Source organism: Rhinolophus ferrumequinum, chromosome 15 (genome assembly GCF_004115265.2).
Source record: "Rhinolophus ferrumequinum isolate MPI-CBG mRhiFer1 chromosome 15, mRhiFer1_v1.p, whole genome shotgun sequence".
NCBI lineage: Eukaryota > Metazoa > Chordata > Mammalia > Chiroptera > Rhinolophidae > Rhinolophus > Rhinolophus ferrumequinum.
In genome coordinates this window covers 10,259,445-10,390,541 of record NC_046298.1, presented here as the reverse complement: position 1 = coordinate 10,390,541, position 131,097 = coordinate 10,259,445, and the positions used below count along the sequence as shown (strand labels likewise).

The following is a 131,097-nucleotide window of genomic DNA, read 5'->3' as shown; positions in this document are numbered from 1 at the left end:
TTGTCCTGGAAAGAAAATTGATTTTGAAACGAGATTAACAGTGTCTTAATTTCACTGAGTTATCTCATTCAACTTGACACTTTCACAAAACTTGGATATTAGATCAATCGAATTTGAGGCTGGCATTATTATCCAAATAGAATTGGACAGGTTGACTGGCAAGGTATGGATGGCATAGCTCAGAAATACTGTAATTCTGCAACTAAAACAAGACCTTTATTTGTGTGTGTTGAATTTCTACTAATTTAAAATGTCTCAACATTTCCTGCATTTTGGTAGAAAATGAATAACAAGCTATTTTTTTAACTACTTAAATATTTTAAATAACATTAAAACCAAGCAGCTATTTAAAATTTTGTTACTAAATATATTCAGCTACCTGTAATATTTTTATCTGTTTTCTTAGTAAATGTGAACACTGCATTGTGCACTCTGGCTTTTATCCTATTACAATGTAGTTTAATTAAAAGTATCTAGACACATGTTCCTGGCTTGTGGATTCATTTCAGAAACTGACCACGTACGACGGACATTTTTGTGAGAAAAACTACGCGTATTTCCTGGCTTAGCCTCCCTGGCTCATCTCCTATTGCCATCCTTGAGGCTATCATCCGTCCTGTATTCCTGTGGCTGAGTGAGAGCCCTGTGGCATACCTTATAAAGCCTCCCTGGGCTCTAGGATTCTAAGACCAAAGACCACCCCCCGCCCCAAGCAGCCCCTTTATGTCTAGTCTCAACTGCTTCCAATTTCCCCAACCCCATTAGACTTGTTCAATGGTGCAGACTGCTGACACACATGGTCTCCGGGTTCAGACTACCTAGCTTCCGACCCCCGATTGATCATACCGCACAGATGACCACGGACCTCTCTGAGCCCCAGTGACCTCTTCCATAAGATGGACATAATACATTGCATCACACAGGGCCACTGTGATGATCAGAGGATAGACTGTCACTGCCAAGTCTGAGGACATGAGGACTGAAGGCAACTTCCACCCCCTTCCTCTGCTGCACTTGGAGTAGAGTGGAACCCTCCCGAGAACTCTGTCTTCTCTGAGTTCTGCCTCTGCTCTGAGTTATATGCAAAGAAAGGGTGTGAGCACTTCTTTCTTTGCTCCTTAACTGAGAGTTCGTACTAGTAGGTTGGTGCAAAAGTAATTTCGGGTTTTGCAATTATTTTCAACCTTTTAAGCTGCAATTACTTTTGCACCAATCTAATCAGACCTGGATATATACAAATCACAGCTTTCCCCACCATCCATGAATGTATTTGATACAATGTCATACAAAAACAGACCCTAAATCACCTTAATCAAAGCTTACTGTCCTGGAACGGTCCCTCCACTCTGGGATCGGCCCAGGGAAGGCTTCATGGGCACGTGACTTGTGCAGTTGTACATGGCCCTGTGCTCAGAGGGCCCCGTGCTTGTTTAAGGATCTGTTGTCACCACCTTTAAATTCTTAATAATTTTTTAACAAAATGGTCCTGCATTTTTATTTGCACTGGGCCCCATAAATTATATAGCCTGTCCTGGCTAGGTTGGAATACCACCTGATATCTGAAAAGGCAAAAGGGAGAGGGAGGTAGAGATGTGTCTCTTTGGCACTCCGCTTTCTTCTCCCTTCTTCCAGCCACAGGATCTTGCTCCCTTTTGAAACAGTACCTTTCAATCATGCTTCATGACTCAAACATAGTGACTCAAGGGACGTCTACCAGCTCTTTCCTGGGTATCAAATCTTGAGAGCTACTGCCCCTTTTTCCTTGCTACCAAAACCCTCATTTTGTTTTAGGCAGCAACATGCCCAGACCCCAGAAATGAGGCCCTGGTGTAAGCCAGTCACTGCTCTTCTGATCCCTTATCCCCGACGATACTCACTTTCTCAGCCTTCCTTGTGGCTAGGGTTGGCTATTTGACCCCGTTCCCACCAATGAAATACAAAGGGAAGGATGATGGGAGGCCTCCTTAATAAAAGGAGAAACCCCTGTTTCTACTGCCTTTTTTCCTGCTTGCAGCACTGGTGGGAGACTTTCTGGAGCAGCAGCCCTCTTGTGAGCAAACAATCCAAGAATGGGCGATGCAGACTGACATGCGCGAGTTGCCACACCAACCCCAGAACCGCTCACCTCCATGAGACAGTGAAACATCTTTATTGTTTAAGCCATTCTCACCATGGCCTCTGTTACCTGCAGCTGAAAACACTCTGGTAGTAGAGCAATTAGATGGGAGGGAAAGGAAAAAAGCGGAAGCAGATGCATCACAACTTCAGCACCCTGACCCCTTGGATCTTTTGTTCTTCTTGCTCAGAGTCTTGTTGCTACCTGCTTTTCCTCATCTGGTCGTCTGTGTTTCCCTAATTACATGACCTACCTCGTGTATTTTTTAAAAATTTCTCTTCGGCTTAAGTTGGTCAGAGCTGGTTTCTGTTGCTCACAATGATAGAAACCTCACCGATGCAAACAAAAATACTTCTGGGAGTTTCCTGGTTATTTAAAATTCAAGATCTAGGCCACCCATTCTGGGTGTGATTTTTGGTCTAGTACAGGCACTTGTGGTGTCTAAATTCAAACACCAGGAAGAGATCCTGAGAGAAGGGAATAGAGAAAGGAGGGGACTGTTTTGACCAAGATCAAATTCAAACACTTCTCTGTGGATGGAAAATTGACTGAGAAAGAATGATTTATCCTACAAGGAGAATTTAGGCATTGAGACTCATTTCCCACAGGCTTTTCCAAGCTCCCTCCCTGTCCTGAAGAAGGACACAACAGCAAAGATCCTGGGACAGACCCTCCTCGTCAATGGTCTTTAGACTAATCTGCCTCTCACTGCTGTCTTTTACAAATAAGTACTAAGAACACAGTTGATTTTCTTTATGGTTTTCAGAGAGCTTTCCCAATTAGTCTCATCCACCATGCTGCTGTGATTAGATGAGGAAGGGAATTGTTAGACCCAAATTAGAGATGAGGAAATGCAAACCTAGACAGGAAAATGGATTTATCCTCAGGGAATCAGAACCTTGGCTAGCAACAGAAACAGCCAAGGGAAACGATCCTGGAGACCATTTCCCTGCCATTGCCACAGACCTGCAGTGGGACCTCAGCTGGGTAACTTACATTCATTCAGTAAGTATTTGTAAAAATTCTTTCTATGTGCCAAGCACTGTTCTAGTCCCTTTCCGGGTCTCAGGAGTCCGTCTTTTAGCTGAAAGCAACAAAACAGTTTTAGCTTAAGGGCTGTTATAAGAAAATTCAATGGATGCTTGATAAGCTAACTGTAACCGTATTGTATTAGCTAACTAGAGCTGCCATAACGGAATACCACAGACTGGGTGGTTGAAACAACAGAAATTAATTTTTTTATAGTTCTAGAAGCCGGAACGTCCAAGATCACAGGTATGGTTTCTGGTGAGAACTCTCTTCCTGGCTTGCTGATGGCTGTCTTCTCACTATATCCTCACAAGGCCTTTCTTCTGTGCGTGTGGAGAGAGAGAGCGCGCAAGTTCTCTGGTGTCTCTTCTTATAAGGTCACTAACCCTATTAGATCAGGGCCTCACTCTTATGACCTCATTTTACCTTAATTATTTCCTTGGAGGCCTCACCTCCAAACACAGCCACACTGGGGGTTAGGGCTTCAACACATGAATTGGGGAGTGGGGGACACATTCAGTCCCTGACACATATAAATTGTGGAGGTCAACATTTTCTGCATTCAGTATCCTCAGCACGACCTCTTCCAACATCCTTTCAGAAATAAAGAGAAAAAAGATCTGAATGCCCCTTTAATTTTATTCTTTCAATGGGCATGAGATGTTGCACCTCCCAGGGGTCTTCCCTGGTTACCATGGTAGAATGCCAGATTTAGCAAATAAAAGTACAGGATGCCCAGCTAAACTTCAATTTCAGATAAACAATGACTGGAGAGGGTTTTTTTTTTTTTTTTAAAGCATAAATATGGCCCATGCAATATTTGGGATATACTTATGCTAAAAATTATTTGTTATCCAAAATTCACATTAAAATGGGTGTCCTGTATTTTATCTGGTAACTACTGCACTGTACAGCAAGGGCTGCAGCCTCTGCTGTTGACCTTGGCCCTGAGGCATTCCAGCACCTCTCACCCTAGAAAGGCAGGAATAGGCTTCCCATTGGAATGCTGACTCTCTCCCCTCTCCAGAGTTGGTCATGATTGGTAGAGGAGGAGGGAAAGGACCCGCCCCAGTCTGTTGTCAGTGTGTGGTTTTTAATAGTCATCGTTATTAATTTTATCCTGAACGCACACACAAGCTGTTCTGTATCAGAGACAGATTGCTTATTCATTACCTTAAAATAAATAATAAGTACATCACTCCACATGCACCTCCCCCAAGTCTTACCTCAGGCAAAGGATCAAGTGTCCTGTGCAAATAGCCCGACAGGTGAGAAATGAGAAAAAGTAATGTTTGTTTGCTTATCAAGAGGAAGGAGGTAGCTACCTACCTCCCTTCCTGAAAGACCCTTCCTGAAAACCTGACAGGCCTGATACCTACCTCCCACACTTTGATTTGTAAATAGTCTCCCCAGGAGCTAGGCAGCCCCCAGCATCTCTGCTTTCACTGCCCACAGAGTCTCCAAGTTCTGTGACTTCACGCCTTTTGATGTAAATACTCAGGGAGATAACGCTGATGTTTTCTGGCTCTTTAGGACTTGGCCTAGGGACCTAGGCCCAGCTGTAGCCATTTGGTCCTCTCCCTGAGATAAAAGGAACTTTATCATCCTTTCAGAGGAGAGCAATTACCTAGACAAATGGCTACAGATCTAATTATCATGGTTTATGCAAAGTCCCAGGAGGCTGGAGCTCTTCCCCAGAGCCCTGAGAAATCCAGGGACATTGCGTGTCCCCACAGTCAATCTCTCTAAAAATGTGCTTGTAGACTGCTCTGGTCACCCCACATTTCACACTTCCAGACTTCTGAAACTAAAAGTGCTGTGCTACTTAAAGGGGAAAAAAGAACTTGAAGTGTTTCCAGACAGGTCCAAAAGAATAACTCAGGTTATACTGAAAACTTCCATACAGAAGCCTAAAGAAAATAAATAGTTTAAAATCAGACTGACTGCGGAGGATAATATATTGAATGACTTTTCAGCAAATTTAAAATGAACAGAACCTACCAGGAAAGAAACTGCCAAGAAGGAGTATGAGCCACAAAAGTTAGTACCAAAAAATAACACTTCGCATTTTATCGGAATCTAAGTTTACTCGAAAGGATGGAGTTGAGAATGTAGGTGAATCCTTTTTAAAATTACCCCTAAGAAATGTTACATGATGACTATGGAGAAGACATTTTTGAAGACTCGTAAAGGAGATTAGAAATTTTGTGTGATTCAGATTTGAATTATCCACTGTGATCTGAGGTAATTCTTCCCGATATGAGTAATGCCCCTGAAAACAATGAACTGAAACAAACAGTCCTTGTTGAATCACAGAATTCCTCAGGCTTCCTTAGAAGGAAATCAAAGGTCACCCACCCACCTTTAATAACAGGACCATAACAATATCTCCATGAGATTTTAATATGAAAGAAAATAAGGCTATGTCTCTTAATTTGTCAGCAGATAATATGACGTTAAATGGCCCAACTAACAAACAACACTCAACGTTACGTATGCTTGGCTCTTCTGCTTAGTAATTTCTTTTTGATGTTTGTAAAACATCTCTCAAAAGAGGCAATTAGTCTTCTAAAACAATAAAACAAAATAAGGAAATGGTCAGCTGTAGAGACTTTATGTATTTCTTTAATGTTTTGTTTCATCGTGAACTTTGGTTTCTGCTGAAAGCTTGCTTAAACCTCTTTGTATTCCTTAGAATGAATGCTGCGTCCTGTGGTATCTTCAGTGAGCTTATACTGTGTTCAACTGAGCGTTTCCTGACTTCCACTTAGCACAGAACTGCTGTCCTCAATGCCATTGGAATGTCAGTGAATGATACACGCCATGTCCCCTGCGCTGTCATTGGGCCTTTGTTGGGGTTTTGACTTTTAGCCTTGATGTTGCTCAGATTTGGTATTTATGTGACCTCGATGTCCCTGCCTGATCAGCCTCTGCCAGACCTGGAAACGTCACCCTGTGCTTCCTTTCCACTGGACGCTGTGTCTGCTTTCTTGCCTCTGGACTTACCTTCCCTTTCTTATTATTTTGTAACATTTTAGATTTTTATGGTTATGGAAATGATGTTTGCATGTACCCATACTCTAGCTTTTGTTTCTTTTGAGGATATATCTCCAGGCAAAGTATTTTTTGCTTTTCTTCTTTTGTTTGGGCCCTAGCACGGCCTTTGGTATTTTCCTTTAGTCACATCCTGGAATACATTTTTTGAGCTGGTCCACTGTTTTATAACTTTGGGACCACTGGTCTTCATAATCCCCTTGAAATTTATTCTACCCAAATAGGTAATTTTTCAAGAATATCGTCTATGTAGAAGCTTGGAGTAGCACATAATTCTGCTCATCTGTAATCTGAGCATTCAGATTCTTCCACTGAGATGGACTCTGACAACCTAAAAGCACACTTATAATCGACTCTCAAGGCATACAACCTTCACTTTTAACTGATTCTATGTCTGACTTACAAAAGCAAAATATTTTCCTAAGGCTTTTATTTTTTCCCCTCTCAAACAACTCTCTTCTTGCAAGGCTTTATCTCCAGGAAGGATCTAGAAAAAAATTAATGTTGTTTATATTGATCTATACATTGATTTCAATGGTTGGGGAGCCGTTCAGCTGACAGTGAAACAATAGAAGGAAAAAGAAAAAAGAAAACTCCTCCACATATGAAGTACATTATTTGAACAAACGAAATTATTTCTATTGAATTAAAAAATTCAATTATCTGCTTTAGTGTACCTTTCCTTATTATTAACCAAACCCCAAATGAAATACCAGGTACACCGGGTAGGTGCACAAAGCTCGTACACCAGAAAGGCTTGGACAACCAGGATAAGAAGTGACATTTTTTTTACTTGAGCCTTTGTTGTGTGGTATCAGCTCGTCGAGTTGACAGGTCCATTAATCAAGGGACACTTAACATCCAGCCAGCTGAAAAGACAGGCTTCATTTGCTGAGTATTCATTACAGGAAAAATAACTTATTAAAACCTCTAAGCAGAGCACACTTATCAACAAAACAGAGGTAATGATTGTGACATCTCTGGATACACAGAAATTCCAAATGGAATTTCAGGACAAAAAAAAAAAATGGGGGAAATTGGAGAATAGGAACACATTTACATTTCAATGGGTGCCAATTCAGACGGTAATTTTTCACAGTAACCTAATATATTTTAAATTACCATGCAATTAATTGCAAGTGTTTTTCTTGTTTGGATTTTATTATGAAGCTGATGACTTTGCACGGGGTTCATGGACCTTCTCCCCAAGTGCTTTAGTTACTTATTTAAGCATTATTAGAATTTAAAATTTTTATTTATTTAAAGTTTGTTTTTCAACTCTGTACGTTAGAAACTCTTTTTGAATTTGTCAGAAAAAACTGAGCTGATCCAGATAGAACGTATCCTTCTTTATGTAACAGTATCAGGCATAAAAGAGGGACGTCTAGTAAGTGTACAGGTCGAGGCACATATTTAACAGCAAGTAAAATATAAAAATCAGGCACAGACCTGTCTCACTCATCACCCACAACTGGCTACATTCCTTTATGTTGTTAACGCCTGAACCGCCTGCACCCAGCAAGCCATCCCCTTCCTTCAAAGCTGTCTCCGAAACCTGCCCACTGGATTCTGATGCCGGTCATAAAAAGGCCAACTTCTTTCTGCCTCCTGCAATTTTTGCCTTTTTCAAGCACTTCTAGATAATAAAATTCCCAAGAAAGAAATAATCTGGAGGTGACATGTATTGGCAATTTCGGTTTCCCCTTTGTCTCCATGTGCCCATTCTTGTCAATATAAGTGGCCTTATTTCGGGCCTTATTTGGGAAATATGGTCACCGTAGGGAAATGGTCCGGTTTCAGTGTTATGCTTTATGTGTTTCTGGGGTCCTACAATAATAATGACTGTATATGTGAGTTATCAGTCAATGGATCGCTACTGAGATTCTGTCAGACAGACCGCAATGAGGTGTGATGTATAAGAACAGGTTTGTAAAGTCATGTGCTCTGCAGATGTAGGCTACTATTATTTGCTAATATAATTACAATGGGACCTCCCTTTAGAGACGGTGTAAATGTAGGACGGATTTGTCTCCTTTCCCCACTCAAAGGCCCTTAAAATTACTGTAATGTCTGTAAAGTACCTACCCTTTGCAATGTTTGCTTTGCCCAGAAAATGGTCTCAAGAGCCTGGCTCTGGGGTCAAATTATAGCAAAGCTTCAGCGTCATTCTCTTTCAATAAATGTTCAATTAAAACAAAAGTTTTTGTTTGTTCAGTTGGTTGGCTGATTCTTATTTTTGGCAACGAGAAAGTACTTTAGAAGCCATATATGAGGTTCATAAAATTGTTTAGATCAATGAGTTTTAATGGAACTTCCATACAAGCACGATTTAGACGCTCAAGTCTTGTTACTGTTTTGCTGCTTCTCTCAGAATCATCCTCAATATTTTTCAAGTGTTAATTGGTCACATTTGGATTTTTAACATTTCTGGTTATACTCTGATGAAGGTAAAACAAAATTTTTGAAAACTACATATTTACTCTTAATGATTTAATCTGTGGTTTTATTGGGTTATTAGAGTTGTATGCCATAGGCTCTTCAAAAGTACGCTTCCTCACAAGGAAAAGATTTAATTAGGACAACAACCAGTAAACTGATAAAAGAGCAAGAGGACCACGGTAGACAGGAATTGTGTTGCTGCCTTTTTCACATTCCAGGCTGCTTCATACTCGTTCTGAGGGTCACCGGTTATTTCATCACCAGGATGAAGGACTCAAAGTCACTGAAGTTAGGCCTCTTGGTTTTATCTTCACACTGGACCTAATTTCTTGCTGCCTGGTAACATAATTAGGCTTGGAGTTTCCCTCTCTCGCTTACCCTCCCACTCCCTGGCCTTTCTCCCCACTGCTGCTGTGCCTGCTTAACACTAGGTGGTGCTAAGACTCGGGTTATGACTGTAGAGGGCTGGGGCAGGGAACGGAGTTCCTGGAGCTAAGGGGCTGGAATTGGAGAACTGGGAGATGCTGCCAAGGCTCAGCTGGGCAGCACGTTTGTTTTTCAAATGAGGAAACAGAAACTCAGTGAACACAAGTAATTTGTCAGAGTCCCATAGACTTTTCTCCTCCTTTTCCTCCCCTTCCTCTTTTTCTTCCTCCTTCTCTTCCTTCTTGTTTGTTAATAGCTCCCAGTGTAACGCCATCATCTGAGGAGCCCAGGAAGGAGGAATGTAGCTCAGAGAGTGATGCGATCAGATTTGCTTTGTGAAAAGAGAGCTCTGGCAGCTGCAGGGTACCATTCATCCATTCGTTCATTCATCCAAGAAGCAGTTATCGACTCTGGACTTTTTGCTTTGCACAGTACCAGGCACTGGGAATTAAAAAAAGAGAGAGACAAATGAGACGAGGGTCGTAGGAGCTCATATTCTTTTAGGGAATACAGAAACAAACGAAGACACAAAAATCACACCCTAAATTAAAGATGCCGTAAAGCAGCTGATTACAGGACACTGGTCACTTAGAGGAATTTGAAACCAGCTGCAGGAGGAATTTAAAGGGGAGATTTCGGAGAGATAACATTAGAGGTTGAAGGACGCATCGGTCTCGTGGGCTGAGAAATGAGAGGAAGGGCATTCCGGGCCAAGAAGAGCATGGGTGAAGGTGGAAAGACTTGCCAGAGAGCAGCTGGTTGGGGCTGATGCCCAAAGGGCACAGGCCAAAGCCGAGCTGGCAATCCCGGAAGGGGGGAAGGGACTGCGAAGGCCTCTCCGAGGTGTTACCCTTAGGAGTTTGCCCTTTTCCTGAAGGCTGAGGGACAGTCCAGGCAAGAGAACTATAGCTCAGAGAATGATGCAAGCAGATAGGCTTTTCAGAAAGTGCAACCTGGCAGCTGCATAGAGGCCCAGAGGCGAGGAAGGCTCAGGTTGGAGGCTGGTGTCACAGAGCAGTGCCAGACGGGGTGGAGCAGTGGGGTCAGGAAAGGAAGGCATGTGGGTGAGAGATGTCAGGAATGGAACCAACAGACTTCTCTTTGAAAAACAGTGATTGGGACTGTAGCCAACGTCCCTAGTGCTTCAATTATTTATAAAGCATTGACAAAAATTAAGTTTTCATTATGCACACATTACTTGGATAGCATCTTTGAAATTCTGTTTAAAGTGTAATTTAATGGCATTCAAAGTTGAAGAAGATAAAATCTTCCTATAGAGCAAACCCCCTCCAACCCTATTCAAATGGCTCTCCAACCCACCTCCCCATACCTCCTCCAACCCTGCCTCAGCACTGACTGGTTAGCATTAGGAAGAAACGGACCTCTCTTTGCCACCTTCTCCTTGCTCTTCCTCTTCTGGGACGTGCCACTGATGTTTTCCTTCTAACTGTCCAAATTCTCTTTCTACCAGTGCCCTCTTCTGCGGGCTGACACCACGGATGGGGGCTGAAGCACATTATTTTTGTCTCCTGTCACCAAGACCCACCTGAAGTGATGTGCTCGGTGGAGAGCAGTGCCTTTGCTTGTAGCTAGAAGGGCAGAACTTTGGGGGCTGTTGCAGGAGCTGCTCTGGGTAGGTTCCAAACTGTCACTTGCCCCTGGAGGACCTTGTCTTTGTAAGAATTTCCAAGTCCAGAACCATCCTGTTTTCCTTTTGTTCTACTCAGGCACTAATTAGATTTGAAGGGGGGATAAAAAGTTCTGCAAACTGAATTGTATTGCAAATGTGTCCAGGAGGCTGTGAGTGCAAAGAGGTGCAGCAAAGGCTTGGGTAAAAAGAGGACCCTCTGAATGTTTTAAGCACATGATAATGTCTTTGTTATGTTTGCATAAATTTCCAAGTTTGGGGTTTTCTTTAAGAGGTAATAAAAGCTCTCATTTATTAAAGGCTTACCACGTGCCAGGCATTTTCAGTGTTTTGTCTCCAATTCTCCAGGATCCTCCCCTGCCAGGAAAGCTTGGCTCTCCACTGCACCCCCAGAGCCCTGTTCCGTGTCAGCACATTACGCGGGCTCAGGGCAGCTGTGTGGAGAGTGTGACTCTCCCTGTTACACAACAGGAAACCAACTCAGGTTATGGACTCTGTTTCTTTATTGATGCATGTACTAAATACAGAGGGTGCCAAAAAAAAAAAAAACAAAAAAACGTATACACTTTTAAGAAAGGAAGACGATTAAAATTGTAATACTCAATATGTACCGCTAACAAAAGATGAATACAAGTCACGTTTGCCTTCTGCAATGACAAGAGGTGCTCAAAGTGGTTCCCATCAGCGTCCAAACACTTCTGATTACAGCGAACTACTGCTTGAGCAACGTTGACCACTTGTATACATTTTTTTGGCACCCTCGTAAGTATTTAGTTTAGTTAGGGAAGTTAAGGGAGGCCACTCTGAAAAGGTGACACTTGAGCTGAGACCTGAAGGATGGGAAGGAGCCACCAGATAAGGAACAAAAGGGCTCTCAAGTTCAGTAAGTGTGAGTAAACTCACTCTGCCGGATTTGCACCGAGAAGCTCGCCCTCACTCTTTGATGCTCTATACACATTACTGACCAGTCCTCCTGCTCCTGGGAACTTGAAGACATTTTACCTGCAGGAAAAGGTTACTTTGACCACACAGCACTCTCTGCCCTCCTGCCCTTCGATACCACGTGAACTCTTGTCATGAGTGTACACTGGGAAAGTGCCAGCTGCTTGGTCCACCTGCCATGTTTCCTCGAGAACTTCCCAGCCAGTCATTTGCCTTGGTCAACCCCATTCAATTTATGAGACCGACAAATTAATGATCTAAGGTTTCATGGAGACAGAATTAGAGGGAATAGAATACTGATTATAGTGACGAGTGGGAAAAAGTGAGTTAATTTCTTTGAATGCCCGGTTTGATTTTCTAAACTTTACTCTGCCCTTGCGTAATTTCCTTGGTAAGGATTGGGAACTCTGTCTGCTACCCGTGTTTTTATTTCTTTATTTTTGTAGGCAATGTGTTTTGAAATGGATCCAATAGTTCGGAGGTTTTAGTTACCTACACGGTTGCCCTCCCATTGTAACTATGGTAACACTTCAGGGGTGTGGGAAGAGAACTGTGTGAGGGACGTTCTAAGGCCAATGTAGACAAAGTAATCTTGGGGTTGATGGCAGCGCAGTAAGGAATGGATGAGCCCCCTGGTGGAGTTTCTGAAAGCTTGGAGTTTCTGAAAACAGCTATAATTATCTCAAACTAATACCCTCTTTACTCCCAACTAAAGTCATTCATGTCATTCGAACTGCTCTCACCCAGTGTAGGGGAAGGGAGGGAGAGGAACCGCCTTTTCTTAAAACTGGAAGTGGAAATGGGAAAAATAAGCAGAGACTATACATTGGTAAACTGTCTATTTTTGGTGTGTGGAAAATAAGTGTTTTTAGTGTAGACATTTCTGGAAAGGCTTTGTCTTTCCTCTTTGGGATCAGGTCTTTAATAGTAGTTTTGCTCCCCACCCGTGTAAAGTTGTAGGGCAGCCAGCTTTAAGGAAATCTAACTCTGACTTCTCCAAAATAGAAACTGTTTAAGTCTTTTCTGAAATAGAGAGGTGGATATGATTCTATGTATTATTTTAAGACTCTAAAAGTGCAAAGTAAAAGTCTTTTTGTTTACTTTCTTTTATCGTAAAATGGAAGACTACTCTATAGAAAAATTTCCATTTGTCTGTCTTGATAAGCATGTACATTAAATATGTTTTGAGAATTCTCATTTAAATGTGTTAAGGGAGCAGAAGGTTAAAAAAAAAAAGGCACGCTTGTTAATTAGTGAACAATAGAAAATAAATGGCATTTGATTATATACGTGGAGCACAACACCAGAGGAAGACAATGCTGGCTGTCATGATGTGTATTTTGTTTTTCTAGGAGCTACATTCCAAACTTACATTGCATGTCTTTCTACTGTTGAAGTGTGACAGGAAGGAAAAAAATAAAAACAAGTGGAACAAAAAGCAGAAACACCACAAAACAAAACCCTAACACTGGCTTCGGCTTCTATATTCTGGGGAAGAGAAGGCTTCACTGAAGGGCAAAGTGACCTTCACCTTGGGGAGATTTTCTTGATGGGCTTTTCGGGGGTGGAATGAGGCTCTGAGATGAAATGATACAAATTTCTCTGCTTGCTCTCAGGAAATTTGAAAAGGGAGACAAACGAAGTTTGGAAGGGTCGTAAGGCATTCTGAGAAGAGAGAAAGGAGAGAAGAGTCTCAGAAGGCCAGGCTGACGTCAGGAGCTTGGAGCAAGGCTTTCCCAAGGAGAAATGGCGGACATCTTAGGGATAGTGATGCTTGACCTTCAAGTTCACTCTGTTTCCTGGGGAGGTTGACAACAACCAGGAGAATATGTGTTTCCCTTCTGGAGATCCTTGGAAAGACACGCAGCACACAGGGAGAGTGGGCCTGCGCCACTCTACCTTGAACCGAAGTCTTGATATATTTTTAGCAGATGGATTTTTTGATGTGTGGTCACTTATTGGCATTACTAATACTAACATGTCAGCTCATTTTATCGGTAGTGCTGGCCTCATAACATGCATTGGAAGGTGTCTCTTGTCTATTTTTCAGAAGAGATTGTGAAGAACTAGTGTTATATCTTTTCTAACTGGTGAAATTCATCACTGAAACCATCTGGGCTTGAAGTTTTCTTTATCAGAAGGATTTGACTATGAATTCAATTGCTTATAACAGATATAGGATTGTTTAGTCTGTCCATTTCTTCTTGGGTGAGTTTTGGTAGTTTGTGGCTTTAAAGAATTAGTCCATTTCGTCTGAGTTGTCAAACTTGTATGTAGAGTTGTCTGTAATATTTTTTTTATTATCCCTTAATGTCTTTGGGGTTTTTAAATTATATCCATGCTTTCATTTCTGATATTGGTAATTTCTGTTTTCTCTCCGTTTTTTTTTTTTTTTCTTTGTCCATCTGGTTAGAGGTTTATCAGCTTTATTGATCTTTTCAAAGAACTAGCTTACTAGCTTTTGGTTTCATTGGTTTTTCTTTATTGTTTTTCTATTTTTAATTTTATTGATTTCTGTTTTTAACTTTATTATTTTATTGCTTTTGCTTGCTTTAGATTTATTTTCTTTTTCTAGTTTCTCAAAATGGAAGGTTAGCTTTTTGAGTTGACAACTTCTTTTCTAATATAAGCATAAATTTAATGCTATAAATTTTCCTCTAAACACTTCGTATCTCCATCCCACGGATTTTCACATATTGTATTTTCATTTTCATTCAGTTTAAAATATTTCCTAATTTCTATTGAGGCTTCCATTTTGATTCATGGATTATTTAGAAATGTATTGTGTAATTTCCAAGTACTTGCAGATTTTTCCAGATATTTTTCTATTGATTTCTAGTTTAATTGTTTTATGGTCAGAGAACATAGTTTAAATGACTTAAATTCTTTTTTTTTAATTAAAGTTTATTGGGGTGACAATTGTCAGTAAAGTTACAGAGATTTCAGGTGTACAATTCTGTATTACATCATCTATAAATCCCATTGTGTGTTCACCACCCAAAGTCAGTTCTCCTTCCATCACCATATATTTGAGATTTAAATTCTTTTAAATTTGATACGTATGTTGTATGGCCCAGAATACGGTCTATCTTGGTGAATGTTCTATGTGTGCTTGAAAAGAATATTCATTCTGTTGTTATTGGATGAAATAGTCCATAAATGTCAATTAGATTCAATTGGTTAATGGTGGTGTTTAATTCTGTATCCTTGATGATTTTCTGCCTACTTGTTCTATCAATTACTGAGAGAGGAAAGTTGAAGTATCCAACTATAGTTGTGGATTTGTCCATTTTCTCCTTTTAGTGCTATCAGTTTTTGCTGCATGTATTGTGAAGCAGTGTTGTTAGGTGCATATATATTTAAGATTGTTATGTCCTTTTGGTAAATTGGCTCCCTTATCATTATGTAATGTCTTTCTTTATCCATAGTAGTTTCCTAGCTTTGTAATTTACTTTGTCTGAGAATAATACAGCCACTCCAGCTTTTTGTTTGCATGGTATATACTTTTCCACACTCATGCTTTTAACACATCTATACCATTATATGTAAAGTGAATTTCTTATTGGTGGCATATAGTTGGGCCTTTTTTAAAAGTCCAATTTAGAAATTTCTGTCTTTTAATTGGTATATTTAGACTACTTATACTTAATGTAATTATTAATATGTTTGAATTTAGGTCAATCATTTATTTGTTTTCTGTTTGTCCCCTCCATTTTTTTGTTTCTCTATTTGCCCTTTCTTGCTTTCTTTTAGGTTATTTGGACATTTTTAGTATACCACTTTAATTTATCTGTTGGCTTTTTTATTTTATTTCTTTGAATAGCTTTTCTATACAAATTTTTTTTTTTACTTATATACTAGAACATACTACTTTTAGTTCTATACAAAACATTTTCTAGCTATTCCATACAAAGAAATAGTCTACAAAGAAGTTTTTTAAGTTGCTCTAGGAATTACAATTTACATATCTAACTTTTCACAGATAACTTATAGTTGATACACCACCACTTCAAGTAGAATGTAGAAATTTTTTCATCATATAGGTTCCTTCACTCTACCCCAGTTGGGATCATTGGAGCTTATGGAGCAGTTATCACTCATAATATAAATGTACTTAGCATGAAACCTCTTGAAGCAAAATATGAATGTGTAATATTTCTAGTTAAGCATGGAGGCTTGAGCATATGCATTTATTTTCATCCATCCCTGAACCCAAATGAAATGACTGTAAAGGAATGAAAAAGTAAAAACCTGTAAGAATGAAGATAATAGAAGAGGAAACAACAGCAGACAAAGATGTCAAAGAATCTGGACTTAGAAAAGGGAGTGGGCTGATGAGACACCAAACCCAAAACAGGAATTAAATGAAAATTTGATTTTGAACAATGAGACCTCCAGCCTCCTTTCCTCTCTTAGGTCTCGGAATATTGGCAGCCAGGATTGTACCCAACTTAGACAGGAGATGGGATGATTCACTTCTGGGGAAACTGACCAGCTCAAGAGAAAAGACCTAATAAAATTGACAATGAAGGCCTTCCAATGAAAGATCCTGGTCCCCACTCTACCACCCGACAGGAAGTTCTTCAATCATGAGCTCTACCCACACTTACACTTCCAATTGACTTTGTAGTGTCCCATCCTTAAATATGAACAGAAAGTCAAGAATAATCTAACATGAAGTCTCTAACTTAAAAGTAGATACCGAAACAAACAGGAAAAAAAGAGAGAGAGAGAAAACAAACAATTAAAGCAGCAAAAGAGAGAAGGGAAAAAAACAAACTCCATAATTAATAGTCCCAGAGAGACAAAATGCAATTGTACCCTTGAAATTCTATTGATAAATGAATAGTCAGGAAACAAGAAAAATCTCTGGGGAATTAAAAATATCATGTGAGAGGGGAAATCAATAGGTGGGTTGGAAGATAAAGCTGAGGAAATTTCTTGGAGCTAGAACAAAAAGATAGATATGAGAAATGGAAGAGAAAAGCAAGGTAGAATCAAATCAGGAATTCCCAAAATGGACCCAAAAGAATTCTGGAGAGAACCAAGAAAATGGAAGGGAGAAAAAAAAAAAATCAAAGAAATAACACAAGAAAGTCCCAACACCTGAAGCACGTGAATTTCTAGATTGAAAATGTTTTGCTGGGTGCCGAACGCAATCATGTATCTCAGGTATGTCCAGGTATTTTTACAGTGTGTTTTACTCAGAGATTCCCACCACTAAGTGAAAGAGAAAATGTAGTTTATCTCTCCCCATTTTAATAAAATTTCCCCCCTTTAAGAAATGTCCCATTACAAACAAGAGTGACCCACTGGAAATCTTTTGAATTTTAACATCATGCTGTGAAGAACATTCAACACTCATTCTAAACACCTCTGCTCACCTCTTTTATTCTAGCAGCAGGGAGTTTATGTCCTTCCCTTCATAAAACAAAGGGCACTAATTCTGTAGTTTAAAAAACTATACTGACTCGGATCCTTGGAGAACTGCCATCATGCATTCACTGAGCACTTTACGTGCCTGAAAATCATTCCATCAGAAATGAGAAAGTAAATGCCTCCACGGATACACACCCGCAGAGTTTATCTCAATTGATCTCACAGATCTTACTTATCTGTGTAAGTAAGTCGGTATTGTCATTGTCTACGAGGTAATTTATCTCAATTAAACTGATCTGTAGAGAATAAATTGATGAGTGAACACTGGGTTTCATTGCTGTGCTTATTTACAACTGACCCTTTCAAATGAGATCACCAATTATCGAGAAACTGTTACTGTCGTTACCTTGAATTGGTTAAGGGTTTTTTTGTGTTTTTTTTCCTTTTTTGTCTCTAGCAGTGGGACCCAAGTTCGTACTGTAGATATAAACCTCTAAAGCTTACTTCTAGCCTCTCTGCTAATCCCTGTACCATCTGATCACTCAGTGCTGTTGTTTTCTGCTGGTTCAAGAGCAACAACGAAGTAGGTTACTTACCATGACAGCTAAGGGGAGAACATTTTTAGGATTCTAGGATTCATCTTTTGTGGAGGGGAGAAGAAGAGAGACAAAACTTAAATCATCATAGACATCCTCTCACAAAGTGTAATTTTATGTGAATATTTCCTGCCTTGAAAACAAAACAAGTTTAACGTGGCTGCCTCCAGGGAATCTAGGTCTTTAGATTTTTTTCTTCTAATAGAATTTGACCTTGAAAAGGCGTGCCTAACCTCTGCTGTTTTTCTTCAAAGCTGCTGCGTGAAGGTATCACAAGCATAAAGTCCTCAGACATGGTAAATGTTTTTGTTAAAAATACTATGTAGTCATTCTCAGGGCTTCTGTTTCGTGAGAGAGACGCGTTAGTGGTCTGCACACAGAACTGAAAATGAGATTCATAGGGCATCTTCGTCTGGCCCTGAATTTCAGCTCTCTGTGTGGTCCTTCTTCAGTCAGCTGAATCACTCCTTGTTCAACTTGGCTTTCTTTATACTAAAGAAAACAATGACTAAATTACAATGATTCTGGGACACTCTTACTTCCCAAGGGCACCATAATAACGTGAACACCCATGTGGATAAAACGAGCTAATCGCTTTAGTAGACTCCCCAAAATGTACGGCAATTTCGAGGCATTAGATATAAAAGGATGACGTGGTAATAAAACTTTGGCTTCTGATTTATTTTTTAATTAACAACAGAGTTGCTCCGACAATAATTTTTCAGCGTATTTTTAAATTGTTTTGCAAAGGATTCTTCTAGCCTCTGCATGGAATCTGAAAGTATATACTCTCGAACAATGAGATGAAGGAAACAAAGTCTTAATGTTCTCTTAGATACTCACAGTAGCACCTGCAAATTACCTTATCGGACTTGCCTTTCCTGCTTCTAACAAAAAACTGGACGGCCCCATGTGTGTTTGACACACACAGACTCTATTTGAAATTACAAAGGAAAACAAATTCCTTTTTATTGGTCATATCTTTGTTTTGCTCATAAAAGAGTTACTCCAGGTCATAGTCAAGCTCATGAAATTCATATAAGTAGAAGGTTTCTCAAAACCCAATTCCCAAGTGTTTGTTTGGGGAAGGAAATTGGACCTGTCGGAATGGAACGAATGTGGACAGTGCTGCAGCTCTGAACCAGCCCCGGGATTGACATTTCTAATCTGCTTTTCTCGTTAACACCCAGATGGAGAGGGAGACAGGGGAGGCAGGACGGGCTGTCTGTGACCAGATTCATTAAAGAATCGGGGCCTGGATGATTTGACGAGGGAATTTGCACTTGTGGGGGCTGCACTGGGCCATCCTCTCTGCCCGGGTGTCCAGGTTTCCCAGCAGGACACTGCCTTCTAGCATCTGCAGCAAGGCCACTTCTATTAGGATCACTTTCTACTATTCGCTTTCTTCAGCCATCAGTATTTATATGTAGAAAGTGGAGTGCCTGGGGCCCCTCGCCCACGTTGGAGGTCACTGCAAGGTCACAAAGGCCACAGGTAGGGAAAGACGTGTCCTTCAGCTGTCTGCTTCTTCCAGTCCGATTTCGGGTCTGGGGCCGGGAATGTCACAGTGCTCTCAGGACAGCTGAGAACCCAGTGGGTGGGTTGGGGGGGTAGGCAGAGGCTTACAAGTGGCTGGAGGGGGGCACCTACATGGTCTCCAGCCCCGCCTCCGACACTCTCTCCCCCATCTCATCTCCCCAAGGGGCCAGAAAGTTCAAACGTTTCCTCTCTTCCCTTTCTCATGTTTCTTCAATAGAAATTCCGTGCCTCGCAGGGACTCGCCTTCATTTCACAAATCTTCACTGAGCCCCTTCCACATGCCGGGCTCCATACAGCTGCCTGAGAGATCCTGGCAAACAAAAGTACACCTTGTAGGTTTTCTCCCCTTCACACAGGCACAACAAATAAGTACATCATTCACATGTCACAGGTGTTAAAGGCAATGAAGGAAGAAAGGAAAACCAGAGCAGGGTGTGGGTTGGGGAGTGGAGGTGGAAGATGAGGGGTGAGCCTCTTTGTGGAAAAGATGCCTGAGCAGGTGGGGAGGCAGGGACGGAGGGAGCCACGTGGATATCTGGGGAAAGAGCATCCAGATAAAGGGGAACAACCTGTGCAAAGGGCTTTAGGGTGCCTGGTGGATTTCAGGAGCAGAGTGGAAGAATAGAAAGTAACGGGAGGTTTGCAGCTGCGAGTCCTGAAGGGCCGCTGTCAGACTTGGGCTTTTTCTCAGAGCGACAATGGGAACCATCGAAGGTTCTAAGCAGGAGATTGACATGGTTCGACTTTAATTTTAAGAGGACTTTCTGGCTGCTGAGTTGAGAAGTGATGATAGTGAATAAAGGGCTGGAAGTGGGAGACCAGGGGGAACCTCCTGGAGGCATCCCGGCAGAAATGGTGGGCGCAGTGGGGGTGGGAAGAAGTGGTCAGATTCCAGATGCTATTCGAAGGTGGAGCCAGGCAGACTTGTCACTGGTAGGACGTGGCGTGTGAAAGAAAGAGACAAGGATGCCTGCAGTTTCCGCTTGAGTCACAAGAAGGGTGCTGTTGCTATTAGCTGGGGTGGGAAGGCTGGGGGAGACGCGGGATTTGGGGAGGGGTGAAAAATTTGGGGAGAGGTTCAACTGTGGATATCTTGAGCTGCCACTTGAATGTCAGGAGACTCATTAACTTTATTTTTGCCTCCCCTGCTATAACAATTCGAATTCTTCTCAAGACCGTATTGACTGCAGCGGAGACACACTGGCTAGAAAACTCAGAGGACAATATTTGAAGACCTTTGCTTGTGTTGCCTGTGACCCGGGTCATGCCCTGGAAACTAAAGGAGATCCTGTCCTCAAAGCCTTTTAATTGCTGGACTAAAGACTGAATGCCGGCCTTGTTCAAAACCAAAGCCACTGCTGGTCCAGCTAGGAATTGGTGAACCAAGCAGAAAATTCCAGGGCACAGGCCATTGCAGGCCCCAGTTTGGAAGATTCTGTTCCCACAACCTGACAGCATGAGCCAGCCCGTGGCTGCCATGTTCCTGGTTCCAGCCCTGCTCCAGCTGAGCTTGAAGAGTTGGGCTCTGTGGAGGGGACGAAGGGGAGAATGGGAAAGACCCCCCAGTGCAGGCCAGGAGGAGACCTGGGGCTGGCACTGGCTTGGCCCCGGCACCTCCAATGGATCTGGTCCTGCCAAACTCCAAGCCCCTTCCCCAGGAAGCATCCTGGTCTCAGAGACAACGGTCCATGGCTTACAGGTAAGGAGCAGACCTTGCCAAGGAGGGTCACAGTTCACAGTGCCTTTAGATAAAGGAAAGAAACTTCTCCAGGATGAAGTATGGAGTTTTTTCTTCAAGTCTTGTAAACATGTCTGAAAGTTGCCAGATTTAGGCATTTCTAGTATCTTCTATACTCTCAGAAGCTCCTGGCAAATGACCAGATCTAACTGAGTGCTAGGTTTTTCCTGTGATGAATATCTGTGCAGCCACAGCTGAGATGAATACTTCCTGGCCAGGGGACTTTGAAGAAGTTACTCAGTTGCTCTGTACCTCAGTTTCCTCATCTGTAAACTGGGGATAATAATGCATGTAAAGTGCATAACCCTGGGCCTGGTTGACAGTGAGCGCTCAATAAATGGTTGTTTATGTTCACATTCCGACTATACTGTGGTGGGATCTCTTTCAAGTAGTTCAGAATGAATCCAAAACCCTTTTATCTGAACCCTCCCAATGTGCCTGTGAGGTAATCTGTTTTTGAAAACCTTTCTTTCACCAGCTCTATAATGTTTCTTTAGAGGAATTTGAATACAGTTGTGTGGCCTCCTGTTAGGATCCTGACTCTGCCCCAAACTGGCTCTGTGACCTTGGGCAAGTCACAAAACATCTGCTATACCTCAGTTTTTGGACCCATTAAAATGGGGATAACAGACTATGTCTCATTGGATTGTCATGAGGTTGAGAAGAGATAGTAAATGCCAAGCGCTTTGAATCAATACCCGAGTTATTTGTGTTGTTGAAACTGTTTTATTGAATTGGATTATAAAATATAATTATTGAATTATTATTGATTTTTTTTTATTGCTATTGTTGTTGTTGTACTTATTGTTGATAAAATGGCAGAGCCTGAGATTAGTTTTTGAGTGATTCCCACTTTGCTGCTCTGGATTGCATTAATTATTTACAAGTTCATTATCTATCTCTGCTTGATTGATTGATTTCTTCACTCAACAAATATGTATTGAATGTTTGCTCTGTACCAGGCCCTTTTCCAGGATGTGAATAGGCCAACACGATTCTCTGTCTTGGAGCTTGCACACCTGGCAGGGGAGGCAGACAGAAAACAAGATAATTTCAGACTGTGATAAGAGTCATGATAACAATAAAATACAGAAAGAGGGCAGGTGATGGGAGGCTGGGGGTGGTCAGGGAAGGCCTCTCTGAGGAACTGACATCTTTAAGACCTGAGGATGGACAGGAGCCAGCTTGAGAAAAGGACAATGAGGGTGTGGGGATGTCAACCCAAATAAAGAGATAAACTGAGGCAGACTCGAAAGACCAGAAATTGAGTTTATTCAGGAATAGCAGAGGAATTGAAATTCGGGAAACACATGTAGCAAGCTATAGGGGAGTCTGTTGAGGGTTTGGGGGTGGGCTGTATTTTTGGGAAGGAGTGTAAAGAGCGGGAAGTCTGGCCAGAGACCAAGCAGAATGTTCATTGGCTTAAGGATGGGAAAGGATTCTTGGTGGATGTCCATGGTCAGGAGAGAAGTCCGGGTCTTCTGCAAATCAGGCGTTTATGGGAAATCAGTCTCCGTTCCTAAGTTCTATTCTCCTGAGGGCACACGTGGGACAGTCTCCATTTCATATCCTCTGGTTCTGCTTCAGATTGAAATCCTTTCCCAGGTGTGTGTGTGTGTGAATGGGTTAGCCCAGACAGTGGAGCACCCTGAAATGGGAAAGAGCTGGCATGGGCGACAAACCGAGAGAGGCCCATGTGGCTGGAGGGTAGGGAATTGAGGTTTTATTTTAATGTGATGAGGAGCCATCAGAGGGTTGTAACTCTTCCCCCAGGTATTGTATGAATCACCCTCCCACCTCCTTAAGGTCTCAGATGCCCCTTTCAGTGAGACTTTCCCTTACCACCCCACCTAAAATTGCAACCCCCTATTTAAAGGGCTGGAATGAATTCTGCCACTCACCACGCTCCAAGTCTTCCTTCTCTGGGTTGTTTTTCTCCACGGCTGGCTCTTCTTATCTGCTAACACTCTACATTTCAGTCTTTAATTTTGTTGATTGTCCTCTTCCTGATGAGAAGGCAAGGTCTAGAAAGTGCTGACCCAGAGTAAGTGTGCAAATATTTGTTGAATGCAAGACTGAATAAAATGCCATATTGTAGACTGAATAAAATGCCATATTGTAGGTTATACTTTTATACTAAGTCCCCCTGGCTGCCTCATGGCTCGGGGACACAGTTAGGGGACAGACACAGGAAGCCTAGAGAGGCGACTTCTGAAGCACTCTATTATAAGGGTGGGGGGAGGTGACCTGGTTTGCCAATGTCTGGCATGTAGGGCCCACTGGACTTGCTAACAGTTGGGGTGTGGGTTTGAGGAGTGGGGGGACTCGCTCTAGGATTTTGACTTGAGCAGCTGTGACCATTGACAGACTGGGAGAGCTGGGGAATAGATCGGGGAGGTGACAATCTAGTCAGAGGAATCAACTCAAGGGGTCTATTAGACAGCTAACAGTGGCATTTTCAATGGAAAACAATGGTGATGAAAAAGAAAGTGCTTAAAATCGTACAGAAACAGTCAAATGGACAAATATGAGTTGTTCAAGTATCATGGAATTTGAGATCCAGAGAAAAAATCCAACACCTAGATCTGAGTAACTTGGGTAAATAAACTTGACAGTTTGATTACATTCAAGTACAAAGCATCGAATAATAATATTAGCCAAATGCCTACATTTCAGACCACAGGAAGCGCTTTAAAATAAATTTCAATGGAATTTAAAATAAAATCAAGGGCATGACAATGGAGGAGGTCTCCAATTTATAGGATTTTTTTTTTCCGGCCTTTCAGTTGCAGAGACAATTACATTTCGCGGGGCGGGGGGGGGGGGGGGGGGGGCGGGGGGGGGGTGATTACTACCCCAATTAAGGGTTATTTCCCAGCATGCTTCTCTCAGTTTTTAGGAAAAGGCCCACTAAGTTTTTTTCTCTGCGTGGGACTATTCAGGCCTCCCCCACATTCCTCACAGGGCATTTCAACCAGGTCACCATTCCACCGAGAGCTTCATCCATCTACACGCAGTGGTGCCTTTTTGTTGCTTGGTTTCCAGGCACACAGACACTACAGATCTTTCTATGACGAAACTTGTGATAAGACGCAGGCATGGTTCCAGAAGCGGAGATGACAGTGGCCAAACCTGTGAAGAAATGGATTAAGTAAGCCTATGATACCGTCTAACCTCGATGGGTTTCTGGAAAGCATTTTGCTTTTTAAACAATGGACGCTGCAGCCTCATAGCAATTTTAGCCCATTCTTTCCTCATGGGGAAGTCATCAAAGCAATATTTTCCACCTAAAGATTTTCCTGCCCCCATGAAAACGACGTGCTGACGGCTCCTATTTTCCCACACGGAGCTGTGATTTCCACACACCGCTTGTCTACGGACGCTGGGTAGCAGATACGCATGAAGCCTCGCCTTTGAGAGAAATTGCTGCAGACAAGCTCGGGCAGGGCTGTAATCAGGTGGCCGTGTCGGGAGCTCAGGGGTGTGTTAGCATTCCGTGTGCATCGGGGCTGCGAGGACCCAGCCAGGGCTGCCTCGGTAACTGCTGTACAGCTCCCGGGTCACACAAATGCCAAATCTCAGAAGCTGCTTAGAGGAGGTTTGCAGTTAAAATATCAGCTGCTCTTGTAAGTAAATCTGCACTGAATTCCACCTCCCATCACCGAGCTTGAGGATGACGTTTTCCCCCACGTCTCTGTTCTCTGTCCTCTGATGGCAGATTGGCTGGCAATGTGTGGTTTGGTGCAGAAAATGACTGAACCTCAGCAAGGTAATAGGTGGCCCTGCCCTGCCCATGGAGTTAGGCTGTGCCAAGCTGCCTCGTCACTTTGTTTTACCCCGAGCCCCTCTTTCTTGACCCTGGTTCAGCGAGCCAGTGTGGAGCACTGGAGGGTCAGTGGATGTGCATGACCTTGCACCTGAGCCTCGTGTCCCATCCATGCAATAAGGAAGTTCAGGAATAGCATCGCCTCCAGCTCTGTCACACAGTGATGACGCTCTGCCGGGCATGGATGCTCAGAGACATGGGGTTCTCTGTGTCCAAGACCCCAATTCCCAGGGCCCCCCAGTTACGAACACTGACTGTGGCAAATGGGCACACCCTCATCCTCACACATTCCCGAGGATATGTATCTGCCCATACCTGCCCAGAACAAACGCTGGGGAACTGAAGAAAATGTCAATTAACTGGTTGCTATGGCAACCCAATCTCATGTTTGCTGCTACATGTTCAGTGTTGTGATTGTTTGTTTTTTTCTACAGAGTTGATTGAATTCCTCAGTTGTTGAGTCCTTCCCCAACTCTGTCATCCTTTCAAAACACACCCATACAATCCCAAGTACTCACACACTATACGCACTGGTTTGTAAAGACCAGGAGAGTGTCTGATGCTTCTTTTAAGGACTGGTGAAAACTGAGAGAATGCTTTTGGAGCGAGTATGCGTTTTTGTGTTCCTTTGGAGACTTTTTTTGGGTAACTTAATGAGATAAGAGTTTTCAGCCCAAGGCCAGAAAAACTCTACCATGTAACTTCCTTTTTGACCTTTCATGAGCTCTCCAACTTCCTGAGTGGGAGTTTCAGCTCTCTATCAGGAGAAAATAATGCTCTTACTCCTCCCAGGGCAGGTGGGGAGGGTCTGAGAAAATATCTGCAACTTTGTGTTTCCCTAAGAGGAGTGACCGGCACACAGCACACAGTGGGGCTGGGTTTCACTCTGGAGTCCAGTGCAGCACGGGGGAGGAGCAACGGCCTAGAGACCCGTGCCTGGGTGGGAATCGAGTTTTATTAGGCCCAAAACTTTGAGTCACTTAATCTCCCTGTTAGTCTATGAAACTGGCCGACAGTACATTACCAGGCTGTTCTGATCACTCAGGGAACTGCCATCGAAAACACTGGCATGTAAGAAGTACCCAAAAGATATTTCTCTTATTGTATCCATGTTGGTCTCTTTAGGAAATCCACAAAGGAAAATTGTACTGTCAGCTTCAGCTTGTCATACTTAGAAGACTATGTGCTTGAACTTTGCACATGCGTGTCTTCACTGCTTTTCAGGACATATCCCAGTTTCATTTTTCAGAGCAGGCTGGGCTGCAATAAACACACGTGCATAGTTTTTTTCTGCCAGTTGAGAAAAGAGCTGATTTGATTTTGGTATTTTTAAATTTTGTTCTGTTTTTTGAAATTCTTTTATTATTTTTGCATTAGTTTTTTAGAGTGAGGTCACATTGGTTAATGACATTATATAAATTTCAGGTGTACATTATAATTCAATATCTGTATACTCTATTGTGCGTTCACCACCTAGCCTAGTTGCCTTCTGTTACCATATATTTGACCCCCTTTACTCATTTTACCCTCCCCCTTCCCTCTTTCCTCTCTGATCACCACCATTCTGTTGTCTGTATCTTTGAGTTTGTTTTCAAAAGAAGGTTTTTGTTTGTTTGTTTCTGTTGTCAAAACCTGGTGATGACTGATGGGCCTTGGGGGAAGAGGAAGTATTTCTCCTACAAAAGTGTGCGGGGGAACAAAAGAAGGAATGGTCGGTCCTCTGTTCTTACTCACAGGGCAGAGTCCCAGCAAGGACCCAGGGAGTCTCTGCAAAGAGGAAATCTGAAAGAAGGAAGCTTGTGGGATGCTTTCCTTATGCTGAGTTTTCTTGTCCCAGGTAGTTATCTCCTCCTGTTTCCTATATCTGTGTTCTTGGAGAAGGACACTGGGCGGCAGTGAGAGTGGAGGCCTGAGACTTGCTCATTTGTTGCTGCCTCTGCAGGGTAGAGTGTGGTAGAGACACCCATTCTCGATGTCAGCTAAAACTATTATTATTTTACAGAGATCTCAGAAATTTAGCACTAAAATAAAGATCAAGGTGAATATTTTACTGAATAATGAATGGACTGTATAATGTATATAACCTTTGCTACACACACACACATATTTAAAAATATATGTATACATAATGCATGTATATATATTAATAAATATATACAGATATATTTTAATGTTGAAATACTGTCAGGGAGCACAGTTTTCTCAGGGACAAACTGATGTTTCCTAGGCCTAGAATAGTTGAAACATGGAGCGCTCCACTAAGAAATAACACTAAGAGACTTTTTTAGAGATCGTAACCTTTAGTAATTTTTTAATCAATTTATTTGATAATGTGTTCCTAAACCACAGCATGTGTATTACTTTAAAAGTACAGTGGTAAATGCTTTCCTAAATATTAAATATCATTAAGTAATGTGCAGTGGATAGAACACTACTTCAAAAATTGCTATTGATGCTTTCCAGTTCTGTCCCCAAGTTCCTTTGAAGAGGGGGAGCCATAAATTCCTTTGCAATACCTTTGGGGGGCCCTCCCCCTCCCGGCTATCACCAGAATGGGGAGTAAGGGCTCTGCATTTTAATGTCATGGTTTCTGATGCTGTGACACCATGGATGTCCCAGCCTTTGGGTCCTGAGGGGAGGGGTGTCCATGGGGGCCACTTCCAGGTGGAGTGAGCTTGGGGTGAGGAGCCCGGGGAATGTCTGGAAGTTCCTCTCTGAGGTCCACCCCTGCCCTGCTACCTCAGTCATGTGCACAGCCCTGCTCCCCAGTGCAGGGCTTGTCCCCTATGCAGAGAATCACCTTAGGGTGCTTGGACCTGCACCCCAGACTGTTACGGCTAAGCTGTCTGTGTGCGAGAACTAGGGGACAGGGTCCTGGTGGAGCTGATGGGGAGGTTGAGGGCCTCCATGCTTGCCTTTGGCCCATCACTGCTCCTGCCACCGCGACATCTTCCACAAGATGGGAAAGGGGAGCCCCTGTCCCCGCCCCCATCCTGGGCCCCTGGGCTTATAGTTTTATAAAAGAAAAGAAAAGCCACTCAAAGATGATTCTGCAAAACTCCCTCTTTTAAAGTACTTCTCCATAAGCATAAGCAGGGGCGGTCCTAAGGTGGGTGGGTGATTAGGAGAAGAGGTGATGGGAGAGGATTCAGCTTTATCCAGAGCCTTCGGTTTTTTACAAGGAAAGCATCGGACCACTACAATTAGTCGTGCGTAATTTAAAAATCTCTGTGGCAAGACAGCACCAAAGGATCTTGCTAGCTGCCTGAAAAGGGGTGTGTGCAGGGAGTGGAGGCAGTGGGTATGCTGGGAGGAAAAATTAACCTCTCGGTAAGTTATCCTGCCACAAACGTTTACATTTAATTCATTTTGTACCCCATCTCCCCTGAACCCTCCCCACAGCCCCCAAAAAAGAAACCATGAGGATCTAGTTTATAGTAGTGCTGCTGGTTCTTTGAAACCCAGGCTCTGGAGTGCAAATGCTCAGGGCTCCCTCGGCTCCCCCCCCCCCCCCCCGGCTTGTCAGAGGTACAGAATCTCAAGCCGCACTGAATCTTAAGCAGCATTTTAACCACATTCCAGGTGATTTGTGTGCACAGCCAGTTGAGCTGCTCAGGGGGAAGTGCTGGGGCGGCGTGGGAGGGGTTGTCATCCAAGAAGGCTGCCTCCTGCCCAGCTTGTTCTGAACCCCCTGAGAAACTCCATTGTTTGTTTCACAAGGTTCAGCCTCCCTGGTGTGAGCAGATGTGGTTCTAATTATAGCACTGAGCTTGGTGGTAGACAGGTTCACCTGCTCACCTGAAAGGAACCCCAGGGCGGCTTATCCCTCAGGCTTCTGCTCTCATTTCACAGTTTCTGCCTGATGTTATGTAATCCTGGATTTTCAAGGCTTACATGTGGCATCAGCCACAAAGGCTGATGAATTTCCAACTTTGGTGACACCTTAATTAAAAGCAGCGCACCCCTTTCATTAATAAGGACTACGTCCTGTCTCGACTGCCCCCTCAAAGACTTAGAGGGCAAAGGAGGCTGACGTCATGGTGTGGCCTCAGTGATGGCGGCTTTGGTGGCTTCTCCAAATTTATCAATGTCACGGGCAAGCCCACAGCATAACAATTACTCAAGGCCCTAGAGATGTGGGCATCAAGTTTTTTTTCTTTCCCAAAAAAGAATATTCCTCTGGCTTTTTCTAGTGGCAACTGTTTCTCTCTACAGAAAGCATTTTATTTCTGACAAGTCTCACTATAACCCTATGGTGTGTGTGTGTGTGTGTGTGTGTGTGTCTATTCCCATTTTCCAGAAGGGAAAACAGAAAGCTAAAGTAACTTTCTCAAGGTCACAGAGCAAATTAAATGGCAGAGTGAGGACCTGAACCCAGGTCTATGTGACATCAAAGCCAGGACACACTGTCCACCTGGGTCATACCTGGACTTTCAAGGGTAGAACTCCCACGGTCAGTGGAGGCCATCTATTGTTTTCCTTCAGGTGAGGAAGAGACGCTGGAATATTCCCTGGATGATCTTTGTCATTCTTTTCCTGCTTCTCCCAGGCAGGCACGTCCAGTGTCTTGTTCCTTACCTTCTCCCCACGAATGACTCGGCCCCAATGCTCCAATGGCTTCTTAGAAGGTCAGGAGCTGAGCTCAGGCAGCTTGCCCATCAGGGATAGTGGCCAGCAGGCCGAGTGTCCATGGCCGAGCAGCTGTTCTGGCTGTGGCCCTCCCAGGGACAGGTACACACCCAGCTCCCGGGATTGCCATGGGTGTTCCTTTGACACTGGGGGAAAGGCTGGGTGTTTCTCTGACAGCCCTGGCCTTTGGAAGAAAACAGATCTGGGTTCTAGTTCTGCTTACTCAGGGCGGTATGATGACTTTCATGAGCCCAAGCGCTTTTGTCTTTGTGGGCCCCTTCCTCCATTAAAAAGAAAAATCTAAAAATATATTTTACCACTGCATTGGTGTAAAGATGAATATATTATAGTACTTATAAAAATATACTTATATAAATTAAATCTTATATATTAAAATTTTTTCTTCACCTTGGAAGTTTATTTTCCTTCTGAATTTTAAGAGAAATTAAAACATTTTCATGGGCTGCTAAAAGTACTGTAGGCCCTGTGCAGTGCCTACTGCACCTACTGGATGAGTTGACCTTGTGCTTACTGGGTTTGTGGTGACCTTGAGCAAGTTGTTGGCTTTCCTGAGCCTCAGTTTCCTCATCCATAAAATGGGTGTAGTGACAGTGCTTTAATCCATAGCAAGCGGCTTGCATAGAAGTGGTGCCATGGCACCTGGCATGTAGTTAGTGCTGTCAGCAGTGTTGCTGTCGGCGCCCTCTGCTGGGGGGTGAAAGGCTTGCTGTAGAGGGGGCCAAGTGCTTCCCCTAGAGGTGGGCTACTTCTCAGGCATGTATTGAAAGGCCACTCTGGGTAAAGGTTTATGCTGTCTGCCCTGCTTTCCGTTCCTGTGTCACAAAGTACTGGGGCCAGAAGGGTCGGTAGAGCCTGCCCTCTGCCCAGGCCTGTGAAGAGACTAGATCTATCAGGGCAGAGCTGGGAGGAGAACCCAGGCTCAGACCCCAGTCCAGAGCCACTGGGCCCCACTCCAGGCTGTCTCTTCATGGGTGTCACCCTCAGGGAGACAATGCAAGCAGATCTCCTTGGCAAAGACAAAACAAGGTTTTGTCACAAACCTCCCTCCTGCTGCCCACATTGCCTCCTTGGCTTTTCCCCCACTCACTTTGTGTCCTCATGGCCCTGTCTGCACGTGGGCTGCTGCGTGCAGTGCCCCGTGAGGGCCTGGCCTTTGAGATGGCACAGCCCTGAGCCAAATCCTGGCTGTACCGCTGAAATGCTGGGCAGGTTGCTTCACATCAGCTTCCTCGCCTGGGAAAGGGACATGAACATACTTCCTACCTCACAGGGCAAGTGCAAAGATGACATAGGATGACGCAGGTAAAGCTCTCGCTCAGTGACAGGCACACATGGCGGTCCATCATGAGGATGAAGGCAGTGAGGAGGAAGAGGGACATGGAGCTCTGTCTTCCTCCAGTCTCCTTCAGGAAGCGGCTCCGGGGAGAGGCCCTCGGGGTCCATGGCACGGCAGTGGACTGATGGGGTGCAAATCCAAATGGGATAATCCTAGAATTTACCTCAAAGGGTCGTTAGGGGGAATAAATAAGTTAATACATCTAAAATGCTTACATTGCTACCTGGCATGTAATGACTGCTCAACAGACGTTGGGTATCTTTTTCTCGGTACACAAGCCGCAGATGGCTAAACGATTTTGGCCTTCAGGACCAATCCTTTTGGAACTTACGTGGGGCTCCAGAAATGGGAGTTCTCAGTGCCTTCCTCTCCAGAATGTGAGAGACACATTCTCTGCCCACTGGGAGGTTTGTAGCTCAGGGAGCAGATGGGAGTTTCTGACCATCCACGGCCTCATGGATGCCAAGCCCCAAGCTGATGACTTCTCCGCCTCAGAAAACGGCCCTGTCACCATGGAGGCGGTAGTCCTGAATGTCCCCGTGAGGTATCCTACAGGCAGCATGAGGCTCTGGAGAGAGTTGAGCTCCAGGGACTTGAGGAAAGGAGAAAGGAAGGGAAGGGGTGACAGGTATGCCAGGCACCGGTGGTTCTTTGGCTCAGCTCTGGTTTTATGGAAATGGCTCTGCTTGAGGCTCCAGGTGAGTGGCCCGGTAGACAGTCAGGCAGGGTCTTTGGTTCTCTGGCTCAGCTCTTGTCTTCACTGTGGTCAGTGCCCTTAGACTTAGAGCCAGCTGGACACCAAGATGTGGCCTGTGGCCATGGCCCCAGGGAAACGCCTGGCTCCCAAAGGCACCAAAGTTAGACCCCGAGCCCACTGACACTAGGCTGACCAGCCATAGGCTGTTTGCACATGTTTCCTTTTAGCTTTTCTCTCATGGGATCCCTTTTGTCTGACGTGGACCCTGAATGAGTGATGATGCAGTCTGTGCTCTCTGTATCGTGTGCTTTGCTGAAGAGACTTTTGTTACCCTAAGTTCTTATTGGCTGCGGCATAAAATATTAATACCTAACTGAGCGTGTGAGCCCTCGAGCCTTCCTGGTGCAGAGTCTGGTTTCATAGTCCTGAGGCGGCAGCTGCAGGCAGGGTCCCCAGCAGGGCCCAGGGCCCCAGCGCCTCCTCGGTGCCACTGTGGGGAGCAGTTCAGCTCAACAGCCGCATTCTGGAGATCCAGGGTCAAGGAGCATGACGGCTGTGAGAGGTATGTACCCTGCTGGACGGAGCGTGATAAAGAATCTGACTTCAGGAATCTGAACTGAACTCTGCTGGCGGTGTCTGTGGTTGTCAGCGGAATCACTGGTTGCTTCCAGTGAATTAAATGGCAGAGTGAGGACCTGAACCCAGGTCTATGTGACATCAAAGCCAGGACACACTGTCCACCTGGGTCATACCTGGACTTTCAAGGGTAGAACTCCCACGGTCAGTGGAGGCCATCTATTGTTTTCCTTCAGATGAGGAAGAGACGCTGGAATATTCCCTGGATGACCTTTTTCATTCTTTTCCTGCTTCTCCTAGGCAGGCACGTCCAGTGTCTGAATCAAACATACACACAAAGAAGTGATGGTCAGATGCACTTGTCTTACACGTACTCTTTCCCGCCATACGAGGACGTCTTCATGTGGAGACGTGAGCCTCCCTCCAGAAACTGAATGCAAAACTATTGCATAGGGTTTTTTTCTGGAAAAAGAATTTTTTTTTTCTTTAGATTCTCAAAGGGGTCCGTGGTTCCTCCCCCAAATTTAAAAACTATAATGCCAGCAATTCCACTTCTAAAAATACCTATGACGACTTGTGAGAGCCAAGATCCAGGTACAAAGAAATCCCTGGAAGCATCATTTGTAGTTGCGAACGACTAGCTGTGGAGGGCTCTCCAGGAGGGTGAGCTAAGAAAAGCAAGCGCAGAACAGGGTGTGAGCCCTGTGTTAACATTTGTAGGGGAACGGGGTGTTTCTTCATGTGAGTTTCCACATGGGGACTATCTCTGGGAATCTGCCAGCCATTGGTTGCAATGATTGTCTCAGAGGAGGCAGATGAGGGGACAGAGGTCAAAGGTGGGGGGAGATTTTCTTTTCACCGGCGTTTGTGCCGTTTGAACTTGTGTGGCTTAAAAAACAGTCCAACAAGAAAACAACCCCGCAGGGCAACATGCCAACTTGACTTTCAAAAGAACCTGAGCAGAGAGAGGCATGTGAACGGCGAGACTGAGGCTGAACAAGGGACAGCTAATTTGGGTGGGCAGCTGCTGTGCCTCTAAATTAAGAAGGTGGCCGAGGTCAAGGCCTGACTCAGACCTGACCCACAGTGGCCACGAGAGTTAAATGGAGTGGCGTCCTCCTTCCATGGTGTTTAATCGTCTGCTGCATGCAAGCTCATATCCTTGCCATAATCACAGTATCTCGGGCTTTCATGGACAGAGCTCAAAGCGTGTGTGCAAACCTCATTTACCTTACTTGGAGCCCTTCAGGGCTGGGGGGCTGGGCTGTGGCACAGACACTCGGCCTCTGTGAGGGAGGGACAGGAAGAAGGGGACTGGAGGGTGACTCGAGAGGCCTGACAGAGGTGACTTTGCCCTCAGCACTCAGAAGGGAAGTCCCCCAGGAGGTCGCCCCTGGGCCAGTACCAGGCAGCCACCAACCTGCCAGGCAGGCTGGGCTGGGGTGAGTTGAGTTGTAGAACGCATTCTTTGGCCATGAAATGCCTTGTTGACAGGGCCAGAGCCTGGTATCCATGCACACTTCACACATTGGCTTCCTGTCATGGCGATAGCTGAGTAGGCTTCAGATGCAGGTTAACTATTTGCCTGAGGCCAAGTGAGGAACTGGTTAAGAGGTGGGACGGGGCTGGCCTCACCATTGGCTTCGTTCCACTCTGGGACCTCAGTGGTGATCCAGGTGAAGGGCTGCTTGGCCACTTTGAAATCCTGTTCTCTGAGGTGAACACCTCATTTTGCCAGGAAGTTGCTGGCTCGGCTCTTGGTGGGTGGGATGAGACGTCCGGCCTGCTTTCTGCCTGCTCACAGCAACCCTACCCATGGCTGATGACGAAGCCTCGAGGACCCCTGCAGTGGGGAGGCTCAGAATGGGGACCTGCAGAGGTTTGTGGTGTTCCCACAGTGTTCATCTACCTGGAGAGGTTCGCCTGCAAGTAGGGGACCCAGCATCCCGGTTCACACAGGACTGCAGGATTTCTCAGGATGCAGCACCTTCAGTGCTGAAACCAGGACAGTCCTGGGCAAGCCGGGACAGCTGATCACCCTCCCTGGGAGCCTGTCAACAGAGGAACACACTCTCTTCTGGCAGAGGGACATGCCAGGACTCTCTGTATCCTTTCAAGGGAACGAACCCTGCATTTCCTATTTTTCCTTTTCTTTTCCTTTTCTTTTTTAATCTTTCATAATTACAGACTTCATAGAAAAGTTGCAAGTGTAGTACAAAGAATTCCAAGGTACCCTCCACCAAGACCCTCCAGTTTTTACATTTTACTACACTTGCTTTATCCTTTTCTCTCTCTCTGTCTCTGAGCTTAAAGAGTAAGTTACGGGCATGATGCTTCTTTACCACTAAATCCTTCAGTATGCACTTTCTAAAAGCAAGAAATTTTGTTTTATAACCATTGTACCATGATCACAATCAGCAAATTAATGTTGAAACAATAAAACTATCTAATCTACAGACCATACTGCGATTTTGTCAATTGTCCCAATAATATCCTTTATGGCAAAAGGAAATGCCAGCTCAGGTATAGCCTTCAATTGTCATTTCTCTTTAATTGCCTTTGATTTGCAACAGTTCTTTGTTTCTTCTGAGTTTTCCTTTGTATTTCATGACCCTCTAACAGTGCCTGGCACATAACTGACCCCTAATAAGTGCTGCCATGTATTGAGCACGAACTGTGTGCCAGGTTTTTCACACAACATTATCTCATTCATCACTTCAACAACTCTTTGAAGGACAAATGATATGATTGTCCCCATTTTGCAAATGGGGAAACAGGCTCAGGGAGTTTAAGGGGCTTATCTGGGATCATTCAGGCAGTGGGAGGTGGGCTTGGATTTTAACCCCAGAAACGTCTCTCCTAAACACTGGGCCATTGTGTCCTGGGGAATCTCCTGGGCGTTTTATTTGCAGGTGTTGTTTCTTTTGACTTCTGGAATTCTGAGGTCAGGAGATTGTTGTCAAGGTCGCCAGCTATTCTCTACCCAGTACTGCCCCCAGTCACCTATAGAGATAAGACTGTTTGACCCTTGTCCTTTCCCCAGGCTACAAGAAACAAGGTGGCAATTACCGTTCTGAGCCCGGGAGAGATTTCGAGAAAATGCATGCAGAGGAGGACTGTAGGGTGAAAGTTCACCTTTGAGTCTAAAACCCCTCCCTCCTCATCTGAGTCCCAGTTATTGGGGGAGCAGGACGTGGACCAAGAAACCCTCTCTGGTCTGGTCCCTATGGCTGTGGTCGTAGCTGACACATCAGGGAGTCACCCAGCTCCCTTCCTGCCTCCTTCCTGAGCCCAGAGCTGCAGCCTGAGGCTGAGCCTCCTCTCATGGGGTCTGGTTAACCTCCTCCAGGAAGTCTTCCTGGCTCGAGGCCCAGCAGCCCCACACAGACCCTCCTCCTTTACCATGCCCCCATCCCTGTCCCCCATTCTGCCCCCTCCAGAACAGTCCTCCCCACTCACTGTATTTAATAGGAGTTTGATACCTATGAATGAATGAATGAATGAATGGGCTTAGGATACCTTGGGGTCTACCTTTCACTTGTCACCCTGACAAGTAACCTTTAAGCTCTCACCAGCCTGTCTGTCTGGGTCTCATAGGCCCGCCAATTGGCCAGGAGGTCTCATCTGCGTGGCTCTTGAGAAAACAGCCTCCTTTCTGTCTGTTTTTGCACTTGTTTGTGGCCAGGCAGCCCCCCATGGCTCAGGCACTCCTCTCCTCTCTTCTCCCAGGCTTTCCCCAGCAGCTTTCACTCGGACCTTGTTCTCAGGGTACCTTCTCATCACATTGTAACCGCCAGCCCAGCCTTTTCCCTGTCTTTCTCTGAGTCACTGTATTTCCATTGCATTCGTTCATTTATTCATTCAACACAGAGCCACTGAGCACCTTCCACAATGGAGGCACGGAGCTGGGTCACCAGGGAACAAGACAAAGTCCGCGTCTTCCTGGGAGAAAGACAATTAAGGAGCAAACAATAAATAAACAGGGCAACTGTAGGCGTGGTGAATGCTATGAAGAACAGAAAACAGAGGGATTCGATGAAGAATAACTGGGAAGGCCCCTCGAGGAAGGGACAGCTGAGTTGACATTCTAAGGATGAGGAGCCAGCATGCACAGACTTGGGGAACGGCATCCTAGGCAGAGGGAAGAGCAAGTGCACACACATGTTTGGGGGAACAAGAAGGAAGCCTGTGTGGCTGGAGCTGAGCTGAGCTGCGAGCAGCCCTCCAGGGCCTTGTTACCGTGGTAAAGAGCTGGGACTTGGTTGTAAGCTCCATGGGAAGCCACAGGCACTTTTAAAGTTGAAAGGTGATGTGGTCTCCTTTACAAGTTGCAGACTCGCTGGTTGTTGTGGGGGTTCAGACAGGAGGTCCCCAAAGCTCCCACCCTCCTGCCAGGGCCAAGTTATGTCCTCCTCCTTGCCCTGCATGGCTTCAGAGTGCACCGGCTGGCTCTGGCCTCCTGGTCCTCAGTCCTGCCCTCACTCACTCAAATCCTCCAGCCCTCCCGTCCCCTGCATGCTCTATGGTACATGCTCTCACCACAGCAGCACTCTTGCAGCCTCTGGCCCTCCCTGAATGCCCTTCCTGCAAACCAGACTGGGGCTCTGGACTCAGGCAGACCTGGGACCAAGTCCGGGCTTGGCCACTTGCCGGCAGAGTGACCTTGCCTGAGCCTCAGTTTCCTCTTCTAGGAAATTAGGAGTACCAATAGTACCTACTTTGTGGGGGCACTTGTGAGGATTAACAGAAAAGGCTAGATCATGCCTGGAGCCTGCTGGCACAGAGCCAACAGTGGAACTGTGTTCCTTCTCACCGGAAACGATGAAGGAACAGTGGTGATTGTATCTCTTGCTGCTACCCAGGCTCTGAGGCTCAGCTGTGAGCTGTGAGGGCCACATGGATTGTTGACCTGGTTTTACTCTGCTTCTAACTGCCCAAACAGCTGGCTTTGCTGCTGGCAGAGAAGTCAGGGACGAGGGGCTGAAATCTGAGGAGGTGAATTTAAGCCGCAGATTTACAATAGCTTTTATGAGCTTGGCAGGTGTAGCTGAAGTGGGTATTATCAGTAAACACAGCAAGGCCATTGATCACGCTGGGTAAATTGCCCCCCACTGGTTTGGCAAAGATTTGGAATGTTCCCGTTATACCCCCATTTGAAAACTATGTAGTGGAGTGTGCTGGACCTAGGGTCAAAAGATTGTCACTCTTCAGCTGTGTGATCTTGGCCAAGTTAATGAACAGAGCCTCTGTTTCCTTTGTAAAACCACAAGCTGGGCCCCTCAAGTTTGTGGTGGCAAAAGGAATATATGACAATGACCAGGAGAAGTTTTGCAGACATTGAATCACTGGCTCTGTGAGGAGATGGTGATGAGGATACTGTCTGGGACAATATAGGATAGATTCTAGATTCAGAGAGACTGGGTTCCAGTCCAGCTGTGTGACCTTGGGCAAGCTGCTTAACCTCTCTGAGCCTCAGTTTTGTTATCTGAGAAGTGGGGATAAGAGCAGTATCAGTGTTCTTGGGAGGATTACATGTGATATACTGGGTTGAATTGTGCCTCGCATAAATTCATATTCCATTTGGAACCTGTGAATATGCCCTTATTTGGAAATAGGGTCTTTGCAGATATACTCAAATTAAGGTAAGGTCATATTAGATTAGAATGAGCCTTAGTCCAACATGACTGATGTCCTTAGAAAAAAAGGAAATTTTGACAGAGACACAGACACACGGAGAAGAGAACAGCATGTGGAGATGGAGACAGAGATTGGAGTAATCCATCTACAAACCAAGAAACACCAACGATTGCCAACAGCCACCAGAAGCTGGAAGAGGCAAGGAAGGATTCATCCCTAGAGCCTTGAGATGGCCCTGCTGACACCTTGAATTCAGATTCTAGGTTCCAGAACTGTGAGGGAATAAATTTCTATTGTTTACGCCACCCAGTATGTGGTAATTTGTTACAGCAGCCATAGCAAACTAATACATGCACCAGAAAAAGAGCTCAGAGTGGTATTTGGCATGTAGTAAGCACTGTATTACTATTTTCATTCTTATACCGTCATGTGCCACTTAACAACAGGGATACATTCTGAGAAACGCGTCGTTAGGTGATTTCGTCGTCGTGCAAACGTCATAGAGTACGCTTACACAAACCTAGACGGTACAGCCCGCTACACACCGAGGCTCTATGGCGTAGCCTATGGCTCCCAGGCTACAAGCCTGTACAGCACGTTACTGTACTGAATACTGTAGGCAATTGTAACACAACGGTAAGTATTTGTGTATCTAAACATAGAAAAGGCACAGTAAAAATACAGTATAAGAGATAAAAACTGAATACCTGTATGGGGCACTTACCATGAATGGAGCTGGTAGGACTGGAAGTTGCTCTGGGTGAGTGGTGAGGGAGTGAGAAGGCCTGGGACAGTACCGTCCTGTAATGAGTTGTGCTATCATGTTACCGCAGCTATGACATCACCAGGCAACAGGAATTTTTCACCTCCATTGTAATTTTTTAAGTTAATTTTTTGGGGTTGACATTGGTTAATGATAACATTATATAAGTCTCAGGTGTACATCTTTCTAAAATGACACCTGTATACCCTATTGTGTGCCCATCACCCGAAGTCTACTCTCCTCTGTCACGACATATTTAACCCCCTTTTCCCTCTTCATCCTCCCCCCACCCCCTTCCCCTCTGGTGACCTTATGGGACCACCATCGTTTATGTGGTCCATTGGTGTCTGAAACATCATTATTCGACATATGACTGTAATTATTCTTAGTGATGGTTCAAGGTAGGTTGTCATGGCTACAGACGTGGTTGCGGGAGAACCCCTGCAACATCCCTCACCCCAAGCCTTGCTGGGGGTGAGGGTGGGGTGGCTGCCCAGGCCATGGTCTCCACGTGCCCTTGCCTGAATGAGGTGGCTGGCTCCCATAAATCTGGGGGGCAGTTGTCGAGGCTTGATGGGCAGGGGGGCTGGTCTCCGTGAGCCTGTGTTGTGGGGAGGGGTGGTGGCTGCCCTGTGGCGGTGGCCTCCTGGGAGCCACCTGGTGTGGCAAGAACCCAAGCCTGGTTTCGGGATCCCATCTCGGCAGATGCCTCATAAACCTGTCTGGCAACAACATTCCTCCGACTCCTAGAGCAGCTGGCTGTCACTCCACAGTCCCTTGGGGTTTTGTAACAGGCAGATGAGGAATGTCAGCTGCAACTCTCTTTGGCAGTTCTGAGCCTAGAGTTTCCCCTGTGGCCAGCAGAACCCTTGCCTCCTACTCAGCTTCTGCTCAGAGACCAGAGACAGGTCTTCTGAGGCCTTTCTCAGAAGGAAAGGAGGGAAAGAAAAGCCTGGGGGATCCTTCAGACGTTCGTGGACAGATCTGACTGCCTTTCCAGCCTTCCTCTGGGGCCTGTCGCAGCTTCTGGGTTTGGGGCGAGGAGTGTCGTGCTGTGAGCTTCAGGTAAGTGTGGTTTGGGGCGAGGAGTGTCGTGGTCTGAGCTTCAGGTTAGTGTGGGCAGTGAAGAGAAGTGACCTCAGAATAGCTGGTTGTGGCACTTTCCTTGAACTGGCCACTCTGTCTTTTAGGGCCTCGGTTTTCTCACCCGTAAATGGGGATATTTTGAGGATTTGAGGAGCTCTCAGAAGTGGAGGGCTCACTGCCTCCCTTCTGCCCAACGGTGCCAGGCACATTTGTTGATTGACTATGAGGGGCAGGAAAGAGGTTTTGACCACATCCTTTCCTGTTCACGTCCACTCATTTACATCAGGGCCAAGGTGGCCTCAGGAGGGAAAAGGACAGGACTCCTGACTGAAGTTCAAGGACGTAAAAGCCAGTCTGCTGGGCAGGGCAGCCCCGCTGTGTTCATCCTATGAACGGATGCTGGGGCCCCGGGGCAGAGCTCACCGCAGAGCACAGACTTAATCCAGGCACCAAGCGTTGCATGTGTGGCTGGGTGGCAAGGAAAGGAGTCTGGGAGCCTTGGGGACATTGTGGTAAGTCAGAAAAATAGACGCCATGAACCCAGGCAACTTTGCCACGGGACAAGCCAGACTGTGCATAAAGATGGTAGACGACTTTCCCTTCTTTCCATGCGCCAAATGGAGGGTTTGTCAGGAGTGTGCGCCTCACTTTGACTTGCAGAGTCTGTGTTTCCATCACTGGGTACAGCACCCATTTAGGGGCACCCCTAGCCTCCCTGGTGGGCAGCTCAGATATCTGGGCAAACAGTCCAGGCCCGGAGCTGATGTGACCCCAGCTCAGCCAGTGGGGGTGGTGGGCAAAGAACCTTGCAAGCAGCCCCTAGGCCTTCTAAAGAATGTTTGGAGTGGAGTCCTAGAAAACACTGGGGTGGTTGAAGCATGCAGACACAGAAACATGGGGCATTCTGGACCTGTGGCCTTGAGCTGACCACACCAGCCCTGAAGCTATTGTGGTTACAGATGTGCACACATTCTGCCCCTAGTTCACTACCTAGGACCCACAGAGCCTTGGTCACCATTTACCCAAGAGGCCTGTTCGCCGTGGGGCTCTGAGCATTGCAGGGCTCGTTTGGGCAGAGTCTGTTACTTGTGGGTAAAGACAGGGCTGATGGGAGAAGTGAACACAGGCCACCCCAGGTCCCCAGCCTCGACTGTCTGCTGGCGTCAGGCTCCACAGTTGGTATCATTCCTGCCAGGACAGGGCTAGCTAGCCCTGAGCATTCAAGATGAGCAAATACAGGGCTCTGTTGGTGGAACTCTGCCTGTCCAAGTCCCCTCCCATTTTCATCCACACTTGAATTTAACAAAGAGGATTTCAGTATCTGCTGCAGGCTAGGCTTTGTGGCAGAAGAAAGAACAGCAACAACGATAATGGGGGCAGTCCTAAGAGCAGTGATAGTTTCTTCATCTGTAACATGAGAGAATGATACTCACCTTCTAGGTTGCTGTAAGGATTAAATGAGACCTTGTACGTAAAGGACCTAACATATAGGAAGTGCTTAACGAATATTATCCATAATAATAGGTATTATTATTAGGGGTGCCATTTACGAGGATGTTGAGGTTTCCCTCTGAGGGGTGGGAGGGACAGGGGGGTTGGGGAGGGCGGGGGGAGTGGGCTGTGACTCAGAACGCTCTGGGATTCTCCTCTTTCAACAGTAAGTTGCCCTAACAGCAGGAGTGGAGTGAATACTTGCCTCTTGGCCAATTTTGCCCTCATTTTGGGTCTCCTGCACCTGGGCACTTGACTCAGAGTCTAGTCTGGGCTGACCTCTCCTCTGGAATGGCTGCATCCATCTGTGACCCCACTGGTGCTGAACAGAACTCGGCTGTACTGGTTTGTGGGGTCTCCTCAGAAGCTGCAGGTTTTTCTTACACACACTTTCTGGAGTGCCATTATGTTTCCAACAACTGAGAGAGCCCCTGGCCAGCCCGGTATTTCCGGGCCATACTCTGTTTCTAGGGCCTCCCCATCTGAGCTACACCTCGCCCTGACTCTCAGGGTCTCCTCCTTGACAACCCTCCCCTTCCCAACCCCACCCATTTTCTTGTCATCAATGCCCCCTCCCTGCACTCTTCCAGGCGCGAGGAGGTCAGGGAATCCTGTCACTTCTGGTCAGAATCTGGAGCCATCAACCTGCTTCTTGGTGTCTTCACACACACCTTTCCCAAGCTCTGGAGCCTGGGTGCTCAGAGGGCAGATGACTGGGGAAGGGCTGGGTGCTGAGGGCACACTCCCAGGAAACAAAGTTCAAAGGCAGCTTTGGCCCAACCTCTGTGCAGGTCTTCCTTTCTCCCTTCTTCCTTTCTTCCTTCCTCCCCCTTCCCTTCTTTCCCTTCCCTTCCTTTCCTTTCCCTTTCCTTCCTTTCCCTTTCTTCTTCTCTCAAACAGCTATATCGAGATATAATCAATATACCACAAAACTCACCCACTTAAAGTGTACAAGTCAATGGGTTTTAGTATATGTTCAGAATTGTGCAACCGTCCCTATAATCTAATCTTAGAACAGTTCATCACCCGCAAGAAACCCCGTTAGCAGTCATTCCCCATTCCCCCTCCCACCCGAGGCAACCACTGATGTCCTTTCTTGTGCTGGCATTTCTTTGTGAAGCCACTGTAAATAGTGAAGGCAGGGCCCCAGGTACTGAGCTGGAAAGACCCCTCCCTTTCAGCAAGCAGAATCTCAGAATTACAGTCATCCCTTCCAACTTGCTTTAGTGCTGGAAAGGTCACCAGCCCACCCTCCTCACTTACCCAGGGAGGGATAGGAGGCCCAGAGAGAGGAAGAAGTCTGCCCAAGGTCAGGCAGTGATTGGGAACACAGCTCCTGCCTGGACTACCCACCTTTTTTCCAGCACTCCAAGCCTTTCCACAGCTGCTACTTATTCGTAGGCCTCCCCCTAGCCATTCTTATAACCTAGTACCTCAGTTTCTCCATCTGTAAAATGGGAATGATAATATCTACTGCACATGTTGTTGTGAGAATTAAATGAAATCAAAGGCAATCTTGTATGTAGAGTTTAGTCCAGTGTTTGGGACATAGCTGTCCCTTAGCAGATCCAAGCTAAATCGAATTAGATTATGTCCTACCCTGGCATTCCAGACCCTGCACATGCCAGCTGTTTGGGATGGGTGGAGGTTTTCCCCTCCCCACTGAAGATGAGGAACGGAAGCCACTGAAACTATGGAAATCCTAGTCACTTCTTCCCCATCACCTGGAAGCCGGTGACGTTGGCAGGGCAGGCAGAAGGTTGAGACTTGTCGTGATGACTAAGAACCCCGAGCTGTGGGAGTCTGGTTAATCAACAGCGTCAAAACTTCCCTTGGCTGTTTGCAAACAAGGGCCACCCCCAGAGGAGGAAGACCAGAGTCAAGGGGGAGAGGCCCCGGGGCTGCTGCAGCATCTCGCTGAGTGACGGTGGCAGTGCCAAGCGGCTGGCGGGTGGTCATGCACTATAGCTGCAGTTCCCTGGGAACACACGGCTTCCATTACCTGGCAGCTGCTTCTGCACACCCCTGCCTCCCCCCACCCCCAGCCTTCCCCGGGAACTGAAAGCTGACTGCAGATGCCAGACTCCTCTTGAAGAAGTCTCTTCCCCCCGGAATGGCTGATGGACTTATTGCAAGAAGCCAGCAGGAAGTGCCAGGCTGGTGTCAGAGCTTAGTAATGCCGACGGCCCCTGACAAAATTTTCCTGGGCTGGGAGATGTTCCTCCTGGGAAGGTGTCTGGGGGCTAAAAAGCAGACAGGGAGGGGGTTCGCTGAGTCAGTGCTCTCAGCCCCGCCCCGCCTAGCCCAACAGACAGAAACACAGCAAAGCAACCAAACACTCTCCTCCCTTGACAGCCAGGGCTCACATGTCTTTTTATATGTCTCATGCCTCACAGGGGAACCAGCCGGGGTAAGAATACCATATCTAAGAGAAAAACCATAAATTAGTACGAAAAGTAGTTCTCAAAAATTCTGCCAATGACAGTGTAAAGTATAAATTTGGTGCAGCCCTTCCTGAGGACAATCTGGCAACATGTTTAGAAAGCGTAAAAAAAAAAAAAAAAAGAATGCTCGGACTCTTTATTCAGAAAGATGTGTATGAAATTAACAACCCCACTCCCATCCCCGCCCCTCCCAGGGAGTGAACAGGCTGTGTGTGAGGAAGTGGGGCGACGTCCCAGCAATGTTATTTATAAAACTGCAAAAATGGGAGCTACTCACAATCTGGCCCCATGGAATGGCCAGCTCAGTTGGGGCAGCCCCGTTCAGTGGGATATCATGCAGCCATTTAAAACAATTAGTCTTTTCAGTCATTTCTGCTGAGCGCTGCTGGGTGTGTCCCCTGACACTGGGACCCCAACGCTGAATGGGACCTGAAGTTCTCGTCTGGGGCCTGAAGTTCAGGTCCCGTCTGGGGCCTGAAATTCAGAAAAGTACAGGCCTTAGTAGGAAAAAGTAACTCATAAAATGCTTATTATATGATTTTAAGTGAGAAAAAAACAGAGTAGAAAATTATATGCGCTCTGCCCCCCACTGTAACTGCAGCTGGTGTCTGTGGAACGCCGTCTGTGTGCCAGATGCTGGGCTATGGGTGTCCCGTGCCTGCTCTTCAGTTCTCACAGGAAGCCAGTGGGGTAGGCTTTAGTACTACTCCATGGACACAGGAGGAAACTGAGGCACGGAGGAAATTACTGAGCCAGGGTTCAAACCCAGGACTACCTGGCTCCAAAACCCATTTTTAGCCATTGCTATACACTATTTTTCTTTAATAGAGAAATAATGTCTGCTCAAAGTCAAGTATCAAAAATAAAATCTGGGCCAATGACAATAAGGGTGGTAGGATTGGGGTCTTTTTCCACTCTTGGTTTCTACTACATTTGTACAGGAAAAAAAAAAAGTAAAATAACCAACCCAGACACCTAGAATTTGCAGCAGATGGAGAGAAATGAATGGAGAAGTTGAAAAAAAGTGAGGACGAGTTAATAATGCATGCCTTGGCTTAGAACGTGGAGATGGAATGATTTAGGAGCAAGAAATGAAGTTGGGAGAGTTAGGGTGATAGATCCCAGGCGTTTGTGGATGGTCTTCAGGAAAAGTGACTCAGAGAACGGGGGTGGGGACAACGTTATCTCCCCCTGCCATTCTTGCTAAATCTTTTTATCACCTAGTGTTTAAATACGCATCTCCCTCAGTGTTTGCATTCCTCTCATTTTTTAGAGTACAGGAAATGACAAAGGGGGAAAAACCCTGTTTGCTTTCCACCCTGGAGCACTAGGAGAGGGTTATCTCTGCCAAATTCTTTCTCAGGTCATAAGAGGTTTTAGGTTCCCCTTAGCTAAGAGCCTGGAAGCACCACTGAGTCCAATCTCCCTGGCAAATGCAGAAAGGAGTCACTGTCTAGAGATTTGAAAGCAAGGTGGTTTTATTGGGGAGAGGGTTGCCTTGGTTCCCTGCAGAGACCTTTGGAAATGGGAGAACCATTTCCCCTGTCAACACAGCTTTTAGAAAGTAGGCACCTTTGGGTAGGGACGGGGAGGGAAAGAGGGAGCTGAAAGGGGAGAGGGGAGAGAAAGGTATCATTTGTTCAAATAGCTATTGAGCACCTAGTGCCTGTAGGAGCTGAGTCTGTAGTAGCCGAGAATGACAGGAACTTACAGTCCAGCCAAGGGCTGTCCAAGACGCCACCCTTCATGTCCCCTGAGGAGGGTGGCTTCCTGAGAGCTAGCAGGTGGGAGCCAAGAGCCAGCTCACCCACTATGCTCAGAGGGTGCATGCCCAAGTTCTGCAGCTAGGGGTCAAATTCATGCTTGCAGGGCAGGGTGCAGAGCCCTGCCTCCCCTCCACGGGATACTCCCCAGCTGTTTCTGCACCGTCCATGATGGACTATTTCAGGGGTGTTGGAAGATGTGGACTCTAATTGAGTCAGGATGACTTAATATGTGACTCTTTAGTCCAGAATGTTGTTCTCCAACTTCAAGAAACTATTTATTACCCAGAATCATGCAAGGATACACACTTTTTACAACTGCAGGATACTCTTTACTGACCACATTGAAACAATTGCTTAAGGATCCATCTCTTACCTCCTTTTGATAAGAACTATCATTAATTTACACAAGAAGAAAGTCTGTTTGGATATGCTTAATGTGCCCTGTTCTTCCCCTCCGAATTATACCTGATCTATTTCTTTACTCAGTGAAACGATAGGTGATATCAGACACTCAGAGGCCTTCCCTGTGATCCAGTCAGAAAAGGGCCCCTCGCTCAAGGGGCTGATGGTGTAGACAGGGGAGGTCATTACAAACCAGTGGGGCGGGGGCTGCAGGAGGGTGAGCAGCTGGGGGACTGTGGAGCCTGAGAGGGTCAAGGGAGGTGACCTCTGTGCTGAAGGACTTGAAGGAAAAGCAGGAGTCATGCAGGTAAAGGTGAGGGGAGGCAGGTGGAAGCGGGGTAAAGGCAAGAGGACTTCTAGGCAGGAGAACAACATAGTAAACGCCTAGAGGTGATCGAATCTCAAGTTAAATCATTAAAACTGGAAAATCACGTAAGTCTTACGTGTGTTTTACTCTGGGTTACTCTTGAGAATCAGATCAAACAAAATCCAGCTTTTTGCTTCCTCTGGGCAGAACCCTTGGGCACTTGGCTATCGGCAAATTCTCCACTTTCCCTGTGACCAGGGGACAGCTGGCAGTCTCCATACAAGCCATCAGTGAAGTTTCTAAGATAGGAATGACCTTGAAGCTATTGGTATGTAGTGCCTGGTGACCTTGTGCATTCTTGAACTAAATTCTAACACTCAGAAGGTAATTTGTTTTTACATTTCCATTCAGAGCGTTGCTAGGATTCTGCAAATGCCTCCTTCTAATGTCTCACTTTTCTTTTTCCTTCACTGGTGTTTTGATCTTAATAAATTCTTGCACCTATGTACATATGATAGTACTATATGTTTGTGTGTTTTAGATTTACACACACACGTATTGGCTTCATATCTCAGCTCTATCACACACTGAGTTTATGAATGAACTTTCAGAGGCCGTTTCCTGAAAAATGGGGCTATGATGATGCTTAGTTTGTAGGGTGTTCGGGGTTAAATGGAATCTTGTTTATAAAGAGCTCAGAGCAGTGCCTGGCACGGTGTTAGCTTTGAGTAAATGGTAGCTATTATGTGCATGGAAAAAAAAAAAAGACTGTCCTAAAATATTGGCAGCATTTATCTCTGGTGGGTGGGATTATGGTTACAATGAACATCTATTACTTTTGTAATCAGACAAAAAGAACAATAAATATTATTATTAATTTAAAAATCTGCCTTTGGCTTTGTTGGAAGAAACCTGCAGTTGCTGGTGTACCAGTGTCAAGTAAGACAAGGCCTCCAGTGTTATACCAGGACTTTTGAAGTCCTACGCCACCTCTACCTCCAATCAAACAATAGAGACTATAACAAAGGGAGAGACTTGGTCATGAATATAGAGAAATTTCGACCTCATCCAATCTTGCAGTCTGGAAGGCAGGCAGGGGGATTCAGAGAAGGTAACTCAAATTATGGCCTTCTTTCCCATTGGGAGGGTTATCCATAGTTCTTAGCTAGAAACCTCTAACTCTCCAGGGACCCATTCCAGGAGAGTGACATTTATCCTCTAGTGGGCCTTCACTTAGGCATCTCAATTAGGAAATAAAACACATACTAGCCCACTTCCAGTAGGGGGGCTGCGAGTGTCCTGGCCTAGCATCCAGAATAATCTGAGGCCCAGAACCCTAGCTCTGTCTCTGGTTGAGATTCTTGACCACCAGCCCAGTGTCTGGGCAGCAGCAGGAGATAGAAAGTCCTGGAGCTACATGACCCCTTTCAGTCCCCTTTTCTCCTCCTGGGCCAAGCATGACGGGACAGAGTACCCACCCTCCTCAGATTATCTGCGGAACCATCAGCCTGCACTGGACTGCTTTCTTTCTCCTCCTTCCGCACCCTGGAGGGGGAATCTTGCTACTGAGTCGGGAGTAAAATGCTGCCTCTGTTTGGGAGACAAAGAACAGAGTGGCTCCTCCGGGTCAGCTGCCTCTCCTTGGCTGGCCAGCTCCCTGGCCTCCCCCAGGCATCTAGTATGAGGGCCTTTGGGCTCTACCCTGGGAGCTGATGCACTCCAAACTGTTTTCACTGGAGCTTAAAGGAATATTTTACCTTAAAAAATCCCAAGCAGTTTTTTTTTTTTTTTTTGCTCTGGAAGATATTAACTTGCCTGGGGGGAGGTGAGGGCTATGGGGGTGCCATGGCTGGGGAGGCAGCCAGGCCTCTGTATTCCTCCTAAAGCTAGTGAGAGCATGTGTGTAAAAACATGTGATAACGTGTGAAAATGCATGTGTGTGCACACTAATGAGAGTGTAAGAGCATGCGTGAAAGTGTGTATTGGGGTGTAAAAGAATGTGTATACTAGAGTGTGAGACAAGAAGTCGCAGGGCATGTGAGAGACTGAGCGTGTGGAAGTGTATGCGTGTACTAAGCGCGTGTGACATATTTGTGGGAAAGCATGTGGGAAAGCCTGCACACTGTACGATAATGTGAGTGCGTGTGTGAATGTGAAAGTGTATACGTGTACTAGCTAGAGTGTGTAAGAGCATGTGTGAAAGCGTGTGCTAGAGTGTCAAGAAAGCGTGTATTAGAGTTTGTGTGTGAAGGGCCGTGAGGACGCACAGGTAAGTGTATGTGTGAGTACTAACTAGTGCATGTGAAAGTTTTGTACTGGGGTTTGAGGACGTGACTATTAGAGAACATAAGTTTAAGTGCCAAAGTACGTATGTACGAACTAGTGTGGGAATGTGTCCATGTGTATTAACGATAGCATGTGTGAAGGACGTGTGAACTCTTGTGTGAGAGTCTGTGCACGGAAGCATGAACACGTATGACATGCGTGCCCTGGTGGACGAGCGCGCACGTGTGCATTAGCATGTATGGGTTGAAGGGAGCCAGGACACCCAGGGTACGGTCTGAGCGGAGCATGGGCGGTCGTGGGGTGGGCAGCCCCGCGTGTGTGGAAGTGCGCGCGTGAGAGTGTGCAGGAGCGCGCGCGCGCGCGCCGCCGCCATCGCCCCCTGCTGGGTCGAAGCCGGTTGCCATGGGAACGCGCCGCGGCCCGAGTTAATCATTTCCTGTGGAAAGTGTGCGGGAGGGGCCGAGCGGGGCGGGCCGAGGAGGCAGCGGCGTGGAGCTGCCTCCTGCCGGCTGGCCGGGCCGGGCCGAGCCCCCGGCGCTGCAGCTACGCCGGGATCCTGCCTCCGCCAGGCGGGTGAGTCGGGGGCCGGTACCAGCGGACGAGCTGGGGGTGGGCTGGGCGCTCGGGATCCTCCCGACCCACTGTTCGGGGCGCCGTGTCTGGGCCCACCCTGCCCGCGGGACCCCTGACCGGACCCGCCGAGGGGCGCAGGGAGGGCCGGGCCCCGGAGACTCAGCCCTCCGCGGTTCCCTGCCGCCTCCCTCGCAGTCCAGCCGGAGCCGAGGACCTTGTCCAGAACAAGGTGGCAGCCACGTCCCCTATGATTGGAGCAGCCTCGGGACCCCCGTTCCGATTTCATTGGCCTGGAAAGCAAGACCCTACCGGGAACCGCTTGTCCGTCAGGGAGGCCCCCTCCCCTTGCGGAGGTCTCCGGTGCACCCAGGGCTCCCTTGAAGGCTGCAGTTTCAGGCCCTCCCACCACGTACGTCCCCTGGGCAGTTTGCTTTCCCCCTTGCAGGGCCGGGGGTGCTGTGGGCCAACCCGGAGGTGAGGAAGGAGGGCCTGGGCAGGTACCTTTCTGGGCAGTGGGGTAACTGAGCGATTGACAGCGGCTGCCTGGGGGATCCCAGAAGGGAGGAGAGCCAGAAGCCACCTCCTTTAACCCCCAGTTGTGAGTTAGAGCAGAACTCTGGTGCAGTGAAGGGCCTGGTCCTGGGAGATTTTAAAGAGGAAGCTGTTTAAATACTCGAGTACTCCTCCAACCTCCAACACTGGTGTCTCAAGGTTGTGGGTGGTGGCACCCCTGGCCTTTCCTATGCCCCAGGTGTACCTCTGTTTGAGGCCGGGTGAGCACCTCTCCTTGCCCAGGTGTATTGCCCATGCCCTTGATAAAGTAGCTGTCTCCTTGACCAGGGAGAGTCATTTGCAAGGAATGCATTCTCAGAACGGGGCCCTGTGTTTGCAGTGACTGGACTTGAGGAACGTGGGGTGATGAGTTCTGCTGTCCTTATGGGCTCTAGGGAGCAGAGGTTTTGAACTTTGAGCTGTCCTGGGAAACCCGGGATGTGTGACTGTGCAAGGGAGATACCAGCTCCTGTCCAACTCCCTGACCTCCCTGATCTCCCAGGGAGACTAAGCCCTCCCCAGCAGCAGTCTCTGGGCAGTTGTCAAGTCTGTCCGTCAATCATTGCAATATCCCTGGTCTGGGGGCAAGGGGGCTGCAGCTTTGCTGCTATGGCCTGAATCCCAAGACATAGTGCCCCTCTCTTGAAACCAGTCTCTCTGCATTCACCCACCCCTGGTGGGAGATCACTGAAAAATGAAATTTTTGCGGTCTTTGTATATGCTAGTATTGTTCTGAACACTCTATATATGCATTGTCTGATCCTTATACCAACCCCACAAGGTACATTTCTCCCCAATTTCAGATGGAGATAATAAGGCACAGAGAGGCAAAGTAATTCTCCCAAGGTCACACATCTAGTAAGTGGCAGAGCCGGGTTCTGAACCAGCTTTTGGTCACAGCTACTCTAATACAGTGTCCCCATTGCCCCACCCCATGAGTCCTACGTTGGTAGCAGCTATAGCCTTGCGCTTACTTGAGTCCTTGATAATTTTGACTGTCACACTCCCCTCTGCTAAATTCAGCTGCTTTTTCCTCTTCAGGATCTTGCATACACCCTTCCTCTTTCTTCCTGATATCATCCTGGCTATCTCCCTGACTTCCCTTCCAGAAATCCACAGAAATGTTGTCTCTTCCTGTCCCTGCTTCTCAGACTTAGCTGATCTCCTTCAACGTCTTTTCCCTCAGCCGTGGAATTGACCTTGAATGCCCTGCCTGGCATGCAGGTGGAGTCCATCTCTCTCTCCCTCCGTGCCCATCGGGCAGCTGGTCATCAGCCTTGTGTGCCCATCTCTGTGCCAAATAGCCTGGAGAAGAGGACGTCTGGCTGCTCCCCTTGGTTCCTTCCACTCCACACTTGCCCACCTCCAGTTCCTCAGTGGAGTCGGCCCAATCCTTGGATTAACCTCCGTCCCATTCTTTGGCCCACAGTCCTGCCGCTGTCCCAGTGAGACTGCACCCAGGAGCCTCCTCTGCCAAGTTATCTTCCTCAGTCAAGGAAGGCAAAGACCATGAGTCCCTAGACAGGAGCCTGGCATTCTTCCAGGGCTCAGCCCCGTGAACATTGGTCACCAGATCTTCGGGCCACCTGTCCCTTCACTCTCACTTTTTGCCTCTTGATGCATCAATCATTCCTTTCCCTCTGTTGACCCAGCATGCTCCAATCTCTCCTGAACACCACATCCTCTTCGTTCATCCTCTCCTTCCCATCGTAGCCAAACTTCCCAAAGAGAAGGAAGTGGCGACTTCCTGTAGCTCCCACCCACCCCTTGGTTTGCCCTCTGTCTTGCTCCCCAGACATTCTCCCTTAAAGAGACCTCAGGAGCTTTCTCTCAGTTTGACCTCTCTGTGCATGGTTCACTCACTGGTCACCTCTGAGGACTCTGCATCTGCCTGGCTTTCCTTCTTCTCCAGCTTTCTTTCTCACCCGGAGTGAGCTCTGTCTTCCCTGGTTGCCTCTCGTCTTGCACAACCTTTGGTGATTGCATCCTCCCCAGTGAAATAATGGCCTCCCAACTCTGAGTCTCCATCTCTAGCCCTGTTCCCTTCCATGCTTCAGCCTGAGCCTTGGCGTGCGTTCATTTCAGGACATTCAACCAACAAGCCTTCGCTGAGTGTTTGGTGTGAATGTGGCTGCAACTCCAGGCTGGGTGCTGTGGGCTTCAAAGATGAACATTCTGTGAGCTTCGCCTTGGGAAACCATAGAGAGTCAGGGGGGATGGATGTCATTCAAATAGGTCTCTTTACCGCCTGGTGGAAAGCAGTCAGTGAAATGAAGGATGGAGAAAGTGGTCTTCAGTCCAGGTAGTGCCATTAGGAAGTCCTTGGGTACCTACAATTCCATTTTGAAACCCACAGCAAGCTTAATGTTGCCTTTCTGAGATGACTTGGCTTCTTCTGTAAATTGCATCACGGTCGAGTCTGGGACTATAGCTTGGTCACCTTAAATGCCCTCAAAGCTGCTTTGCACACATAGGTCCTCATAAAGATTTGTGTACTGAATGCTGGAAATCTGTTATGTTCATTTGCTCAGTTTATAAGGGACCTATGGGCTTTCCATCCAGACCACCCCCATTTTCCCACAGTTTCTGGTGCTTCCCTGTAGCCTGTTTGACTGTGAACATTTTTTGAAGTATTTACCTTCCTCCTCACAGGGAGCTTTGAGGACACATTTCTCCTGATCAAAGAGGACCCCTGGCAGGTGCTTGGCACACAGCAGGCACTGGATAAATAATAATTAAATGAAGAATTTAATTTGTATTTCATCTCCTAGCCGGTTGCCTGCCATGTTGTAGGAACAGAGTGAAAGCTAGTTGGAATCCATGAATGAGCTAATTTTAAGAGAATCTGATATATGTGGGGCTGTGACCTGGCGTGTCTTCAAGCTGCCAGGCTCCAACTGGAGGGACAGAGATGTGGGGTTTCTACATCTTGCTGCAGACACACCTTATCAGCTCCTTGCGCACTTCTGAGCCTCCCTACTCGATAACAAGCACCCTGAAATGGTGACAGACCCGTTTCTTCCCTTGAGACCCTGGGGTCCTTGGGGGACTTTGGAGTTGGCACACACCCTCTAGATGGCGGGCTCCCATCTGCCCCCGTGCGGGCCACCGGCCTTCAATCTCATTTCCCCGTGCTTTCTCCGCAGGCTGCCGGGCCCTGGGAGGAGGCTGCTGAGCCCCAGGCCATGGTCCAGTCTCGCCGGACCTGGAACCTGGGAGCCACGCCCTCGCTGCGAGGACTGTGGAGAGTGGGCCGGGCCCCGGAGCCCGAGCTGGGGATGGCTCGCCCCGCCCCAGCCAGCCCTGCCGCCCGCCCTTTCCCACACACCGGCCCGGGGAGGTTGAGAACTGGTGAGTCCGCATTTTTAAAATGCCTCTTTATTTCTCTTCCTTCCTCCAGATACCAGAGATGAGAGCGAGGTTTCTCGCAAGTTCCTAGGCTCAGTCAGAGCTGTCAGGTAAATTACAGGGTCCGGCAGCCCGCCGAGCGGGGCGTGGAGGCAGGGCGTCAATCTCGCTGGGCTGCTGCCCTGCGCTGTCTGTACAGAGAAGTCGCGGACGCTGAGTTAAACTTTAACGCAGTCCCTAACGCAGGGGGAGACCGCCTCCAACAGCCACGCTGTCCCAGCCCAGCCAGGTCGCGGTAGCTCCGCGGTCCGCTGGTCCTTGGCGGAGTTCTCGGGGTTTCCCTCGGTTCCTTCCCGCAGCTGGTAAACAAGGTAGGTGAAGTGGCTGCCTGGCGCCCTGCGCGCCACTGACACTTGATCCCGCCTGGGCTGGCCCGCGGATGGCGGGAGGAGTGGACTGAGGCACTCCGGAGGGAGGCCTGGCGGGGTTTGGGTGCTGTACGCCCAGTGTTAGGTGCCATCCAGGGCGGCTTCTGTGGGGGCCCCGACAGCAGGTGGGCAGTGAAGGAGTCCCAGAGTCTGGGCCCCCTGCTGTCCCCCGGGGGAAGCTGTCAACACCAGCTCTCCTTTCTGGGTCATGTCCCCTGGTACCTCCAACACCAAGAAGTGAGCGGTAACTCTGATTCTGGGTTAGGGCTAGATTGTCTGGCTTGTCAGGGCTGGGAGCTGCTCTTGACCCTCTTCCAAGTTGGACTTGGACAGGTCATCCTGGAAGTGTCAGGAGAGAGAGATGTCCTCAGGCAAGAGGCCTTCAGGTGTTTGCTGTCTTTTGATCTTGACCTACAGGGTGAAGGATTTAGATTACCAGCCTGTGGGAGTAGCAGAATCCCTCCAGGCCATCAGGTCCAAGCCCCTCAATGTACAGAAGGGGAAACTGAGGCCCAGAGAGGGCACACAGCAAACTGCTGTTGGGTTCCCCCTCTCCTACCACATTTGTGCCGTCAGTGGCAGCCAGAGTAATGCCCTCCAAGGTCTCTCTGCAGGGGACAGGGAGGCTGGGATGACCCAGGGGGCCTCCAGAAAAAGCTTGTGCTTTGGGGTCAGGTAGCCCCAGTTGTCTGAAAGGGCCTGAAGATGGTCTCTATTCCACAAGGGTGTCCTAAGGATTACACATGGAATATGAACAAGCATGGCTTTTCTGGTGAAGGAAGGAAGGAAAAAAGGAAGGAAGGAAGGAAGGAAGGAAGGAAGGAAGGAAGGAAGGAAGGAAGGAAGGAAGGAAGGAAAGAAGGAAGGAAGGAACAAAGGAAGGAACGAAGGAAGGAAGGAAAGGAGGGAGGGAGGAAGGAAAGAAAGGGAAGGAGGAAGGAAGGAGTGAAAAATAAAAACACGTTCACTTGAAAAACGAAAACCCAAAAACCTGAAACCAAAAACACCGAAAAGTAAAACAGGAAAATAAAAATCACCTACAGGCGTACCTTGGAGATATTGCGGGTTTGGTTCCAGACCACTGCAGTAAAGTGAGTAGTATTGCAATAAAGTGAGTCATAATTTTTTGACTGGTGGAGGGTCTTGCCTTCAATTTGTAAAAAAACGCAATATCTGGAGTGCAATAAAGTGAATAGCAATAAAACAATGCCTATATAAGCAAGTCACAAAACATTTTATATAGTTCCTTCCAGTCTTGTGTGTATGTGCGTGTGTGTGTGCATATAGGTCTATCAATTGAGTATTATGAGGCTTAAATTACTACATAGACTTTTATCTACTTTTAAAATTCAAGACAAAAGGTCAACTCATATCCTGTGTGTGAAATACTAAGCATAGTGCCAGCCACCGGGTAGGGTCTCAGCCAACTTGGTTGCCCTTGGGCCCCTCAGCCCCTATCTTTCTAGGTACCTGGTACTGTGTGAGCACTTTATGTGTGTCACCCATTTTGTCCTTACCCTACAACTGTGAGTTTGGTTCCTTATCCCTATTTTATTGACAAGGAAACTGAGGATGGAGAAGGGTGTTAAGGCCTGGGACGCACTTGGCCCATGGCTGGCATTCAGCATATCACAAACCAGGGTGGTGACTCTGCTTTTGCCCCCTGTGAAGCGAGCCCTGCCCCCTCCTCCTCTGGCCCCACAGGCTGTGGTGTGGTGGATGGGATGTTGATTCCACAGTCAGTCCTCTCCCTCATCCAGTGAGGGAGGCAGTGTGTCAGAGGCGTGAGGGGATACACTCTAGTTGGTCCTCAATATGCTTTTGGAGCCTGCAGGGACTAGGCCACCGAGCGTGGGGTTGGTCTTAATGAAGGCAGGGGAGAAATTGCCACCTAGAGGCAGCCTGGGTAATAAAACCGCGGCCCCGGGGTGCTCCTCCTCGGATGATTAGCACAACCAGGTTGGTATCTCTTCCTCTGCTCTCTGCAGAGGGTGCTCATGAGCCAGTGCCAGTCCCCAAAGCCACCATTGAGGGAGGGGAGCCCCCGCGGGGACTTGGGTGGCCTCCTGTAGAGAATCTTAGGGTGGCTTTTGGCAAGAAAGGAGCCAAGCCTTCCCTCTCTGCAGGGCAGCCGTGTGACAGCATGTGCGTCCCTCCTGGCTGCACCTGGGTTGGCTGGAATGTTCAGCCAGGTTCAGCCATGGCGCTGCCCAGTGGTCCATGACACGTGGTCTGAGTGTCTCATCTATCTTTTCTGTTTGGGGACAGGACGTGGAAAAGACACCCTGGCTGGCGGTGACGAGGACTCTAGTGCCCGAAGTGCAGCTCGCCCAGCTCTAGCTCAGTGCCGAGCCCTCAGTGTGGACTGCACTGGCCCCGGGAGCCCCCGCAGGCTCTACCTGAGCGTGCAGGTAAGCCCGGGGGCCTTCAAACACATGAGGGGTCCAGCTGGGTGCCTGACAGACTCCTCCGGCGGAGGAAGTACCCAGGGAGAACTTCGGACCTGCTTTGTGCCTCTTTGTGCTGCCAAGCTCCTCGCAGCACATCCACCTGTGAGACAGCATGGATGGAGCAATTTGCTTTATTAGTTATCATGGGGGGAAATCTCACAGGAGATGACAAAAGTTTTTCAGCCACACCCTGACTGAGGTGTTAAAATGGGAAACAGTGCCTTTTCTGAGAAGCTGTTAGGAAGACTGGCAGGTTTTAGGGGAGCTGTTTATTCACACTCGGGCATGGGAGTCCATGGGATAATACTTGTATTTCCATATTTAAAGAAGGAATCCAAAGCTAGGCAGAGGGCTTCACCAAAACTTGGGTTCTTTTCTCTTGCAGTTATCACCCTGATTTTCAAAGGACAGACTTTACATACATTTGTATATTTGTCTATAGACATAATACCTAATGAAAGCTTTAACAGTAGCTATAATTTATCGAACCCTGACTTTGTGTCAGACTCCATGTATTATATATCACACATTAATCCTCAGAACAGTCTCAAGACACAGTTACTATTTTATCTGAATTTTATGAATGAAGTAATGGAGGCTCAGAGAGGTTAAGTAATTTGCTATTGGTCACACAGCAAGCTAGGATCTGAACCACTAAACATGACGAGCTTTATAACATATGGTATAAAGAATTCACACAGGGCAGAGATGTAATACCTAGAAACTGAATGCCTCCTGTATCTTTGAGAAATCTGCTATTTAAGAGTTTGGTGTTTATTTATCTTTCCACTTAATTATATGTATACAATTTTTATTATTTATTTTCATATACTATTCTGTGGCTAGCTCTTTCCTTCAACAGTAAATCTTGGTGATTTCTTCATGTATATCAGTATACAGACATTCTTTTAAACTACTGCAGAATATTCCACTTCAGGTATACCATGAATTTTCTAACTGAGCCTCTGTATTATTTCTGATTGCAATGAGCTCCTTAAAGATCTGTGCAGTCACGCAGCTATAACATTGTAATTTCAGGACCGCACAGGCTTGGCACTTTTTAAATGAATGCATTTGTCAACATCTATTTGTGAAGTGCCTACTCTGTGCCAGGTGCTGTGCCAGGTGCTGACACATAGCAAAGAAGAGATACACACCTGACAGTCTAGTGGAGGGGCCAGCGTAAGCAAATGATCACAAACATATGAATGCAAACTGGGCGAGGGCCACTGATGGCAGTGGCAGAGACGAAGGACCACAGTTATCAGGGCATATTGCCAAGGCCCAGCCTCCTCCCCCCAAGAAAGATTGTGCATGAGAGGGCCTACCTTTGAAGGGACATGTGCAAATAGAGGGCAGGATAGAGTGTGGGAAACACACGTGCCCTTTGAGCATGTCCTCCCTCGTGCAGACAAAAGTCCTGGGCCTGGGGCGGCATGTGGGTCAAGTCCTGATCTGAACATGGGCCCCGTACTTGATGTTACTTCAGAGAGAGTCTTGGGCTTCTTGTGTGGTTCATCCGAAAATTGAACCCAGCGGTCCTTCTTTCAGTCAGTTCTGTGAGCAAAGCAAGTCTGGTGCAAGAACAGTTAAACCCGAGAACCCTTTTTTTTCCTCTGACTTGAGCCATTGGTAGTTAAATCAGGAGACGGTCAAAACCAGCTGCCTTCAGCTGGGCGGTGGCTCTGTTCTTGAAGTTTGATTATGGGGTGTTGTGTTGTGGTTGCAGCCTAGTCCTGGGGTCAGCACATCTGCTGCGGATCTCTGAGTAGCTCCAGCCAGCAACTAGTTTCCACGATCGTGTCCTTCTGGGTCCCACAAGGCTATATTATTTATCGGTGCTTCCAGGTTGGGGACGTGGGGCCAAAGTAAGGACCCAGGCACAGTGAGGGGACTCTGTAGGCTTTGTGACCCTCCCTGCCAGCCTCTCAAGCATCTAAAACCTGAGACGGTCCCTATGGAGGCGCTGCAGAAATTCCCAACCCCCCAGGGGCCTGTCTGCCCTTCCTGTGGCTTGGCCAACAGGCCAGAAATAGTGTAACCTTTGCTCTGGTCGGCAAATGGAAACTTCCAGCTGCCACTGTTGCCGCCACCAGTGACAAACCTGCTCGTGATGGTATGGCAGTTAGTCAAAGAGTGGGGACAAAATAAAATTGGCAGAATTTTCCTAAACAACAAAAGATGGGCTTGCCACCCTCCCTTCTCAAGTAGAACGTGGGATCGGGAGAGGGAGGGAGTGGATTGCAAACGAGCCTGGTGATGTTGCTTTTTGCTTCTTTTCAATTCTCTTTATTGGCTTTTTGATGATAAAAGTAAAATATTTGGAAGACTACAGAAATAATATAGTGCTAAATGGCTACCTGATATGGAGCTCTTACTATGTGCCAGACGCTGAGTATTTTGCCTAAGTTATCACAGTTACTCTTCACACCAGCTCCATGAGGTGGGTGGTTATTATCATTTCTGTTTTAAAAATGGGGAAAATGAAGCTTCAGGGAAGGTAAGTAACTTGCCCGGAGTCACACGGCTCAAAAGAGGCAGAGCCAGGCTTCACACCCAGGTCTTTCTGACTCTAGAGTAGGAGCATTTTTAAAAACATAGCATTGGTCTTTTTGTTTTGAATACGGTGGACACGAAGACACACAAAACACGTCTGGAATCTGTCTTCCCAGATGACTTCTGTTGATGTTAAAACACAAAACAGAACGCTGTTGATGTGTATAGGGTTAAAAATGCAAACACCAGCAAGGTTCAAAATGAAATGAAAAGGCCTCCTTTCCTTTCCCTTCTTCCCACATTTTCTCTGTTAAGTTTCTTTTTATTCTCAGGAAAGTTTAAATGGTGCACGTTTCTCCTTGTAGCCACTGCATCATCACCCAACCTCCCAGAAAGAACTATTGTCTTTATATTTCCCTAGATTATTTTTTGAGGCATATTTTATTTCCATTATCCTGGAATGAGATCACACTTTATATGTGGTTCTTGCCTTGGACGTCTTTCTGTGTGAGCTGCAGGTGTTTTCTCTGGATGAAAGACGCTTTCTGCCCCTCCCTTCCCTCTCCCTGCCTGGCCATCAGTCTGCTCTATCTCAGCCTTCTTTGCTTGGGTTCTTTCTTGACCAGGAGACAGGGTCCCGTGGTCCCCAGATAGCCATGGTGGGGTGGGCCGGGGCTTTCCCCTGCTTATGTGGACCCGCGTGCCCCCTCGGAAGCCCCAGGCTGGTGCCATTTGGAAGTGGGGGCAGTTGATATTATGGGGGGAGTTGCCCTGAGATTGCCATGTGCCTGGTGGGCTGGACAGGCCTGTGAATGGGGGGCTGTGGGCCTGGCACTGGTGATTCATGCCCCACAGGGCCCACATGATGCTTGCGTGGCGTTTGCCTGAGGATTTCTAACATTTTTTTGCTGGTGGAGAGGGCTGGCTAATGATGGGGCCAGGGGAACACACTGCCACTGTCTTGTCGTAGGATTTGGGCACGCTTTCTTTCAGTCTCTGGGACTCCATGTCGCCCACCAACCCACGCGGTGAGGATGGATGCAGTGGGTCGTGGTCCTTGCCCGCTCCAGGAGTGCACCATCTTCAGGCCCAAGGGAGTCTCTCCTCACTGCAGTCCCCTTTACGAGGATTCTGGTTGTGTCTTGGCAGCCGGCCCTGCAGGACAAGGGGTGCAAGAACAAGAGTCAGGGGACGAAAGAAGAGAAGCTCCTGAAGAGGCAGGCGCCGGCCCCCAAGCGGGACCGGGAGGCCCAGGAAGCTGGTGGCACCATGAATGTAGAGAAAACAGGTAAAGGAGGTCTGCCCACCGACCTAGAACAGCCCTAGCTAGAGCTGGAGCTGGAGGGGAGGCTCCTGTGGCGTCTGAGCTGTCCCCACACGCCGTCCTTCTCACCTGGAGGTGGTCCATCCAACTCTTGGATGCCTTGACCCCAGCTAGCCCATCCCCACCCCTGGGACACCCTCTTCCCAGTGCCACCGGGGCCCCACGTGGTGATAGGAGGCTTTGGCTAGCGTGGGCTAGGGTAGAATTTCCCCACTTTTTGTCTTTTCCCCAGCACCTGTCAAAAACAGGGTGAGGGTGGTAGCCTCAAAGACGCTACCACTGCAGAGGCCTGGTCCCCTTGTATCCATGGGCCCACCGGGGACCCAGAGGCGCTAGGACAGGGCTCCGCTCTACTGCCTCAAGGCCGGGAAAGGAGCTGGTGGCTCCACTCTTCTCTGGCAAGGCTGACTGGTTCTGGAAGATTCTATGGGCTTCCTTTGTGGGATTCCCCAGTGGGAAGCCTGAGCGCTGTGGTAATTGGGAAGGAACATTCTCAGGGAGCCTAAGGGGAAAGTCAACAGCGGTGTGTGGAGAAAAAGGAGCTGGTCTTTCTCTTGTTTTCCTCCTTGTCACCAGAGGTTGATTTGTGTGTCTGAACTTGCCGGGAGGTGGAAGGATCTACTCCCTTCTTTGAGGTCGTGCCAGAGCCGCATTCACCCATGTTCAGTGGCAGGTCGTGGACTGTGGCTGAGGTGTGGGCAGACGGGCCTTGGGAAGGAGGGCGTTGTCCAGACCATCAGGTGGGCTCTCCTACTTTGCCAAGAGGAGAGAGGCCAGTTCCAGTCAAGAGTGAGGACTGATTTGTCATCCGGACCAGGGCCGGGCCTCGGTCTCTCTGAGCCTGCGTGCCCGTGAGAGGCCAGTGCCCAGGCAGGGTTCCTGAAGCACACTGTCATTTGAAAACTTGCGTTGACGACTGACCTACTAAGACGTGTGCAGCTTCCTCCGTGCAGGGCCACTCAGTGTCTTCCCCAAGTTCCTCGTTGATGTCACCTCTCCCGCCCTCCTCTCCTGCCCTTCTTAGCTTCCTCAAGGTCTTGTCTCCCCCAGCAGGCGCTCTTCAGGCCCTGTTTCAGCTCTGCTGGCACACGGGCACTGTGCTGAGGTCGGGAAGAACACCACTGGGTGTGGGCGGGCTCTGAGGGTGTCTCAGAATGTCCTTTGTCCCAGGTGAGAAGGGCGAGTCCATGTCCTGTTGGGTAACACTCACTCACACCTGCTCATCTGTCATGGTGTCCAGGCTCCTGTCCCAAGGGCGCCCCTTTGGGCAAGGACCGTTGACCCTATTTCACAAAGGAAGACCCCGAGGGGCCTCTCCCACGTCTTTTCAGTGGCAGAACCTGCTCTTGGACTTGGAGTGCAGTGCATTCCCTCCTACTCACAGCAGTCTGCAAAGGGCTGAGGGCTGTGCCGGTCACGCGCTGCCCATGGCAGCCCCGTGTGCAGGCCTGACCTCACACTCTCTCTGGAACAGATAGCAGAAGCTTGGCCCACTGTGTGCGACATGCATACTGTGTCACGTGCAGGCCACATGGGCCGCTAGCCAACCAGTGACTGCACCTGCTTCAGCTCTGTAGAGGTCTTGAGTTGAAGCTGTCCTAAGGGTTTGGGAAGAAGGGAAAAGCTAGCCTGTGTGTGCTTTGCCGGCTCTCTCTAGACTGGGAACACGGGCTTCTCACTTTCTATCCCTCCTGGGGACAGTGCTGAGACTTCCTGGTCAAGTCTAGCCTGAAATCAGCTCCCTCCATACCCCCCTGCTCTAGCCTAGTCCAAAAGCCAAGCTACATTATGGCTTTTCCACAGTCTCAGGGAGCACACCTGCTGCCTCCCATGGGTTGAAACTGCTAGCGGGGTGTGTGACTTCAGGTTTGGGTGACTTTGTTCACAGATTCTGGGGCTCCCCAGTCCTGTTCACGCAGGGCTGCAGCTCCAGGGACCTGTTGTGGGGGATCCCAGAAGCCTTGGTGCTCAAAGGTAGAGTGGAGGCTTGCAGCCAGTGATTGCCACTCTTCCCGCTTACCTCGTGGACACCCCGTTCTTGGACGCTTCCTTCTGCTCCTGGGGACTTTGGCCGGGACTGACTGGGTTGCCCGAGGGCAGAGCCAAATACCCTGCCTTCCACCCTCTCCCCTGCTCCTGTCTCCCTCCTCCCAAACTTTTTGCCAGCTCCCCACCTGCAGAATCTGTGGCCATTCTCAGTGCCAGGCCCCATTAGCAGGTTACAGGCTTTGATTCTGTGTCTGTCCTTCCATCTGTCCGTCTCTCTCCTGCTCCTGGTGACAGGACAGTGGAAGGTGATGGCAGGAAGACTCAGGTGGAGTCAGCCCACCCTGGTATTAGCACTTCCTCCGTCCTGTGCCGTCTCTGCGCTCCATCCCGCCTACTGCAGGTGTGTCTGCCCTGGGGCAGGCCTGTCTGTCTTCCTGCCCACGTGCTGTGTCTGTGTATGTGTCCCGGTCTGTCCCTTGCACACGCACACTCTCCCCTTGCTCCCTCTCTGTGTGCAGGTGACCATTCCCTGTGGAGGGCAGGGGCAGGCTGGAGAGCCCCTGCCTCTCTTCTCTACTCTGGAGAGGTTTTGGGGTTAAAGAAATCATGTTCACCCAAGAACAGTGTTTTCCAGGGAGAGAACCCTGACTCCTCACCTGCTGCCATGAGACATGTCTTTCTCAGGGCCGATGCTTTGCAGGCTGACCATGGAGAGGGTAGTGCGCATCAGACCTAGAACCTGTGCTTTGAGGGGAGTATTCAGTGCCAGTTGCCTTCCTAGGTCCTGAACCAGGCTGTTCCATCCCCCAGAAGCTTCCAGCTGCAGTGGCTTCCTCGAGGCAGGCCCTGGAGCCCCCTAGCTCTTGCTGCTGCTGCTGCCCACAGCCCTCGCCCAGCTCCTCTGCTTCATTCCCTCCCTGTCCTGTTGGGTAACACTCACCACATGGTCTGTCCTGCCACGATAGGCCCCTTGGTCAGGGTGGGACCTCTGCTGCCCTGCTGATTGGCCACTACTTTGCTCATAGGTGGGCGGCTGTTTGGCAGCGGGAGGTGCTCGAGCCTTTCGGGGCCCCCAGGTGCGGCCCCTGTGGTGCATAGGATGGTGGAGGCCATGTCCCAGCTCCAGGAGGAGAAAGCCCGACTACAGGAGGAGCTGGCGGCCCTACGGGAGAAGCTGGCCCTCCACGACAGTGACCAGACAGCCACATCTACCCAGCTGCAGAACCAGGTACCTGGGGAGGATGGGACAGGCAGAGGCCACTGCCCACCATGGAACAGGTCAGCGGACCTCACTCAGGTCACCTGGAACCCACAGACCACCAGCATAATAGACAGATGGCGTCTTCTCTCAGCTGGGGAATGCATGAGAGGACAAGGTGGAGAGAATCAGAGGCCTGGACCTCCCATCCTGGTCATCTTTGTGCCCCACTCCTCATGGTTGCCAGGGGCCAGGACCTACCCCTCCAGAGTGACAGGCAGCACACATAGATGTGAGCGGAGCAGGAAGGGGCAGGGACTCCTCCTGCCCCAAGTCTACCCCCTCTTCCAGGCGCCCTGGACTGGGCAGCCCGAGTGGACAAAAGTCATTGCAGAGGTCACCCCCTAGCACACCGGCAGGAAAGGAGAGACTGGTGTGAAAGCATGTGGGAGGAGGGAGTTCAAACCTCTGGAGGCCTGGGAGAGCCGAAGGTTGTTCAGTGAACACCGTCTCCTTCATTGACACTTGGGAACTCTGAGCCCCTGTGCACACCCCGTGAGCCTGACCCCTGGCTCTCCTCTGCATGCCTGGCCGCGTCACTGCCCTCTCCTTCCCCATCTCCACGTGGGCCCTGAGACCCCTCTCCTTGGGCTCAGCTCCCCACGTCCGTTGTCATGTCTGTCTCCGTGCTTATGTGTGACTCTCCCCCGCTTCCCCAAGGTCCCCAACCCTGTCTGCCCCATCGTCCTTCCTACAGTGGATCCCTGCCTAGCTCTGGGCTCAGCGTGTGGAAAGCCCTGCCTTTGGGTGGAGCCATGTTCTTTCCCTGTGAGGACCCCGCCTGCGGCATTTGTCTTAAGGGAGTGTCACCGAACACCTAAACTTGTTCTCAGTTCCAGGGACAGCAGATGATTTTTATGCACTTTTTTTTAAAAAAGATTTATTGGGGAATATTGGGGGACAGTGTGTTCCTCCAGGGCCCATCAGCTCCAAGTCGTTGTCCTTCAACCTAGTTGTGGAGGGCGCAGCTCAGCTCCAAGTCCAGTCGCTTTTTTCAATCTTTAGTTGCAGGGGGCGCAGCCCACCATCCCAAGTGGGAATTGAACCGGCAACCTTGTTGTTGAGAACTCGCGCTCTAACCAGCTGAGCCATCCGGCCGCCCCTCTGGAAGCTCAGTGGCAGCTCGTTGTCTTCAATCTAGTTGTGGAGGACACAGCTCACTGGCCCATGTAGGAATTGAACCAGCAACCCTGTTGTTCAGAGGTTGCGCTCTAACCCACTGAGCCATCCAGCCGCCCTTATGCACTTTTTAAATGCAACATGTTTTCTAGTTTGCAGGTGTGCCCTCTTCTCAAGAACTAACTGTCCTGACCACTATCCGCCCTCCTTGGGGCGTCCCTAGTGTCCTCTGTCTCCCTCTTATGCGCTGACCCCAGTGCTTGCTGCCTCTGGGCCGGTCTGCACCACTAACGGTGGCTTCTGTAAGGCAGGGTGTGACAAGCAGTGTTGTATCACTATTGCCTCCTGCAGTGCCCACGTGCCTTCCTCCCTCAGATGTTTGCTGGATGTCTGGTATGTACAGGCACTGGGGATGCCTGGGGGACAGGCACGCCCTGGCCTGCGGAGGCTGCAGTCTGGGGGAGGACAGACATTAGTTACATGCATCCACTAAAGCGGAAAGAGTAACGAGGGCTTTGCAGGTGGGCATACAGATGGGGCATGAGGGCTTGTACCAGGGGCTTTGTGTGGGAGGTGAGCACCTGCTGGGGAGGTCAGGGAGGGCTTCCCTGAGAACGTGGCACTGGAGCTGAGGTCTGGCACAGAGCAGAGGAAGTGTTTTCTAAGCGGAGGGAACAGTCAGTGCAAAGGGACTTTGCCAGGAGGAGCAAGATGAACACATTAGGTATGAGCGGGGGTGGGGCGGGTCGGGGGGACGGGAGGGTTTGCTTCCAGGACCCCAACCCCCCCATATCAACATCCTCAGATGCTCAAGTCCCTTATAGAAAATGGGGTAGTATTTGCATATAACCTACACACTTCCTCCCACATACGTTAAATCATCTCTGGATTAATGATAATACCTAATACAATGTAACGCTATGTAAATAGTTGTTATAGCGTATTGTTTAGGGATCTACTTCCTGGAATATTTTTTTCTTTTTCAAATATTTTTGATCTGAGGCTGGTTCAGTGTGAGGATGTGGAACGCTGGGATACGGAGGGCCGGCTGTATGAGGACGGAACCAAGGCCTGTGTAGCTGGAGCATGGCACGAGGGGTGCCCAGTGGGGCTGTGGGCTGGTGGTGCAGGCCCCAGCCGGCGGGACACACGTCCGACCAACTACGGCAGGCGAGGGTTCCTGAGCGGCCAGCTCTTCCCTCCCTGACCTTCCCCACTTCACTTTTCAAACAAGTTGTTTTGTTTCTGAGATGTAATTCACTTGCCAAAAAATTGACCCTTTTAAGGTGTACATCTTAATGGTCTTAAGTGTATTAAGATAGTGATGCAACCACCACCACTGTCTAATTTCAGAACATTTTTCTCACCCTAAAAACATCTATTGAGTCATTTCCCATTTCCCTCTCCCCCCAGCTCCTGGCAACTGCTGATCTGCTTTCTGTTTTATGGATTTGCTTTTTTGGAACATTTCATATAAATGAAATCATAATAATATGTGGCCTTTTGTGATTTTTAAACCAAGTTTTTAAAAAACACTCTTTTCCTTAATTAGCAAAATCTATGTACTTTTTAGAGGAGAAGATGAAAGTGAAGCTTTGCAGCCTTTTTGGTGTCTGTGGTACTGCAGACATTCCCAGCTCCCACCCCGGACTCCCCACCACCCTCCCCTCCCCTGCTCCTCTGGACAATTTGGAGACTTCAGGATGGTGCCTGGTCTTTGCTCACTTTGTTTTATCCTTGAACTTTCTGACTGCCAGCTCTTTTCTGCAAATCTCTCAAGGGGACGTACCTGAAGCTTCAGGTCTCTGAGCCATTCTCTGGAGGGTCCGGCCCTGTGGAACTGGCCAGCCACGTGGGCCTGGAGCAGGTTCATATCCGGACTTCAGCACCCTTCATTAGCTGTATGACCTTGGGCTAGTTAATCACCACTGTGTGCTTCAGTTTTCTCATCTGTAAAATGGACCCAATGAGATGATGCAGAGTTATTGGTGTGGCCCCTGCCACCACCGTCATCGTCACCTGGAAGAGTTTTGTATTTGGAATCATGGGAGCAGGATTCTGGTCATGGCTGTGCCACTCGCTGGCTGTGCAGCTGTGGGAAGTCACTTCCTCTCTGAGCCTGCATTTCCCAGTGTCTAAACCGATAAATGTTGTTTCGTGGTTATTGGGCAGATCAATGGTGAGACTGGACAGAAAAGTAGGCGGTCACCTATAAAGATCTGTGCCTTGTGCAGTGTCACTGCTGCGTGCTCTGGTGTCTTGTCAGCCTCACTGTGCTATGACACAGATTGCTCTCGCTGGTCTTCTAAATGTTGATTCTCTGAGAAAAACCCACCATGGGGTACAGCACGCCACCTGTTCTCATGGTGCCTTGTTCCCAGCCTTGACCAGACTCACCTTTTAAAGTGGCTGCTTTCCCACATTGCTCTTCCTGAAACGCAGTGTGACAAGTGGTTAAGAGTGAGGGCTCCGCGGGGGTCATTCGGAGGGGCCCAGGTTATAATCCTAGAGCAAGCTGTTTAACCAAGGCTTAATCTCTTGGAACCTCTGTATTCCTTCCTGTAAAATGGAGATAATGATAGTACCTACCTTAGAGGATTGAGAGGTTCAAAGTGTTGATCTTATGAAGACCCTTTCCCTGCTGGCAAAGCCGAACTCAGTAAATGGGGCTGCCGTGTCACTGTTGGAATCTGGATTTGTGAGGGCTGTGGGAGTCTTGTCAGGCCTCCCATTGGTAAGTGGCAGGTGGAGGTGTTTATATTAATCTGGAGCCCACCGTGCTCCTTGTGAGGAGCACTTGGGCCGGAGGTCCTCAGTCCTTGAGCACCCAGCTGACCCAGGCCACAGAGGCCATTGGTCTTGGCCTGGCAACCATGGGAGGCTGTGGCTAGCCCAGGTGACCCTCCCCCACATTGGCAACAATAGACCCAGGTCACATCCTGGTACCTCAGCCGTCCCACTCTTGTGGATGTCCCTGGAGTGATGGCCTCCACACTCCCAAGGCTCCTGCCAGTGTTACAGATGCGCAGACTGTATCCCGCCCCTTACGGTCCCTGCCTCTCAACACAGAACTGTAAAAAACTGTGTTCAGAGGCCACAGACCGGCGGCAGCCTAGATCTTGCCCTCAAATGTGTCATGTTTTTAACCATTTAAAAAAATGGTGGTAGAATGCACCTAATGTAAAATGTACCATCTTAAAATGGTTTTTAAGGGTACAGTTCAGTAGCATTAAGTACATTCACACTTTCTCTCTGAATTTAGCTACTCTGGGAAAGTCACGTAAGTAGCATCATACAGTATTTGTCTTTTAGTGACAGCTTTATTTCACTTAGCATAATGCCCTCCGGGTTCATCCCTGTTGTTGCAAATTCCTTTTTTTAAGGTAAAATAATATTTCATTGTGTACACACACACACACACACAACCACATTTTGCTTATTCATTCATCCATGGGCTCTTGGGTTGCTTCCACATTTGAGCTATTGGGAATATGCTGCTGTGAACATAGGTGTACAATTATCGCCTACTTTCAATTCCTTTGGATATATACCCAGAGGTAGAATTGCTGAATCATATAGGAGTTCTATTTTCAATGTTTTGAGGAATCTACCATACTGTTTTCCACGATGGCGGTACCATTTTACATTCCCACCAACAGTGCACAAGGGTTCCAGTTTTTCCATATCCTCACCAATGCTTGTTATTTTCTTTTAATTTTATCTTATCGTCGCCATCTCATGGTATGAAGCGGTATCTAATTGTGGTTTTGATTATCATTTCCCTCGTGATTAGTGAATAGTGACCATCTTTTCATGTGCTTATTGGCCATGTATCTTCTTTGGAAAAATGTCTGTTCAAGTTCTTTGCCCATTTGGAATCTGGCTTTTGTTGCTATTTTTGAATTGAAGGATCTTTATATATTCTGCATATTAACCCCTTATCAGATATATAACTTGAAGATAGTCTCACCCATCCCATGGGTTGCCTTTTCACTCTGTTGATATTGTCCATTGATGCACAAAAGGTTTTATTTTGATGAAGTCTAATTTATTTATTTTTTCTTTTATTGCCTGTGCTTTTGGTGTCATGGCCAAGAAATCATTGCAAAATCCAATGTATAAAGCTTTCCCCCTATGTTTTCTTCTAAGAGTTTTATAGATTTAACTCTTACATTTAGGTCTTTGATCCACTTTGAGGTAATTTTTGTACATGGTGTTAGGTAAGGGTCCAACTTCATTCTTTTGCATGTGGATATCCAGTTTTCCCAGCACCACTTGTTGGAAAGATTGTCCTTTCCCCCATTGAATGGCCTTGGCACCCTTGTCAAAAGTCATTCGACCATAAATATGAGGGTTTATTTCTGAGATCTCTATTCTATTGCGTCGGCTTACATGTCTGTCTTTTTGCCGATACTACATTATTTTGATGACTGTAGCTTTGTAGTTAAGTTTTGAAATCAGAAAACGTCAGACCTGCAATTTTTCCAGGTTGTGTTGTCGATTTGGGGCCCTTTAAGATTTCATATGAATTTTAGGATGAATTTTTCTGTTTCTGAAAAAAATGTCATTAGGATTTTGATAGGGGTTGCATTGAATCTGTAGCTTGCTTTGGATAGTATTGACATCTTAATGTAAAATTTTCCAATCCATGAACATAGGATGTCTTTCCATTTATTTATATCTTCTTTCATTTCTTCTAGCTAGCAACATTTTGTAGTTTTCAGTATACAAGTCTTTTGCTTCCTTGGATAAGTTTACTCCTAAGTATTTCATTCTTTCTGATGCTACTGTAAACGTAGTTGTTTTCTTCGTTTCCTTTGTGGATTGTTCATTGTCAGTATATAGAAACACAAAACTGATTTTTAAGGGTTGATTTTTATATCTTACGACTTTGCTGAATTTGTTAGTTTTAATTGGCCTGCTTTTTAAATGATTCCATTGTTTGCCAACATTTAAATCTTATTTAAATTCACATAGAAATCTGGACTTTCTTTCTGTCATAAAATATTGGAAGATGTGGCACCTTGGGACTGACATTCTGCATGGCACCCACTCCCTGGCACCTAGTAGCAGTTCCCACCTTTGGCAGAAGACAGCATCCTTCAGCGTGCCGAGCCCCCACCACCCCTCCCGCCCCACCACCTGCCCCGCGGCCTTACTCGTAGACCCTGCTTTACCTGGCTCCTGATGCATTCAACATTCTTTCTGCACGTATTTACTCAACACCTACTATGTGCCAGGCACTCGACACCTACTATGTGCCAGACACTGGGAGTACAGAGCCTAATACAATAGACAAATATCCCTGCCTTCACAGACTTTCATTCCAGGAACAGAACTTACATGTGCTAGGCCTTGTCCTAAGCACTTTGCATATATTATCTCATTTAATCTCACTTAAGCCTTAAGACACCCTCAGTGAGGTAGCATCATTATACAGATGAGGAAACGAGGGGCTTGGTGAAGCTGAGGCTTGTCCAAGGTTATCCGGCAGATACAGTGATGTCTGTATTAGAACCTGGGCAGTCTGGCCTGAGAATCCACGTTTTCAAGTGCCCCTCAGAGGCAGAAGGTCTTGAATGTGAAACCTTGGCAGTGGAGGCACGTCAGGGTGGACGGGGCCAGGCATTCTCGGTCAGTGGTCTTGTAGCCAGGAGTCAGGTCTCCCGGGAAGGGGAGTGTGTCGGGGACAGGATGGGCTGCTCCCTGGGGCTGCCCCTCTGGCCTCTGGGCTGTTTCCTGAGGCCTAATAGACCCCAGGCGCTCTCACCTTCCTAGCTGAGCAACACCTCTGCCTTGCCACTGGGAGAGCCCCCCTTTCTTCGGGAGACGGCTGACGATGGTGGGCCAGGCATGGTGGGAGGTAACAGCTGGTTGTCTGCGTTGATAGGAGCAGGTAGCTGAGAAAGCAGAGTCCTGCACAGGGCAGCGCCACTGTTTGTGGAGCTGCTTCTGCCAAGAGATGTAAACGTGGGTTGTGTCAGGTCTGCACATAGGCCCCAGCTCCCTGCTCCTCCCTCTGCACCAGGCCCATGATTCAGTTTTCCTGGCTGATGAAGAGTGTGGAGCTCCCAAGTCCAGCCTGGTCCCTTCCTCAACCCTAGAGTGGCCACTGTGCTGTCCTAGGGGCCCATCCCAGCCGTCTGTCAGGAGCCTGCTTTCTCCTGCGGTTCTTTGCACTCGGAGTGCACTCGCTACCCCTTTGCTGGCACTTCATGTGTTTACTGAGTATCAGCTATGTGCTCGTTCCCTGCTGGGGCTGGGGCTCATGATGAGTGATGGAGAAGGACCGTCCCCTCCTTGCATACAGGTGCAAGCACCATTGCTGGCTCAGAGCTGTGGTAGGGGCATGAAGGGGATGCCGACAGGGGCTGCCTCCTGTGAAAGGCCCTCTTTTCTGGTGAGGTTCACCCTCAGCTCCTTACTCTGTCTCCTCACTGCTCCGAGCCGGTCTGCCGTCTCCTGTCTGTGGTTCTCCGGATGCCTCCGTTTGTCTGTCTTTTTGCTCATTGTTTCCTGACCCTGAGGGACTCTTGGCACCTTCCCCCAAGCCCTCCCAAAGTAGACCCTTCCGGGCAGAAGGCAAAGGTCCCATTCCTGGGCAGCATGGGTTCCTATTTCCCAGCCCCACGTGGATCTAGCCTCCCAGAGCTCAGTCACCACACGCACACTACTGAGAGGTTTGTGCCTGACTGGCCGCCCCACCGTGCTGGACTGTGTCCCCCTGCTGCCCTAGACAAGCCAGGAGATGAGTGTCTGACCTCTCTGGCAAAAGGGGCATTCTCGGCAAAAGGGGTCTTTTACAGCCCCTCCCTCACCCACACCCACAGCCTCCGCCCCCCTTTGTAGCCACCTCCTTAGGGCCCCCCTCAGAGTTCCAGACAGAGCCGAGGAGCACCTAGGGTTCCAATTGTGATGCAAGAAGGAAACAGGAGCCTGGGCTGCAGGCAGGTGGCAGGCGGGTGTCCTGACCCCCAAATAAACACTGGAAAATCCCACTTTCACTGCACTGGGGTCTAAGTGCAAGCATTGGGGACAAGCGAGGTCAGACTACACCCAGCCTGGTACTGAGGACGCAGCCTGACTCGGGTGCTGGTTCAGTGCAAGTGGCCCATGCTGGGTGATTCCTGAGGGAGGAAAGTGGGGTGAGAGCGGGGCCTCCACCCTTTCAAAAGGAGGTAGACCCACTTATTTCAGGGTGGGGGAATGCAAGAGGAATACGTATTCTTTAGCACTTAAAAATTACTGAAAAGCATAAAGAATTTGTCAAATGTAATTCTACACTCCAAAGACCTCTGCTTTTTTGTACTGCACGCAGTTTTGTTTTCGGAGTTGTCTTTGACTTCATGTGATGAGAAGCTTACCCCCACGTCATTTAAAGCTCCTGGTAAACATAACTAATTACTACCCGATAGTTTCTGTGTGCACATCCCTCCCCTAAGGTTGGGCATTTGGGTGATTCCCCATTTCACTACTAAGGAATGGAATGCTGCCTCGTGCAAACCTTCCCTCACTCCCCTCTGGGGCCAAAGGAGCTGAGCATCCCACGCACCAGGCTCTTAACAGAAGGGGGTGCTGACAGTGTGCAGAGAAGTGGCACAAGCTTTGCCACCCTGCTTGGTCCGTGGCCCCGTGCATTGCTAAGAGGGAACGTGCTGGTGGAAGAGGTGACAGCCCTTAGGTTATCTGCTTGTCCACCAGGAGGTTTTGGGCAGCCAGGCTGGGCCTCCCAGCCCCTCCCCGGGTCTTGTATCTTGGAATTGCCCGCCCCAACCATGAGTGAGCTGCGCTGGGGTCCCTGGCCTTTACCTCAGAGGTCGGGGGGAACCCACGGCCCACTTCCTCCCCTGACCTGCCCAGAGAGGCAGAGGCCCAACTTGTGGTTCAGCCGCCTTCTCCAGCCCCGGGAGACAGTGAGCTCCAGTCCGGGCTGCCCACTGACTGTTGATGGCACCTCAGCCATTAAAGTGGGGAGATTTTACACACACACACCCCGGAAATCCCCACGTCTGGCCTCACTTGAAAGGTTAGAAGTTTGGCGACACTGGGCCTGTGTGTGAGCCGTCGTCGTCCCCCCCACCCCCCGGCTGCAGTCCGCATGGTGGCTGCCTCCTTCAGGTGGATCCTGGGTGCCTGGTCCTGCGCTGCCCCTCACCTGCCTTACCTGGCCGGCCCCTATAGGCCCCTTTGTCATTATTGTTTAGTAATAAGGACCCAGTGCTTCATGGCCTGCTGTGTAAACCACACCTCCTAAACCTCCGCAGAGTGAGTCTGACTCTCACGGTGCGGGTGGTCCCCACAGAACATTCTGCAAGAACAACCCTAAACATGTTCTGATGAACGCAGGTGCCAAAGCTGTTGTTTGCATTTTGGGTTATTTCCCAAGGAGAGATTCCTGATGTGGAACCCGGGTCTGGGGCCTGTGGGGAGGGCGGCCGGCTGGAGGACAGCTCCAGGGAAGGGCCCCGTCCTGAAAGCTGCCCCCTCAGGGCTGGTTTCCCCGCCCCAGGCTCCAGCTGGGCCAGGTCACCCTTGCCTGCCGATGGGGTGCACACCCCCTTCTCTTGCTAACAGCCTCACTGGCCATAGCTTTCCCGGAAGGCAGACTCAAAGTGGAAAATTCTAGGGGCTGGGCAAGGATGGATGCAGGTTTTATATAGTGCCTGGAGTTTACACAATTTGGGGACCCTTTTAAGAAAAAAGAATATAGGAGGGTATTTACTTTTTCTTCCTGTGATGCCCTTATGCTCATAATATTAAAAATTAAATAAATTCGTATACCTTTTTTCCTGTTAAAAAAGATAAAAGAATATAAAATTACAAACAGAAAAGTAGGTACAGGGCTTGGCAGGGGCCTGTGTAAGGCAGGCATCCTGAGGGTCAGCCTCCAGAGTCTTCTGGTGAGCTGTCCCTGGTGTGGGCCCAGGGTGGCACAGGGGTCACCTCTGCTGCACTTGCCCCCCAGACTTAACCAAGCCCAAGCTGGCTGGGTCCCGTGGTGGGAGAGGGTGCTGATGGCTGTCAGGACCAGGCCAGGTATCTCTCACCTGGAGTCCCAGGTGTGGCCTGATGCTTGAACAGAGGGAGGGCTGGGGCTGGGGGGTTGGGCAAGAGGCCTGGGTGCGGCTGGAGCCGAGGAGCAAGGCTCACCCGTGCCCCTGGCTTTGTGCTGGCAGGTGGAAAACCTGAAGGAGAGGCTCATTAGCCAGGCCCAGGAAGTGAGCCGCCTCCGGTCAGAGCTGGTGAGACCAACAACGTATCCTACATGGGGTGGAGGGGGGCTGACTCACCCTGTGCAGACTGGCCCCTCCACACGAGGGGTTTGACCCCGTCCAGTCCAAACGGGGGCTGCATCCTGTCTCGAAAATGCTCCCTAAATACATGTTACCAGTCACTAGGCCCTCAAAGGTCCTATGATCACCACGGGGAGGGAGGTTACTTCTCCTCTGCTGACATAAAATAGGAGTGTGAACTCTGTATAAATGTGACTTTTCTTGTTACTTTCACACTCAGGAAAATAGAATGAAAGGGGTGGAGTGCCGCAAGGAGCACCGCCCTTCTTGCTCTTTCTCTCTGCTGTCTTCGTCTGTATTTCTCTCTCGAGCCCCTTCGCTCTTCTCTCCCTCACTCGCCTTTCTTTCCCTTTTCTCCTGTCTTTCTCCCCGCCTCTCCCGCTCTGTCCCCTGCCCTTGCACGCTCTCCGCCCCGTCCCCCTTTCTTCTGTCCTCCCCATCTGCCCTGGCCACATGCCCCCCTTGGCTGTGAATCTGCAGGGAGGCACCGACTTGGAGAAGCATCGGGACCTGCTGATGGTGGAGAATGAGCAACTGAGGCAGGAGATGCGGCGCTGTGAGGCTGAGCTGCAGGAGCTGCGGGCAAAGCCAGCGGCCCCCTGCACGGGCTGCGAGCACAGCCAGGTGGGCACAGGACCAGGGAAGTCCGGTGGTGGGGGTAGCGGGGGGCTCTATCCTAATGGGGCCTGCAGGTCTGTCCATCTGTCTGCTTCACACATGTCTGGGCCCTGTCTCCTGTCTGCAGGAGAGCGCCCAGCTCCGTGACAAGCTATCACAGCTCCAGCTGGAGGTGGCAGAGAACAAAGGTGTGTTGTCAGAGCTGAACCTGGAGGTGCAGCAAAAGACCAACCGGCTGGCGGAAGTGGAGCTGCGGCTCAAGGACTGCCTGGCCGAGAAAGCGCAGGAAGAGGAGCGGCTCAGCCGGCGCCTGCGTGACAGCCACGAGACCATTGCCAGCCTGCGGGCCCAGTCGCCGCCTGTCAGGGTGAGCCCCGGGCCGGCAGCCTTGTGCAGTGCCCACGCAAGCCTGGACTGTGCCTCAGTGCTCAGCCCCTGGCACCCAGGGCAGGGTTGGCATGTGGAGTAGGCGTGAGTGGTTGAAGGCAGCATTCCAGGTCTGCACTCGGACCGGCCCCGTCCCCGTTTTGCTGTCCAGACCTGGGCATGTGGTAGGCATCCAACAACCAGTGCTTGTGCCTGGTACTCGCGACGTGCCAGGTGTGGACGTGATGCATCAGTAGATTCTGCCCTCATCTTTGCTCTTCTTGTCTGTTCTGTGCCCAGGCTGGGGCCACCGTCAGGCTCAGAGTGGGCTCATTAAGATGAGAAGATTCCAGGAGGCCCTTGGAACATTCTGGACAGTGGGACCTCCTGGCTTCTCTAGTTTTATCCAGGGGCTCTTGGTGGGTTGTACCTCCCCAGGCCAGCCACGGCTCAGGGCCCCAGGGTGAGGTCAAGGTGCCCCACACCTCCATGTGCCCGTCCCTCTCTTGTCTGGCAGTATGTCATCAAGACGGTGGAGGTGGAGTCGTCCAAGACCAAGCAGGCCCTCAGTGAGTCCCAGGCCCGGAACCAGCACCTGCAGGAGCAGGTGGCCATGCAGAGGCAGGTGCTGAAGGAGATGGAACAGCAGCTGCAGAGCTCCCACCAGCTGACCGCACAGCTCCGGGCGCAGGTGTGCATGCCGTGTGGGACGCGTGTGGCTGTCGGGGAGCACGTGCATGCAGCGGGGGCGGGCCTTCAGTACAGGGCAGTGTTTGGCATTTGGGGGTCCGACAGACCCAGGTTCTTGTTGCTCCTCTCCCCGCTGGCTCTGTGACCAAGGGCCAGTTTTGTTCAAATCTCTGTTTCCTTGTCTGTAAAATGATGTGATCTTGGAACCCACCTCCCGGCGGGGCTCAAGGACAGAATCACAAGAGGCTCTTCATACAGGGCCCAACACACATGCTCTTGGAAAGGTGCTCTAGTCAGTATCATAACCAATGCTCTTCTTGCTTTCCTGGGGCTTGTGCATCTGTTATGTGCCCAAGGACCCAGGTTGGTGCTGGGGCAACCCAGGGAAGTAGCTAGAAGGAGCTCACAGCCCTGTGGGGGAGAGACATGGCCATCCTACCCCTCTCTTGTGCGTGTGTACATGCGTATGTGTGTGTGTGTGTTCAGGTGCATTTGTGGGGGTAAGAGGCGGGGCTTCTCTCTGGCACCCACCCCACTCCCGCCTGAGCCCCATGTATTGAGCTTCTGGCCTTGGCTGCCAGATCGCCATGTACGAGTCGGAGCTGGAGCGGGCACACGGGCAGATGCTAGAGGAGATGCAGTCCCTGGAGGAGGACAAGAACCGGGCCGTCGAGGAGGCCTTCGCCAGAGCCCAGGTGGAGATGAAGGCCGTGCACGAGAACCTGGCAGGTGAGCCGGCCCCTGGGCCCTGGCTTGCCCCACGCCAAAGCCTGTCACCTTATCTGCCTCATACCCCTCGTGTCCCCTTAGGCGTCCGGACCAACCTGCTGACACTGCAGCCAGCCCTGCGGACCCTCACCAATGACTACAATGGGCTCAAGCGACAGGTGCGCGGCTTCCCCCTGCTACTGCAGGAGGCCCTCAGGAGCGTCAAGGCCGAGGTGAGTGCAGGCGGTGGGGTGTGGGGCTGGGAGAGGCCCCGGAGCCCTGAGCAGACTCAGCATCCACCCAGGGCTCTCTTCCAAAATGCAAACAAAGCACCCCAGACAATGGCTTCCCCCTCAACACACAGACACACACACACACACACACACACACACACACACACACATTGCCACCCTCAGACCCTGTTAGAAAAACAGACTGTCGGGGCAGGTACTGTGTTTCCCCGAAAAGAAGACATACCCCAAAAATAAGCCCCAGTTAAGATTGTCAGCCAGACGGACACATTTAGTACGTTATGACAATGTTCCAGAAGAAGATGACCTGACTGTATTTGAATAAATGTAGATTGTTGTACATGAAAAAAATAAGACATCCCCTGAAAACATGTGTCTTTTGGAGCAAAAATTAATATAAGACCCGGTCTTATTTTCGGGGAAACACGGTATTTGGGCATTTGACTTATTATAACTCTTTTTTTTTTTTAAGATTTTATTGGGGGAGGACAATAAGACTTTTAGTGGGGAACAGTGTGTATTTCCAGGACTGTTTATTGGGGAACAGTAGTGTGTTTTTCCCAGGACTCATCAGCTCCATCCAAGTCAAGTTGTTGTCCTTTCAATCTTAATTGTGGAGGGCGCAGCTCAACTCCAGGTCCAGTCGCCATTGTTAGTTGCAGGGGGCGCAGCCCACCATCCCTTGCAGGAATCGAACCGGCAACCTTGTGGTTGAGAGCACGCGCTCCAACCAATTGAGCCATCTGGCCACCTGGGAACTCAGTGGCAGCTCATTGACTTCATTCTAGTTGTGGAGGGCGCAGCTCACTGGCCCATGTGGGAATTGAACCAGCAGCCCTGTTGCCCAGAGCTCACGCTCTAACCAGCTGAGCCCCCCGTCTGCCCTATTATAACTCTTTAAACCAAATGTGTTACAGATATCCTTATATCTCAAGCATGCTACATATATTCTTACATCTGTTAGGTTTAATTTAATTTTTCAAGCTGTGCTTGTACAGTGTGAGAACAGTCAACGTCTCTCAAGTGCCTCCTACTTGCTGAGCCTTTTATAGCTGTCGGCTCCTTGAATCTGTACGACTGCCCTGCAGGGTAGAGAGACTGATGTATTTTAGGACTAGAAGATAATTCTCCTTTACAAAATTATGTCAATAATACATGGACATGGTAGAAAGTTCAAACCCTGCAGAAGGGCATCAGATGAAAAGGAAAGGCATCTCTCTGCCATCCGGCTCCCCACAGGCAGCCTCTCTGCCAACGTCTCCCCCAGGGTGTTTGGAGTGTGATAAAACATACTGTTGCATATGTCCTCTTAACCAACACGGGGGCCATATGTACATGTGGTCTGCATCTTGCTTCTTTCCCCTATGAAATGCAACTTAGAGATTTTTACCTCCCAGCTTTTATAGATCATGAGTTAGATGGTTTTATCCCCATTTTGCAGATGAGAAAATTGAGGCTTGAAGACATTGAGCCTATTGCCTCAGGTCCCCTAGCTACTCAGGGTAGAGCTGGGATTTGGGTCCAGCTCAATCATGTCATCAAGTGTGAGTGCTGTGGAGAGAAGCTGAGTCCTGGCTCTTTGCTCATTAGCAGGGCAACGTTGAACTATTGGCTTAGCCTCTCTGGGGCTCAGTTGCTTCCGCTGTAAAATGGGACTGGTAGCAGAACCTACCCAGAGGGTTCACTAGAAGAATTTGACATGTGACAGTGTACATCAAGGACTGAGCTCTGGGCAGTTGGTCAGTGCAGCTTGCCCAGCCTGACGGTGCTGCCCGTCCCCCACCAGATTGGCCAGGCCATTGAGGAAGTCAACAGCAACAACCAGGAGCTGCTGCGCAAGTACCGCCGGGAACTGCAGCTGCGCAAGAAGTGCCACAACGAGCTCGTGCGGCTGAAAGGTGGCTGCTGGATGGGCTGGCGGGGGTGAGGGGTCCTCAGCCTGGCTCCGAGGTGATCCTGCCCTTACCCACGGCCCCCAGCACCACTCCTCGGAGCTATGCCCTGTCACTGAGGTGCTGCTGTGATTCCCTCTTTGATGATAAGGCAGCAGAGGTGCAGAGAAGTCAGGCACTTGCATCTGTCCAATGCAGACGCCCTTGTCCCAAGGCCACAGCAGGCAACTTCCCGGCCCCGGCTGGCCACCGGCTCAAGTATCGGAACACTGGGTGGTGGGTGGCTGCAATGCCCCTTGTTCTGATCTAGGGCTTGGTCGAGTTTGAGATTTCTCGTGTTCACAAAAGTCTGGGGACCACCTGTTCTGTGCCTGGTGCTGTTCCAGACACTGAGATATGGTCTTGGGCCCTGCAGACGTCATGCCTGCCCTCACAGTGTTGACGTCAGCTGGCAGAGTGGACAGTGGTCGTCAATCACCCAGAGAACCCAATACTGACCTTGTTACCAGGGCTGGGGAGGAGCTCCGAGAGCCCCTGGGTGTCTGACAGTAGGGGGTGTCGGGGCTTCCCAGAGGAGGTGAAGCTAGAGCTGAGACCTGGACTGTGAGTTGGAGTGGACAGGTGAACGGGGAAGGTGGGCCCAAGCTGGCTGTGGTGGAGAATTTTCTCTTTATTCCAGGAGCACGGGGATCCCACTGAAGGGCTGGAAGTGAGGGTGAGGGGTGTGATCAGATCTGTGCCTCCAAACACCTCTGAGGTTGCCCCATTGCCTGTGCCCATTCAGTGGGCCACCAGTCGTCCACCTGCGCCTGGTCCTGTTTGCCCGTCTGATTCTGTCCTGGCATTCACAGTGCCCATTTACAACGGTATAACAAGCCCCTTGTTATTCCGGGACCCGACCCCTCATTGCGTAGATAAGGAAACTGAACTACGGGGAGGTAAAGAGAGTGTCCACTTTGGTATCCCAAGCAGGCTGGGTGTAGTGTCTGAGCCCCACAATTGCCCTTTCCAACTTGTCCTCAAGGTAAAACTCCCTCCCTCAACTGGTTTGCTCAGGAAGAAAATGTACCAATAAGTGAATTCATAATATAGTGTGAGTGACTGGTAACAGCTTTGTGGGCCACCTTGCCCTGGGGGGCCTTGCTTAGAAGTCAGGGGCCCCTGAGCCCCCGGGCTGCTTAGGACACCAGTGGACACTGGTGTGGCAGGCTGCTCTTGACCTGGCCTATACCTTTCTCTCCTCCCCCACCCAATCCAGGGAATATCCGGGTGATTGCTCGTGTCCGGCCAGTCACCAAAGAGGATGGGGAAGGACCTGAGGCGACCAATGCAGTGACCTTCGATCCTGATGACGACTCCATTATCCACCTGCTGCACAAAGGAAAGCCTGTATCCTTTGAGCTGGACAAGGTCTTCTCCTCGAAGGCCTCACAACAGGATGTGAGTACGGCTGTTGGGTCAGGGGAAGGAACAGAGAGCAGTGGAGACAAGGGGAGATGTATAATTGATATTCATCCGCAAAGGGAGAGGTGGTGAAGGGGTGGACAGAACGAAGTGTAAGGGTGAGGGAGTGACAGGATGGAGAAGGCTGGGTCTCTCTCTTCTTCCTCTATGGAGAGAAGATGGTGTGGGAAGCTAAGACTGACAGCTTTAGATGCCTCTGCCAGGAAGGAGAGATCCATGCACAGCCCCACCCACTCACGTGGCCCCGCCCACCACCACAGCCCCGCCCACCACGTAGCCCCGCCCCTCCACATCATCCTGGCCCGCATTGCGTTAGGCCCCTCCAGCCTGTGAGACCATCTGCTGTTCCCTCATCTCTACTAAGGCCAACCTGCCAGGCCTGTCTTGCCTGTGCCCTACTGTCTCCATGCCTGGCTTTATCTTTGCCCTTATCCTCTGTCCACTGGCAGGCAGGCGGACGAGGTGCCAGGCACCCGCTGGCCTCTGACTTCATTTTGTTGTGCTCTCCTTGAATTCAAGAGAATCTGGGTTGGGGTGGAGGTGGGTCCTAAGCTCTGGGGATGGGCGGCCCCTTCCTCAGGTGTTGGCGGCAGTAAGCGCTGCCATATCTTCTCTTCCATCTCTCAGGAACCAGGTTGCCATTGATGTCTAGTGCAAGTGACTTATGAGTCACCAGTTCTTCCACAGTGAGCCGGTTGTCCGCGATTACATGTGTTGTAATATTGCTGAAGGAGAGAAAAGTCGGGGGAGGTAGCTGGACTTGGAACCGGTGGGGCCCCCTGGTCCCAGCAGCCCTGGCAGCCCCACAGCCTTCATCCTATGTCTCCTCCCCAGGTGTTCCAGGAGGTACAGGCCCTCATCACCTCCTGTATTGACGGTTTCAACGTCTGCATCTTTGCCTATGGCCAGACGGGTGCTGGCAAGACGTACACGATGGAGGTGGGTGCCTGCTGGATGGGGCAGGTATTCCGAGAGTGAGGGCTGCCCCCTTGGTGTTGTAAACGGGGACTCGGGGTTCTGTGTGGTGGATGTTTTGTTTCACTGGGTCTTCATAACCACCTTGGCAGCAGAGCCCCCAAGTCACCAGGCCTGAAGAAGGGGAGCCTTGCCCAAGTGCGCCTGTGATGGTCCCAGTGGGTATGGTGAGGCGCAGGCATGCCGATAACAAACTGGCAGCAGACGGATGCTGGCCTAAGGTCCGAGTCCAGGGAAGACCATTGCCACGGTCTCTCAGGACAGGCTTTCATTGCCTCACCCACACGCATTTATTGGGCCCCTGCTGTATGACTGCCCCGTGCTGGGCCCTGGGGCTATCAGGATGAAGGAGGCCAGGTCTCAGCCTTTGAGGAGATCTCGGGCAGTGGGAGACACTGACCTGTGAAGGCTGTCGGGGGGCGCCCCACTCTTAGCTGCCGCTCCCAGCGCAGAGCTTCACTCTCTGCTTGTGGCCAGCCCCTCTCCATCGGGTGTAGCTGGGAGGAAGAATCTTGACTGTAGGTAAAATGGAAGGCTGACCCTTAGGGTGTCTGGTTTGTTAGCATTTCCCGGGCTCTTGAGGGGCTGCTGTCAGGTTCCTGGGGTAGAGGAGGAGGGCAGGTGTCCTGGTGTCTGGGCAGGTGGAGTGAGAGGGCCCTTTGGGGAGGGTGCCAGGTAGCAGTACTTGAGTCCTGGCAATGAGTCCTGAGCAGAAGTGGTAGGCAGGTGGGAAGTGCCATCAGAGGGGAGATTTCCTTTCAGAAAGGCCAACTAGCCCATCAGGCTCCAGGGCACGTGCCAGCTCTGCCTGTACCTCCCCTCCCTCACCCACAGAGCCTTGCCCATGACATACCTGACATTGGGCCCCCCTATGGGCAGTGGCAGGGAAACCATAGGTTCCCAGTGCCCCTCCCAGGTGGCCCACAAGGGCCAGGTACACATCTGGCGCTCAGCAGCCTCTTTGTGTAGTCCCCTGCCAGGCTGTCACCCAGATGCTCTGCTTTAAGTCTCAGGAAAGTCCTGGCAGGGTGGTGCCAGTGTAAAGATGGGAAGTTGCTTGCAGCCGGTAGAGGGCATTTGGGGGGAGAACAGCACGCAGGTGGGAGCTTTGGGCAGGGAGGTTGGCTTGTGAGGGGTAGCTGGAGGTGGGTGAGGGCCATAGACACCCGTGAATATCTGCATGGGCACCCTCATGGTCAGGAGAGGCCCAGCTCACTGGGGCCTTGCTTCTGCCCCAGGGGACCCCTGAGAACCCAGGCATCAACCAGCGGGCCCTGCAGCTGCTCTTCTCTGAGGTGCAGGAGAAGGCATCCGACTGGGAGTACACCATCACCGTCAGCGTAGCCGAGATCTACAACGAGGTCCTCAGGTGGGAGGCACTTAGGGGGGCAGCCCTGGCCTGGGCACAGGCCTCCCAGGCAGCTCTGTGGTCCTCAGGAGCCATGTGGGATGGGAAGTGGGGTCTCCTTGAAGAAAGGGGTGGGGGCTGTACATCAGGACTCTGCCCAGAGGGTCTGCTGGTCCCTGGCCCCTTCCCCCCACCAGTGGGCAGGGGGAGGAGGGGGAGAGGGCTCTCTCTGAGGCCCCCGACCCAGGTACTACTTTTTCCCTTGAGGTGTCCTCACCCTACCTGCAGGCTGTACCAGGTGGTGATAAGTGAGAGTGGGGGGATTGGTGGGGTCTGCCCACAGGGGCCAGTGCATCATGGGGGCAGTAGCACCACCACAGGACTTTTGGGGACTGGTTGGTCTCTGCCCGTCAGCCGACTGAGTGCAGGGGAGGAGCTGGAGGAGGACGCGGGGCTTAGCCCGTTGGTCCATGAAAGGTTCCTGAAGGTGTGATGTGTGACGGAACATTTGTGGCTGGGGGGGCGGGTGCAGTGCAAGCAGAGGCAGAAGGAGGGAGTGACTGTCCCACCTGCCCCTTCAGGGACCTGCTGGGGCAGGAGCCCCAGGAGAAACTGGAGATCCGGCTGTGCCCAGATGGCAGCGGGCAGCTGTATGTGCCAGGGCTGACCGAGTTCCAGGTGCAAAGCGTGGACGACATCAACAAGGTGTGGGGTTGGGAGGCCTGGGGGCAGGGAAATCTGGGGACATCCTGCCCAGGAGCAGAGCTGCTCTGGAGTAGGTCACAACAGGCGGACACAGGCTCTGCCATGTCTCTGTGCCTCTCTGAGCCTGTTTCCTCCTCTGCCAATACAGAGGGTGACACCCCCTCACTGTGGTACTCCAAGACCTCCTCCAAACCCTATGCCTCTATCACGTGCCTGCCCCCACCCCCCCAGGTGTTTGAGTTCGGCCACACCAACCGCACCACAGAGTTCACCAACCTGAACGAGCACAGCTCCCGCTCACATGCCCTGCTCATTGTCACCGTGCGTGGCGTGGACTGCAGCACCGGCCTCCGCACCACTGGTGAGTGAGGGCGACGGGCCCCCTGGCCTGAGCACCCCTGGCACCCACCCCACTGGGGCGGCCTTAACCTGCCCAGTGCCCTCCCCACAGGGAAGCTGAACCTGGTGGACTTGGCCGGCTCAGAGCGAGTGGGAAAGTCGGGGGCCGAGGGCAGCCGTCTGCGGGAGGCGCAGCACATCAACAAGTCACTGTCAGCCCTGGGGGACGTTATTGCTGCCCTGCGCTCCCGTCAGGGCCACGTGCCTTTCCGCAACTCCAAGCTCACCTACCTCCTGCAGGACTCGCTCAGTGGGGACAGCAAGACCCTCATGGTGGTACAGGTGAGGGTCTCAGGTGGGCCAGGTGGTGGTCCTCGGTGCGTATGGGACAGGCCAGCACCCAGACCAGGGACCCCTCTCAGGGACCCCAGGTGGGCAGGGAAGTTAGTGACGTGCACCGCTCCAGCCTCCCCAACAGACCTGGCCACGTGCAGCCTATGTGCCTCACAAGTTCCTTCCCTCTAGAGTCCCCTGGCCGTGAGCCCTCTGGTGAGCATGCTGCCCCCTCCAGTTCTGTGGGGGTGGCTGGCTTGGGTGGGGAGTGAGTCCTGTGTCCCCTAGGTGTCCCCCGTGGAGAAGAACACCAGCGAGACGCTCTACTCCCTCAAGTTTGCTGAGAGGGTCCGCTCTGTGGAGCTGGGCCCCGGGTCCCGCAGGGCAGAGCTGGCATCCTGGTCCAGCCAGGAGCATCTGGAGGTACAGGGATGGCTCATGCCCGTCTCTGGCGGCATTGGGCAAGAGTTACCAGGTGGGGCAGGAGGGAGGGTCTGGGAACGGAAGATGCCAGAGGTGCTGGAGCTAGAACTTGAACCGAAACCCAGTCGCCTCTTTAGTCCAAGTATTTCTTCTTGGCCTCAGAGTGACCTGTGGGGTCATCAGCTAGTTGGGGGGATGGGTTGCAGGCTGACATAGAGATGCTCAGTAGTGATTGGTTCACTTCTTTACATGGATTCTCTCACTTAACTCTCGCAATAACTGACGTGGGGTATTATCATCATGCCCGTTTTGCAGATGAGGAAATAATTTCAGGAGGCTGGGAGTGGAGGGAAGTATGGTGGCGGGGGGGCCAGGGCTGCATGGCCCCAGCCCACCTGGTCATCCCTACCCACAGTGGGAGCCAGCCTGCCAGACGCCACAGCCTTCGGCTCGAGCCCATTCGGCCCCCAGCTCTGGGACCACTAGCCGCCCAGGCTCCATCCGGAGGAGGCTGCAGCCCTTGGGTGAGCCTTGAGCGTGGGAGGGTGAAAACAACTTTTCTTTTTTAAAAGTTTCTAAAACTTCTTCAGAACCTGTTTCACAAGCTTCCCTGGTCCCGGGAAGTGGTCGGGGCAGACAGTGAATACATACGGGAAATCGGGAAATCGGAGGCCCCTTGGAGAGGGGGTAGTGTTTAGAAGAACCCAGCCCTCAGGGCTCCTAATGGGCTGCTGACTTGAGAACCTGACTTGAGAACCAGGGCGAGTCTCTTAGGCTGGGCTGGCGGGACTCATGCAACACACCCTCCAGGGCAGGCCTGGCATCGCCAGCTGTGGGCCTCAGCTCCGGAAGGTGGAAAGGCCAGGGCTCACCCCAAGTCCCAGATGAGGTGTGATCCCGGCCGTAGAACTGGAATCCAGGGCTCTAGTCCCCCACTTGGCCCCACGCAGAGAAGGGCCTGGCAAGTGCTTGGAGTCCAAAGGGGTAGGTAGGGGCAGCAGGGTCCTGAGGGGTCCTGGCCCAGGGCAAGCCCACCAGTGAGACGCCTGTTGCTTTGATTTCAGCCTGAGGCTGGGGCTGCAGAGTCTCCAGGTGAGTGTGGGGCCAGTGCCTCAGGCCTGCCCGCCTGCCGCGTGCCCGCCTGCCCATGCCTTGGGTTGCAGAGCTGTGCCGGGAGCCTGCTGCTCAGGCTGGGTCTGTCCTGCTGCCCGCTGTCTGTGTGCTTCTGTCTGGCTCCCTCCTGCTTAGCCGGAGGCTGACCAACACCTCTCCCCACCTGCAGGGAAGTCGAGGCCGTTGCCTGTGTGATAGACACGTCTACCCTGCCGTGCCAGGGGCTGGGTCCCGAGGCCTCACTGGCCTACTCCTGCTGCAGCCCAGGAGACGGAGGCCAGAGTGGAGGCTCCTCTTCTCTGCCTCCCCTCAGACATGAGAAACATGTTCAGAAGGAAATGGTGTCTCAGCTGTGGCTCTGGGTACAAATGGCATGGGATGGAGGGCAGGAGTGGCCTGCTCCGCCTGGCAGACCCAGGCCTTCAGAGGGCCCTCACGGGGAGGGCAGCAGTGGGGGAGGGTGGGCCCGCGCCCGGGCTGGCCAGACCTCCCAGCCTGCAGGGCACCCTCTGTAGTGGGTGGCCTGGCAGGCACAGGACCATGGGAATGGGGCAGTTGGTGGGCACCCCAGGGCAGTCCTGCGCCCCCACTGGGCATGTACATAGTGTTCATTAGTGTACATAGGAGGCCGGCCCTGCCTGCCACGGGCCGCGCTGTATTTATGGCTGAGGCCAGAGGGCCGGGATTCTGCGGCTGCCGCCATCTGCCTGACACCCGGCGCTCGCCTTGCTCACTGGCCTCTGGACATCGTCCTCCCTCTGAAATCCTATTTAAGAACTTTTGGAAGCTTAGCCATTTTTACTTATTAAAATAAAAGCCTTTTTACACAAGTGTAGCCTGAAAGAGTTGGTCCTGTGAGCCCCGGTCGGGCCACAGGAAGCAGGGCATCGCCACATGTCGTCGGCTCCCCACTGCTGGCTGCAGTGAGGAGGGAGTGTCCTGAACATCCACGAGGGGGGTGTGCCCCCCCCCGCCCCCCCCCGCTTACTGTCACCTCCACCAGAGATGGGAAAGGAAGGCTCTTCCCAGCCTTGACCAAACCACGAGTGGGGCCCTGGACTTGCCCCTGGTGGCAGGTGAGCGCCACCTTCCTGCCAGGGCCTATAGGACCCCAGACAATACGAGGGGCTACCCCTCCACCCCCCACTTGGGGGTTGTGTTGGCCTATTTCTGTCCCAGCCTTGGGGTAGCCTGTGTTCAGTTGGGGTCCTCCCTCCCACCGGGGCTGAACCGGCCAGCTGCTGTCCCGGGAGCAGAAGGGATGCCACAGGGTCGGGGCAGCTTGTCCTGGCCAGCCAGTCCTGGGGGCTCCCGCAGGGAGGGGCATCTGTTCAGAGCAGTCATCGGTGGATGGGGCAGCTGCCCTTCCAGTCCTGTCCCTGGAGGCCTCTTGGGGGCTTGAGGGGGGCATCATCCTGCAGGGTACAGCTGTTGGCCTTGGAGGCATCCACGGGACAGCTGGGAGTGAGGCTGGGACAGGGGATGGTGGAGCCCAGCCTCACGGTTTCCCAGCCATAGAGGAGTTGCTGCCTCCCACTCCTCCAGAATAAGTCTGAATGGCCCTGTCCTGACAGGCCGGCACTCTGCTGTCCCCTGCTGGCCCAAGTTGGCACACCACCTTTGGAGCTTGGAGGGGGTGGTCTCTTCTCTGCAGAGGCCAGGCAGGTCATCTTCTGCCTGGGAGAACCATACGGCCAGAGGATGCCCCTCCCAGCAAGGAGATGAGGGAATAGTTACAAATTTAATAAAATTTGCCTTATAAATTACAGCAGCAGCCCCAGGGCTCGGTTTGCTGCCTCAAGAAGCAAGAGTTGGCAAAGCTGGGCAGCCGTTGCTGGAGAGTTGTCTGAGAGTTCGGGGCTATGGAGGTGGCCAGTGGGCCAGCGCCGCCGCCTCCAGGGTGGCAGCAGTGGGGGCAGGGCAGAGCCTCATGGCCAGTGGGAGCACAGGGAACAGATGGAGGGGCTGAGGCCAGGCCCTGAGGGCTGCCAGGTGGCCCCCACGCACTGGAGTCCTCAGTCCAAACTGGCCATGAGAAGGTGCAGCTCCCGGAAGGCACTGCCATGGCGGCCGCTCAAGCCCGACTTGCTCTTCACGAGGCCACTGATGCTCTTGAGCTGCTTGTAGCAGAGCCGGCACTTGTGTAGCCTGAAGGCAGAGGGGCAGCGTTGGAGGTGACCATCTGTGTGGACACCACGACCACCACCTGCCGTGGGGCCTTTCCTGTCCTAACCATTCTCGCCCCTCTCCCAGGCCAGGCCACACCAGGGCGCAGGGCAGAGCCAGGCCATACAGGAACCCAGGCTCTGGCTGTCCCCACCCCACACCCTGAGCCCGGGACTGTCCCAGGCACAATGACCTTCTCCATAAGCTGTTTCTGCAGTGCCATCAGGTGGGCTAGGCCCGCAGGTATGTTCTCCCGCAGGTATATTGGGGGCGTGGCACCCCCACCCCAATACCAGCATGCCGCCTGGCCCCTCACCTCTCCTCCCGGCTGATATCCACACCCACAGAGGGCGGGGCCGCCAGGATGTCCGTGATCAGGGGCAGAAACCGCTGCAGGATCAGCTTCAGGGAGGTGCAGCCTGTTTGGACATAGCTTCAGAGGCAGACGGATGGATGGAGCCCCAGATAACCAGCAAGGCACACACGGCAGAGGGGGAGAGATGGACAGCGGATCAGAGGCGGCACAACTTGTTTTCACTCTGCCCTCTCTGGAACTCGGAGGGGACAGCAGTGCTGCATAGGCACCTCACGTGGGCACCAGTCCTGGGGGTGTTTCCTGTGGTCCTTGCAGGAGCCCCTTGCCACCTGCCCTCCCGCACGTACCTCTCATACTTGCTCTGCAGAAGCTTCTCAATCTGCGGCAGCACCGTGGTGCACAGGTCCAGCTTCCACAGGGAGCTGGGGAGAGGGCCAGGGACATATGCCCTCAGCACCCGGCCCTGCATACTCCGCCCGCTCCACCCGCCATGGCCACTTACGCTTTCTGGTTGACGATGTTAAGGAGGTCCACCACCACGGACAGGTCACTGATGGCCACGGCCGAATCCACTGACGTCTGTGCAAACAGAGCGCCTGTCAGAGAGCCCTGGGGGCAGAGCGGCCCCTGACAGGCTGTGGAGTGATTATGGGGTTTGTTGCGGGGTATTAATGAGACTGCCCCTAAAACGATGAGGGCAAGACCCGGCCTGTAAATAGGTGCTCACTAAGTGGCAGCTTGAGATGGTGAGGACGGAAGAAAAATGGGGAAGCCAACCATGGTGTGGTGACAGGCTGGCACTTGCCTTGATGTCGCCTGTGGTCCACACGGCCCGCACGGTGTCCAGGTTCTTGTGGCGGCTGGTGAGCACCACGCACATGGTGTCATGGCCTTTGCGGATCTGTGACATGGCGTCCTCGTCGACCAGCTCCGTCTGCTGGGAAACCTTCACGGCCTGCTGGGACGGGTCCAGATGCTGGCAGCAAAGCTCTGCCCTCGCGTCACGGACCTCCACCCCATCCTTGGGCTGGGACCCCACTCACGGGCAGGAAGTCGGAGGCCTTCAGCCCGATGGGCTCGTTTCGGGTGGCAGGGATGATGGCAGGCTCGGCCTTGAGTGCAGGGGTAGAAGTGACAACTTGCGGCCAGGGCACGACCTCGAGCTGGAGGGGTCCGGAACTCAGTGGCGGCCAGCCTGGGGCCTCCGCTCTACCCCCAACCCTCGTTCAGGACGCCAGCTCCTTTCTGAGCCCCACACCACGCCTGCTCCACCCAGACATACGTTTGGCACCGGAAACGGCGTGTCCATGGCTGGGCTGGGCTTTGCTGCGTCCTTGGCTGTGGCCATGTCTGGAGACAAAAGGAAAAGATCTCTGGGTCAGGAAGAAGGCTGGGCTCAGCTGGGACTCTGGGCAGCACCTGTAATTGAAGGTGATGGAGGAGGAGCTGGCAGGCAGCCAGGAAAGGAGACATCAGTAGCACCGGTGCTAGGGAGGCCTGAGGGTGGGGGCTGGGCCTGCCCCCCTCTCCACTCACTCACCCCCAGGCTGGCAGAAAGCAGGTGTTTAGCACTGTGTGGACGGGACCCAGGGAGTGCCGGGCAGTGGCAATCAGCCCCCTCACTAGGAAGGTGTGTGTGCTGGGCGCCGGTGGTGAGTGACGAAGGAGCCGTGCGGCCCCATCTACAGCGGGCCCCAGTGACTTCTCGCACCGTGACCATCTCCGTCCTCCACAGCACGTGTCCCATTTCTGGACCCATCCATGTGGTCGTTTCTACCTTCTTCCCTCCTCACTACAGTGTGGGCTCCTGAGAGGAGCACCTGCCTGCTTTGTTCACACTCAAGTCATCAGGGTCTAGCCAGGCACACAGTAGGTGTTGTTGGGCAGGTTGAGGGAAAAGATCCAGTGAGAGAGAGGGTAAGATTGTGCCACAGGAGGGGCGGCCAGGGGCTCAGAGAGGGAAAGGACTGGGAGCTGGGACCCTGGGAGGCCTGGCTCTGCCTCCCGACTCACCATCTTCCGGGGGTGCTGGGAAGGGCTCACTTCTCCGGGGTGGTGTCCTACCTGTAGAGGCGAAGGGGGTTGGGGAACTCATGTTGGCCAGCCTAGGGCTCCTATCTGAGCCTCCAAGAAGGGGGTGGCCTGGGAGCCAGGGCCCTGTCAGGACGCAGGGGATGGAAGGTGGTTCTCGGGCACACACTTGCAGACCTATGACCCTGTCCCAGCCCATGAAGCCTTGGGCCTGCCCCTAAGGCCTCAGGGCCTTGTTTTGTTTAGAGCGGGCAGGGCTCTCCGCTGGGCTCTAGAGGGCCTGGGACCAGAGCCTGGTGTGGAGCGGGTTAAGCAATGAGCTAAGGGAGTGACATGGATGCTGTCCCCAGAGAGGATCGTCTGCCTCCATGTCACAGGTGGGGACACGGGGGCTTGGGGGGGCGGCAGCCAGGCCTCACTGATGCTGTTCTTTGGCTGGAAGATCTCGTTGTAGTCCTCGGCGTTCCGGATCTCTGCCCGCGACTCCCGCTCGTCCCGGTCGTCCTCGCTGCTGGGGCTGCGGCGCTCACTCTCTGAGTTCTGCTTCACCCTGGGGGTGGCCGAAAGGGGGCCGGGGCCCCGGTGAGGCCAGGCTGGGCCTCCTGTGCCCCCCAGTGCCCTCTGAAGCCCCAAGCCCACCTCTGAGGCTTGCTGCAGGCGGTGCTGGGCCGCTCGTAGATGCGTCGTAGGGGAGCACTGGGGAGGGGCGGCTGCTGTGCCAGCAGCTGGCTGTCCTGCACGGGGTCCTGGGCCACCGTGCCTGTCCTGGTGACCCGAGTCAGGTCCACCACGTAAGAGGAGACGTTGCTCTGGGAGAAGGCCACACCTATCTGCAGGAAGCGGCAGAGCTGGGGTGGGGCCCTCTGCAACAGCGGCTGGGGTATGGGTGGGAGTGGGGGCCCGAGGTGGAAGGGGTTGGAGGCCCGGTGGCTTTCTCACCAGCTGGTCGTTGCAGATGGCCAGGTCGGCCACCTTGCCCCAGTTGACTAGGACCACGTCAAAGCAGCGCTCGGGTTCCCAGCCGTAGACACGCAGTGAGTCCTGGCAGCCACTGTATAAGCAGCAGCCATCAGGGTTGAAGAGGACACTCCTAGGTCAGGCGAGAGTGGATCATGGGTCTGAGAAACCTGAGGAGGCTGCGGGGACCCCAGGACAGGAGGGAATGGAAGTGGAGATGGGAAAGGCCCACCCACGTCCATATCCCAGTTCCCAGGAGGAGGCCGGGCCTACCACCCAGCTACCTGCATACCTGACGGGCCCTGGTTCCCCTTCGATGCAGCTCACCACCTGGAATTTCTCCAGATCCCAGAAACGGATGGTCCTGCAAAGGCAGCCAGGCTGTGCTAGGAAGCCAGGGTCTCCCTCTGGCTCCGTACAGGCCCGTGGCTGGGGCAGCCCACTTGTCTCCAGACACCTGTCCACCCCCCACCTCCCTCTCAGGGCCATGAAGAGCAATGCCTAGGGCCGAGGCTGGCCCTGGGCAGACGGGGAGGGGATTCAGAGGGTGGGAGGTGAACATGGGCCTTGGATCTAGATGTGCCCTTGAAGGCCCAGACTGGGGCCAGGAATCAGACTCAGGGGACACAGGACCAGGGTCCCATCTTGACTTGGCTGGCAGTTAATTCAGTCTACACAGGTTCATCAGGCATATGACACCCTGGGACAGAGAGACAGATTGGGGACAGATATACATACACTCAGAGGATAGAGATGACAAGGATGGCAGTCACGGGCAATGGGCCCTGCTTCTTCTCACCTGTCAGAGCTGCCAGAAGCCAGGAGGTACTCATTGGGGTGAAACTCCACCACATTGACAGGCCCCGTGTGGCCAGGGAACTCAGACATCATCTTGCCAGCAGTCAGATCCCAGAGCTGGGGCAGGACAGGGTGGAGATCAGGACCAGGCCGGACACTCGCCCTCTATTCCAGCCTGAGCTCTTTATCCACACACCACCTTCCACTCTGGACAGGCTTGGGACATGTAACCCCAGTCAGGAAGAAGGTGAGGCCCCAGCCTGAGGGTGAGCAGCAGACGCCAGTCCCCAGCCCTGGGCCCAGGTCAGGCCGGGAGCTACCTTCACCGTGTGGTCATCTGCAGCTGAGGCCAACCACTTCCCATCGGGGCTGAAGCGGAGACACCGCACGGCCTGGCTGTGCCCCTGTGGAGAGCACAGAGCGCTGGGCTCAGCCAAGGGGCCTGGCTGCCTTCCCCACCACCCCACTCCATGTCTGCCCGCCACAGGCAGTGCTCCGTGGGGAGTAGGCAATAAGGGGCTGACGTGCGGGAGACGACGTAGAGACGCTTCTCCACGTGCGGTCACAGATTCTGAGGCCTGCAGGACGCTCCAGGAAATCAAGATTGCATGGTCACATAGTTTGGGAAGCAACATATCTTATGTCTCTTTTTGGGGAGTTAAATGCCCTCTCTTAATGTCAAAGGGTCTAAAACCTCTAAAAAGAATTCTTTGTTAAACTCAGTGCTTCCAACTCCTATGACTGGGCACCCCCTTCCCCTAATGATACCTATTCCCTACCTGTAAGACCAGAGAACGGGGCAGTCTGGTGAACACAGCTCTGAGGGGATTCATGGAAAGCTGGGGTCCAGGTGGACCACCCACAGCACTCCTGCTCTGCTCCACAGTCACGGTTCTCGCTGGGGCTCTTGTTTCTCATGTTCTCACTCATGGCGGACGGCCGTCCACTCCAGCCCTGGCCAGTCCAGACACCACCCACACCCCATGTCTGCACGGTGCTGTGGAATGACCAGCAGAAGGTGCCCTCCTTACCCTGTATCGGAAGACACAGCCTTTCCTCCTGATGTCCCAGAGCTGTGGGGAGGAGCAGAGGGGCAGAGTCAGGACAGGCCCCGAGCAAGGGCGGGCTTGGGTGGGGGAGGCCTAGAGCCTGGGCCGTCCTGGAGCCTGGGTCGGAGGGCATGTGCGGCTGTGAGCAGCGAACGCTCCTGGGCGCCTCCATGTCATTACACCCCAAAATGACAGGGATCTAGAAACTGCACACTAACGCTGGGAATTCTCAGGAGAAATGCTGCCCCAGAGAGGGAAGACGCCCCCACACAGAGCTGAAAGCCCACCCTCTCAGACAGGACACACGGCCAATCCCACGGCCTGCCCAGTGGGAGACATGGCTCAGAGTGGGGTCTCACCTTGATGTTTGTGTCCTGGGAACCCGAGGCTACGAACTCGCCATATGGGTGGAAATCCAGGCTGCAGATGTTGGCTTTGTGTCCCATGAGTGTGCGAAGAACTAAAAGGAAGAAAGCAGAGATGATGGCGTGAGAGGCAAACAGGACGGCTGACAGAGAAGGGCTGTTGCCTTCATGGTGTGTGGGCTTTAATATAAACTGAACAGTGACACAGATTTTAATAGGGGGAAAACATCAACGAGGGTCCGACCACCCTAACAACCTATTTTCCTATTTTTCTCCTGAGAGGCGATAGCCATTTGTTACTACGTGAGCCCCCCAGAAACGTTATCACGCACTACCCCCACCTTGTGCCGCTGGGCTCGTCCTAGTGTGTTCATGCAAGTGCAAAGGATGAGGGAGGATGTGACGTCAGGCAGAAGGGAGGGTGGGCAGAGGCCCCAAGGAGGGCAAGCGGAGGGTGTGCCTGGGGTGGGCCTGACGCTCACACTGGTCCCGTCCCAGGGATCTTGAGGGCGGCTGAGAACATGCTGTGAGAGCCGAGAGCACAGGGAGATGACTGGGGCCTCAGAACCCTGAGGGGCGGAGCGTGAACCACCTTCTGCTGCCCCAAGAAACCATGTCTCCCATCCTCCAAGGTTTTGTAGGCACTCCATGACCCGGTCCAGCCTGGCCCACAGGCAAACTGTGTGTTTCTGTTTCTGGTGTCACTCAAATTTGTCTCTTCTGTCTGGCCTCATGTCTTGCTTTTTAAAAGATTTATAATTCCACTGTCTGAATGAAACTGATCACCCCATGAGAGCTGGGGCCAAGTGGTACAGGAGTCCAGCCATCCTTAGGTTTGAGCCAAGGTGAACCGGGGTACCTTCTGAGGGGCAGTGAGCTCTCTGTTGAAGGCGGTGTTCAAGTAGCCTCCAAACATAATGCCTTAGGGATAAGAGAGTCAAGCTCAACGCAATGGGTGAATTAAACAAACTATTGTATGACTGTCTGCATCCCTCAGGTTCAGGTCCAGGGCTCTGGAGACAGAATTGGAAGCAGTCTTGGCTCTGCTCCTTGCTTGCTGTGTGACCTTGAGCAATCCCTTACCTTCTCTGAGTCTCATATTGGTCATGGTCAGGATTATGTAATAAAACAGACATAAAGTTCTTAGGATGGGCCTGACACATGGTTAAGTGCTCAATAAATGCCAGTTATAATTCTCATTATAATTTCTTCCTGCACAAGGCCTGCCTTCATCCTCTCTGTCTCCCAAGCTGGACCTTCTCTCTTCCTCAGGCCTTGGAATACTTGTCCTGGTTCTCTGTGTTCTGGCCCCAGTGGTGACTACCCAGTGCCGTGGCCTTTCGGGCATTTCGCTCATCCCAGGATATCTGCTGAGCACTTCTGGTGTTCACAGAACAGGCTGAGTGATTTCCGAGCGTGTCTCCCCCAAGCTCCAACATCACCAGGAGGTGGCCGAGGGCCCGAGGCTCAGAGGGGGAAGCAGCACACTTCCGGCCGGTCGGCGAGGTACAGAGCCAGCATTTAAAGCAGGTCCTGACTCCTGAGCAGTTTGCTTTACCGTGTGACCCTCTACCTGGGTCACAGTCGTCTAAAGCTCCTAGGACAGGCCAGGCACAGCTGACAGCAGAATAAGTGAGCTGCTCTAGCTGTCATCTGCCTTGAAGATGGGGTCCATCCTGCTGCCGATGCCCTTCCATCCATCCTACTCGGGGCCGCTCTGCACAGGTCCTGTGGGGCGCTGAGCTGGGACTGACCTGCCTTTACATCCTTCACGGAGTGTGACAAGGCACCTGACACGTCTGTCCTCGGAGCAACTAACTTAATTGCACCAAAACCTGAGCAGCTGCCTCTCCTCGCTCTGTAGTTGTCACATGCCACCAGGGTCTCAACACTGCCTTTCTGGGCAAGGAGACCTCGAGTACATGCTGACCAATCCAGGGCCTAGAGGGGGCACTCGTGCTGGCTCCTGCTTCAGCCACTCTGCATCCCACGTCAGTTTCCAGAATCCTGCCCCGCCCCGAGAAGATGTGGAGTCCCACCCTGCGTGGGCCGCCTTCCTGTGCCATCCCCGGCTGACCCACCCTCGCCCTCTGGCTGTGCCATGGAAAGCAGGCAGGACCACATTCTTCTGGCGTGACTTCTGCCCTTGCTCTTCAGTCCCAGGAGGGCCTCTGGTCACACCTGGGAGCTGCAGGGTGGAAGGCCCCAGGGGTCTGTGTACCCCATTCAGGAGCCTCCAAGCTCTCCCAGCTGAGCAGCTACTCAGCTATAGGGTCTTTACCAAGCTTGGTGCCCTCCCTGGGCCCTCGCATGCCCATATGACAAACAAAGGGGCTCTGCCAACCTGAATCTGCTTCAGAATCACCTGGAAGCTTATTGAAAGCCCGATTCTGGGCTCCCCTGACTTCTGAGTCAGGTATCTTGGGAGAGGGGTCTGGGTCATGTGTTTTTAACAAGCTCCTTGACAGCAGCTAGCCCTGGGAGTCCAGTGCCCAGGAATTCCAGAGGTCTTCCGTTGTTATTCTTTGCCCACCTCAAGGAAGTCTCACATTCCCCTTATGCGCGAAATAAGTGTGGCTGAGAATGCATGGTACCCGTGTCTTCTTTTCCCTTTGCTTCTCAGTGAATGGTGCCGTCTGCTGGGATTTGGGTCCAGGAAGAAGTTTCCCAAGAAGTGATCCGCCCTCGGCCCGGACCTTTCTGCTTTCTCAGCTGGACCCCGGCCAGCCCCTCAAGTCCATCGATGCCAGCATAGACGCGTGCATCCTGCGTGTGGCCAGGCAGTGGGACCACATGCTCAGATGCAAAGCATGCGACCCATTTGTCATCCAAGAGATCCTGGGCACTTTCTTAAACAGCCCATCACTGGGTGGGCAAGCATCACCCAAGAGGCCAGGGGTACCATATTTCTGGAGGGCCAGCTACACAAAACCACTGCCCTTGGGAAGAATGAACCTGGCTGCCAGGTGTGCGTGGCCAATGGCTGCCGTCCTGCAGCAGAGGCAGAGCACGCACCACAGGAGAGGCCCAGAAGGACCTATAAGTCTCAGTCAGGCAGGGGGGCTCACTTCTGGGTAAAGCAGCCTTGGCAAAATCCATGCCACCATTTCCTCTCCTGTCCTTCAGGTAGCAATGGCCGTCTGGAAGGTCCAGAATAGAGGCTGGCAAAAAGCAGTGAGCAAATGGGTTTTACTTAGACTTCTCAGCGTTGACCTGCATGGTGTTCTGAAAAATTGCTGAATTAGTTGTCAATTATTCAGAAATGGGTGGATTCCACTTAAATTTCCAGATTCCCAGCTTCTCTTGAAAAATCCATAGAGCTGGCAGCACCCACAATGCCGTGTGGCAACACCCAGCTGAGGCTGAGAGGCAGACCCTCTTCTAGGGATGGCGAGACTCCCCACTTGGCCCAGAACCGAGGGCATGAGTTTACGGACTGAAAGGACTCGGCAAGAATCTAGCACAGGAATAAATGTTGACCCACCAGGTTCATCACTGTACAACTTCAGGATGCTGGGACAAAAATCCTATAAGCCTGCAGCGAGAGAGGCAGAGGGAGGAAAGCAGCAGGTCCCACATGAGGAGTCCAGGAGGAGACAGCAGTGACCTCCCAACAGCAACCCTGGGACCCAAAACACAACGGCACTGCACCTTCAGAACTCGGAGGGAAAAGTATTTCCAACCGGGAATTCTATACTCGAACTGTTAAAAGAGAGGATGGGGTAGAATCTAGTCATTCTCAATCATGAAGGTCTCTAAAACTGCCTGCTGTGCACCTTTTCTCAGTAAGCTATGAAAGAATGTTCTCCATCAAAAAGAGGGAGAAAACCAAGAAAGGTGACAACGTGGGATCAGAGCAGAAGATGGAGAGAGTTCCCTGAAGAGGAGACCAGGAGAGCACAGGATGACAGCTGGGCTGCAGGCCCGGGTGCCCCCAGGCCACTAGGACCTGGGGGACAGTGGCTCTGAGAAGAGATGGGTTGATTATGGGATGGGTTTGAGGGTAAACTAAAGGAGGAGGTTTACTCTTCTGGCAGAGAATTTGGGGATGAATTAGTAATAAAGATGTAGGAAACATGCAGATGGGAAAAAAAACAATTATTAATACCAGGGAAACAAAGTTATAAAAAGAAAAGAAATATGATCAGCCCCAAATAATATCTGTATGGTCTTGAGACTACAAACAGTGGATATTTAAAAGGTGGAATTGGGGGGATGGAGAAGAATGTTGTGAGCTAGCTCTCCACGAGAGCTAACTTCTCACCTTCAGTAGTAGGAAGGCAACAGCTAATATATAAAATGTTTTCTAAAAGAAAGTGCAGTATAACCACGTTGTTTAGAAAAGTGGAGGGAATTAGCAAAACTCCAGGTAAAAGGACAGAAGGTTGAGGAGTGGAGCAAAGACTTCCTCTTTCCATTGTGAATATTTGCAGAACTATCGATATCTGATTTTTCAAAGTATGCATAACTTCTATAAAGATGAAAACTAAACTAAAAACAAACAGAGTACAAGGAAACAGAAGGTCTGGCCTCCCCAGCCCCGTTCCTGCAGGCAAGTTGCCAGAACTGAGTGGGAGCTGCCTCCAAGTCGGCGCTCACTCCCCACTGCGCCCCACATAGCCGGCTCACTCGTTTACATGTCCTGTGTGGCCCCTGGTGGCACTTGATGTCTTTCCAGGCTCTGAATCCACACAGACATCCACCTGCCCATCCACACAGTTGTCCATTCAGACGTTTACTGGGCACCTCTTCAGTGCCAGCACTCAGACAGCAGTGCACGTTGCTGCTGCCCGGCTAATGGGGGTGGGGGAACCGCCACGCCGTCTGGTCAGCACTCCAGGAGGGAGGCACCCAAGCTAGTCAGGCTTCCCGGAGGAAGCAGCTGGACAGGAGAGCCTGAGAGAGCAGGACCGCAGGCTGCGTGTAGGGGAGGCGAGCGCAGATGCCTACTTTTGGCAGCTTCCAGGTCCCAGACGCGGATGGAGCCCGACTGGGAGCCGGCCACAATGAGCTCCTCAGGGGTGTTGAGGCGGACACTCTCCACCGGGGACGTGTGACCCGTCAGGCTCTGTGGAGAAAGGGCGGCAACTTTAGCGCACTGCGTGGACAGACCCTCAGCTGCTGCCCCAAATTCTGGGGTCCCAGAAAGTGTGTCAGAGAGAAGTGACCCAAGCACAGAGCCACGCCCAGGCTCTCCACAGCTGGCTGAGCCGCCGCTTCTTTCACCCTCAGCTCCCAGGGCTAACAGTGGCTCAGATCCCACTCATGCTCCAGCCTTTCCCACTGCCCGCCACGCTGACATGGACGTCACCTACAGCAATGGCCCTGGCCCCATGGAGGGGAGCAGCTGACCCTTTACTCCGGAGTCCAAACCACCGCCCACCTAGGCTCTGCTCCCATCTCCAAGCCCCTCAGGAGGGGAAACACGGCAGAACCGAGGCCTGGCTCACTAGCAGCGCACGTCTCACCCTTCTGGAATGCCTGGACCCCTGGGGCTGCCCCTGCTGGAGGACCCAGCCATGCTCCCAGGCAAGGGCTCTCGGAATCCCGAGGGACTGGGAGTAACTCTGCTGGAAAATCCGGACACTCTCACCCAGCCAGAGCTGGATCGGGCTGAGCCCGGGAGACAGGAGTGGGAGACATTGGCATTTCCAGCTTTCTGGAGAGAGGCAAGAATCTGAAATCCAGGGTGTGTGTCACTCCCCGCCAGGCGCTGGCCAACCTAGGGCACAGTGGTGACTCCATCAGCGTTTGCTAAGACAACATTCCCCATGGGGGCTGGGGACCGTAGGGGAAAACTGCCCCTCGGCAGAACTACCCCAAGACCAGGCAGTCACAAGCAGTGTGTGAGACCCCCAAACATCACCGGCAGGGGTGTCAATGGGTACACACTACACAGAGAGTCACTGGGCACAATGCACCCACATTCAGAAATGCACATTCCTGCACACCAGCAGCTCTGCTCTGGGAGCTTGCCCTGCACACACAGAGACACATGTGCAACACACATGGAAGGTTACTCACTGCAGTGACTCTTTTGGACAAAAGACTGGAAACAATGTAAATACCCAGCACAAGAAACTGGTTGGATCAGCTATGGTCATCCACGGTCACCCGTGCAATGGACTGCCATTCATTCAGCCATAGAAATGTATGAGGCAACCCTCTGCATAAGATCAAGACCAACCTCCGTGATACTTTCAGGCGAAAAACGATGGAGGCAGTGTGTACAGTATGATACCATTCGTGTAAAACAGGAGGCGGAGGGGAGAGGCATGCACATTTGCTCGTGAATGTACAAAATAATTCTGGGAGGACACAGAGGAATCGGAGGCCATGGTTGTCTCCAGGGCGAGAAGTGGAGGTCAGGGGAGGAAGGAAGATACGCTTACTGCGTATCCTTTGGAGGTTGAACTGTGTGAGTTCATATATACTCAGAAACGCACAGAAATAGACCAAAGTGGACTGCCTGCAGAGGGAGTAGCACGTGCATAAACCTAACGTGAGAAAGAACTCGGCAAGTCTGAGGCCCCGAAAGACCTGATCTGTGGGGTCAGGGGAGAGGCTCGGGCTGAGGCCTGCGGGTGGCCTGCGGGCTGCAGCTGGTGTGAGAAGGTAAGTCTGGAGGGCAGACCCCAAACTGCACTGTGCTTCCTTGGGGGTGAGAGCCTGGGTGCACTTCATGTCCATTCTTTGTGAGTCCTTGTTGATCCTTTTGCAGATCTCAGCTCTCTGCTGGATCTCCCCCAAATCACTGAGATGATGAAGTCTCTACTAATAAATATTACCTCCCACCACTTTTTATCTGTGTCTTTACTTGGTCAAGAGTCAAAAGCATGACATGGCCCTGTGCTGCAAGGCTGGGGAGGGAGACGGAGGTTCCTGTGCTCCTGGTGGGAATGTAAATTGATTTCTGGAGGGGAAGGGGGTAGTACATTTTGAAAGCTTTTTAAAAAATGCACACCTTTGGATTTTAATGCAACGATCACCGATCTACTTGAAGATTTAGGCAGGTGAGGACGTTCGGAGGCAGATGACCACGTGGCTGAGCAGGGCCAAGACTGCAAATGACCTCCATGCTGGGGACAGGGCGGGGCTCAGCCAGCTCCAGCTCATCGCCACAGTGGCACTCCACCGACGCCATTAAACGTCACGTAAAAGGGTATGTGTGGACATGGGGAAATGCTCACATATTGTTACGCTAAAAAACCAGGCCACAGAAGAGTGAGCTAGCATTCTAGAAATATACTGTCATATATTTATGTGGGTGCACATGTATGTTTGCATGTGTGTACATGTACATACATGCACAAGTCTGCACACATATGCTGTGCACGTGCATGTATCTATATCAGCACTTAGAAGGACACAGATCAAAACACCAGCTATAGGGGTCTCTGGGTAATGGAACTACATGTAATTCATTTTTGTATTTCTTTCCTCCTTTATGCTTTCCTGTTTTGGAAAGGAAAAGTTTTTGGCACTGAATGTAGTTGTTTAACCATGGCAAAGTGCTATTAAAGAACCAACTCTCTACCCAGCTCCAGCCAGGTGCCCTGAAATTCTTTTTGTGGAATGCGGTAGGGAATGAATCAGTCACCCCCACGTACAGCTGACGGACGGGCGGATGGGCCGTGGGCAGGGGAGGCTCAAACTTGGGCCTGTGGTCTCATTTTAACCTTCTCATGCAGGCTCCCGACAGTACTGCCCTGCAGCCAGGTGACGCCCCCATTCCTGAGCACTGGCCACTGTCCCTGCCATCCAGGCTTGTCCTTGGTCTTCCTGAGCAGACAGCTGGGGAAGGCCCAGATGGTGTGCTATGTCTCCTGCACAAGGGCTGGGTGCCCTCGGGCAGGGTGCCTGCAAAGCCGCCTGCTCCTTACCCCAAGCCCCTCAGCCCAGAGTCCCCTCCCATCGTTGCCCCTGTGCCTGCTGGCCGGCCGAGGCTCACCATGATGCAGTTGGGCTTGTTGATGGACCATAGGTTGACACGGCAGTCGTCCCCGCCTGTTGCCAGCAGCCGCCCAGAACCTTTGCCCAGCACCAGCGAGGACACATTGCTGGCATGGGCGACGATCTCCTCTACACAGGAAAGGGCAAGGGGAGAAGGCAGTCAGGGGGATTGATGGGTCACGTGGTGGAGGGGTGGGCTTGGCCCTGCGTGGCCCCCAGCTCCAGCACAAGAAGCCCCGTGGGAGGGCTCTGCCCCCCTCAGCTCCCCTTTGGTATCCAGACACCCCACATGACACCAGCTGACAAGGCAGGGCCTGGGCTTGAGGCAGAAATGACTACTTCTCAACTTCAGTCATTCCTGTCCCACCCTGAGGCCTCATGATTTTTTTCCCTTTTTCTGCACATCGACTGGTAATACTAGGCTCGATTTTTTAAAATCACTTATTTTTATTTAGCTCTGTCTTGTAAGCAAGAATATCCACAAAATTACCAGTTTGATATGTTCATTATATTTTTTCCACAACACAAAAAGAAAATGAAAACAATTATTAAGATAAAAAATACTGACCTATGTACCTCCTAAGCACCTCGCCACTCACTGCACACACAAACCTCACTTTGGGGAACACACTTTAAGAACCATTAAGGTCAACTCTAGCCAAGCTGTCCCAAGGGGAGCTCGCCCAGGGCTTCAGCCCACAGCCTCAGAATCATGGACCAGATTCTGGCCTGAGCTCTGCTATTGCAGGCTGTGTGGCCTTAGGTTAGACAAGTCACTCACCCTCTCTGAGGGCTGGGTTCCTCGTCTAGTAAATGGAGATAACAACAGTACCTGGCTTATTGAGTTGCTGAGGATTCAGTGAGAACATGCATGTGAGCTGCTGCACAGGGAGCAGGTGCTCCGCGGTTGGTACGTGGGCTCAGGACTAGTCACCACAGAGAGTGGGTATTAGGGCCTCAAGTGGGCACAGGAGGGTGGGCTTCATGGGGAGGGGGGCAGGAAACAGCTGATTGAGAGGTCTGGGAGTGAGGGGACAGGAGTGATGGCTGCCAGGCAGAGGGGAGATACGGTCGTTGTGGGCAGCCATGAGGCCCCCTGGCTTGTGCTGCGGGAGCAGCAGACAGAGCCTCAGGGGGCATCATCAGTGCTCCAAAGGGAAGAAAACATGGGCAAGGAACCAGGAGGCAACCCAGGCCTCCGAGCTCATCTCTGCGTGAGTCCCTCTTGGGAACAAGAAGGAGACAAGACAGGTCTCCCCACACAGACGGAGGGAAAACCCCACCGTGCTATGCTGAGGCACCTGGGAGGCTGGCTGGGGTGACGGCCTGCCCCCTGCCTGGTGGCCTCTGTGGTGTGGGCTTCAGACCACAGAGAGGTTGTGAAATGAGGCCCAGGAAGGCTGCTTGCCAGGCAGCCTGGCTCAGCAGGGCTAGCAAAACTGCCTGGGGACCAGGCCCCAGGCTCGACCTCAGCGATGACACCCAACCTCATGGCCCAGCCAGGCACAAGCAGCATCCAGCCCCAGCCTGGGCAAGAGTCCCAACGTCAGCCAGGGCCTCAGAGACCCTGTCACTCAATCCAAGGGACCAGGGCCCCTCTCTAATCCACATCTCAACCAAGGAGCCTCTGTCCTCTGGAAACTGTACAGGGAGATGCCTGGGGTTCAAGAGCTTCTGTTTGGCTAAAGTGACTGCCCACCCCAGAAAGAAGACAAGCCACCTTCTCGCTGAGCACTGCTCCCAAGCCCCAGGCCGTCTCCCCTTCTCTGGAGACACTCCACACATGCACTGCCCTACAGCTCTCAACTCCTGTGGGCCTGAGTGTCTACCTCGGCTCTCACCCTTCTCAGGGAAAGCTTGGCTGCGCCCTACCTGTCATCCCTCTCTGGGCCTCAGGACGGCTGCCCCTGGAGACAGGCATTAACTCATAATGTATATGATTCCTGGGTGCCTATTCCAGGCCCAGAACTGGGGAGTCGGTGGGGAATGAGAGTGATTCGATTCCTGTCTTCATGCTGCAGACTGATCGGATGGTTTCTGGGACAGGGCATCCAGACAGAAGAACCACAGGCTCTGAGGTTAGAAGGATTCGGAGGTTGAGCCCTTCTAGAAGGGCTCAGACCACTTCCCTCTAAGCACCCTGACCCAGGACTGACTGGAGCCCCTGGAGAGCCCAGGGGGAGAGCGGACACACCACGGGTGCCAGGCAGAGAAGGCCTCGGCACAGGGCACTGACCTAAGAATTCCCCTCTGGCCTAAAGGACAGCACCCACCAATGGCCCAGGCGTGGGGAACACATTTTAGTGCAAACAAATAAAGATCCTCACAGCATCTACAGGCAGGCCAGCTGGCAGCTGCTGCTTCACCCTGTGGCAAAAGCTCATGACAGTTTCCCAAGCTCAGGTGGCACGACTTGGGCCCCCTGTCCCAGCCAGAGCTGGGAACACAGCACTCTGGCCAGAGGCACTGAGGACTAGCATCCCGAATGGAAGGTGCAAAGAACGGGGGCTTCACGCTGGCCAAGCACCTTATGATCCTTGCGAACTCTAGAGCCACAGAGTCAGAGGTCACTGGCCTTGGACTCCAGTTAAAATGCTGTGCACGTGAAATTGTCAGCAGATGCCCAATATGACCGATCACGTTACCTCCCACTTGGACATTTTCAAGACTTGGCTTTGCCTTTCAGATAAAGCCGAAGCCTCAGACGGCTCTGTGGCACCACATTCTCCTCAATGCCGTGCTGCAGCTCATGGCTTCCTTTGAGTCCTTCCAATGCACTGACATTCCTCCCTCAGGGCCTTTGTACCTGCTGTTCAGGCAGCCTACAATACTTCCCTACTCCATACACCAGCACCTAGTGAACTGATCAAAGCATACGTCCCAGCTTCGAACTCGATCAAGAGAAACAGAGGAGTGGGGTTATTCCTGCCAGTTGCTCTCCCCAGGTTCTGCGCCCCATTGCAGAGCCCTTGTCTATTTTGCCCCCACTGTCTCCCTAGTGCCTGGCTCCGTGCTCAGGAAGGAGCAGCTGTTGAAGGGATAGATACGTAACCCCTATAAATACAAAACCACTCTGATCAAAGCGTGCCTTCCTTGGGAGCCATTAACAGCATTCTCCCAGAACAATTTGAAACAATTTGAGGAACAACTTGAAAATAGCCCAGGCCTCTCATTTAACAAATGAGGACATTGGGGCCCAGCTAAAAGCTTTGCCCAAGTTCCCACAGTTAAAAGTGAAGGAGCCTTGCCCAAGCTTCTGAAAACAGCCCAGGGACAGCTCATAGCACAGGGTGACCAGTCTGGGCACACTAAATATATGCCAACCAGTTATTAAAGGTGGGGTAGGGCCCACGGAAGCACTAATGAGTAGGGCCGCAGTCCTGAAAACATGATCTGGGGAACCATCACTAATGGCATGTTTTTAAATGTCTCAGTATTTCTAACTGGTAAATAATGATAGCTATAACTCCCATAAACAAAAACTCTTTGGGATCGTCAATAATTTTTAAGAGTATAAAGAGGTCTTCAGAACAGAGTTCGGAACGGCTATGTTGGGTAATGGTGGGAGTGGTGGTTGCTCCAACTCAGTTACATTCCAGAGCCCTGTCAACATCCCTCTGTCTACCCTCTCACCTCTGCCCCATCCCCAAGATGCCCTCAGCTCAACTGCTGAGATGTCTGAAAATGCAAAGAATACCTTTCAGGATTTTCACCCCATCCCGGCTGTCAGCCTAACTGGAAAGCCTACACTAAGTGATTTATTATATATTCATTTTCTCACTTGAATCTCACGGCAACTCTAGAATGTATGTATTGTACAGACAGGAAACTAAGTCTCAGAGAGGTTAAGTCACCTGACCAATGTCACCCAGCTAAGAAGTGCCAAAGTCATGATTTGCCTCTTGGTCTATTTTACTCCAAAGCCTAGGAGTCTCACCCTGTGCCAAGAATAGAAGACAAAGCTGGGGGTTCAGGCACCCAGCAGCAAACAGCTAGCAGGGTAAATGGGGTGAGAAAGAAAGAAAGAAAATTACTCACGCAACTTCCAGGCTGTTTTGGTGACTACAGGGGTGGCCATCGTTCAGCTGGCTGGCACCTGAAGCTCCCACAAAACAGACTGTGCTTTCCTCGTGGGGTGGGGGTGGATCCCCCCCCAGATCTGCCAATCAAGTTGGCAGGGAGTTCCCACACATCCAGGCAGAGGGAATGCCTTGTCTCCTGGCTCTGGATGGACCTGTAGTTTTAAATCATACACAGCAGCCACAGAGCAGCCTGTGCGCACCTCTCAGGATCCTGGATCATGGAATGTCAGGCTTGAGCCATCTCAGCTCAACACTGGGCTGGAACACAAACAGAGGGGATGGCTTGTTAGGAAACACTCAGTGGGAGCTCAGGGGTACCCTGATATGAAGAACTGCAGCCACAGCTCCCTGGATCACCAAGGCCACTTGATAAAGACAGACACCCACTAAAGTCAACAGAGCCAAGAGCTGCACTGCAAACTGGGTTTGAGAATCTGGAGAAGGGGCACCTCAAGCAGGGAACAGGGTAAAAGGTCCTCCCAGAGGCCAGGATGACGGGAGGAGGCTCTGTTCCAGGACGCTGGCTGCCTGAAGTGCGGCAGCCGCAGTGGGGCGGGGAAGAGCACATGTCTGCAGTTCCGATAGATTTCTAGGAGTCACTGTTTTGTCTGACCTATGGGAAGTGGGTGGAGTCAAGGCTAAGCTTAGGGGCCGATGTGAGGCACCCCAGACAGGCACTGAAGTCTTCTCTAGGGGGAATCTCAAACAGGGCCCTGAGGAGCCAACCCCTCCACCCCCCAGTTTGTGGCAAAGGAACTACTCCTGGAGCCTGTAATGTCCAAGGACAGTGCTGGGAACTAGGCCACCGGTCGGCATGAGTCAGTATGATCCCCTCAACTCTAAAAAGCCAAACCATTTCCCATGAACCCTCTCTGTCCCGTTTCTCCTGGGTTCGCCAGTCCTGCCTCTCGAGTCCTCCATTCACTTCCCCTTCTCCCTGCCTGCTGTGCTCCCCATTCGCGCACATCTTGTTTCCTGAGCTCCTTAAATTGACCCCTGCCTCGCCAGACCCCCTTTACTCTCCTTTCCCCTCTGCTACCAGTATCCCCATTCATTCATTCCTGTTTCTTGTGTTCCCATTCATCACCCATCCTCCTGCAGACCCCCGGCTCTGCTTCCGGCCTCCCTGGTTTTCCCCTCAGGCCTCCTCGTCGGTTCCGCCCCTCCCGAGGCTAAGTCTGGTCCCTCGGCCTCCCCTGATCCTCCCACTTCTCTCAGCTTGCGGGGCAATGGCTCCAGCCTCCCCGTGCCCAGAGCCCTCTCTGCCGCAGCCCGGCCCGACACCCAGTCCAGGCTTGGCCCAGTCAGGGCCCCTCGCCCCCTCGCCCCCTTGCCCACTCCACCTGCAGCTGCGGCTCCGGAATCCGAGGCTCCGCTCCAGGGGCGACCCCCACTTGCCTCCATCCCCTGCCCTGATTGGCCGCTGCTTGACAACCGACCCTCACAACAAAACCTCCGTCTCAGAGCCCTGCCCAACTCACCTCCCGCACCAATCAGCCGCCGCGGGCGCTCCACCTCCGGCCAGGTTTGACCAATCAAAGCAGGCGCTTCTGCCGCTTTTCCCAAGTACCAGCCCTCTCTTCCTGAATTGGACTAATCATGAGGAAGGAGACTTCAAGAGCCGCCCCTCAGCCTCTAATGAACCAATACGGGCTGCCGTTTCATTGGTCCCGCCTCCGCCTCAAACTTTCCCTTTCCTCCCCCTTTCCTTCTCTACCTCGAACCTACTTTGCGTTTGAAAAATTTTCGAGACGCCCTCCAATGGCGGCTGCACCAATCAATTTAGCAACCGTCTCAGCTCGGCCAATCAGCGTTCGCATTATTGGAAAACCAATTCCCAGACAACCAATGTGAAGTGGACATTGGGAACAGCGTGAGGCCGCAGACCTTCCATCTTGTAGTGGGGCGAAGCGGGGAGGAGTCCTTAGTCAGCATTTTGCCACGGTTCCTACTTCTTCCATTTACCTCTGGCAGTGCTTCTTTGGTCTGAGGATTTTGCCTTCTTCTTTGGCTCTAACACCAGCTTGAATCCCCCACAGGAGACCTAGAGGGAAATGAAAACTGATTCCAGATCGAATGAGGCGTGGAGCCCGGAAGTGTTGCCCCTACAGCCGAGGTCTCGGTGGATGGACCAGTGGGCCGCTCCTTTAAGGGGATCACCGACTGGGAGTCCGAGAAACGCCGACTTCATTTGTGATTCGTCGGTGGGGTGGGCCTAGGAAAGGGCCATAACCGACCAGAATCGGGGCCACTCGCGTGGCTGCTCCTGGGGGCTGCTTCGGAGGAACTCGGCCGCCTCCCCCCGCCCCCCAAGCGTCTCCTCGGGCCAGGCCCTGTCTGCCGAGAGGATACGGCCAGCCTTCCCAGGGGCTGGTGCCTAAAGGCCCTCAAACCTCCCCGTTTATCCTCTAGCCAGTCAGTGCAGCTCAGGGTTGCTGGAGCTCATGGAATGCCCATGACAACCCCAAAGGGTGGGAATTCTGTTCCCATTTACAGATGAGGAAACTGAAGGCCAGGTTAAGGTGCTTGTGAAAGGCCACACAGCCAAAAAGTAATGGAGCCAGGATTTGAACCCTTGTTCTGAAAGCAAAGCCTATGAGTGTCTCCAGTGTACGGCACCCTGCCTGCCAGAGAGAGGCAGAGGGTCCGCCCCTCACGTTGTACTTTGGGAAGCTGTCCATGATGCATATGGGCACTATCAAAAGAGATCTAGATTAGCAAAATAAAATCCGGTCAAAATTGTCCACCCTGTATTTACACTCAGCTTTTAATACGAGAATGTCATAGACAAGACTTGAAAGAATACTATAATGATGAATAATAGTTTAATGACAGAATGATGACCCAATACTAACCATGTGGATTTCAGCACTTGCTAACATCTTGCCTTATTTTTGTCCATGTGTATTTTTTTTGAGCTATTTGAAAGTTGTAGACATCAAGGCATTTCACCTCGACACTAAATACTACTGAGCATGTAACTCTTAAAAATAAGGCCCTTGTCCTACATAACCACTGTGTCACCACACCTAAGAAAACTAACAGTCCTCTTCCAGTCCGGATTTTCCCAATCATCCCCCAAATAACTTTTTTTCCTAACTGGGAAACAATCAAGATTAGGCACAGGTGGCTCCTTTAGCTCATTCTAGTTCTGTCCCCCCCCCCCCTTTTTTTAATGACATTGATCTTTTGAAGAGATAGGGCCATTCCCTTGTAGACTGTCCCACATTATGATTTTGTCCGACTTTTTCCTTCTAGTGTCATTTACCTTGTTCCTTTTCCCCTGAATTTCTTGTTAAATAGAAGTTAAGCTTGATTAGATTCATGATCAGCATTTAAACACTTCACACTGCAGTATAATACACGTACTCCATATACTGTAAGTCTACAAAGTTGATGAATTTTCACAAACTGAACATGATCAGGTCAAGAAGATGATTACCAGCAGCCCGGAAGTTGCCCTGGTATTATTCCCTTCCATTCACTAACCCTCATACCACAAGAATGACCACTCTCCTGACTTGTAGACCATCGACTAATTTTGCCTGGTTTTGTTCGTTATATAAATGGAATCATGCAGTATGTACTTTTTTTGTATCGGGAATCTTTTAATACTAATTTGAAGACACCCAAGCATGTCATTCATGTTGTAGTTCGTTCATTTCCACTGAGCCTGAGCAGGGTTTCTCAATTTCAGTATTACTGACATTTTAGGCTAGTAATTATTTGTTGAGGGGAGCTGTGATGGGCACTGTAGTGTGTTTAACAGCACCTCTGGCCTCTATACACGAGATGCCAGTAGCACTGTTCTCATACCAGTTATAACAACAAAAAATGTCTCAAGACCAAAATACATGTATTCATTTTACTCGAGTGGCATTTGGGTGGTTTCCATTTTGGTGCTGGTATTAAGAGTGCTGCGATGAGCATTCTAGTTCACACCTTTTGGTGGAGATGTACGCATTTCTGTCGAGTTGTTCATTACTCTTGTTCATGGATGGTTGGATGGATGGATGATGGTGGGTGGGTGTGTGGAGTGGAACCTCGGAGCAGAATTGTATGGCCGTAGTGTAGTTTTAGCAGATACTGCCAGTTTTCTAAAGTGGTTTACACTGATTTACACTTCCACTGGGAAAATTATGAGACCTTTAGTTGCTCGTCCACACCGATACTCATTTTATCCATACTAGTGGGTGTGTAGTGACATTTCATGTCCCTGAGGACTAGTGAATCTTCACATTTTCGTGCATTTATTGGCCATTTTTTAAGCTACCATTTAATGAGTGCATTCTTTGTGCCACTTGCACTCCTCTCTTTACAAGTCTTATTTAATACAATTTTTTACATCCCGTTTTACAGATGGCTACACAGTGGCTGCAGTCCCCTGCATTCCAATGTTAAGCCTCCAAGTTTGGGGGTACGTACCTTGACCTTGCCATTCCCACTTTGTGAGCTGGGCCACTCTAGGCACATTTTGATCTAACCAATTGTTTGAAGGTGGCTGTCAGACCATCTGCAGAGGTGCTGCAAAGGCTCAACATTCCAACGGAAAGAAGGACAGGAAGTAAATGAGGAAGGTGGCCAAGACGTGGGCGGGGCTTGTCCCAGGCGATAGATGAAGAAGGGAAGGAAAGGCTGGTGCTGGAGCTTGCGCAACATGAGGTACAAATGGCAAATCAAAAGTGTTTATTTACAGGAAAAATCTTGAGAAGCAGGGACACACAGGGCTGCAGGGCAGTGAGGTCAGGTCATTAGCTGGGTGTAGGGAGGTTTCTTTCTCTGGCACCCTAGGAGAGGCATCAAATGGCCAGAGGTGCAAGAGGGATATTAAACATAGCCTCTCAGGAATTCCACCAGGCGTGGGTCCTTGTGGAGCTTTTCCTCCAGAGCCAAGTACTTCAGTGGAGCCAGCTCCTTGTGTCTGAAATCAGAGGGAGGAGCGAGAGGTGGTGGGGTGTTACAACGCTAGTGTTCCAGCCTCCTAGTGGGTCGACCTCGGGTTCCCCTGCCCCCTCACCGATTGAGCCGCTGTTCCAGGATGCGGATGCGGAACATGGCCTGAGAACAGTAACTCAGGTACAAGTCTTCATCCTCGGCTGTCAGGGTCACCTGGTTTTCCTGGTACCACTGCTGCTTCTTCTGCAGCTCCTGGGTCTCCTGTGGGCATGGGGAGAAGAGCAGGAGGGTTGATGAGGGCTGACCACCCCTCCTCCCCCCAGACTGGAGGCTGAGATCCCACTGGTCATCAGACAGCCAGTGGGGGTTGGCCCCACAATCCCCACCCAGAGAAGCCAGAGGAGCAGAGGCAGAGGCCACAAAATGTCTTGGTGGGAACCACTTGGGTCATGTCTAGAGGGATACCATGTACAAGAGGTCAGCAGCATTCAAGACAGACAGCCATGTGGCTCTGGACAAGTTACATTTTCAGAGCTTCCCATTTCTTGTCTGCCAAATGAGGGTCACTATATACACCCCCTTCCCCCCACAACCACCACCATAGAGCTCTTGGTGAAGATTAAAGGAAACAGTGCGTGGGAACTACATAGGGTAGTCCCAACCAACAGAAAGGCGTCAAGGACTAGGAGTTACAATGCGCCACCCAGCCATCCACCCACCCATCCATCCATCCGTCCTGCCACCCATCCACCCACCCCCTCACCCATTCACCCTGCCACCCAGCGAATAAGAGTAAGGAAAGACAACTTGGTTATTTGGAAACTCCAGGCAATGGAGTCCCCTCATCACTCCCTCACTAGTCTGACCAAGCAGCCCTGGGCCCATTTTCGGGATGAGGACGCCGAGGTCCCCTCCCCTCCCCAGGACCTGGCCACACCTTCTCAAAACGGGCCTGGATAAGGTTGGCCTTGTCGATGAGCCGCTGCTTGAAGTCACTGAGGCACTCGTCCTTAAGGCGCATGGCCTGCCCACGTGTCAGTTTCTCTCCTGGCAGGAGCTGTGCCAGGAACGGGGCAAGGTAGTCCAGCTGGGCCTCCACCTGCCGCATGTGCTCCTCGTGCATCACACGCTCCTGTGGAGGGGGAGGAGGCCGTCAGCGGGGGAGGCGGTCAGCGGGGGAGGCGCAGCGGGGGAGGCGCAGCGCCCAGGCTCACCATGGCCTCCCGATGCTCCCTGCTCTTCTCATTGCGCTTGGTGTCATAGATGGAGATGGTCAGTGTGTGCGCCGCCTCCTCTTCCTCTAGAAGCTTCAGGATTTCCAACACCTGAATTGGAAAGTGGGGGCGGGCATGATTAAAACCTCCTCCACCCCTGCCACCTCCCACCTGCTCACATAGGGTTCCATGGGACCCCACCTCGAGCTCTGACTCCCAGGCCTGATGTCTGGACAACTTCTCCTCATTCTTTAGCTGCATCATGGCCTCATACTGGTAGAGAAGCTTCTTGGTGTACTCCATGGGCTCCACCTGGAACAACAACAACCACAGTGACACAAACAGGCAGCAGTGGCTGGGGTCGTGGGCAGACTCTGGAGCCAGACTTCTTGGGTTCAAATCTTCTAGCTGTGTGACCTCAAGCAAGTTGTTTAACCTCTCTGGGCCTCAGTTTCCTCATCTATAAAAACAGAGGTAATTATTGAAGAGAAACTAGAGACTCAGAAGAATGTGCCAGGAGAGGGCTGGGGTAGGGACAATGCAGAGTAGTCATGGCCTGCTGGGTTGTCTTTCTTGGTGGAAAAGGCAAGGTTTTCAGGGGAGCTGCAAAGAGAAGTGTCCCTGGATGGGGTCTCTTAATTTTCCCAAGAGGCACAGATGAATTTCCAGGCTGGGAACCAGGAGTTTCCATCCCGGTTCTCTTAAATTGCTGGGACCGGGCAGAGAGCCCCAGCTCCTTCTCGTCACCCCACCCTTTCACCCCGTCCTGCCTGGCTCCCAGGCCCACCTCAAAGCTGATGCACATGTCAGGCGTCATGATGATCTTATTGCCTTTGCTGTCCACGTCCGTGCGCTGCAGGAACTCGCGCTTGGAGGCGGTGATGTAGTCCTCGCGGCAGTGGTAGCGCAGCTGGATGCGCTCCTCCAAGATCAGAAACGCGCGTTCCGCCACGTCCTCATCCGCAGGCTTCGCGGAGTTGCGGAAGAACCGCTCTGTGATTTTCTGGGAAGCCAGAACATGCATAGGATGGGCATAGGTGGGAAAGGGGATTTGTGCGTGTCCCCGAGGGCAGCAGCAAAGGACGCTCAGGGACACGGATCTGGGGTCCTTTGGGGGTTTGTGTGGAGCAGCCCCTCCTAGCCAGACAATGGCTCTCATGGCCCCACAGGTTCTTGCAGGCCTCTCCAGCGCTGTGTGGTGCTGGATTTCTTCTCTAGCTCCCCCCACAAGACTCTGCTTGTTCACCTCCAGAGATGGGGAGCTCACTACCTCTCTAGGCAGACTGCTCCATCAGTAGACATCCCTTCCTTCTAGAAAGAGGTTTTATTTGATATGCAGTCATTAAACACAGTTGCCAAGTAATTTGTGATGACATGGAGAAAAGAAATGTACAATTAATGTCAAGTGGGTGACACAGGGATTCTACCTACCTCCCTACCCACACCCACACACACACACACCCACTCACACCCCTCACTTAATTTAGAAAAGACTCAAAACCAAACCTATATTACATAGTCATATCTACTAGATGCCATTATGAGATGTTTTTACTTTTCTCTTTATATTTTTCCATATTTTTCTAAATGTTAGTCATCAGTGTGCACTTTTTATAATAGTAAGGAAATAATGTCTCCCTGCTGGCCCAGTGGTGGGGGATACAGTCTGGCGTCAGACAGCCCTGGGATCTTGCGTTGGTTAAAACAGCAAAGATCATTTGGCAAAGGTGCCGCTCCTGAGCCAGGACTGTCCCTATCTGCGGGTAGCCCTGGCCTGCCAGGGCAGGTGGATACACTGTCTTAGGCCCAGCGAGTACTTACCACCATAGGCCGGGGGTTTGACTCTGCGCTGTTCAGAGCCAAATTTTTGACCCTGGGCCCGAAAGTGACATGGCGGTAGGAGAGGAAGTCGGCCCGTCCTTGATAGTACTCGGTCATCGTCTTGGGCGTCTCCTCTCGCTTTATCAGGCCGTCCACACGGGCCTTTTCGTAAAACTCCATGATTCGGTCCGTCTCAGGTTGCATGGACGTGTATGAGTGCACTGCGGTGGGAGGCACGGGGGATGGGGGTGGGGAGATGGCTGGGTAAGCACCAGGAGCAATGGCGCTGGCTCAGTAACCCAGCCCGGACACCCCAGGGGGAAGGCACATCCATGAATGCTCATGCATGAGTATTAGGTGTATAACCAATCCCCCACTGATGGGTATTTGGCTGTTTCCAACCTTTTTGTTATAAACAACAGCACGATGAACATCTGCACGTGCGTTTTTTAAATTCTTGCCCATTATTGGCTCATGACAAATTCTGAGCAACAGAACTGAGCAAAATAAAATGCGTATGCTGGTCAGAAAGCATACTTATTTTAAGGCTGTTACTGATGATTTTGTCCAATTTCTCTCCAAAAAAGTTGTGCCAATTTGCTGTCCTACCAGTAGTGACAAGGAGTGTTTTTCACACTTGCTCACTCCCTATGAGACCATTTTTTTCATCTTTGATAACATGAAGATTGTAAGATGGTCCCTTAGTGATTTAGTTTTATTTATTTATTTTTATTTCAACCACCAGGTGAGGTTGATCATTTTTTATTTTTTTAGATGATATATTGACCCTATGTTTCCTTTTGGGACTTCTTCGTTAGGATTCTTGATCCTTTCCCAAGACATGTCCTTCCCTCCCTTACAGGCTCCGGGGCTCATGGCCATGTCCACACCCTCTGCCCTCTGCATTGCCCCTGTGGGGGCATTTGTTGTTTAATTGCTCAGGCATCTTGACCCCCTATAAATGGGGCCCCCACTGTGTGCCTGATCCCAAACACAGAATGGGCATGTGGTCCTGGCTTTGACTTTCCTAGAGGATCATCTGTCATGCTCTGTGCTTCTCCTGACCGCCCACATCTGGTTTGCTTAGGGAGGCAGGGGCGGTTTGCTCGCCACCAAAGAACCCTGTCGAGACATGGACAGTGCTTCCTCCCACCACACACCAGCTTCACGGGGGCTGCTCTAAGGAGCATGTGAGGCCCCACCTGGGCCCCTCGCTGGCCTGGCAGTGGGATCCACTTACTGCGCAGAGACTGGGGGTGGCCTGGCTTGAAGTAATCGATGATCAGGCCTGTGATCTCGTTTATGTGCTTCAGGTCCAGCATGTCCTTCCGGTTCTGGTACCACTCCTTTATCTCCAAAGTCTTGGTACCTGTGGGGCCCATCGGTGTTGGCTGCAGCCAGGCCAGCTGCCCCAGCCTCCGTCTCACCATTCCCAGCACACAGAGACCAGCACGGCCCATACTCACACCGAGAGTGTCAGTAACATGCCCAAGGTCACACAGCACGTCGGGGAACCCAACTGGGCTGCTCCCCGAGGCCTGGCTGCCCCTCTTACACTCCAAGTCCCTGTAGGTGCTGAGGCGGCACACGAGGCCATTGCTGTTGAGGTAGGGGGTCCACTTCTCCAGCTTGGCCTGCTTGTAGTGTATCACCTTCTTCCCGTTTGGGCAGCGGGTCTCAAATGCTGTGGATACAGAGTGGGCTGGGGTGAGGGACCCCCCTCCCCCCGGGTCAGCCACTCATCCAGCCACTGTCCAATGCATTGTCTGCTAAGCTCCGCCAGGCCCCAAGTCCGTTCCAGGGAGGCAGAGGAGAATGGACACCAGGGCTGGCTCCTGCCCTGGCAGAGTTCTCAGGTCTGAGCCTAACCAGAGGACCTGCACCCGCCACACCACATACTCGCTGCCAGGCCTTTGCCTGTGCAGGTCTCTCTGTCACAAACACCATCTCTCCTGCCCTAAGTGGCCTGACTTCTGATGAGTCAAAACTTAGCTCAAATGATCCCCCTTCCTGGAAGCCCTCTCTGCCCACCTACTCCCGAGCCCCGAACCCTCAGGCTGCACTGGGTGTTCTTCCCCTGGGTTCCCATGACACCCTCTCTGGCCCTTCCACCCTATCGGAATGGCCTATGGTCTATGCTCGCCCTCTGGGTCTAGGCACTCCCAGACGGAAACTCAGCAGCCAGCAGATGTTGGCATGGGGCACACGCATTCCAGTCCTCCTGCTTTCTCTGCCTGCCCCTCCCAGGTCCTCATACCTCCCCTCCCCTGTGCCATCTGGCCTCCTCCTGGCAGGGGGTGGGGGTGAGGGAGGGGAACGGCTGTGTCCTGATCCTCGGTCCTCCAACACCTCCCACTCTCCATCCAGTGTGTGTTAACTGAGCCCCTTCCTGTATGCCAGACATGTGTCAGGCCCTCAGCCACAGAGCTGAATGTGTGTGCCAGGAAGGAAGGACAAGGGGCCGCAGAAAGCAGGAGGGATGGAAATGAGGGGTCCAGGCAGCCTCTGCTGGCATCCCCCTGCCTCGCTGTTGCCACAGACCATCCCAGGAACCCAGGTCCTGGGGAGGGGCAGTGAACAGGACACGAGCATACCTTCTGGGGAGATCTCAATCTGCTCCACCCACGAGTGTGGCATATCAAAGCTCTTATCCTCTTCCTCCTTGCCCTGTTGGGAGAGGCAGGGGTAGCGTGGGTTGGTTCTGGTCAGGGCTGGGCCTCGGAGCAGAAGTTATGGGTAGAGCCTCTGTCTCATCCCCCCGGATCAACCCAGGGTGGCTTGCTAGCTCTTCCAGGGGAGCCAGGGATCACAGGCAATTTTGACCTAGCCTGTCATGACCCAAGATAGGGAAGAAGAGTCTGTTCCCAGCTGCTGGGATTTCCCCTGCACCTGCCTGGCTGGGACAGAGCACCCTTGCTCTGCACGCCCCTCTTTCCCTCAGTCGGCAGAAGCTCAGGCACAGCCACAGGACCATGGTTAAGAGAGGGACTTCTAGAGTCAGCTGGACCCAGCCCCACCCTCCATCCAACACCAGCTAAGGGGTCCTGGGCAAGTCCTTTAGCCTCTGACACTCAGTTTCCTAACTCTTCCTTGGGAGAGTTAACTGATAGACGTTACATAAAGTGCTGGGGACACTGCCTGGCTGTCTTTATTGGTTCTTTTCTCTCTCCAATCCTTAGTTTCCCCATCTGTGAAATAAGGCCTGGCCTAGACAAATGGTCCTTAAAGTAGGTAACCACATTAACTTGGATAAGATTTTCGCAGTTTAAAACTTTTCTCCCACAAACATTGCTCAGTCCTCTGCCAACAGCTCATCTAATCCGTCCACCTTTCAAGGCCAGCAGGGGGCGCTTGTACCCCAGGATTTACTGCACAGAGGAGTCTCTGGTTTCCAGAGCTGAGGACCCTGAGAAGGCAGAATACTATTTCCAGGCATGTTTAGACTGCTGTGCTTAGCATGTCATACCAATGGTCCTGTTTTGTCCTCAGGCAGTCTCAAGAGGTGGAACATAGTTGCCATGGAGAACTCAGACTTGTGTAGAGGGTCTTAGCCCCCTGCTTCAAGGCACATACTCTCTGAAAAGGATGGACTGTGTAGGGAAGGGGACCTGAATGCAAGTCCCACTGCTCCCCGACCCCACTGAGGGATCCTGGGAAGGTCACTGGGTCTGTCTGGGCCTCAGTTTGCCCATCTATAAAATGAGGGCGTAGTCTAGGCCTTTCTACTTTGAGGAATCTGTAGTTAGTCTATCTGGACTGTCCCCTTCCATATACATGCCTGTGGCAAGGATGTTCGTCAGGTTGGCGTGAGGCAAGACAGGGCGTGAAGCGCCCACCCCCACTCCCCGCCCCACGGGTGGCGGAGGCTCACCAGATTTTCCACGTCATCGTCATCGTTCAGTTCATTGTCATCTTCCTCAGTCACGGACAGGTAAGGCTTATCGGTCCCCAAGAGCAGGTACTCCCATCTCACAGGGTCTCCCAGGTCAAAGACCAAGTCCTGATGGGTGAGGGGATCAGCTGAGCCTACCCCACAGCCACCGCACCCCCTCCTATTCTGCTGGGGGGTGGGAAACAGCAGCTCCCAGAGTGGAGAAGGGCTCTGGGCCTGGGTCTCAGAGGGGCAGAATGTGGGCTCCAGGCAGCCTCTGTGAGTCCACGCCCACCCTCCTCCTTTCAACAGGAAACCGAGACTCCAAGGGGGGCTGGAATTCCCTTCCCTTTGCCCAGTCTCCCTATGAAAAAATCCCATTGTTGGTCTCTGTGAGAGACTAGGAAACTCTGGCCTGGGATAGGCCCGGATGTGGAGATTGTTCGGCATTTTGTGCTGGGGGTGGGGGTGGTGGGATGTCCCCAGCAGTGTTTAGAGCAAATGCAAGAAAGTGAGATTTTATGGGAGGGGGAGATGGCAGGTTTGTAAAAAAGGTCTTCTCAGAGTGTTTACTCATGCAAGGGAGAAGGGAACTGGGCAGGCACCCACGGAATTGTGGAATCCACAGAAGAGCAGGTGTGGGTCCTCCACCTCTTTCATCCCAGCCCGCCTGAGCCCTGAGCGTAAGCTTACTTGCCAGATACCTCCCAGCAGGTGGGGAACATCCCACATCCCAGGCTACCTCCCAGGGTAGCAGCCATGCCCAGAATGTGTCCCAAAGGGAGGGCAAAGCCTTAAGAACAGCTGCCCACAGGGGGCTTCAACATGCACCTGCCCTGAAGGGGACCTAATCCTGGTCCTCACTGTCTGAGTCCTGGAGGGCTCCTGAGTATTTCTCTACTCTAGCTGGGAGGTGGGGGGTTAGAATGGGGGGCCATGCTGGAGGACGGGGAGGGAGAGAACTACTCATAAAGGTAAGGGCGATCACGGATAGTCAGGCTTAGTGGAAAGGAACCACATTACCGTATAGATGTTTGCAATCACGTCCTCCGTTCTGTCACTTTTGCAAGTAGTAAGCAGTTAGTTCAGTGTTTTGCTACTTAACTTTCTATTTCTATAGGAAATGCGTAACTGAATGGACGACTACCACGTCTCTGAGCCTGGGGTGTCTTGCTGTCTCTGTGTGGGGCCTCATCATCACTTCCCACCCCCAATGCCATTTCAAGTTTCTTTGAAGGAAGAAAGCAGCTGCTCTCCTGCTCGTTTGGCAGTAAAAGTGACAGCCAGCATCATGAGTGCTTTCTCTGTGCCCTCACTTGGTGATGCAATACTGGCCCTCTGACTTCACTTTCTCCCCGAGCTACCCTTCCATCTCCATCTCATGACCTCTGTGATCCCTGCCATAAAATTCTTTAGCCTAGCACTGGTGCAGGGCGTGCTGGGAGGGGAGGCTGAGGATAGGATCTTCAGCCTGGATAAGGGACAAAGGAGATATGTAGCAGCCTCTCAAGGGCAATTCTTCTTCAGAGGGCACTGACTCCCACGGCAGTTACAAGCCTGGGCTCTGAAGGAGGGCAGTCTCCGCTGTGCCCCATCTGTGTGGTGTGGGAGAATTTCTTTTTATAAGACGAGAGTCACAATAGCTAACATTTATTGAACGGCCAGGGACTGACTATTCTAACCACCGACTGAGTGTTATTTCCCACAACCCCGTGAGGTCGGTGAGGGCATAGCAACCCTGGGAATCCCTGGCTAAGGGAGGCCAACGGCAGGGGAGGTGTTCCTCCTTCATTGAAGGCAGATGTTTCTCCACCTAGGGACAGCTGACATGTGCACAAAGTGGCTTGTATCGGAAAGCGCACGCATCACCTCTGACGGTTTCCCACAGGGGGCGACAGCAGTCCCTTGGACAGGGTCACTTTGGAATAGGGGGCAAAGGACCCAGGATCCACCTTTGGGAAACTGGCCTGGTTGGAAATGGAGGAACTTACAAACAAAAGAGCACAGGATATAGAGTCTGAAGTCTGTCTCTCTTTTGATTTGTAAACAGCTCAGTAAATTTCCATAAATTGGACACTCTCTGCACCCAGATCAAGAAATAAAATGTTGCCCACACCCCCAGAAAGTCCCCTTGTGTCCAGTTGTGACCTTCCCCCAAATGTGTGTATTTTTAACTTATGTAAGTGGCTCGAAGTTTTATATATATATGTACATTTATGGAAATTCACTGCGCTGCACACTTAAGATGAGTGCAATTTTCTGCATGTAGTTGCATTTCAAAGCATCAGTTAAAAAAATCATTCCTAAAAACTAACAATCTACATTTTATAAGGCTACATAAATCAAAAGAGAGACAAGAATCATTATCAGAATGGTTATTCCTGGGGAAAGGAGTAGGCTATGGGGACTCAGCTCTGGGGAAAGTCTGAAGTCCTCATGGCCTGGTAGCCAGCTCTCCCCGCAGGTCACCGCCCCCTTTTCCTCCAGCGATAACAGACCCAGGCCCCGGCCCGGCACCTTGCAGCAGTTCCAACAGTCCTGCATGTTGACCCAGTAATTCTTGTGGTTCCAGAGGCTCTCGATGCCCAGGAAGTGGTCGTCCTGGGTGCTGTAGCTGCGAGCCGTGAACGAGTCAATGAAAAAGTTCTCAGGCACCTCACGCTTCCCCGACAACACCAGCACCCAGCAGTGCACCCGCAAGCCATACAGAGGGTCGCTGTTTGCATTCGCCACCTCCTGCACAGGGAAGGTGGGTGACCATGGGCCGGATGGGTGGGAAGGGGGGTGTCAGGTACCCAAACATCTCCCTGGGGCTGGGGAACTGGCAGGAGAGCTGAGCTCTGATCCAGACTGTACCATTGGCCAGCCGTGTGACCTTGAGGATAGCAGCTCACCTCTGAGCTCGTTTTCTTATCAATAAAGTGGGAGGGACTGACTCCATCTGTGGTTTATAAACGGGGCCTTTTGGAGACCTAGGGTATCTGGGATTTACAGGCTTTCTGTAATGTGATTCTGGGTGAGACTTCATCCAAAGAAAGGTAGTGGGACACCACATGGCTTCCTGTTTGCCTCCCTCTAGGACTGTGTCATGTTCATTATTGTATCCCCAGAGCCTGGACCAGAGGAGACACTCAGTAAATACTATATGGAAGGAAAGGAAAGGAGGGAGGGAGGAAAAGAAGGTAGAAGGGCGGGTGGGAGTGTGGATGGACAGGAGAGATGGGAGGATGGATGGATGGATGGATGGATGGATGGATGGGTGGATGGGAGGAGAGTTGGGAGGATGGATGTTGGAAAGAGAAATGGGAGGATGGTTTGGGAGGGTGGTTGGGAGAGTGTATGTAGGTAGGTCTTCAGTGAAAGAGTCTGGAATGAGAACACCAGAACTGCCCAGCATAAAACTGGTGGCCCCGGGCAGCAGAGCTCTGACATTAGAAATCTATCACCAACAGCTAGCTGACCACTAGGGGGAGATTCCCACATGGCCAGCCAGAGGTGGGATGGTTGAGGGGTGGAGGAGGGCATTTGGACCTGGGGGTCCATAAACACATCCCTTCCATGACCTGTGACTTTCCCGTTCCTCCAACTCCTACCCCACCTGGAAAGCTGAGCTCAGGGGTAGAGGGCTAAGGACAGGGGACCCACCTGGAGGCGTGCTTCCTCCTTCCTCAACCGCCTCTCCTCCTCGGCTCGGATCCCCTCCTGCTTCTTCATCTCCTGCTCCTTCTCAAACCTGCTGCTCAGGTCCCTGGGGGGTTTGACTGAGTACTTCTTAGGTGGTGCCATTTCCTTTTTCTGGACTATCTGTCACCCAACGAGAGAAGAAGGATCAGCAGCTGCAAATCTCTGCCCCTCAGACCAGAGATCACAGCTGCTCCTGGAGCCTGTGGGCTTTCTAGCCTTTAATGCAGAAAGAGCCTCAGCTCCAGCTCCGTGACCTTGGGCAATCCTCCCACTTGCCTAACCTCGGGCTCTTCTGTAAATTGAAATGAGAATAATAAGAACCTTCTCCCCAAGCTTGTTCTCAGAAGTCAAGACAAGAAAATGCCCACAGGAGGTGCCCATCAGGGCCGGAACTCAGGAGATGTGATTTTCTCTTCACTCCCCCATGCTCACACTAGCTGTGGTATGGATCTGATCTAGAAAAGGGGGGCAAATGGTCGGGAGTCAGATTTTCCAGATTTTGTCATCGCAGGGTTTCATACGCAGATGTGACATAAGAGTTTGTTGGGCAAGGAAGGAGAAGAGGGCATGCTTGAGAAAGGAGAGAGACAGAGAGAGAGAGAGAGAGAGAGAGAGAGAGAACTGGGTGGTAAGAAAAATGTCCGGGAGAGACCGCCACAGAGGCTGCAGAAGTGGGCTTGTGATAGGTTGGAGGGAGAAATAGCAAATCTCCAGGATTTAGAGTCAAACAGACCGGGGCTCAGTCCCCTGGCCACGTTATTTCACCTCCCTATTTCCTCTCAACACACTCATCTGTAAAATCGGAGTGAGAATTCCTCCCACACAGCATTGTTGTGAGGAGCAACCAAATTAATGGACATAACAGTGGTTCATCCACTGGAAAGTTCTCTGCATCTGTTAGCTCTGATATCATTTTAATAATTAAAACTTTGGCTGAGATAAGAAGCCTGTGTGTGAGCTCACAGGCCTTTGGAGCTCAAGGTAATGATGGCGGTTTTGTTCCATCTTCCTTGAGAAGGTGGGCCTGAGGAGCAAGGCTCTCTCACCTGGTGCCTCTCTCCACCAGAGCACCATTCCGGGGACCCCGGGGGTTCACCCAGGTGGAACACATGCATCGCACTAGATGCCCCAGGCCCCTGGATCCCCAGCTACAGACACCCCCAAGGGTTTGACCCTGATCACTGAGTCCTGGAATCAATCCAGTTCATGAAAAGCATTTTCTGCCAAATGCAAAGAGGTGCTTATATGATCCTAAAAATTAAATTCATTTAAGAGTGTTTCTTGTGTTCAAGAAACACTGGGCATTATGGAGTCTCAGTCAACAGATATGAAAACACAACCACCACCTGATGGAGGGTGAGAGCCTTTTTTTTTTTTTACTGTTAAAAAGGGGCCTTTTAAATGGAAATGGTGGGGAGACAAAAATATACATGTGAAATAAACTCAGTATTTTAATAAAGTAAAAAAAAAAAAAAAAAAGGGGCCTTTTTTCCTAAGACAGGAAAAAAAGCAGAACTAAATGTCTGTCCATTTGCCTCTTTCTTCCTCATATGAAAACGGCTGGATGGACTTTGGTTAAATGCACAGGGTAATATGGAAGAGTTTGGCTTATGATAGAAACCACGTGGCAGTCACAGAATTTACCTCATGGGGAACACAGCAGCTGAAACTGAGTTACGACAAGGGGAGAGGAACAGCCAGGGTGGAGACCGGGGTTGTGTGTGACCAGGGCAGGGAGTGGAGCTGCAGGGACACACGTAAGGATGGCACGTCTTATGGGATGCCCAGGGCAGCACGTGCCCAACAATACCTGCTTGGGCTTCACGGTGAGCGGGCACACCTCCCGAGTCAGGTCCATGTGGCATAGGTCCTGGGAGCCGTAGCCGTTGACGCAGTAGGCGTCGTAGCCAGAGCCGATGAGCATGGAGCAGAGCAGTGTGCTGAAGTCGAAGCAGTTGCCCTTCTGGTACTTGATCACCGTGGTCGAGGAGTACAGGTGCGAGGGCTGGCCATGGCCGGTTGGTCAGCGCGGCCAGGCCCACCACCTCCCACCTGTCCTCCCCACAAGCTAGGACCCATGCAGGCTGGACCCCAACAGTGCTCCTCACCTTTGTCAGGTGAAGGAGCCTGGTAAGGATGGGATGAAAACTACAGACCCCGTATCCAGAAAATGCCACCTACATTTGCCTATAATTTGAAGGGGCCGTGGACTTCTTGCTGGGAAAGACCCTCTGGACTGCAGAAGCTTCTAGTCTAGTGCTCTCTGATGGGCAATTTTAGGGTTTTATTTCAAAGTTGCCCTTCCCTTCTCCCCCCCATTCTTTCTTTCTCTTCCCTTTCTCAGTTCTCCATTGTGGACCTATCCCTTTCTCCCTCCCTCTCTCCTTTCTCAATGAGAAGCCAATTGAGATGATCAGAAGCTCAAAATGAAGCTGTGGGCCGTGAGCAGCAGCCCGCCCTCCTTTCCCCACCTCTTGATGTTCTGAAAGGAAGACTCTGGAGGCAGAAAGAGGCAAAAGAGGCAAAGAGGGGGGAACCAGGAGACCAGTCTTGCTGTGTGACCGCAGACAAGTGGCCGCCTCTCTCTGGGCCTCTTCTCCCAGCCCCACCTTCCACCCTCCACCCCCCAGACAGATTCATAGGCTGTGGCCTGAGCCCCATGGAGCCTTTTTCTCCATATGCCTGGCTTTCCATCCTAGGCCTCACAGACCTAGGGATGCGGCCCAGAGTGGCACTTACCGGCTTGAGGGGGTCCGACAAGGGCACCATAGAGAGGAAGTCTGCCACAAACTGGGCGCAGCTGTCCCAGTTGTAGAGCTCGGGGTAGGGCATGAGTGTGGGCCGGATGGTTGTGCTCACGAACTTCTGCAAGGGGAGAGACCACAGGCCCCTGGGAGGGCATTCCACCTGGGAGGAGGGCACAGTGCTCCCGGGAAGCTGGAGGCCTCGGGTTGGGGGTATGCTCTCTGGGCCTCAGGCTCCTCCTTGGTACCTTGGCAGTTGGAGGAAGGGATCCCTCAAAGCCGTTCCAGCCCAGACCCACAATAAGTCTGTGCTGTCCCTAGGTGCTGGGGTGAATCAGGTCCTCCCTGTCATTGCCATTGTCCCACTGAGTACCACCAGACCTGGCGTCACCTCCCCAGTCCCCAATAACCTTGCGAGGTAGGTCCCATTGACAGAGGAGGAAACTGAGGCTCCAAGAGGTGAGCCCCCTGGCTCAGGTTCACAGTCAGCAGCAGCAGAGCTGGGTCTGTCTGTCTCTAGGCCACCGCCCAGTGTGGGGGACCTTGTGCTACTGGGGCCCTTGAGGGGCTGCTCTGCAACCCGGGGCCTGTAGGCCAGGCCTCCAGGGTCTCCCTATGAATTTGAGGAAGGCCCCACCAGCACCAGGTCTCACATGGCTCCACCTAAGGGGCAGCCCTGGTGCAGCCCCTGCTGAGAGCTGCAGGCAGGAGAAATGCAGGCCTGGGCTTACCAGATAAGAGGAGAGTAGGGATCTGTATGTGAGTCACCAAGCTTCAAATGCTACCAGCTAATACATGTGTTAAAAATCACCATGTGGGCCAAATCAAACAGTCTGGGAGCCACTGTACAGCTTTTGGATTCATCCTATGCCAGTCCATCGCTCCATCTACAGATGGGGAAACTGAGGCCCAGAGTGACTCAGGAACATGCCCTGGGCCACAGGGCTGGAAGGCAGGAGTCTAGTGCTTGGGTTCTGGGGCCTATCCCGGTCATTTTTGTCTTATTTTTCCTTCCTTCCATGAACAGGGCCAGCCTCTGAGCCTGGATCTGCCCTGGGTGTCCAGCTGGCCCGTAGGTGGGACATGGGGTCTCCAGACTACCACAGCCTCCAGGGAGGATTCACACCGAGCCCGCTGGGGCCTGCTGGCCTTTGAGTGGATGCTGCTTCCGGGCTATAAGCTCCGGCCCACAGAGGGTTGTGCTTGGGCCCCCCTCCCTCCTCCCAGCCCTGCCCTCCAGAGCCGGCCTTACGGGCACTTTGCATTCATTCAGTGGGTGCAGGAAGAGGGGCACGCGGTCCGGGCACAGGTGGCTGTACTGGCAGGAAAAGTTATCCGCCACCTGCAGCAGGTGTTCCTCCTTGGGCGTGTTGCTTTGGTAGGAAAGGGGCAGCTTGGAGGTGTCGACAGTGTCCTCGGAAATGATCCTGTGCCCGCAAGAGGGATGGCATTAATCAGTCTGGCACACAGGGAACCCTCGATCCACCTGAAAAGCCATGGGCTCTAGCTCTTCCTTGTTTGAGCCTCACCGTTTCCCAGGTGGGAAGTATCATTATTAGAATCTGCATTTTTAAACAGATAAGGAAACTGAAGCCCAGAGAGGTTGAGTGACTTGCCTAGGGTCACACAGCTAGCGCGGGGGAAGAGTGGGCCTTGGACCAGGCGGTCTGAAAGCAGAGCCCTCGCTCTTAACTGCTTTCTCTGTTCCTGGTCCTGCCTCCCAGCCCAGGTGCCACCATGCCTCCGGGCTCCTCCTTCTCCCAGCCTTGCTCAGGCCGTCTCCAGAACGGCGGGGCCCAAAGCCTCCACCTCAGCACTCACGAGTCCCTGCCTGGGACAGTAATCTCAATCTCCGACAGCTTTTTCTCCAGGTCTCTGAGCATCTCCTGTGTCATGATGGTTCCCCCCTTCCGGACCTCTGATGGCCTCATCTTCTCGCCCCTCTCTGCCCGCTCGGCTGCCTCCTCTCTCTCGGCTGCCTCCTCCTCCTCCACTTTCTCCTTCAGGACCTCCATTTTGGTGTGTCTCTGACTGTCTAGAGACGGAGACTCTGCTGGAGGGATACACGCACTCAGAATGGCCAACTTCAGACCAGGAAGGAGCCACCAAGACCACCTGCGTCCCTGAGCCGTGATTTTTGGTGTTTTAGATCACAGAAGGAGGAAGTGAATCTCTCTTAAACTTCCTTTCCATTGAGGAGAAAGTCTCCACTTGAAGACTCTCTTTAAAACAAAGACAAGCAGGCCACAGATTGGAAACTATTGTCAGGGCAGGAGACGGTAGTCCAAACGTACTAATATTGCTTGGCTTTTTGCATATTTATTCTGACAGTACCTTCTCTGTATGGCAAGTGATGCTAATGCTGAAGGGATTACTTCAGTATCATAAAATTTCCTGTCTAAATATATTTATTAAGTCTAATAAGTGAATTGGTTTAAAGAAAATTATTCATCATAGTAAGATGATATGGAATGTAACAAAAAGAAGGTCGCGTCACGAAACTTGGAACTGAGGGACAGAGGGGGCAAACACAGGGCTGCCACTGAGGCAGCTGGACAAAGGGCAGGCACGTGGGGGATAACAGAGCCTGCGGTCTCCTGGCCAAGCCCCGTGTCAGCTTGTTTGGGAGCCAAACTGAAACGCCATATGTGTTCGTGCGCCCTAGGAAGTCCTTGCCTGTGGTTACAGAGCAAAGCCTCCCTGAGGCGGACCACTAGTTTCCTACCCAAAGATCCAGTCCCCCTTTCCGTACAACAGAACGCCAATGTTACCGGGGGCAGCCAGGTGCCTGGTTTGAAATGTTCCGCTTCCCCGCCTGCCTTGGAGCTGGGGTCGGCCCTGTGAGGTACACCCGTTCTGGCCGCTGAGATGTCAGTTGAAGTTGCTGGATGTCAAAGGGTAGGGCCCAGGCGGCCCAGACTCTGCCCTTCTCCTCTCCCTGCCTGGGACACAGATATAAAGCAGGAGGTGGGGCAGCCAATTAATGACTATGAGATGACCAACATGAGGACCAACGCTGACAGCTATATACGGCAGAGTGACGAGACGGGGGAGCCATGGTCCCAAGAGGTGCCGTGGAGGCCTTGAGTGCCACCGCCAGACTTCCCATCCTGTGAGGAGATTCAGCTACTGCTTGTTTAAGCACGTTCCTGTTAAACCATCCCAGCTGATCCCCCAGCCTCCTGCCTCCCAGCTCATGTCTCTCCATCACCCCACCTCAAATATCTATTTTTTTTTTTTAACAATAAATAAGGCAAAGGCCCAAAGAGGAGGAAAACTGACCTAATGCACAGGTTGTGGTGGGAGAGGAGAGTGAGGATCGAGGAGAAAAGAGCAGGCTCTCCCCAGATTTGTCATCACCCTCTGGGGTGGAGCCAGGACCAAGAAGCCGGGCCCTACCTCCCTGCTCCATCCCTACCTGGGCCGCCTTGGGGTGGGCGGCTAGTCACTGATCACCAGCCTGGCTAGGGGGAATCTTGGCTCTTCCAGCAGCTCCTGCTGGGGCCTTGGACCATTCTCTGCCCCTTTCTGGGCGTCAATTTCCCCTTCTGCAATATGAAAAGTGGGACGGATGTTTTCTGTCCACTGCTGACATGCTGGAGGACTCAGCAGGGGCTGACTGCACCTGTTGCTTTGCTGGAGGTCAGCTCACCCTAGTCCCAGGGAGTCAACATCACAACTGAGGCCTTGTGTCCAGCAGGTCTGTTCAGAACCCCAGTTCCCTGCAGCAAACCTGCTGCTGTGCCCACCAGGCAAGCAACACAGCCTGGTGATTAGAGCCATTTGTCTGCTTCTTGGGCACAGAGAGGATAAGCTCAGGGCGGACGATAATAACTATTACAAGGCACTTCCAGTTTACTGAACACCTACTGAGTCCCAGGCGCTGTGCTAACTAAGGGTTTTACAGAGATAATTTCATTTATCCTCCAATGACTCTGTGAGGCAGGCACTATTATGATACCCACTTTGTAGAGGGAAAAATTGAGGCCTAGAACAAGGGGAAACTGCCTATGTTCACAGAGAGTAAATAGCAGATCTGGGGTTTGAAACCCATGCACTTAAGGGCCTAATGAGATGGGGAAGTCTCAGAAGGATGGTGTGAGCGGTGGGAGGAGGGTGGTGAGTAAGGAAAGAAGTAGAATGGGGAGAGGGTCAAGGTATCAGTGGGAAGCAGGGGGTTACAACTGGGGCAGGCACTGAGATGGGCTCTGAGCCTAAGGTCACAGAACACGGTCATCAGAGGCAGAGACGGGCCAGAACTCGTAATACTTTGTTCCTCACAGAGTATTGGGCGACCTCATCAGTTACAGCGCAGTTTGGGGAGGGCAGTCCTGCCTCAAAGTTCCCCGGACCCTACCCAGAGACCCAGAGGCCCAGAGGACCTCCCCACCACCACAGGCCACTTTCCACACCCCCCTCCCAGAAGCAACCTCCCTTCCCCAACACACACACACACACACACACACACACACACACACACACACACAAAACTTCCCCAGAAAGATCAGGGCTGAAAGCCCTGGGCAGAGGAAGCCCCCTTACCAACCTTCCCCTCTCCCTGGCAGGCAAGGTCCAATCACCCCCAGTCCTCTGAGGACAGCCTGTACCATCTGTTAGCCTGTCTCCATGGTAACGGCTTTGGGAAGCTGTCTGGTCCTGGGAGAGGAGGCTTCTGGGAAATGTAGTCTTCTGTCACTACTCAGTTCTGGGCCCAGAAGACCCACTACTGCAGATCCCTTGAAAAGTGGCGGCTGGAGCCAGCTTGTGGCAGCTTGCAAGACCTGGTTATTAAAATTTCAAGAAGGTTTGTGAGCTAGTTGACAAAGGCATTATTAAAAATTGAATTATCAAAATGTGTAAGTAAATAGATTGTATCTAAAACAAAGGCAATAAATAGCCAAAATGCATCCCTTCCTAATTATTTTACTATATTGTACTATTATGTAAGCTCTTGAGGTTATTTAGGCCTATTGTATCTGTATAATAAAAATATTATATAATGGTGAGCTACTCTGCATCTTTTCCCAACTTTTGTTTAGTGATGTCGCATCGATAAAAATTGGCTTAAAATTGGCCGTGGGATTATTTACACCACAGAAATTGGCAAATGCTACAGGCCAGGGCTTTTTCTCTCATCGAGCCAGTTAAACATTTACCAGGATACTGCGGCCCTTGCACCATGCACAATCAACGTGGCCTTCATCAGGATAGATGGAAACCAGTGTGGGCCCTGTCCTGTGGTGAACAGAGCCAGGCTGCCTGAGTCCTGGTTTCTAGTCCAGGACTAGAGGCCTGGTTTCTGGGCCTCTGATTTAGTATGAAGCTCCCAGGACAGAGAAAACTTGCTCATTAGGTTAGAGGCCCATGAAAATGTTTCATTTGAATTTCTTCTAAATTCAGAAGAAAAAAAAATTAATAGACTAATAATGGACCTACAATGATGAGTCTACCCTGGGTTCTATTCATCTTTGTACCAATGGAGTCATAAAATATCATTTTGACTGTTTTGTTTTTGGAAGGAGGGGCCCACAAAAGTCATAATTCGGCCTGTGGAGGTTTGGAGATAAGGGTCTGGAGAAATACTGCAGATGTCCTGACAAGGTCATATAGTTGCTGTTACTGGTTGCAACGTAGGTCACCTCAATTCTCAATAATAAAGAGGATTCTTTTTCTTCTGGTTAGAATATTATGCAGTCATGAAAAACAACATGTGAAGGATAAATTGGACTGAGGGAAAGCTCCAGAGACCGCGTGAGGCCCCCCGTCCTGGTGAGCGTCCTGCGATTAGCTCTGTAGGGAATTTGCCAGGGGTGAAGGCAGGAAGAGAAGAGGAAAAGGGAAGCAGGTAATGTGGAGGCTGGTGGAATGGAACATAGGCTTCATTTTTCTCTTTTCCCCATGTAACAGCCCACTTCTTTTGTATATTTATTTATTCCCCTTTATCCCTACACCCACTCTCACTTTCTGTCCCCATAGACAATCATTGTAGAGTGCATTGCTTTGCATGCTTCTCTTTTTAATTTGTGTAAATGATACGGCATTCCTATTCCCCGTTTCTTTTATTTTCACTAAGAACCATGTTCTTAAGATCCATCCATGTTGCTAGGTGTCCACAGCAAGGATCCACATTAATTACCTCTCCATTCTCCCAGTGATGGACACCCCACTTCGCCCCACCTCCCTTCCATCACAGATAATGTCACAATGTCATCGGTCATGTACCTGTAAGAGTTTTCCTTTAGGATAAGTAACCAGGAGCAGGACTGCTGATTCAACAGCAGCACCCTGTTTTTCTCCAGGCAATGAAACCTACCCTCTCCCCACCTTCTGCAATGCGTGAGGGATCCTAGAACCCTTGCCCCTGCCAGCAGCTTCCAACGGTTGCCAGTTTCACATATCTCCATTAAACTTGCCTCTCTCTGATAACTAATGACTTTAAATGTGTCTTCATGTGCTAACGTGTTAGTTTTAGGTGTTTCCTTCCCTGAATTTGTCCAACCCGTTCCTCTCTAGTAGGGATATGTCCTTGTTTTGGTTTGCTGGACTTCCAGATGTTTGTCCCTGGTTTCCAGTGTTGCAGATACCTACCCTCATTCTGTCACATGTCTGTTAACATGGCCCGGGGTGTCCTTCATTAAACAGAAAAACCTTCATTTTGATGCAATTAAATTGGCCAGGTTTTGTCTGATGTTTTGTGCTTATGAAGTTTTGCTTGAGAAGTCCTTCCTTGCCCTTAGGTCACAAAATATTTTCCTACATTAATTTTATAGTTTTGGCATCTCATTTAGACATTTAACCTGCCAGGAACTCATCTCTGTTTGAGGGGTTAGGTAGGGATCCTGTTTTATTTTTTTCCATATAATGAGCCAATTTTTCAACACCATCATCAGACCACCCATCCTTTCTTGATGATGCCACTCTTGTCGCGTATAAAGTCCCCCAGGTGCACATGAGTCTGCCACTGAGACTTCTGTTCTGCTCCACTGGTCTTCATGTCTATCCCTGCACAGACCCCATGTTGGATTTACCACTATTGTCTTGTAATAACTTCTTGTCTGCAGGTCAAGTCTTCCTTCTATACCTTCTTTCATTAAGCTTGGCTTAGCTGTTTGAGGCCTATACGCCTCCATATACATTTTAGAATAATGTTTTGGAAAGTCTTTAAAAATCATTTGGACTCTTTATTGAAATTACATTGTATTCATAGATTAATTTGTAAAGGATTTTTGTCTTTTTTTAAATTTTTTTTTTTTTTAAAGATTTTATTGGGGAAGGGGACAGGACTTTATTGGGGGAACAGTGTGTACTTCCAGGACTTTTTTCCAAGTCAAGTTGTTGTCCTTTCAATCTTAGTTGTGGAGGGTGCCGTTCAGCTTCAAGTTGTTGTCTTTTCAATCTTAGTTGTGGAGGGCGCAGCTCAGCTCCAGGTCCAGTTGCCGTTGCTAGTTGCAGGGGGTGCAGCCCACCATCCCTTGAGGGAGTCAAACCGGCAACCTTCTGGTTGAAAGGATGCACTCCAACCAACTGAGCCATCCAAGAGCTCAGCTGCAGCTCAGCTCAAGGTGCCATGTTCAATCTTAGTTGCAGGGGGCGGAGCCCACCATCCCTTGTGGGACTGGAGGAATTGAACTGGCAGCCTTGTGGTTGAGAGCCCCCTGGCCCATGTGGGAATCGAACCGGCAGCCTTTGGAGTTAGGAGCATGGAGCTCTAACTGCCTGAGCCACCGGGCCCGCCCAAGGATTTTTGTCTTTTGATATTATCTACCTGGGAGCACAGAGCAAGTCTTCTTAATTTCCTGTATATTTGGTATATTGTATTGAAAAAAATACTAGGAATGAAGAAATTGGAGCAGAATGGAGAGAACCAGGGAGCCCCGGCAGTGGTGGTGGAGGGGACTCTTTCCACAGCACACAGAAGATTACTGCAGCCCAGGGCCTAATAAGGTGATGGCCAATCTCTGGCTCAGTCACATTCCTGCTGCAACCCGTGGCCGGCACTATCAACCACTATCTCATGTAATCCTTCATCAGCCCTGTGGGGCAACTACTGCCATTCCTGCTTTACAGGTCCAGCAGGTGAAGAATTGGTCCAAGGAAGTAGCAGAGGCAGGATCTGGACCAAGCAGGCTGACCCTAGAGTTTGTACTCTTGACCATGGAGCTACCCACCTCTTCGGTTGCTGTTGGGAGGGTTCAGTGACGGGGCAACCCTGCACACTTGCGCTGGGCCTTGGGGTGTCTTTTTCCCATGACCCTGCCTGGCCTTAGCATGTGTTCAGCCTGGCACTTGGAGCTGCTTTTGCAGTGAGCCTAGGCAATGAGGAACCCCAGCCTCTCTGCCCCTGCCTGGCCTTGGGGTGGAGAGCCAGCAGCAAAATAACACATCTGCATTGTTAACTGCACCCCTCGTCTACCTTCTCCATATGTACCAAGAAACCCAGTCCATTTGGGGCTTGTGGTTTTGTGGGTCCCACATCCCACTGAGCGTGTCTGGGAAAGCCCCAGCCCAGGGTTTGCGGGGTCGGAACGAGGTGATAATTCTTGAACCCAGGGAATGCTCTGGGAGACGATGCCAGCAACCCAGGGAGGCCCCAGCCTTGGCACCAGCCCACCTCGCAGAGTGTCCTTGTGTACGTTGCAGGGCCTCTCGGGGCCTCCATGCCTCATCCTCACACAGGGCTGGTCCACTTGGCAGAGCTGTAGAAGAATCTGGAAGGGAGCTTTAACCTTCAAACCCCTCCTAGTTTACATACAGGTTGCATAGGATCATGCTTTATACAAGGGCTCCACCTGGTTTTTCTTTAAGCCAAGGGGTTCTCAGGGGGCCAAGACCACCGACTCCTACTGAGTCAGTACTGGGCATTTTACTTTTGTCACCTCACTTAATGTTCTCAGGACGAGGCAAGGACTTGATCTCAATTTT

At 50.9% G+C, this 131,097-nt stretch overlaps 3 protein-coding genes across 17 annotated transcripts; 1 reads left to right on the top strand and 2 right to left on the bottom strand.

Moving 5' to 3' along the window:
- Nucleotides 1-18,981: 18,981 nt before the first annotated feature.
- Nucleotides 18,982-85,120, top strand: KIFC3 (kinesin family member C3). Of its 11 annotated transcripts, XM_033127371.1 has the most exons (23): nt 18,983-19,123; nt 20,343-20,867; nt 52,445-52,649; nt 55,343-55,485; nt 59,170-59,308; nt 62,359-62,561; nt 72,887-72,952; nt 73,484-73,627; nt 73,749-73,988; nt 74,505-74,678; nt 75,259-75,406; nt 75,488-75,618; nt 77,423-77,534; nt 78,787-78,968; nt 79,827-79,931; nt 81,206-81,336; nt 81,897-82,020; nt 82,252-82,381; nt 82,472-82,701; nt 82,981-83,115; nt 83,531-83,639; nt 84,180-84,207; nt 84,398-85,117. In XM_033127371.1, the coding sequence occupies exons 2-22, from the start codon at nt 20,625-20,627 to the stop codon at nt 84,182-84,184; spliced, it is 3,099 nt and encodes a 1,032-aa protein (XP_032983262.1). In that variant the 5' UTR covers nt 18,983-19,123; nt 20,343-20,624; the 3' UTR covers nt 84,185-84,207; nt 84,398-85,117. The 11 variants fall into 11 exon arrangements, with proteins under 11 accessions (XP_032983261.1, XP_032983262.1, XP_032983266.1 ...); XM_033127370.1 differs by lacking the exon at nt 84,180-84,207 and having other exon boundaries at nt 18,982-19,123; nt 84,398-85,120; XM_033127376.1 differs by lacking the exons at nt 59,170-59,308; nt 62,359-62,561 and having other exon boundaries at nt 18,984-19,123; nt 84,398-85,116.
- An 835-nt stretch (nt 85,121-85,955) lies between these two features.
- On the bottom strand, nt 85,956-105,420 carry KATNB1 (katanin regulatory subunit B1). Its single transcript, XM_033127382.1, has 20 exons — nt 105,289-105,420; nt 103,902-104,203; nt 99,862-99,992; nt 96,861-96,978; nt 91,905-92,005; nt 91,528-91,569; nt 90,817-90,900; nt 90,498-90,613; nt 89,991-90,062; nt 89,681-89,831; nt 89,381-89,571; nt 89,161-89,291; nt 88,724-88,774; nt 87,993-88,060; nt 87,754-87,873; nt 87,516-87,665; nt 87,213-87,289; nt 87,058-87,132; nt 86,711-86,827; nt 85,956-86,376 (listed from the first exon to the last, which is right to left on the bottom strand). Exons 2-20 carry the CDS (start codon nt 103,939-103,941, stop codon nt 86,244-86,246), a joined length of 1,968 nt encoding a protein of 655 aa, XP_032983273.1. The 5' UTR covers nt 103,942-104,203; nt 105,289-105,420; the 3' UTR covers nt 85,956-86,243.
- A 2,903-nt stretch (nt 105,421-108,323) lies between these two features.
- Nucleotides 108,324-126,799, bottom strand: DRC7 (dynein regulatory complex subunit 7). 5 transcript variants are annotated; one of them, XM_033127133.1, is made up of 19 exons: nt 126,722-126,799; nt 124,947-125,117; nt 123,997-124,228; nt 123,428-123,602; nt 122,171-122,296; nt 121,242-121,436; nt 119,393-119,551; nt 118,265-118,483; nt 115,748-115,876; nt 114,471-114,543; nt 113,432-113,560; nt 113,117-113,245; nt 111,877-112,097; nt 110,843-111,058; nt 110,257-110,367; nt 110,056-110,166; nt 109,779-109,973; nt 108,963-109,102; nt 108,324-108,866 (listed from the first exon to the last, which is right to left on the bottom strand). In XM_033127133.1, the coding sequence occupies exons 3-19, from the start codon at nt 124,188-124,190 to the stop codon at nt 108,773-108,775; spliced, it is 2,616 nt and encodes an 871-aa protein (XP_032983024.1). In that variant the 5' UTR covers nt 124,191-124,228; nt 124,947-125,117; nt 126,722-126,799; the 3' UTR covers nt 108,324-108,772. The 5 variants fall into 5 exon arrangements, with proteins under 5 accessions (XP_032983024.1, XP_032983025.1, XP_032983026.1 ...); XM_033127134.1 differs by having other exon boundaries at nt 123,997-124,225; XM_033127135.1 differs by having other exon boundaries at nt 124,947-125,113; nt 126,722-126,775.
- Between the last annotated feature and the right edge of the window lie 4,298 nt (nt 126,800-131,097).

What these genes read in the sequence shown, in the direction of transcription:
- KIFC3 (XM_033127370.1), top strand. Translation starts at nt 20,625, where the DNA reads ATGAGCCAGCCCGTGGCTGCCATGTTCCTGGTTCCAGCCCTGCTCCAG. An exon ending in CAACGGTCCATGGCTTACAG is followed by an intron (nt 20,868 to 52,444) that starts GTAAGGAGCAGA and finishes CTTTCTCCGCAG; the next exon opens with GCTGCCGGGCCCTGGGAGGA. An exon ending in CGAGCTCGTGCGGCTGAAAG is followed by an intron (nt 77,535 to 78,786) that starts GTGGCTGCTGGA and finishes CACCCAATCCAG; the next exon opens with GGAATATCCGGGTGATTGCT.
- DRC7 (XM_033127133.1), bottom strand. Translation starts at nt 124,190, where the DNA reads ATGGAGGTCCTGAAGGAGAAAGTGGAGGAGGAGGAGGCAGCCGAGAGA. An exon ending in TCACCGTGAAGCCCAAGCAG is followed by an intron (nt 119,552 to 121,241) that starts GTATTGTTGGGC and finishes GTTGGGTGACAG; the next exon opens with ATAGTCCAGAAAAAGGAAAT. An exon ending in CCACCCCCAGTCTCTGCGCA is followed by an intron (nt 112,098 to 113,116) that starts GTAAGTGGATCC and finishes CTCCCACCGCAG; the next exon opens with TGCACTCATACACGTCCATG.
- KATNB1 (XM_033127382.1), bottom strand. Translation starts at nt 103,941, where the DNA reads ATGGCCACCCCTGTAGTCACCAAAACAGCCTGGAAGTTGC. An exon ending in GCTGTGTCTTCCGATACAGG is followed by an intron (nt 90,901 to 91,527) that starts GTAAGGAGGGCA and finishes TGCTCTCCACAG; the next exon opens with GGGCACAGCCAGGCCGTGCG. An exon ending in GATATCAGCCGGGAGGAGAG is followed by an intron (nt 86,377 to 86,710) that starts GTGAGGGGCCAG and finishes CTCTGCCTTCAG; the next exon opens with GCTACACAAGTGCCGGCTCT.